The 144179-nt window shown below is 45.0% G+C and overlaps 3 protein-coding genes and 1 long non-coding RNA gene across 5 annotated transcripts; 1 reads left to right on the top strand and 3 right to left on the bottom strand.

Moving 5' to 3' along the window:
• Nucleotides 1–6377: 6377 nt before the first annotated feature.
• On the bottom strand, nucleotides 6378–34392 carry LOC137524302 (serine protease 33-like). The gene is made up of 5 exons (XM_068244018.1): nucleotides 34235–34392; nucleotides 12898–13102; nucleotides 12536–12804; nucleotides 8382–8530; nucleotides 6378–6791 (listed from the first exon to the last, which is right to left on the bottom strand). The coding sequence occupies exons 1-5, from the start codon at nucleotides 34284–34286 to the stop codon at nucleotides 6501–6503; spliced, it is 966 nt and encodes a 321-aa protein (XP_068100119.1). The 5' UTR covers nucleotides 34287–34392; the 3' UTR covers nucleotides 6378–6500.
• Nucleotides 34393–49713: 15321 nt separating this feature from the next.
• On the bottom strand, nucleotides 49714–116621 carry LOC137524298 (serine protease 33-like). Of its 2 annotated transcripts, none has more exons than XM_068244010.1 (5): nucleotides 116522–116621; nucleotides 87773–87986; nucleotides 82466–82737; nucleotides 81142–81287; nucleotides 49714–50122 (listed from the first exon to the last, which is right to left on the bottom strand). In XM_068244010.1, the coding sequence occupies exons 1-5, from the start codon at nucleotides 116604–116606 to the stop codon at nucleotides 49832–49834; spliced, it is 1008 nt and encodes a 335-aa protein (XP_068100111.1). In that variant the 5' UTR covers nucleotides 116607–116621; the 3' UTR covers nucleotides 49714–49831. The 2 variants fall into 2 exon arrangements, with proteins under 2 accessions (XP_068100111.1, XP_068100113.1); XM_068244012.1 differs by lacking the exon at nucleotides 116522–116621 and adding an exon at nucleotides 102799–103126.
• LOC137524304 (uncharacterized) lies at nucleotides 103282–116001 on the top strand. Its single transcript, XR_011022651.1, has 3 exons — nucleotides 103282–103405; nucleotides 114497–114771; nucleotides 115898–116001. It is a non-coding gene; the product is annotated as an uncharacterized lncRNA (long non-coding RNA).
• A 9735-nt stretch (nucleotides 116622–126356) lies between the features above and the next one.
• Nucleotides 126357–142293, bottom strand: LOC137525509 (serine protease 27-like). The gene is made up of 5 exons (XM_068246634.1): nucleotides 142135–142293; nucleotides 139033–139240; nucleotides 138673–138944; nucleotides 131885–132033; nucleotides 126357–126916 (listed from the first exon to the last, which is right to left on the bottom strand). The coding sequence occupies exons 1-5, from the start codon at nucleotides 142184–142186 to the stop codon at nucleotides 126554–126556; spliced, it is 1044 nt and encodes a 347-aa protein (XP_068102735.1). The 5' UTR covers nucleotides 142187–142293; the 3' UTR covers nucleotides 126357–126553.
• Between the last annotated feature and the right edge of the window lie 1886 nt (nucleotides 142294–144179).

Here is a 144179-nt window from a genome sequence, read left to right as displayed (position 1 = left end):
CCTCAGTTATAATAAACTAGGCGTCTGTAGTGAGCATCCCTGGAGAGTAATTCTCCACCCCTTAGGGCCCGTTTCCACTTGTGTGGTGCGGAATCGCAGCGAATTCCCCGCTGACAAAATCGCATGCGGGTGCGATTCCGCATGCGGTTTTTACCACGATTTCGCATAGGGTAGTATGTATGCGATTTTAACCATGTCACTGCCTGTTTGAATTAACATTGGTTCCTATGCGAAATCGCATGCGAAATCGCGGCAAAAAACCCATGCCAAAACCGCATGTGATTTCCCTATTAAGTACATTGTATGCGATTCACATAGTGGTGTGCGGGGAGCGAATTCTGACAGCTCTGCCATGCAGATTTTCCCCGCACACAAAAACGCTCAACACTTCGGACAAGTGGAAACAGGCCCATCCACTTGTATTGGCTGTGCGAATCCGCATGCGGATTCGCGATAGTGGAAACGGGCCCTAAGTTCATTACTGTATTAATAATAAATTACACAAATCCCCCACCAAAACAATAACCCAACATGTTTCACTTCCTGGCGGAAGCTTTCTCGAGGGAACAATGTGAAGTGCGACAGTGCATAGGTGCAATTTACGTCATATATTGCACCTTAGCACCTATGCACTGTCGCACTTCACATTGTTCCCTTGAGAAAGCTTCCGCCAGGAAGTGAAACATGTTGGGTGTGAGTCAGTGAGTATGACACAGAGAGAGGCGCCCGCCCTCTAGTGCTGCTTGGCCAGTGGGCACCACCACTGTTGTTCCGCCTCCCCCTGCTCCCTACCCAGGCTCCGGATCGTCAAATGTCACATGCCGTGTGAGGCATGCTCACGCTGAAGTCACAGCGCATATATAATGCGCGAGTGGTGACGGCATGGACTTGAGGGAGAACACGCCGGCCGCGCCCATCTGGAGACCGCCCGGAGACAGAGTGGAGACAAGTCCAGTCCAAGTTGGCCAAAGCAGGGGATCCACGAGCCAGACAGAGTGAGCGAGACTCGCAGCACCAGCGAGAGAGTGCACGAGGAGAGGAGAAGACGGAGTCACAGAGGGAGAGACCAGACCAGTCCACCATGTGAGTCCACGCCGATTCAGCAGTTGGGGGCCCTGGGGGAGTCGGGAAAAGAAAGGTCAGACTCAAGAATGTTTTAGGCCGCAGGCCATATTATGTATTTATATGGCACTGGCATCTTCTGCAGCAATTTACAGAGTAGTCATGTCACTGACTGTCCTCAGAGGAGCTCACACTCTAATCCTGTCAGTCTAATATCCCTACTATATTTATATAGCAGTAGTAACATCTTCTGAAGCACTTTACAGAGTACATAGTCAAGTCCTTGGAGGAACTCACAATCTAATCCTACCATAGTCTAATGTCCTACCATGTATTATGTAATTATATAGCACTGGCATCTAATGCAGCACTTTACAGAGTACATAGTCATGTCACTGTTTGTACTTAGAGGAGCTCACACTTAAATCCTGTCATAGTCTGATATCCCTTACCATATTGTTATGTATTTATATAGCAGTGTCATGTTTTGCAGCACTTTACTGTACATAGTCATTTCACTCTGGCTGTCCTCTAGAAGAGTTCATAATATGCTATATGTATAGTAAGCAGTGCATCTTTTTTTATTAGGAGAGGAGGCATTACTCAAAGTTTTGCTGTTAATGTCCACTGTCTGTGAATTACACCACTGCTAAGTTCATGCACACCAGGACCCCATATTAATACGCCCACTTTCCAGTGCATAGAAACTCCCCTTTTTGGCCACTCTCCTTGTTTTTAGCCCACGCCCCTTTATTATTGGCGACGCACGAAGTGCGCCGCAAGTTCGCAACTACCCCTTCAAAAGATCCAGCACCTGCATAGCACCCCCTAAAAAAAATTCCTGGAGACGCCTCTGAATAGTGGTGCATTTTGGGCAACCACAGATGTTCAATTAAAGCTGAATTATTGCAAGTACCTTCTGTGTTAAGAAGGCAAATCACCCTTTCCTTTAATCAAGTGATTCTTCATAAATAAACCTGATGTATTAAGGGGGAACTGAAGTGAGAAGAATATGGAGGCTGCCATATTTATTTCCTTTTAAGCAATATCAGTTGCCTGGCAGCCCTGCTGGTCTATTTGTCTACTGAAGTGACTGAACCACACCAGAAACAAGCATGCAGCTAGTCTTGTCAGATCTGACAATAATGTCAGAAACACCAGATCTGCTGCTTGTTCAGGGTCTATGGCTGAAAGTATAGAGGCAGAGGATCAGCAGGACAGCCAGGCAATGTGCATAGCTAAAAAGGAAATACATATGTCAACCTCCATATTCCTCTTGCTTCAGTTGCCCTTTAAGCAAAAAAGAAAAAGTCTTCTCACTTTAAGGGGTGAAGATAGTAATAAGAAAAAATGTATACCTAGAAGTTGTTAATCCGTTTTATAACTAAAAAGTCCCATAGCAATATTCTGAAGGTGAACTTACCAACACAAACCATTACAGACACAGCTGTAAGGATCAACGTGAAGTCTGTGAAGCCCATGTCTTCCTCTGTAGGTTTGAGGTTGCTTTCTTAACCATGAAACAAACTCGTTCTAAGAAAACGTTGCTCAGTCATGTCTTTTATCCTTTCATAAAGTTTCGTTTCTTGGAAAAAGGAAGCGTGGAAGTGTAATTTTATCATAATGGATTTATGGGGGTCCAAGTTCCATATTTAAACAGTTAACTCCCTTCAGGTAATATTCAAGCATTCCATGTTACCCTTGTGACCTCAGAGTAACCAGGAATGGTGCTTACCCATCCAGTATACGCCTGCCAACCAAGTCACAAACAATTGTACTCATAAATGGGATTTTTAATGAAGGCTATGTTCAGGTGTGGCTTCTTATAGTCAAGCTGAAAGGTTATTAGGAATATACCCATTTGATTTACTTTTTATTTCTGCAGTTTCCGTACATACAGTGGCATAGCTAGAAATTGTGGGGCCCCATAGCAAAACTTTCATGGGGCCCTCAGATGTAGGCACTCTTAAAGGATACCCGAAGTGACATGTGACATGATTAGATAGACATGTGTATGTACAGTGCCTAGCACACAAATAACTATGCTGTGCTCCTTTTTTTTCTTTCTCTGCCTTAAAGAGTTAAATATCAGGTATTTAAGTGGCTGACTCAGTCCTGACTCAGCCAGGAAGTGACTACAGTGTGACCCTCACTGATAAGAAATTCCCTTTTTATCCCTTTCTTGCTCTCAGAAGCCATGTTCTGCTAGGAAAGTGATTTTTTTTTACACACAATTGTCCATTTACAGAGATATTTCTCCCACTCAGCATGGGTATGTGTAAAAATACACCCCAAAACACATTATACTACTTCTCCTGAGTACGGCGATACCACATGTGTGGCACTTTTTTGCAGCCTAACTGCGCTAAGGGGCCCAAAGTCCAATGAGTACCTTTAGGATTTCACAGGTCATTTTTGTTTCAAGACTACTCCTCACGGTTTAGGGCCCCTAAAATGCCAGGGCAGTATAGGAACCCCACTAATGACCCCATTTTAGAAAGAAGACACCCCAAGGTATTCCGTTAGGAGTATGGTGAGTTCATAGAAGATTTTATTTTTTGTCACAAGTTAGCGGAAATTGATTTTAATTGTTTGTTTTCACAAAGTGTCATTTTCCGCTAACTTGTGACAAAAAATAAAATCTTCTATGAACTCACCATACTCCTAACGGAATACCTTTGGGTGTCTTCTTTCTAGAATGGGGTCATTTGTGGGGTTCCTATACTGCCCTGGCATTTTAGGGGCCCTAAACCGTGAGGAGTAGTCTTGAAACCAAATGTCGCAAAATGACCTGTGAAATCCTAAAGGTACTCATTGGACTTTGGGCCCCTTAGCGTACTTAGGGTGTAATAAAGTGCCACACATGTGGTACCGCCGTACTCAGGAGAAGTAGTATAATGTGTTTTGGGGTGTATTTTTACACATACCCATGCTGGGTGGGAGAAATATCTCTGTAAATGACAATTGTTTGATTTTTTTTACACACAATTGTCCATTTCCAGAGAGATTTCTCCCACCCAGTGCGCTAAGGGGCCCAACGTCCTATTCACAGATCATTTTGAGGCATTTGTTTTCTAGACTACTCCTCACGGTTTAGGGCCCCTAAAATGCCAGGGCAGTATAGGAACCCCACAAGTGACCCCATTTTAGAAAGAAGACACCCCAAGGTATTCCGTTAGGTGTATGGTGAGTTCATAGAAGATTTTATTTTTTGTCACAAGTTAGTGAAAATGACACTTTGTGAAAAAAAACAATGAAAATCATTTTCCACTAACTTTTGACAAAAAATAAAATCTTCTATGAACTCGTCATACACCTAACAGAATACCTTGGGGTGTCTTTTTTCTAAAATGGGGTCACTTGTGGGGTTCCTATACCGCCCTGGCATTTTACGGGCCCAAAACCGTGAGTAGTCTGGAAACCAAATGTCTCAAAATGGCTGTTCAGGGGGATAAGCATCTGCAAATTTTTATGACAGGTGGTCTATGAGGGGGCGAATTTTGTGGAACCGGTCATAAGCAGGATGGCCTTTTAGATGACAGGTTGTATTGGGCCTGATCTGATGGATAGGAGTGCTAGGGGGGTGACAGGAGGTGATTGATGGGTGTCTCAGGGGTGGTTAGAGGGGAAAATAGATGCAATCAATGCACTGGGGAGGTGATCGGAAGGGGGTCTGAGGGGGATCTGAGGGTTTGGCCGAGTGATCAGGAGCCCACACGGGGCAAATTAGGGCCTGATCTGATGGGTAGGTGTGCTAGTGGGTGACAGGAGGTGATTGATGGGTGTCTCAAGGTGTGATTAGAGGGGGGAATAGATGCAAGCAATGCACTGGCGAGGTGATCAGGGCTGGGGTCTGAGGGCGTTCTGAGGGTGTGGGCGGGTGATTGGGTGCCCTAGGGGCAGATAGGGGTCTAATCTGATGGGTAGCAGTGACAGGGGGTGATTGATGGGTAATTAGTGGGTGTTTAGGGTAGAGAACAGATGTAAACACTGCACTTGGGAGGTGATCTGACGTCGGATCTGCGGGCAATCTATTGGTGTGGGTGGGTGATAAGATTGCCCACAAGGGGCAGGTTAGGGGCTGATTGATGGGTGGCAGTGACAGGGGGTGATTGATGGGTGGCAGTGACAGGGGTGATTGATGGGTGATTGACAGGTGATCAGTGAGTTATTACAGGGAAGAACAGATGTAAATATTGCACTGGCGAATTGATAAGGGGGGGTCTGAGGGCAATCTGAGCGTGTAGGCGGGTGATTGGGTGCCCGCAAGGGGCAGATTAGGGTCTGATCTGATGGGTAACAGTGACAGGTGGTGACAGGGGGTGATTGAAGGGTGATTGACGGGTGATTGACAGGTGATTGACAGGTGATTGACAGGTGATCAGGGTGGATAGATGCATACAGTACATGGGGGGGGGGGGCAGTTTAGGGCTTTAAAAAAAAATAGCGTTTACAGATAGTGACAGGGAGTGATTGATGGGTGATTAGGGGGGTGATTGGGTGCAAACAGGGGTCTGGGGGGTGGGCGGGGGGGGGGGGTCTGAGGGGTGCTGTGGGCGATCAGGGGGCAGGGGGGGGGGAATCAGTGTGCTTGGGTGCAGACTAGGGTGGTTGCAGCCTGCCCTGGTGGTCCCTCGGACACTGGGACCACCAGGGCAGGAGGCAGCCTGTATAATACACTTTGCATGCGGCGATCCGGGTGCTAGTAACCCGCCGGCACTTCCGAACGGCCGGCAGGTTACAGCGCGAGGGGGGCGGAGACAGTCCCCGGTGGAGGATCGCGTCACGAATGACGCGATCGCTCCGCCCATGCCCGTACAAGGACCGCCGCCAATTGTATATGCAGCGGTCCTTGCGAGGTCCACTTCCCGGCCGCCAATTGTACATACGGCGGTCGGGAAGTGGTTAAACAATTATTGCGCACTTTCTGTAAACCCAATAAACTTCATTTCACTTCTCAAATATCACTGTGTGTGTCTCCTACATGATATATTTAACTGACATTTTTTATCGGAACAACCAACGATTTATACAGGAAAATCATGACGATTAACAAGGTTGCCCAAACTTTTGCATCCCACTATATGTACTAGCTCAACCTTTTCTATGTAATTTATGTATTTTTGGGAGCCTTATTCCTATTTATAGGACAAATGTGTGTTTTTTGTATTATTGAAAATTGAAAATAAAGACAATTAAAAAAAGTAGATAAATATGGCAGCTACCATATCACTTTCACTTCAGTTCCCCTTTAAGCAGCTTTCCATTTGTGAAGACAAAAAAGTTTTGAATGTATAATTTACAAAGTTGATTTTTATTGAATGCCTGCTCCAGTGATACCCATGAAGTTTTAATTACGCACACAAAGACTTTACACATTCCTGGCAACCAAAATAGAAAATAGAGATTTTCCTTGGGGGAATTTTTGTACAAGATCATCATGAGTTCTGCCCAAGATGGGCAACAACAGAGGTCCAGAGAAGTAAAACTGTCCACATGATGGTTGGGACATGGGTGTGTCCAGCACATGGTACTGACGGCTCTGGAATGTCTGTCAGGTCAGTGAAGGTCAGATCATTGATGGATTGCTGAATCCATGATGCATAGTATGGCACACTGCTGTAAACTCCGGGGTAGTTTGGAAGAGCACAACCATTTCCCCAACTCACAATGCCAGCTTGGTACCAAATGTCACCTACTTTACACACCAAGGGTCCCCCTGAGTCACCCTGTAAGACAAGAAAATACAGCTGTGAACAGATTAAAATGTACATTTATGTACCGAGAGTAAAAACAAAATAAATATCGATGAGCAAATCATCAATAGAGATGGACTGAACTGTTTTGCCAGCGAATAGTTTGTGGCGAAATACACGTGTTCGCGTTCGCCCCCTCAGGCGAATACATGGCGTTTTTGACCCGCTCCCTATATATTATAATGGAGCCAAACTTTGACCCCTCACCTCAGAGTCAGCAGACACATTGCAGCCAATCAGCTATCCTTGCCGCATGGAGGTACCCTGATCGGTTGCTGCAGACATGTGGTGCACTATATAAAGCTTCTGTGTTTCCTCATGTGTTATGTTGTGTTGCGTGAACAAAAGCCTGTGTGGCTCGAAATGGTGGGCTGTTGTCACTTGAACAGCATTTTTAATGTAACCTACAACGTATTAGGAATATACCTGATACTGCCGAGACCCAGGCTGAGGCTGCCACTTCTGGTTCTCGGCGCTTGTTCTTCGCTGATTACGCTGCCGGTGGCTCACAGGGGGCACTTCCTGATAGGCGGAGGGTGCATTCCCAGTATGCCCTCAGCAAAGGTAAACAGTGATCAGCTGACAGAGCGGTCAGCTGACAGAGCAGTGTCAGCTGATCATTCAGCTGATACCTAGGCAGGGGCTTGCAGTGTGATTGGTTGTGTGGAGTGTGGCCGGCCACTGATTGGATGATGGTCTGTATTTAAACCTGCAGAGTGCTCCCAGTCATCGCCCGTGATAAGCATAGCTTTGGCTAGTTGCTGGGTACGCACTCTGATCGTTATTGATATTCTGGACTTTGACCTCAGCTTGTATTTGACTACTCTGTTGTGGTTTGCTTGCCGCCTGGACCGACCTCTGCTAAATACTGGACATCCCTTGTTTGCTGCCTGGACCGACCTCTGCTAATTACTGGACATCCCTTGTTTGCCGCCTGGACCGACCTCTGCTAAATTACTGGACATCCCTTGCTTGCTGCTTGGACTGGCCTTGGACTGTTACCGGATATTCCTTGTATGCCACTTGTACTGAACGATAAGTATAAAGTCTACTTTCCATATCAGTCAGCCAACAGTGTGCATATACTCTCATATAACTTGTTATATATATAATCTGGGACTTCTGCTACCTGTTGCATAACTTTGCATGCAGACTAAAAGGAACTGTGTGATACTTGCATCAATTATCACCTGTTGCTAAACTGCATGCAAGTCTGCTTGAACTGTTTCATAACTCTGATCAAATTACTGTTGAATAGTTTTTGCATGAAGATTACTTCACCTTAACTGTGTATGTGGTACTGCTGAATTGTGTTACTAGCCTCAGTAGTGGCTCCTGGTGGTATATCTGCCTTCTACGTCAGCTTGCATGCCTTGCTCACCTAAGTCCTAATTAGGGCCAGCTAGTGGTGTGCCAGGTAGGGACAGTGTAGGTGTCAGTTAGTGGTTTGCCAGGCAGGGATAGCTAGGTGAAGAGTGAAACCCATAGCCTGGGACATACACACTGACTCCTAGAATTATACCACCAAACCTTACCCAATGATATGATTACATTAGCACTCACCTGACAGGCATCTTTCTGACCATCTTTATACCCAGCACAAATCATGTCTTCTGCAATACTGGAAACATTAATGTACATCTCCTGGCAATCATCATGATAAAGGAGTGGTACCATTACCTTCTGGAGAGTCATAGGCTCTGGCAGGTCAGCTAAAAATGGAAATACACATATGTCATGACCCAATGCAGACAATATATGAAGTATGTTTGTAAACTTTTTTTTTTACCATGTTCCAGTTTTATTGCCACTCCAGTTGTATTGCCGCTTGTGGTGATTTAACGACCCCGCCTAATGCCAATTGGCATCAAGTCCTGGAGCTGCAGGGGGGTTAGGGGGTATTAGTTGCCTCCTAGGGAGTTATTAGTTGTTTAGGGGGGAATTAGTTGCCTACCAGGGGGGTTATTCGTTGTTTGGGGGGAATCAGTTGCATACCGGGGGGTTATTAGTTGTTTGGGGGGAATTAGTTGCCTACCGGGGGGTTATTAATTGTCTGGGTGGTGGGTTTCTCTAGGGGGGTGGGTTATTAGTTGTTTGGGGGGGTTACCAGTTACCCACCGGGGAGGCTTCTGTGTTAGAGTGGGAAGAGGCTATGTTATAGTGGCATATCAGCAAATATTACCGATATTATTTTACCACTATTTTATGCGCTCTTAATCTTTTTTTTTTTAGGTTTAGGATACATTAAAATTAGTGTGTGTCATTTTCAAATGTACGCCACCCATGTCTTATATTGCTGCTTGTGTGTGCTCTCCCAACTGACAGAACTGTAGCATTATGCGCAGCTCATCATCACCACACTGCCTTCTTCAGTCCATATGTTATCAGCCCCTTAACCACTTAAAGCGGTTTAAAACCCTGACATAATGTTCAATAAAAACATGTTTTCCTACTTTTTATATGCCATACGGTTATCATATTTGCATTTGTGCATAAGTATTATTATTTATTTAGAAGTTATAGCTTTCCAAAAGTACAGTTTTTTGCTTTGTGAGCTGACTTTGCATTTTATTAAAGAGAGTCTGAAGCGAGAATAAATCTCGCTTCAGACCTCATAGATAGCAGGGGCATGCATGCCCCTGCTAAAACGCCGCTATCCCGCGGCTTAACGGGGGTCCCTTCACCCCCAAATCCCCTCGGTGCAGCGGGGGAGCGCTTCCTGGTTGGGGCAGGGCTAACTGCCGCAGCCCTGCCCCACGCGCGTCTGTCAGTGCATATCTCCGCCTCTCCCCCGCCCCTCTCAGTCTTCCTTCACTGAGAGGGGCGGGGGAGAGGCGGCAATGCGCCGCTGATAGACGCGACTGGAGGCAGGGCTGCAGCCGTTAGCCTTGCCTCCACGAATGACCAACTCTACGACCAACTATTGCGGGGGTGGGTTTGGGGGTGAAGGGACCCCCGTTTAGCTGCGCCATAGCGGCGGTTTAGCAGGGGCACACATGCCTCTACTAACTATGAGCTCTGAAGTGAGATTTATTCTCTTATTCTCGCTTCAGAGTCTCTTTAAAGTGAACCTCCAGACTAAAAATGTACTCAGCAGCACTGAAAAGGCTTGATGTTTCTTTAACAGTTTCACAGCATTAGAACTTTATTTTTCTTATCTAAAACTCATTTTTAGCTGCACAGAAGAAAACTGCCCGGGCATTTTTCCCCTGATGCTGTGCAAAGCATTATGGGATTCCTGATATTGTTGTTCTCGTTCTGTTGTTTTGGTGCAATTTTTTTTCTTTTGTTTTTTTGAATTTGAGATTTGAAGCCTAGCGCGTGCAGCTGGGAGGGGTGATCAGGACACAGGGCAGTTGGAACTGTGTCATATGCTCCATTTCAGCCAAAAAGATGGCTGCCCCCATGAACAAGATGGCTACCCCCATGAAATCACTAACATTTGCCTGTTCTTTTAAAACAGGGTGTGTAAGAGATTTTATTACCTATCTATTTTAATTAATATAGCTAATGTAACTGAATGACAGTGTGTTTGTTTAGGCTGGAGTTCCCCTTTAATAACTGGTTTTATTCATTGCTGTTTTGCAGGCAGATAAGCTTTCAGTGTCTCTCTGTCTCCAGCAGCTTCTCAGCAGTCAGAGAATATGTCACATTCCTCACGTGATACATTTAAGTAAACACAATGTAACATTATCTGAAGTTCGGATGCGGCAGCATTTCACTGCACTGAACTTTCAAGCTCTGTGTGTAACCCTTCGAATGCTGGTCTAGTAAAAAAAAAAAAATGCTGGTTGCATATAATATGCTGTAAATAATGTTTTAGTGCAAAGATGAAATGCAGGGTTATATTCCACTTTACGGACCGGACCAGTTTTGTGTGATCTGTGCTGGGTGGGCTCTTCATCCCCCAGCACAGATCAGGTGGCAGGCAGGGCGATCAGACTTCCCCTCTCTTTTTCCCACTTGGGGGATGTCCTGTTGGGGGGGGTCTGATCGCCACTGGCTTGTTGTGCCTAGCGGGGGGGGGGGTGCCTCAAAGCCCCCCTCCGCAGCGCTATTCCCCCCTCCCTCTCCTTCCCTCCCTCCACTTCGCAATGTAGGCGTTACAGGACAGCGAACCGTCCTGTACCGCCTCAGATAGGCTTCAGCCTATCAGATGACGGCGACCCCGGCCAATCAGAGGCCGGGGATTGCCGATCTCCAATGCCGTCACATGTAAACACCGGGGATTATGTCCCCGGGTTTTTACATTTAGCCTGCGAGCCACGATCGGAGGCTCGCAGGCTGTTCACGAAGCCCCCCCGCCATGAACTGACAGGAAACGGCTGCTCGAGCGGCCGTTTCCATAGAAACACAGGTGCGACCAGCCGCCACCTATCGGCGTTGGATGGTCGTTAAGTACCAGCCATGTCTTCTGCTCACCATGACGTGGCCTTTCTGCATGGTTTTTGGACATTATTTTGTCTCCTCATACAGCTCCTTCACATGTCTCCCAACATTGTGGGATGAGAAAGAGGATACTTTAAGACATGCCCCTGCCACACCCCTGATCACATCCCACCACACCCCTAGTCACATCCCGCCACACCCCTGATCACATCTCACCACACCCCTGATCACATCCCACCACACCCCTGATCACATCCCACCACACCCCTGATCACATCCCACCACACCCCTAGTCAATGATACCAGAAAGAATTCAGAAGCAAAAGACAACATTTTATAATTCAGACCACACTTGTGCTCACTGCTCTCTATCATTGTTAGTCCTCCTGCTTTTTAACATTTGTTTAACATTTGAAAGTAGAGGTAACAAATAAGTAATATATTAATTTAAATGATAGAAATAAAATTTACAGTCGGATAAACATAGTTTTCATTAGAAAAACACATTTGTTTTAGTCCTGTAGGAGGGACCAGGGAGGAAGAAGGAGGGACAGAGGGATTCCGTTCCCAAAGAGAGACCGTCCCTCTCAAAAAGGGACAGTTGGGAGCTCTATCTTCATTTAGTGACTTTACCCTTCCTAAAACTTTTCCATGACTCAGTTGCTCAGTTGGCTTTACTTTATTAGTTGGGATTATGCTTTTGGTCTTCCTTGTTGATCTCTTGACTTTATTTGCCTGATCCTGAATTTGCTTCCCGAGTCTACTGGTCTGCCTAGACAGACAGATCTGGGGCATTGCTAGGATCCTAAAAGATTCGGGGAGCTTTTGGACACTCCACTCCAGGCGGAAAACAGGTGTGGCCATGCACCAGAATGTGGGTGTGGTCATGGTGGAGCCAAATTTACATGAACTTAGAAGCTGTCTAAGTAGACCTGCCAAGCAAAATGTTGGATGAAGCCCCCCTCTTCATTAATACAAAAAAAATGCATGCTGGGTGCTGTGGTGCCTCTATGGGGCATGCTGGGTGCTGTGGTGCCTCTATGGGGCATGCTGGGTGCTGTGGTGACATGCTGGAAGCTGTGGAGCCTCCATAGGGAGTATGCACATTGTGTGTGTCCTCCTCACTGTTCCTTTCTCCGAATCCATCTTCCCAACAGAGTAGCACAGCGGGAGGAACTACTCATTTCCCCCACTGTCTCCCATTCAAATCTCCTTAGGGACACCTTGGCAGCCTTCAGTAGTACATGTGTCCCCGAATGCTTCCAAGGACATGTGCGAAATAATACCGTTATCATAATTTTATCATTACTGTAATAAAAGACCCTCACCATTGGTGGCTATATTACCCCAGCCGGTCACCCAACATTCCATGCCACAGGGAAAGGTGACGGTTGACGATGGCAGGCAGATGGGCATGATGTATGTGTTGGGGGTGATGGGTTCAGACAGCTGGACCAGAGCGATGTCACCAGGATCACCATCCTTCCCACCATACGGGTGAATTACAAGCTGCTTCACTTGTACGGTTATGCTATTTGGACTATCTTCAGATATTTTTAGATTCCCCATCACAACATCATAATTGCTTGCAGAGTCTCTGTAAACGCACAACATCACAAAAGTTAAATGCAAAGACCTTGATGTTCTGATAAAATATCGAAGTGTTGGCTTTAGAGAAAACGACACTTACAGGAAGCAGTGAGCCGCACTGAGGACCCACTCCGGACTTATCAAGGACCCTCCACAATAATTAGAATCGCCTACATGCCGAATAAAAACTTGCCATGGCCACTCCCCTTCTATGGCATCTGATCCACCAACAATGCGAGATGAGATCTGTGGAGAGCCACATACTGCTGTTGTATCAGAATCAGCTTCCACGCTTACTTCCACTCCTAGAAAGACAAATTTCATAGAGACGTATTACGGGCATGCTAGTTATGAAAACATTATTTTCAAAATCTTCAAAAACAAAACCAAATGTGTCCTGAGTTGCCCAAGCAAAATCTACTATCTACAGGGCAAAAGTCTGGGACAGGGAAGCCTCTAAGTATAAGTAGTAGAGATGTAGTGAACTTAGAATTTTCCACTTGCGAACTGCAAATGGTTGTGAACAGGCAAATTTGGTAAACCGCTACAGACTTCAATAGGCAGGTGAATTTTTAAACCTATAAAGATTGCTTATGGCCACAAAAGTGATGAAAAAGTGGTTTCAAGGGGTCTAACAGCTGGACTGTGGCATGCCGGAGGGGGATACATGCCAAAAGTCCCACCAAAAATTACAGAGTTGACGCAAAGTCGGGTTTTAATCCCTAAAGGGCTGGAATCACATTATGCACAGCTGTGGGTGTCAGTGGGCTGTGGAGTGTCTCACATAGAGAAATGCAATAGTACTATCACCGGCGAACAGTCAGGGCCATCTCTAATAAGTAGAAGGGTATGGTGGCAACCCAAATATATGGTTGTTAAAACATTCAAATATTATGTGTAAACGAGAGGTAATACAACATGTAATATAGATACATAGAGACACCTACAGGCTACTCCTTATGCCGCTAAGTCATTTTTTTGTATTGACCGGCGAAAAACATTGTCAATTTCTTGAATACATTTTTTTCCAGTTGATCTGGTGTCTGTATCTTTTGGAGAGGTAAGTTGTTATCTCATTTACACGTTATATTTGAAAGTTTTAACACACATATATTTTGGGTGCTTCCACCCCACCCTTTTATCAGTAAGACCTCCTTTAGCGATAATAGCTTTACAGTTTTCTGTAAAGTGTATTGAACTACAGGAGAGCGGCCGTCTAGTATCCGGCAGAACCTGGAGCACCGAGCGGGTACGGTGAATTTCCTGCAGGCTTATACACCTTTGTGAGTATATAATTATATACTGTATACTTTTCTCCCGCTATACCTAACAATACTGCACCGTTGGGCTCCTGGTCTCTCTCAGAGGCGCTCTTCTTAGACTAGGACCACATCTGCTATATACTCCCTTTCTCACTGCCTGATGAAGTGGGGTCACGCCTGTGAAACGCGTTGCGCAATACTTTGTGGATTGTATCAATAAAAAAATTGTTGTGTTATAATCTAACACGTACCTTTACTGAGTCCTTTGGAGTGGAAAAGGGCCCACCCCACCATGTCCATGTTTTAAAGATAACCCGAGGTGTGTTTAAAGAATGTTATCTGCATACAGAGGCTGGATCTGCCTATACAGCCCAGCCTCTGTTGCTATCCCAAACCCCACTAAGGTCCCCCTGCACTCTGCAATCCCTCATAAATCACAGCGGTGCTGTGAGGCTGTGTTTACATCTGTAGTGTCAGTCTCAGCTGCTCCCCCGCCTCCTGCATAGTTCCCGTCCCTGCCCCGTCCCTTCCCTCCAATCAGCAGGGAGGGAAGGGAGGCAGGCGGGGACTGGATTTCTGCAGGAGGTGGGGAGAGCAGCAGACTGACACTATAGAGATAAACACAGCCAGCTCTGACAAGCTGTTTGTCAGCAGCGTGGCTGTGATTTATGAGGGATTGCAGAGTGCAGGGGGACCTTAGGGGGGTTTGGGATAGCAACAGAGGCTGGGCTGTATAGGCAGATCCAGCCTCTGTATGCAGATAATATTCTTCAAACCCACCTCGGGTTCTCTTTAAAAATGTTATCTGATTTTATACTTTTGGCGCCTCTGATAACCTTGATGCTGCACTGCTCCACCCTGGGTGGAAGGGCGGAAATCCTCATATTTCTTCCAAACTACAGAGAGCGACTTCTTAATCCTGAGTGGGGACAGGCTTGTTCTCCCCACCTGCTGTTACAGTGGTTGCCTAAGGGGTAACCCTGGTTTGTGAGTATCCCTTTACTTACTCCTCATTTCTTCAACTTAAACCAATACATACTGCACCATATCGGGCTCTAGGTGTTCTTCTTCTTCTTTTTCTCTCTATGGCTACCATTCATAAAGCATTCCCGCATGCGGAAATGCTGAAAACAGCTCACTTTATCGACCACTTTGCAAAATGTGTATTCATAAAGGCTGTTTCCGCATGAAAAGCTGACATTTCCGAGCAGGGCGATAAATCACCGCCTTGTGTGGTGATTATCGTAACAAATGTAACAAAATGATAATTCATAAAGATTTACGCAAGCGGTATGAGGATGGGAAATACCGCTCCCTTGGATGTGTCGATAACAATGTTAAGTGAATGGAGACACAGACCTCCCAGGCAGCTGCAGTAGAGCGGAACACGGAGAAATGTATCAACTCGGCTGCTTCCTGTGTTTCCGCAAGCCTACCGCCTGCCTACCGCCAGCCAAGTTCGGGAAATCTCCGCACTGCTATCACAAATGGATACATTTTTATGAATGAGCAGCCAGAAGTCTAAAATACTGCCAGCGGTGTGTTCCCGCATGGATTTATTTTACCGACCACACTTTTATGAATGATAGCCTATGTCTTGTTTAGGCGCTTTTGGTCCCTAAAAGAACCACCAAACTCCTTCTTTGTATAAGTGTAGCTGCCTTGCAGCCATTCGCCTAGCAACTTCCGATGCCTGTCACAAGACATGCATTGTCATTAGCTGTTAGGTGAATGGCTGCACAGTGGCTACAGTGAAGAGGCAGGGAAGAGGACCTGTCCCCCACTAGAATGAGGTATAGTATAAAGAGCCACCACCATGCTATTTTGCAAAATTTGGGGGAGGAAATTACCTCTTGTTACTGCAGATGTGGGGAATGCCATTCGGGGGCAGCACAGTCAAAACTGAATTTTCAAAAGGGGTCTGGTATGGTTAGGTTACATTTACGATTACAGCAGCAGCAGGACAGGTACAGTAAGTATACAATGTATTACACTCCACTACAGCTACAGTGCCCTGTGGAGGAGTGAGAGTGAGTGTGTGTGTGCGTGTGTGTGTGTATGTGTGTGTGCATGCATGCGTGAGTGCATGCATGTGTGTTTATGGTGGGGGTACAGGAGGACAGGGCAGGATCATCCACAAGGCAACCTAGGCAAGTGTTCAAGTAGCATTCTAGTACGGGATGCGGATAGGTTAGTAAATTAATTGTCATGTGATTGCAGTCACACATAATCACTACTGCACTCTGCTGCACCTGCTGATGTTGTCAGGGCCGGAATTGTGGGAAGGCCGAACAGGCCCATGCCTTGGGCGAGACAACAGCTAGGGCGCATGAGCCATCCGTCATGCAGTACCTTTTTCCCACACTGTATCAGCGTCTCCATGCTCTGTTCTCTGCCCCGACAGTGTACCACGTACTGTATGTGCACTACAGTCTTTTACCACTCTCCAATAACAGTGCAGTAACCCTGGCCACGTGGTCCCTCCATTTGACAGCTCCTAGAGGCATGAGATTTCCCTTGTCTGCAACTGTGAGTCTGAGAGGTCTTGTGGTGTACTATAGTGCAGTACTAATGCCGGGCATTGAGAGCAGCAACTTGAGGACAGGTCAGAGGCAGATGCAGAGGGAAGCCCTCCCGACACAGAGACATACCTCCCAACTTTTTCAGATTAGAAAGAGGGACCCTTAAACCACACCCCTGCCACACCTCTAACCACACACCCCGACACACCCCTAGTCATGCAATCTATGAAGATTTCATAAGAAAAATAAGTTGTTTTATAATTCAAACCACACTGGTCGTTTCAATCCTACTTCATTTTCCTTCATAGTAACACTTGAAAATAAGAGATATATCAATTTATAAGATAGCAATAAAGTTTAGAGTCATTTAAACACATTGTTTCAGTAGAAAACTATATATATTTACATAAATCTGTCCAGACCATGAGTCCTGAAAGAGAGACAAATGAGGGGGAAAGAGGGACAGGGTCCCCAAAGAGGAACTGTCACTCCAAAAGAGGGACAGTTGGGAGCTATGCAGAGACTGTCAGCATCTGGAGACTGTACTTTGTCGCTGCAGCCATTCACTGCCACCCACTGTGAGTAAAAAAGCTGGCTGCTCATTTACTGTGCTGGAGCAGGTGTAGCTGACAGGCTAGCTTGTGAGGGTGGGGGATGCTTTGGAGGGAGGGATCGTAGTGATTAGGGATGGTCGAAAATGCCAATTTTCGATTCCACGGAAAATCCGCATTCTGCCATTGCCGATTACCGCTACTGCTACCAATTCCGCTTTCCGATACCAATTTCCGCATTTCGATGCGGATTTCCGCCGGAAATTAAGGACATTTTCACCGACTTTAACATCGATTTTCTCAAAAACTGTAAGGTCTTTTTGAAAAGTTTAATAAACCCTGAAAATGTGGTGTTTCTGGGACTTACGGGGGCTTTGCTATTAACCGCTAAAGTCGGCGGATTTTTACTGTAATGTAAAATGCAGAAAATCTGCATTATCCGATCTGCGGCCATTTTAAGCCAATCAGAAGACTCAGAATGAATAAACCAATCAGAGAATGGGGATTTAGGCGGAAATTTCCGCATTCTCTTGGGTTATTCATTCTGCGAAATTTCCGCCTAAATCCCCATTCTCTGATTGGTTTATTCATTCTGAGTCTTCTGATTGGCTTAAAATGGCCGCAGATCGGATAATGCAGATTTTCTGCATTTTACATTACAGTAAAAATCCGCCGACTTTAGTGGTTAATAGCAAAGCCTCCATAAGTCCTAGAAACACCATATCACACAATGTTGAGGGCCTATTTCCACTTTTGCAGTGCAAATTAGTCACGGAAAAAGCAAAAACTAATTCGCACGCAGATGCGAATTTTACCGCAAATTTTACCGCTGTAAATTTTATTTGCGGGCGTTTTCGCATATGTTAATGAGTATGCGAATTTAACCATGTCAGTGCCTGTGTGCTTTTACGTTGATTTTATGCAAAAACGCCTGCGAATTCGCGGTACAATTCGCATAAGAAAACGCATGCAAATTCCCTATTAAATACATTGTCTGCGAATCGCACACCGCAAGAAATCCTGACAAGTGGAAAAAGTCCCATCCACTTATATTGTCTATGCAAATCTGCGTGCAGGAAACACATGCAGATTTGCTCTAGTGGAAATGGGCCCTCAGGGTTTATTAAACTGAATCTAGTGAACAAGATGAAAAAAAGTTTTCAAAAAGACCTTATAGTTTTCGAGAAAATCCGCCTATCGCACCTTTATTACCGATTTCGCATTCCGAATGAGCATCCCTAGTGGTAATGCATTCCTGAATGAGTTGGGCAAAGAGGGATTTCCTGAAGCTGCAGCCAGAACAGGGACAAGGTCCTCCAGGACCCAAGGCTGAGACACCAAAGTGCGCCCCTCCATCCCTCCCACCCAAACCGTCACACACTGATTGCTTACACTAAGAGGCCCCTCCTCCATCCCTCCCACCCCAGCCATCACACACTGATTGCTATTAGACTAAGAGGCACCCCAGGGCCCCCAACACCTTAATCTCTAGTTATCTGGCTTGCAGTCACTGCCATGTATCCCCTTTTCTTATTTCTTTCTGCTTCAAACACAATTAGGAATGACAGCTGAATGAATTCTGCGCCCCCTCTTACACTGCGCCCTGAGGCTGGAGCCTCTCCAGCCTATGCCTCGGCCCAGCCCTGGCTGCAGGCAGCCAGTGTATATGGCTCTCTGCTACTTACTTGTTTCTTCCTCTCTTTTCCTACTTTCTGGCTATGTTACCTGTCCCTTTCAACCCTGCAGTCTAGTAAGCCTGGTACACATTATTTAATTTCTTGTTAAAGTGTAACTGTCGGGCATAAAATCAAAAATCGATTCTTTATTTTTATCTGGTAAACAAGTAACAAGAATGCTAACCAGGCAATCCAAAAGTTAAAATCTATAACTTTTCTTGTTTATACAGTGGCTTGCAAAAGTATTCGGCCCCCTTGAAGTTTTCCACATTTTGTCACATTACTGCCACAAACATGAAACAATTTTATTGGAATTCCACGTGAAAGACCAATACAAAGTGGTGCACACGTGAAAAATGGAACGGAAATCATACATGATTCCAAACATTTTTTACAAATAAATAACTGCAAAGTGGGGTGTGCATAATTATTCAGCCCCCTTTGGTCTGAGTGCAGTCAGTTGCCCATAGACATTGCCTGATGAGTGCTAATGACTAAATAGAGTGCACCTGTGTGTAATCTAATGTCAGTACAAATACAGCTGCTCTGTGACGTCCTCAGAGGTTGTCCAAGAGAATATTGGGAGCAACAACACCATGAAGTCCAAAGAACACACCAGACAGGTCAGGGATAAAGTTATTGAGAAATTTAAAACAGACTTAGGGCTTGATTCACAAAGCGGTGCTAACCTACTTAGCACGTCTAAAGTCTTTAGACGCGCTAACCAGGGTGCTAAGTAGGTTAGCACTGGATTTCTCAATCAGATCGCGCGCTAACTTTGCGCGTGCAAAGTTTTACGCGCGCAAAGTTTTATGCGCGCTAAGTCCCATAGGCTTTAATGGGCACTTCGCGCGGTGCGCCCTGCGCTCTGTGCAGTGTGCACGTAAAGTTTTACGCACGTAAAGTTTTATGCGCATAAAGATTTATGCGCGGAAAGCTGGTTTAGACGTGCTAAGGGGGTTTTCACAGGCGTGCTAACAGTTAGCACCGCTTTGTGAATCAAGCCCTTAGGCTGCAAAAAGATTTCCAAAGCCTTGAACATCCCACGGAGCACTGTTCAAGCGATCATTCAGAAATGGAAGGCGTACATCTGTACACCTACCAAGACAAGGCCGTCCACCTAAACTCACAGGCCGAACAAGGAGAGCGCTGATTTGAAATGCAGTCAAGAGGCCCATGGTGACTCTGGACGAGCTGCAGGGATCTACAGCTCAGGTGGGAGAATCTGTCGATAGGACAACTATTAGTCATGCACTGTACAAAGTTGGCCTTTATGGAAGAGTGGCAAGAAGAAAGCCATTGTTAACAAAAAAGCATAAGAAGTCCCGATTGCAGTTTGCCACAAGCCATGTGGGGAACACAGCAAACATGTGGAAGAAGGTGCTCTGGTCAGATGAGACCAAAATGGAGCTTTTTGGCCAAATGCAAAGTGCTATGTTTGGCGGAAAACTAACACTGCACATCACTCTGAACACACCATCCCTACTGTCAAATATGGTGGTGGCAGCATCATGCTCTGGGGGTGCCTCTCTTCAGCAGGGACAGGGAAGCTGGTCAGAGTTGATGGGAAGATGGATGGAGCCAAATACAGGGCAATCTTGGAAGAAAACTTCTTGGAGACTACAAAAGACTTGAGACTGGGGCGGAGGTTCACCTTCCAGCAGGACAACAACCCTAAGCATAAAGCCAGGGCAACAATGGAACGGTTTAAAACCAAAACATATCCATGTGTTAGAATGGCCCAGTCAAAGTCCAGATCTAAATTTAATCGAGAATTTGTGACAAGATCTGAAAACTCTGTTCACAAACACTGTCCATCTAATCTGACTGAGCTGGAGCTGTTTTGCAAAGAAGAATGGGCAAGGATTTCAGTCTCTAGATGTGCAAAGCTGGTAGAGACATACCCTAAGGGCTCGTTCCCACTGTTGCGACGCGATTTCGGCCGCATTCCGACGCTTGTAAAAACGCATGCGGATGCGTTTCCGCATGCGTTTTTACCCGCGATTTCGCGTGCGATTTCGCATGGCAGGGTGCCATGCGAAATTAACCATGACACTGCCAGGGCAAAATAAAATTGAAAAAGGTGCGAAATCGCACGCGAAATCGCGGGTAAAAACGCATGTAACAAACGCATGCGTTTTTACTATTAAATACATTAGCGGCGATTCGCACGGATTCCCGACGCAGGCGAAATCGTTGGCTCTTTTGTGCGTTTTTTCTCCGCAACAAAAAACGCACAACGCCACCGCAGGAGTGGAAACAGCCCCATCCACTCACATTACATGTGCGAATCCGCATGCGTTGGACGCATGCGGATTCGCGATAGTGGGAACGAGCCCTAAAAGACTGGCAGCTGTAATTGCAGCAAAAGGTGGTTCTACAAAGTATCGACTCAGGGGGCTGAATAATTATGCACACCCCACTTTGAAGTTATTGATTTGTAAAAAATGTTTGGAATCATGTATGATTTTCATTCCACTTCTCACGTGTACACTACTTTGTATTGGTCCTTCACTGGGAATTCCAATAAAATTGATTCATGTTTGTGGCAGTAATGTGACAAAATGTGGAAAACTTCAAGGGGGCGAATACTTTTGCAAGCCACTGTAAATGATCATTCCCCAGGTTACCTGACTCTTATTTGGTACGTTGCTGCACAAAGGAAGTTGCAGGGCATGCTGTGTTGTCTTTTTTTTTGCTTCTTTATTTCCCCTCAGACTTAACTAATGTACAGAAGCAAAAAAGGACACAACCCAGCATGCCCTGCAACTTCCTTTGAGCGGCAACGTACCAAATAAGAGTCAGGTAAACTGGGGAATGATCATTTATCAATAAGAAAAGTAATAGTGATTTGAACTTTTGGATTGCCTGGTTAGCATCCTTATTACTTGTTTACCAGATAAAAATAAAGAATTGATTTTTGATTTTAAGCCCGATAGTTACACTTTAAGTCAATAATTTCCAGCAGGTCAGATCAGCTCCTGATCGATCACAATCATTTTTTTTTGTGCAGTAGCGATTAGAAAATTGATTGCATTATCAATCTGGAGCTGTTTGGACCTGTTGGAAATTATCAATATGACCTGTAGATCTGCCAGGAAATTGCATAGTGTCTGGTGGTGTGTACCAGGCTTTAGTTTCATGCTGAAAATGGTGTAGCAAGTAGTGTTCCTAAGACAGGAGGAAAAAAAAGATGACTTTTACTTTATCTGTGGCTTCTTCAAGCCCCCATAGTCTGTCAGGTCCCCCAGTGACTTGTGAGTCCCCTCTGCTGTCGCTGTCACCACAAATAACCATTTCAGTGCATTTTGAGAGGAATAATACAAAAACAAAAAACAAAAAATGGGAAAAAAATCATTATTTTTTAGTTTTCGGCCATTATAGTTTTTCATGCTACCATAATTAAAATCCACACATTTTACTTGCCCATTTGTCACGGTTATTACAACATTAAAAATTATATCCATAGTATAATGTATGGTGACAATATGGTCACTAATTTTTAGTCCATTATTTAATAATAAGATGCCCTCTTGAGTTGACATGTTGACATAGATATTATTATTTCCCCCCCCCCCACCCCTAAAGTCAGTAAGTGTATTTTACTATTTAGCCAAAAGATGTCCCCGTTGAGCAAAATTCTATGTAGCATACAAGTACACTACATAGGATACAATGTATTGTTATATTGTAACTAGGGAAGTGACGCAAGGTTTCAATGGAAACTGCTGCGATCACAGTGCCGGCGCGGAGATTAATGAATGGGAACATTGTCCCCATTCATACATTTAACGGCAGAAATCACGGCTGGAGATAGCGTGCCTGCTCTATGTAAAAATAAACACTGTTTTTGAACAAGAACAGTGTTTATTCTCCGCGGTAATGTGATGGATGGGCACAGGGGATGTTTGTCCCCTGCAGCCAATCTCTCCTTGCTCCCGGTAACAGTGAGATTGTGGGCATTTGCCCGCACGATCGCCTACAAACCCCCCAAACTGCAGGGACGTGACTAGCGCGTCCCTGTGGCTCTAGCAGCAGCTGCTGTGGACGTGAAGCTCACGTCCGCGTGGCATAAATGGTTAAAGTCTGTGACTGGCTGAGCCATGGATTACAGGGGATGCATTGTCTCAACATGCTACTTCTCAGTCGCACACCCATAGACAAAAGCACATGCACAGTTCATAAAGACTTAGAACTGCGCTTGAGAAAAACGTTCCTGGCTACGGTAGTGCAAACAAGGAGGGACAGTGCATGTACCAAAGTGCATGACCCAGTTGCATTGCATACTTGATTTGGGGTGAATGGAGGGGAATCATATAACGCAGAGTGACCTTAAAGGGAACCTCCGGACTAAACATCTACTCAGCAGAACTGAAAAGGCTTGGTGTTTCTTTAACAGTTTCACAGCATCAGAACTTTGTTTTTTTTAACAAAGCATAATTTTTAGCTGCATTTTTTAGCTAAGCTCCACCCATCAAAGAAAACTGCCCAGGCCTTTTTCCCTGATGCTGTGCAAAGCATGATGGGATTTCCTATGTTGTTATTCACGTTCCCTAGCAACTGAGAGGGGTGATCAGCACACAGGACAGTTGGAACTGTGTCTCATGCTCCCTGTCACCTCCTTTCAACCAAAAAGATGGCTGCCCTCATGAAATCAAACATTTGCCTGTTATTTTAAAACAGGGTGGGTAAGAGATTATATTACCTATCTATTTTAATTAACATAACTAATGTAACTTAATGACAGTATGTTTGTTTAGGCTGAAGTTCCTCTTTAATGACTACATGGGGCTGGAAGAAGGCCCCGGTAAAAAGTAAAACTTGTTTTCCTTATCTCATGTTTACTTCAACTAGGTCCCACACTGTACTATATACCTTTTCAGGCAGATCAATTGCATATCATACAAAATACCCATTATTAACTTTATTGTATGTAAAATAGTAAAATGAAGTGATATCAATGATCTGCTTAGTTATTTTTAATGGCTGGAACACCCATCTCTGAAATTTTTAATTGTTTTTAGTTGTTTTTTATTATTTTGAGAAACCATTCCAAAAACAATATATGAATGAATCTTTAGCATTCACAGGTGTTGTGGATAGATCTTTCCTTTTTTAGTTTTTAGACTATGATGGAGACTAGAGAGGCACTTTATTGGGGGGGGGGGGGGGAGAATGCTAATAATTGGGAAGGGGGCAGTTAGTGACTGCAGAATTTGGGGCGGTACAAAGTTCAAATCAGGCCCTGGATGTTGTTATCACTATTCTCCAGCAGGTGGCTCTGCAATTCCTATAACTTATCTGCAGTTCTTCACCACAGTATTAAGTTTCTCAGTTTGGAGTCTGTCTCTGACCAGCAAGTGTTCCTTTGCAGTCAATTACCTGGATCTCCTATTTAAGACTGTCACACCCCCTGTAATGTTGTTAGAACTTCAGTTACCTTGGTTTCTGTAGCTGGGCCACTTGTACTCTGCCCTGTACTTGCTTATCCTGATCTGTTGGTGTATGGCCTTGGCATGTTGCTTGATCTTGCTTCTGTTATCTGATCCCATTTCACAATTATCTGAGTAAATTGATATTGTATATTTTGTATATAGTTGGCCAGTCTGTGGTCTGTTTGTTGTGTTTGAGGGAGAGGCTATTGTTTGTAATATATATCACATTTAAATAAAACACAATTTCATTGATATTTGTGTCCAGACTTTTGTGTATGCTTCCAAAAATGGTCACCTGATGCACTGTCTGTGGGAAACATCACACTTACTTCTTAAAGGGGAACTGAAGAGAGAGGGATATGGAGGCTGACATGTTTATTTCCTTTTAAGCAATACCAGTTGCCTGGCAGCCCTGCTGATCCTCTGCCTTTAATACTATTAGCTAGAGTTGGGCCGAACCTCCGATTTTAGGTTCGCGAACCTGGTTCGCTAACTTCCGCGGAAGGTTCGGTTCGCGTTAAAGTTCGCGAACCGCAATAGACTTCAATGGGGATGCGAACTTTGAAAAAAAAAAAAATTATGCTGGCCACAAAAGTGATGGAAAAGATGTTTCAAGGGGTCTAACACCTGGAGGGGGGCATGGCGGAGTGGGATACATGCCAAAAGTCCCCGGGAAAAATCTGGATTTGACGCAAAGCAGCGTTTTAAGGGCAGAAATCACATTGAATGCTAAATGACAGGCCTAAAGTGCTTTCAAACATCTTGCATGTGTATACATCAATCAGGTAGTGTAATTAAGGTACTGTTTCACACTGACACACCAAACTCACCGTGTAACGCAGCGCAAACAGCTGTTTGTGTAGTAACGGCCGTGCTGGACTGGTGCGCACCATGGCGAGAGTGCAGGTTTTGGTGGCTTTACAGCCCATATGGTCGCCTGGCTGATGTAGCTGAATGACAGAACAGTGACTGTCCAGCTGATCAAATTTGGTCTGACCACAATGAGGCAACGACCTTATTATCGTGGGTGTGCCCCCCGAGACACTCATCTAGGCGCCGGTCATTGCTTCATTGTGATACGCAAGCCCCTTCACCACGGCAAGGTAATGATCACGAAGGGGAATGGGCGCATGTACATGCCTTTTCTTTTGTTGTTGCAGCTGCCCGCAGTGCAGCCAGAAAAATTAGGCAGTCATGTACACGCACCAGAAAAATTATTACAGCGGCCGCTGCTAGCAGCGGCCTAAAAAATTCAGCAATCCGCCTGGAGTCCCGGACCCTGTTGGTGGTGGCGGAGAAGGTAGTCAAGCGGCCTGCAGGCAGACATGCTGTGTGGAGGGACTGGGAGCGACTTAGTCTTCTTGGGGCAGGCCAGGCAGCCAGTCACACGGCGTGCAGGCAGAGATGCTGTGTGTGCGGGGACTGACTTAGTCTTGGGGCGGGCAGCAGCCCTCCGGGATCCATGCCTCATTCATTTTGATAAAGGTGAGGTACTTAACACTTTTGTGACTTAGGCGACTTCTCTTCTCTGTGACAATGCCTCCAGCTGCGCTGAAGGTCCTTTCTGACAGGACGCTTGTGGCAGGGCAGGAGAGAAGTTGGATGGCAAATTGGGACAGCTCTGGCCACAGGTCAAGCCTGCGCACCCAGTAGTTCAAGGGTTCCTCATCGCTGTTCACAGCAGTGTCTACATCCACACTTAAGGCCAGGTAGTCGGCTACCTGCCGTTCCAGGCGTTGGTGGAGGGTGGATCCGGAAGGGCTACGGCGAGGCGTTGGACTAAAGAACGTCCGCATGTCCGACATCACCATGAGATCGCTGGAGCGTCCTGTCTTTGACAGCGTGGACACGGGAGGAGGATTAGTGGCAGTGGTACCTTGCTGGCGTTGTGCTGTCACATCACCCTTAAAGGCATTGTAAAGCATAGTTGACAGCTGGTTCTGCATGTGCTGCATCCTTTCCACCTTCCGGTGAGTTGGTAACAGGTCCGCCACTTTGTGCCTGTACCGAGGGTCTAGTAGTGTGGCCACCCAGTACAGCTCATTCCCCTTGAGGTTTTTTATACGGGGGTCCCTCAACAGGCAGGACAGCATAAAAGACGACATCTGCACAAAGTCGGATCCAGTACCCCCCATCTCCTCTTGCTCTTCCTCAGTGACGTCAGGTAAGTCAACCTCCTTCCCCCAGCCGCGAACAATACCACGGGAAGGTTGAGCAGCACAAGCCCCTTGCGATGCCTGCTGAGGTTGTTCTCCTGCCGCTGTCCCCTCCTCCTCCTCCTCCTCCTCCCCCAAAGAAACACCTTGCTCATCATCCTCTGAGTCTGACTCGTCTTCTGCACACGACTTCTCTTCTTCCTCCTCCTCCCCCCTCTGTGCTGCCGCAGGTGTTGAGGAAACAGCTGGGTCTGATGAAAATTGGTCCCATGCCTGTTCCTGCCGTAACGGTTCCTGGTCACGCTCATTCACAGCTTCATCCGCCACTCTACGCACAGCACGCTCCAAGAAGTAAGCGTAGGGAATTAAGTCGCTGATGGTGCCCTCACTGCGGCTCACCAGGTTGGTCACCTCCTCAAACGGCCGCATGAGCCTGCATGCATTTTCCATCAGTGTCCAGTTGTCGGGCCAGAACATCCCCATCTTCCCAGACTGTTTCATTCTACTGTAGTTGTAGAGGTAGTGGGTCACGGCTTTCTTTTGTTCTAGCAGGCGGGAGAACATGAGCAGGGTCGAGTTCCAGCGAGTCGGGCTATCGCAAATGAGGCGTCTCACCGGCATGTTGTTTTTGCGCTGAATTTCCGCAAAGCGTGCCATGGCTGTGTAAGACCGCCTCAAATGCCCACAGAACTTCCTGGCCTGCTTCAGGACATTCGCTAAGCCAGGGTACTTTGCCACAAATCTTTGAACCACTAGATTCATGACATGTGCCATGCAGGGTATGTGTGTCAGCTTCCCCATATGCAAAGCGGCAAGCAGATTGCTGCCGTTGTCGCACACCACGTTGCCTATCTCCAGGTGGTGCGGGGTCAGCCACTCATCCACCTGTTTCTTAAGAGCAGCCAGGAGAGCTGCTCCAGTGTGACTCTCCGCTTTGAGACAAGACATGTCTAAGATGGCGTGACAGCGTCGTACCTGGCATGCAGCATAGGCCCTGCGGAGCTGGGGCTGTGTAGCTGGAGAGGAGAACTGCCACTCAGCCAAGGAGGAGGAGGACAGTGAAGAGCATGTAGCAGGAGGAGAGGAGGTGGCAGGAGGCCTGCCTGCAAGCCGTGGAGGTGTCACAATTTGGTCCGCTGCGCCCTGCTTGCCATCGTTCACCACCAGGTTCACCCAATGGGCTGTGTAGGTAATGTAGCGGCCCTGCCCGTGCTTGGCAGACCAGGCATCCGTGGTCAGGTGTACCCTTGACCCAACGCTCTTCGCAAGAGATGACACCACTTGCCTCTCAACTTCACGGTGCAGTTGGGGTATGGCCTTTCTCGAAAAATAAGTGCGGCCTGGCATCTTCCACTGCGGTGTTCCGATGGCCACAAATTTACGGAAGGCCTCAGAGTCCACCAGCCGGTATGGTAACAGCTGCCGAGCTAACAGTTCCGCCACGCCAGCTGTCAGACGCCGGGCAAGGGGGTGACTGGCCGAAATTGGCTTCTTCCACTCAAACATTTCCTTCACGGACACCTGACTGCTGCTGTGGGCAGAGGAGCAGGAACCGCTCAAGGGCAGAGGCGGAGTGGAGGAGGGTGCCTGTGAAGGTGGAAGGGAGAAAGCGGCAGAAGCAGATAATGCACCTGATGGAGGAGGAAGAGGAGAAGGAGGGTGGCTTTGCTTTTGTGTGCTGCTGCTGCTTTTGCTCAGGTGGCCATCCCATTGCTGTTTGTGCCTTTTCTCCAGGTGCCTTCGTAAGGCACTTGTCCCTACATGAGTGTTGGCCTTTCCACGGCTCAATTTTTGTTGGCAGAGCGAACAGATGGCTTTGGTCCGATCTGAGGCACACACATTAAAAAATTTCCACACCGCTGAGCCACCCTGGGATGTGGGCACTATGGGGACCTCAGCAGCTGATGCTGAAGGGCAAGTTGGCTGGCTGTACATAGGTGGCGATACATGGTGCCGGACTCTGCCACCAGCTGTTTCTGACGAAGAGCTGCCCCAGCTTCTTTCAGCAACTTCTCTCCTCCTACTACTCTCTGACTCCCCCTCTGAACTGTCCCCCTCATCATCTCCTCTATTGGGAACATACAGAGGATCCCTATTACCGTCATCATCGTAGTCATCCTGCCCAGCTTCGCTTGCCTCAGACAAATCCAAACTTGCACCATCAGTAGGTCCTTCATCCTCCTGACACGTTACATAGTGTTGCCGCGTAACTCAGACATATGAGCTGGTGAAAATTCATCTGGCTGTAACAACAATGGCTGTGCATCAGTGATTTCAACACTAAATAATTCTTGCGAAGTGTCAAATGCAGCGGAAGTGGTGCTAGTAGTAGCGCTGGTGGCTGAGCAAGATGAGGTGTTCTGTGTCGCTAAATACTCAACCACGTCCTGACAATCTTGGGAGGTGATGGGACGTGCCTTCTTCCGAGCACTGTACTGTGGGCCAGGTCCACACGAAATTACATTTACATGACCTCGCGCAGACCTGCCGGGTGGCCTTCCTCTGGCTCTGGCACTACCTCTTCCTCTACCTATTTTGTCCATATCGGGTATGCACGGAGTGGTATATCACACTGCGTGCACTCACGTAGGTAGGTGGGTTCACTTAACTGCACAGGTATGCGCACTGATGCGGTGGGTTCACTGAACAGAACAGGTATACAGTGGCGGGTTCACAGAACAGGTATGCAGTGGCGGGTTCACTGAACAGAACAGGTATGCAGTGGCGGTTTCACTAAACAGAACAGGTATACAGTGGCGGGTTCACTAAACAGAACAGGTAAACAGTGGCGGGTTCACAGAACAGGTATGCAGTGGCAGGTTCACTGAACACAACAGGTATGCAGTGGCGGGTTCACTGAACAGATATACAGTGGCGGGTCCACTGAACAGAACAGGTATGCAGTGGCGGGTTCACTAAACAGAACAGGTATACAGTGGCGGGTTCACTAAACAGAACAGGTATACAGTGGCGGGTTCACAGAACAGGTATGCAGTGGCAGGTTCACTGAACACAACAGGTATTCAGTGGCGGGTTCACTGAACAGGTATACAGTGGCGGGTCCACTGAACAGAACAGGTATGCAGTGGCGGGTTCACTAAACAGAACAGGTATACAGTGGCGGGTTCACTGAACAGAACAGGTATACAGTGGCGGGTTCACTAAACAGAACAGGTATACAGTGGCGGGTTCACAGAACAGGTATGCAGTGGCAGGTTCACTGAACACAACAGGTATGCAGTGGCGGGTTCACTGAACAGGTATACAGTGGCGGGTCCACTGAACAGAACAGGTATGCAGTGGCGGGTTCACTAAACAGAACAGGTATACAGTGGCGGGTTCACTAAACAGAACAGGTATACAGTGGCGGGTTCACTAAACAGAACAGGTATACAGTGGCGGGTTCACTAAACAGAACAGGTATACAGTGGCGGGTTCACAGAACAGGTATGCAGTGGCAGGTTCACTGAACACAACAGGTATGCAGTGGCGGGTTCACTGAACAGGTATACAGTGGCGGGTCCACTGAACAGAACAGGTATGCAGTGGCGGGTTCACTAAACAGAACAGGTATACAGTGGCGGGTTCACTAAACAGAACAGGTATACAGTGGCGGGTTCACAGAACAGGTATGCAGTGGCAGGTTCACTGAACACAACAGGTATGCAGTGGCGGGTTCACTGAACAGGTATACAGTGGCGGGTCCACTGAACAGAACAGGTATACAGTGGCGGGTTCACTAAACAGAACAGGTATACAGTGGCGGGTTCACAGAACAGGTATGCAGTGGCAGGTTCACTGAACACAACAGGTATGCAGTGGCGGGTTCACTGAACAGGTATACAGTGGCGGGTCCACTGAACAGAACAGGTATGCAGTGGCGGGTTCACTGAACAGGTATACAGTGGCGGGTCCACTGAACAGAACAGGTATGCAGTGGCGGGTTCACTAAACAGAACAGGTATACAGTGGCGGGTTCACTAAACAGAACAGGTATACAGTGGCGGGTTCACAGAACAGGTATGCAGTGGCAGGTTCACTGAACACAACAGGTATGCAGTGGCGGGTTCACTGAACAGGTATACAGTGGCGGGTCCACTGAACAGAACAGGTATGCAGTGGCGGGTTCACTAAACAGAACAGGTATACAGTGGCGGGTTCACTAAAAGAACAGGTATACAGTGGCGGGTTCACAGAACAGGTATGCAGTGGCAGGTTCACTGAACACAACAGGTATGCAGTGGCGGGTTCACTGAACAGGTATACAGTGGCGGGTCCACTGAACAGAACAGGTATGCAGTGGCGGGTTCACTGAACAGGTATACAGTGGCGGGTCCACTGAACAGAACAGGTATGCAGTGGCAGGTTCACTGAACAGGTATGCAGTGGTGGGTTCACAGAACAGGTATGCAGTGGTGGGTTCAATGAACAGGTATACAGTGGCGGGTCCACTGAACAGAACAGGTATGCAGTGGCAGGTTCACTGAACAGGTATGCAGTGGTGGGTTCACAGCACAGGTATGCAGTGGTGGGTTCAATGAACAGGTATACAGTGGCGGGTCCACTGAACAGAACAGGTATGCAGTGGCAGGTTCACTGAACAGGTATGCAGTGGTGGGTTCACAGCACAGGTATGCAGTGGTGGGTTCACAGCACAGGTATGCAGTGGTGGGTTCACAGCACAGGTATGCAGTGGTGGGTTCACAGCACAGGTATGCAGTGGTGGGTTCACAGCACAGGTATGCAGCCAGACAGGAACAAGTTAAGCCTAACTAATCTTTCCCTGAGAGACAGTCTGCAGCAGCTCGCCCTACTCTCACTAACGCAGGCAGCACACGAGTGACCGTAATGGCCGCCGCTGCCTGCCTTATATAAGGGGGGGTGGGGCTCCAGGGGCTAGTGTAGCCTAATTGGCTACACTGGGCCTGCTGACTGTGATGTAGAGGGTCAAAGTTGACCCTCCATGTGCATTATGGGGCGAACCGAACTTCCACAAAGGTTCGCCTGCGGGACGCGAACGTGAACCACGGAAGTTCGCATGGAACCGTTCGCAGGCGAACCGTTCGGCCCAACTCTACTATTAGCCATAGTCCCTGAACAAGCATGCAGCAGATCAGGTGTTTCATACTTTAAAGTCAGATCTGACAAGACTAGCTGCATGCTTGTTTCTGGTGTTATTCAGATACTACTGCAGAGAAATAGACCAGCAGGGCTGCCAGGCAACTGGTATTGAGTAAAAGGAAATAAATATGGCAGCCTCCGTATACCTATTACTTCAGTTCCCCTTTAATGTAGGCTATCCTAGATATGTTTAAAATGCATTCTTCTGTGGGTGCTGGAATGCATACATGGGAAAAAGGTGCCTGGGAAAAAAGAGTGTCGGGTATTGTCGCTAGTAGAATAGCGGTAAAATTACACATACAATTCACTTGATGTGTGTTTGGAGAGATTAGCCTGTCTAATTAGGCCTTATCAGCAAGAGCACAGAAAGGGCTGTCAGCTGTGTCTGAACTGTGCCATAGTTCTGTGCTAATATGTAAACTCTGGAGTTTAACCCTTTCTGTGCTCGCAGGATACCAGAAAGTAAAGTAAAGACTACAGTGTTTTTACAAAATTTCTGTAAGTTGTAATGAAGAAATTTTTTTACTTTGAAGGTTATTATGCTGTTGGTTATCTTCTATAGCAAAGAGAAAGTTCCGAGTTTAGGTCTGCTTTAAACAGTATCTAGCCTCTAGGCAGCCACAGAATACATGCAAAAAAGTAAAAATCAATTGGCAATAGAATGCAACAGGATGGGTAGACCCATCAGCACAGAAAGCTGACACCCCCAAAAGATATTTACTCAAAAGACCACATGAAATCCAAAGCAATAATGGATGGCAAGTGTCGGGGACATGGGAACATGGAAAAAGGAAATTGAGTCAATTATGAGAAATTCATGATGGAGAGATTGTTTGGAGTTTGGAGAGTTGTGATGATGTTACAGAATTTTATGACATGACTGTAGTTGAATAAATATTGATTTTTGTTTTTGTTGTTCAAGAATAAAAGTAGATTGTTGTTCATGGAAAAATAGGTCATCCCCTGAAAAAAGCCCCTAACACATCTTTTGGATAAAAAATGAATAGAACACCCTGTCTAATTGTTAAAGGGGAACTTCAGCCTAAACAAACATACTGTCATTAAGTTACATTAGTTATGTTAATTAGAATAGATAGGTAAAATAATCTTATACCCACCCCGTTTTAAAAGAACAGGCAAATGTTTGTGATTCATGGGGGCTGCCATCTTTGTCATGGGGGCAGCCATCTTTTTGGTTGAAAGGAGGTGACAAGGAGCAGGAGACACAGTTCCAACTGTCCTGTGTCCTGATAACCCCTCCCAGCTGCATGTGCTAGGCCTTAAATGTCAATTCCAAAATGTAAAACAAAAAAAAATGCACCAAAACAGCAGATCGAGAACAACATCAGAAATCCCATCATGCTTTGCATAGCATTAGGGGAAAAATGCCCGGGCAGTTTTTTTCTGTGCAGCTAAAAATGAGGCTTGTATAAGAGAAAAAAAAGTTCTGATGCTGTGAAACAGTTAAAGAAACACCAAGCCTTTCCAGTGCTGCTGAGTCCATTTTTAGTCTGGAAGTTCATTTTAAGGAAACATGGTATATAGTTCATTTATTTCTCCTGTATTGTTCCCACAAGTACCTACCATGACAATATTCCATCAATAAAACCAAATTAAGGAAAAATAGGAATGTCCATAGCAAAATCAAAATATCATATAGTCAAACAAGATATATGAGCGATGAGTATCGCATATGAACAGAGGTGCCAAAGCAGAGTTAAAAACTTAAAGTGGACCCAAATTAAAAATACAAGATTTCAGAAATAAAATCTATTTTCTAAATTATAATAATAAGTAGAAGCCTTGTTTCAGCTGCATGATGACAAATATAAAATATTTTACATTTAACGGAGGAACCCCTCCCTTCCTTTCCAGAATCCGGCAGACTGGTGGAGTAGAAGGTGTCCGGCATAGGCGGAATTGCTAATGGCTGCCACCTGTATAACCCTAGTTATGATGAAAAGAGAAGGGTGAAAAGCATGCACTGAAATTCTTATAGGCTTGAAGGAGTGTTTATTTATCTTTGTATGTGTCAGAGTGGTGCAACTAAATATTTTGAATTAAAAAAGTGTTTGATTTGGGTCCGCTTTCATAACTGTTTAAAAGAGGGGCAGTGGTGGACCTACCTCCCATGAAACACGCTGCTCCAATAACAGGAGGAAGCGGTCTTAGATCCGTGAAACGCATTGCAAATTTTGGCGTTACATATAAAGTATTTTAGCTAATAATTGACTGTTTCAATTCTACATGGGGAGAAAAGTTCACCATTGCCTCCCTTTATAAACTGTTTTTATATTTTTTTTACTCTACTGTTGACCCCTCTGTTCTTATACTCATCACTTGGTTTGGCCCACCCTTGGTGGAGGGGTGTTACCCCATTTTTTCCTGTCTACAGAGAGCAACTTTTAACGCAAGTGGGGTTGGGTCTAATCTTCCCACCTGAAGTTGCAGGTGTTGCCTTAGTGGTAACCCACCTTTGCGAGTACCTACCTTTTGCTTTACAATATCTATCTGGTATCTAACATACCACACTATTACAGGTTCTCGATTATCTTTGTTTTTGTTTTACAAGATGTTTTTTATTTCTGATTTGTCACAAATCTTTTTATACATTTTGTGCATCTAGGAATTTTTCTACTTAGAACAGAACAAAATATCAAACAAGTCAAAAGGACACAGTGTAAAGTTATGAAAAAAATATCCAGTAAACTCACCAACACAGCAGAATAAGGCCACAGCTATGAAGGTCTTTACCGTGATGTCCATGTCTTCTTCTACAGCTATAAAGCTGACTACTTAAATAAGTGTTAGCATGTTAATATAGAAAAGGCATCCCTTCTCGTTTTCGAGCACAATGTCAGCTAGCCCCAAAGGTGTGGCATCAGAAACCTTGTTATTCTCGCTATATAAGTTTTATGTATTTCAGAAACACCACGTGTAAATGATTAACTTATTTTATAAGAAGCTCCAAGTATCTGTTATTCTGTGTAAACCATCCCATAGTCACTGTGACGAGGACCATGCAAAATACATCTGCTAATTAAAAAGAAAGTATGAAACCAAGTGACGGGACCTCTCTTCACTCACAAATCATTTTACTTACATTTTATCTCTACTGAATATGTAGCTGACCTGATTTAGTAACTACTGTACTAACTAGCACACCTTGGCCCATATGTAGCTGACCTGATTTAGTAACTACTGTACTAACTAGCACACCTTGGCCCATATGTAGCTGACCTGATTTAGTAACTACTGTACTAACTAGCACACCTTGGCCCATATGTAGCTGACCTGATTTAGTAACTACTGTAATAACTAGCACACCTTGGCTCATATGTAGCTGACCTGATTTAATAACTACTGTACTAACTAGCACACCTTGGCCCATATGTAGCTGACCTGATTTAGTAACTACTGTACTAACTAGCACACCTTGGCCCATATGTAGCTGACCTGATTTATTAACTACTGTACTAACTAGCACACCTTGGCCCATATGTAGCTGACCTGATTTAGTAACTACTGTACTAACTAGCACACCTTGGCCCATATGTAGCTGACCTGATTTAGTAACTACTGTACTAACTAGCACACCTTGGCCCATATGTAGCTGACCTGATTTAGTAACTACTGTACTAACTAGCACACCTTGGCCCATATGTAGCTGACCTGATTTAGTAACTAATGTACTAACTAGCACACCTTGGCCCATATGTAGCTGACCTGATTTAGTAACTACTGTACTAACTAGCACACCTTGGCCCATATGTAGCTGACCTGATTTAGTAACTACTGTAATAACTAGCACACCTTGGCTCATATGTAGCTGACCTGATTTAATAACTACTGTACTAACTAGCACACCTTGGCCCATATGTAGCTGACCTGATTTAGTAACTACTGTACTAACTAGCACACCTTGGCCCATATGTAGCTGACCTGATTTAGTAACTACTGTACTAACTAGCACACCTTGGCCCATATGTAGCTGACCTGATTTAGTAACTACTGTACTAACTAGCACACCTTGGCCCATATGTAGCTGACCTGATTTAGTAACTACTGTACTAACTAGCACACCTTGGCCCATATGTAGCTGACCTGATTTAGTAACTACTGTACTAACTAGCACACCTTGGCCCATATGTAGCTGACCTGATTTAGTAACTACTGTACTAACTAGCACACCTTGGCCCATATGTAGCTGACCTGATTTAGTAACTACTGTACTAACTAGCACACCTTGGCCCATATGTAGCTGACCTGATTTAGTAACTACTGTACTAACTAGCACACCTTGGACCATATGTAGCTGACCTGATTTAGTAACTACTGTACTAACTAGCACACCTTGGCCCATATGTAGCTGACCTGATTTAGTAACTACTGTACTAACTAGCACACCTTGGCCCATATGTAGCTGACCTGATTTAGTAACTACTGTACTAACTAGCACACCTTGGCCCATATGTAGCTGACCTGATTTAGTAACTACTGTACTAACTAGCACACCTTGGCCCATATGTAGCTGACCTGATTTAGTAACTACTGTACTAACTAGCACACCTTGGCCCATATGTAGCTGACCTGATTTAGTAACTACTGTACTAACTAGCACAACTTGGCTCATATGTAGCTGACCTGATTTAGTAACTACTGTACTAACTAGCACACCTTGGCCCATATGTAGCTGACCTGATTTAGTAACTACTGTACTAACTAGCACACCTTGGCCCATATGTAGCTGACCTGATTTAATAACTACTGTACTAACTAGCACACCTTGGCCCATATGTAGCTGACCTGATTTAGTAACTACTGTACTAACTAGCACACCTTGGCCCATATGTAGCTGACCTGATTTAGTAACTACTGTACTAACTAGCACACCTTGGCCCATATGTAGCTGACCTGATTTAGTAACTACTGTACTAACTAGCACACCTTGGCCCATATGTAGCTGACCTGATTTAGTAACTACTGTACTAACTAGCACACCTTGGCCCATATGTAGCTGACCTGATTTAGTAACTACTGTACTAACTAGCACACCTTGGCCCATATGTAGCTGACCTGATTTAGTAACTACTGTACTAACTAGCACACCTTGGCCCATATGTAGCTGACCTGATTTAGTAACTACTGTACTAACTAGCACACCTTGGCCCATATGCAATTTACTTTTTCTCCTGAGTTTTCTCCTAGGTGATATTTTCATAATGTGTCATAAAATGGCTTTTAAGCCACCAGCAAGCAAGATAATACTCAAAATCAATTTGATAGTACTTTTCCACCAACCTGTGGGTGCTACTTCAATTGTAAAATGCTGATAAGTTATTTTAAAGAGAAGATGAAAATGATCTCCTAGGAGATAACTCAGGTGAAAATGTAATTGCATAGGGGCTCTTGGCCTATATGCAATTCACTTTTTATTATCCTAAGTTTTCTTTTAGGTGATATTTTCAAACCTTGTCAATAAAATGCGTTTTTAACCACTTTCCCCTCCACTACAGTATATCTACGTCAGCTGTGGCACCCTCCAAGCCACAGCGACGTAGATATACTGACCTCCTTGCAGCCCTGTTGTGCAGGAACAGGTGTGCTTCAGAGCGCACCCCCCGGCACTGTCGGCTGCCTTACTAATTGGCAAAAGGGAGCATGTTCCCTTGTAGCCAATTAGTGACACCCCCCCCCCCCCCCCCCCCCCCCCCGCGGATGAACGATCACTGCTGTAGCAAACAGCGTGATCATTCATCTTTCCCCCTCCGTGGTCGGATCATAAAAAAATGCCCCTGCAAGATGAATATCTCACCTTACCTGGTTCCTGCGATCATTCTGCAGCCCCAGCCTCCGCTCACCGCTCTTCAGTCAGCCCTGTGACGCTGAACATCCGGGTCCCGGCTTGATGACGTCATCAGAGGGCTGAGTGCACAGCGGTGAATGGAGGCTGGAGCTGCAGAATGATCGCAGGAACCAGGTAAGGTGAGATATTTATCTTGCAGGGGCTTTTTTTTTAACAATCTGGCCGGGGGGGCATAGTGGTAAGGGGGGGGCACATCTGGCTGCCCATAACAGGGTGGGGGGATCCAAATCTGAAGGGGGGTGGGGTTGAAATTATTATTGGGGCCCATCATGGTAATGAGGTGGGATATTTTATAATGGGGGGCACATCTGTTGGTCCTGAGGGACATAACTTAATGCTGGGGGCACATCTATATATATAATAGAGTAAGTGCCCCAACCTTCAAACAAGAAGAAGAAGTAGCGCCCTGCCCCCAGGGCCGGTCCAAGCAAGAAGAAGGGGCTGGTCCAAGCAAGAAGAAGAAGTAGTGTCATATCAAACCAAGGGCAAAGAGGGATAATTTGCATATTCAGTAGCAGTGCATTGTGGGTAACCACAAATGTTCACTTATAGCGGAATTATTGCAGATTTGCTTCTGTTTTAAGAAGGAAAATTACACCAAGCTTTGCTTTTTTTTAGTAGGAGGGATTTTTGGTCTCTTTTATCCCACTATACATTCTTAGAAGTTTGGGTCACCCTGAGCTGCTTGGTTACTCTTTTGTACTGGTCCAAGACCTATCTCATACAGCCATATCAATCTCTGCTATGGCTATCATTCATGAAAGTGCTGGCGGTATGGAGAATGATGCTGATGGTGTTTTAGACTTCTGGTTGCTGATTCATAAAAAAGTATCCAGGTGTGGTAGCAGTGTGGAGATTCCCTGAACTAGGCTGGCGGTAGGCTTGCGGAGACACGGAAGCTGCTGAGTTGATACTTTTCTCCGTGTTTTGCTCTACTGCAGGTGACTGGGAGGTCTCTGTGTCTCCATTCACTTAACATTGTTATCGCCACATCAGAGGGAGCGGTACTTCCTGACCTCACACCGCTTGCGCTGATCTTTATGAATTAACATTTTGCTAAATTTTTTACAACAATCACCACACAAGGCGGTGATTTATCGCTCTGCTCAGTAATGTCAGCTTTTGATGCGGAAGGAGCCTTTATGAATGCAGATTTTGCTACGTGTGCGGGAAAGTCAGTTGTTTTAAGCACAGTATGAATGATAGCCTATGTAGTGATGAGAACCAAAGGTCTGAAATAGGCTGTCACATGTGGGTTTGATATGACTGTGTAAAACTTAAAGCTATAGGCTTGCTTGGCTTACTAAGGGTGAAAAGGAATAATTTGCATATTTAGTAGCGGTGCATTCTGGGTAATCACAAATGTTCACTTATAGCTGAGTAATTGCATATTTTTTTCTGTTTTAGGAAGGCAAATTACACCAAGCTTTGCTTTTTTGTAGGAGGTCTTTTTGGTCCCTTTTATCCCCCTAAACATTACGAGTGGTTTGGGTCACCCTGAGCTGCTTGGTTACTCTGTTGTACTGGTCCAAGCCCTATCTCATTCAGTTGTGTTAATTCCTGCCATGTACTGATGAGGCCCAAAGTCTGAAACAGGCTGTCTACATGTGGGTTTGATATGACTGTGTAAAATTTAAAGCTATATGCTTGCTATACACCAGCGGCTCTGGATGCTTGCTTGGTTTACCAAGGGGGAAAAGGGGTAATTTTCATACTTAGTAGCAGTGCATTGCGGGTAACCACAAATGTTAACTTATAGCTGAATTATTGCAGATTTCCTTCTGTTTTAAAAAGGCAAAATACACCAATACAGTGTGCGGCATTGCAGGAAGTGACGACAGTGGACCGCGGAAGAGGTGAGTCATCCCGCCCGCTGCCTCTTACTAATAGTGGCGGCGGCTGCTACTGTGCTTAAGCAGGAGGGGGAGTGCACATGGGGGACCAAGGTGAGGGGGGGGGTCCTGCTGAGCTTAAGCTTGATGGGGAGTGCACATGGGGGACCCAGGTAAGGGGGGGGGGTTCCTGCTGAGCTTAAAGAAAACCTGAACTGAAAATTAAAAGTCAAAATAAGCATACACAAGTCATGCTTACCTTCCATGTAGTCTACTCCTCAGTGTCTTTTTCCTGTCCTGCGTCCTGTTTGTTCACTTTGATCAAGGGAATTTTCCGTCCTCCATTTTGAAAATGGCCATTACCCATAACAGCTTTCTGGTCAGCACACAGTTAAACTGTAACATCGCCCACTTGAGCCATGGGAAACGTGGACATTACCAGGCACATCAGTTTTCCTCTCAGCTATAACTGACAGCAACTGATATTTTACTGACAGCAACTGACATATTTCAGATCTGACAAAATATTGTCAGAACTGGAAGGGATTATTGTCAGAAGAAAATGGTGAGCTTCTGAAAGGAACTGATGGCAAGGTAACTATGCAATTCATTTAAAGTTACCTCATGTGTTTATTTTAAATATTTTTACTCAGTACAGGTTCTCTTTAAGCTGGAGGTAGAGCACACATGAGGGACCCAGTTGAGGGGGGGGGGGTCCAACCCCCCTCCCCACCGCTGTTCCCAATACCCCCTTCCTGCCCTCTACCCTCTTATGCGGCGTATGCTACGCCGCGGGTCGGCTAGTATGCAATAATGGGGTGGGGGCGCTAATCCTGGGGGCACATCTGGCTATAATGGGGAACACTGATCCTGGGGACACATCTGGCTATAATGAGGGGTGCTTATTTGGGATATGCAGCTGTATATATATATATATATATATGTGGGGGGTCGCAAATGCGGGGACACATCTGGCTATAATGGAGGCTGATATTGGGGGGCACATCTGGCTATACTGGGGGGTCTGATACTGGGCACACATCTGGCTATCTATCCTTGGGGGACTTAATACTGATAGCATGTCTTTTACCTACTGTAGCACTTTGTGTTTTTTAGTAGAATTGAAGAATTTTAACGGTTTTCCCTCTTTTTTCCCGCTAAAATGCGCAGAAAAAAAAATATCGGGACAAAATATCCCCCAATGAAAGTCTAGTTTATCCTGAGAAAAATGATATCTAGATCATTTAGGTGCCGTGAGTAGGGATAAAGTTATTGCTGATTGAATAGGGACATGGCTAAAACGTCAAAACTGCTCTGGTCAATAAGGGGAAAACAAGGTCTGGATGCGAAGTGGTTAAACCACTCGCAAGCAAGAAAATACTCAGGTTTTGATGATACTTTGTCATCTATTTGTTGGTGCTTTTTCAGTTGCAAACTGATGACAAAGTTATTTTAAAGATAATTTTTAAAATTATCTCTTATGAGAAAAAGTAAAAAAAAAAATGTGTTAGGAAGAGAAACCGACACTAGATGCGGTTGGTGCCGTGGTCCCACGCCTCTGGTACTGCAGAAACGTGCACTCTGGAAAGAACATCCATATACAGTATAAGGCAGAAACAGTGGCACTGAATCAAACAGTACCTTTATTGTGGCCCTATGGGTACAGACAAAGTGGTTTGCAGTGATGTGTCAGCTTAATAGTACAGAGCCACAATAATCTAACATGCACACAGACTGTTTCGGATTGGTTGACCCACATCAGTGCATGACATGGATTAATGTGACTCTATGGGGTAGGACTTGAAACACCCACTGTATTGCTTTTTAAAGGATAAATTCTGTATGCGTTCATTGCACTAGCAGCACCATCTTGTGGTTTATTTTGTGCATTACCATTTTTCTGCTAGAGATGATGCTTCATTGCCTCGACTGAGTAACTTCACTGTTAGTGAATGAGATTCTGAAGCATTTTCTCAGGCATACAAGTAAAAGAGCTGTGGGGTAAATTTTAGTGCCTGTCCTAGTAGGTACCCAGAGAGTGACCTCAACCATTCTTCCAGTATAGGTAGCCAGAGGGTGCCCCCCCCCCACCTTCAGTACAGGTAGCCAGAGGGTGCCCCCCACATTCAGTATAGGTAGCCAGACAGTGCCCCTTCCAGAACAGGTAATCAGTTATATTATATGCAGGGGTCAGCAGCACTCGAGTAAAGCTGTCAGTGGGTGCAAGCAAACGGTGGAGGTCCCCTCCTCCACAGAAGTATCAAAAGAAACAAGAGGTTTGCAGCACTCCAAGCTCTTTTATTGAGCAGATAAGTAGATATACAGAGCAAGCTTTCGGACAATCCCTGTCCTTTGTCAAGCTAACTCTTATAACTATGGGCCTATCCCTACAGACCGGAACCAGCTTCTGAGGTTTGATAGCTACCACCATCCATCCGAGGGTCTTTGGTTCCGTTGTTCGCAGCCAGCTGGACAGAGTCGACCGTATTGTCGGCCCTGTGGAGCTGGCTGTGAGCAGGAAGGAGGAAATGTGTCAGAGATTTATTGAGCGTGGTTATCCACCCGATTTCATTGCCCAATGTAGGGATAGGCCCATAGTTAGAAGATCCGTTACAAAACGCCTTCCCTTTGTCTGCCAATACCATTCCTTTTCACACAGGGTCTTTTCTGTCCTAAAAAACATTGGCATTTACTTACTAATGCTTATCCTCATATTGAAGAGTTTCTTGCTCCTCCTTTGCAAGCATTTCGCAGGAATCCCACAATTGGTAGCAGGATAGTGAGGGCTGACGTTAAATTACCGACAATGGGTTCGGCGCCGATTCCTAGACATACGGGATGTTTCCCTTGTTTGTCATGCTCTGAATGCACACACATACTGAAAGGTACCATTTTTGAGAATGCCGCAGGGACAAAGAAGTATAGGATACGTCAATTTTTGACATGTCAAACAAAATTTGCCATTTATATTATCCGTTGTCCCTGTGATCTTCTCTATGTGGGGGAAACAACCCAAATAGTGAGAAACAGGATTTCTCAACATAGGACCATTGTGAGATCAGGTACTGTGGATTTGCCTATACCTCGACACTGTAAAGAAAAGGGTCATAGCAGTGAAGATCTCAGATTAATGTGATAGATAGACCATGTACCAAGGCCCCAGAGAGGGGGCGATCGCATACTGGCTTTAAAGAAAAAATAGGTTTTCTGGATAAATGAACTGAATACCCTTTTCCCCACAGGTCTTAATCGTGATTTTGACTTACACTTGTTTCTTTGATTACAGGTTGAACTGATATGATCGATTATTATGAAAGGGAAAGAAGGGATTGAATATGGACTCATCATTATGCAAGGGAAAGCTGCAGGATTGCGTGAATTTCTTTTGCTTACTTTTACTTTATGATACCCACAGGGTTAAATTTGTGTTTCTGATTATGCTTAATTATGCTTAATTGATGTGATGTCACTTCCTGCTGTGTGCTTAAATACCTTGATGTTTCACTGTTTGAATTAGCTTGACAAAGGACAGGGATTGTCCGAAAGCTTGCTCTGTATATCTACTTATCTGCTCAATAAAAGAGCTTGGAGTGCTGCAAACCTGTTGTTTCTTTAGGTAATCAGTTATAGTGGTGCTCACACTGGTGTAACAATAGGGGATGCTGCCCCCCATCCAAATTTTTGCAGGGGGGCCCGGTGATTTCTAATTACGCCCCTGGGTGCTCGGATACCCCCAATCATGAATTTGAGTGATCACGAATTCGACTCCGCCCACTTACAAATTGACTCGTGATCACGATCATGAATAGAAACAGATATCCGACTCGAGTGCGGTTTTGAGTCGAATAACTGCATGTAATCTCAAATCACGAGTCATGATTCGTGATTAAAAACCTGCCGACTTTAACGGTTACATGGTAGGAACACCAGATTTGCCAGATATGGTAAGAAGAACAGTGGGATCAAGAGTAAAAAATTTAAAAAAGACGTTATAGTTTTTGAGAAAATCGATTTTAACCACTACAGGACCGCTCCTCACCAATTGGCGTAGATGCGGCGGCAGCCCCAGAACTGCCTAACGGCGATCGGTGTACAGTCCTGGTGCATGTTTTGCAGGAGTTCGCGTGCACCGATCTCACACGCGCAAACTCGCATCTCCGCTTGGCTGACGGAGCTCCAATCCGCCATCAGTCTCGCGGCACGGAGACGGTTAAATGGCAAAACCGACATCTAATAACACTGTACAGCACAGCGATCTATGGCAGCGCTGTACTGGGGACAGCCGTGTGACACGGCTGTCCCCCTGGGAGGCACTAAATCGATCTGCTGTGATAGGCTGAAGCCTATCACAGCCGATTGCTGTAATTGGCTGACGAGGGGACGGAGGGAGGGAGGGGGAATAAAATAAAAAAATAGTAGTATGTATTTAAAAAAAGGAAATAAATATTTATTAATAAATAAACATCCCATCAGGGATGAGAGCCCACTAACAGAGAACTCTGTTGGTGGGCAGAAAAGGGGGGGGGGGCGGGGCTCACTTGTGTGCTGAGTTGTATGGCCCTGCAGCGAGGCCTTAAAGCTGCAGTGGCCTAATTACCAAAAAATGGCCTGGTCACTAGGAGGGTTTAAGCCCGTGGCCCTTAAGTGGTTAAAGTTTCAAATGAAAAAAGTATACATTTAAATGTAGTAAATACATTACCTGTCAATTGCCACAAAGGGCAACTGAAGTGAGAAGTGAGATGACTATGGAGGCTGACATATTTATTTCCTTTTAAGCAATACCAGTTGCCTGGCAGCCCTGCTGATCTATTTGGCTGCAGTAGTGAGTGAATTAGACCAGAAACAAGCATACAGCTAATCTTGTCAGAAACACCTGATGCGCTGCATGCTTGTTCAGGGTCTATGGCTGAAAATATTAGGCAACTAGTATTGCTTAAAAGGAAATAAATATGGCAGCCTCCATATCCCTCTCCCTTCAGTTGCACTTTAAACGTATACTTTTTCCTTTGAAACTTTAAAATGGATTTTCTCAAAAACTATAAGGTTTTTTTTTTTGTTTTGTTTTTTAAATGCCCCTCTTGTTCCCACTGTTTTTCTTAACATATCTGGCACATTTGGTGTTTCTAGCATGTAAGGGGGCTTTGCTATTAACCTCTAAAGCCGGCAGGTTTTTAATCACAAATAAAGACTAGTGAGCCGGGTAACGAGGGCAATCATGAGTGCATCCGTGATCGGCATTAGCGATTGAGAGCCGATCACGATTGCTGATTACGACCTCATGATCGACCAAAACCACTTGTGATCACAAGTTACTCGTGATCACTTGGTTGTGACGAGCACCGCTGGTCAGTTATCCCGCATGGGAGTTTTCACATTTTTAATGTGAAAAAAATGTGTGCATAAAGTGTACAACAGACAAGGGGACATGATCTACATATGGAGGAAAAAACGTTTTTGCGGGGCCCTTCATAGTGAAGTAGTTATGGCAAACTCTATATCTGCATTTAAAGTGGACTTGTACGTGTTCCTTCAATTGAGGGCTTATTCACAGTGGGACGTTGCATTGTAATGCGACGTTAAAGTCACAATGCAGCATTACACCGCAATGCAAAAAAGGTGGTAACGCACATTAACGCTGCATTACCATCGCATACAGTAGGTACAGTAAAGAATACAGGCAATGAAAAGTATGCTTTCTTGTACCTGGTAATGTGTGCTTTTTGCGGTAATGCACTGCAAGCAGTGCGTTACCATAGCGCTACATGTTACAATCAGTGCTTTAGCTAAGGAGCTATGGGCCCTGGTGCAAGGTTTGCATTGGGCCCCCCAAGCGCTCTATACATAACAATTGATACGACACACCAAAACCTGCCAATGGCAGCCACAGTGTCAGAGGTGCAAGAAGGGGATGGGGAACAGTTTGTTAATGATTACTACAAATAAAAGCACCTATAGAAGTGATTATTACCAGCATATGACCAGATAGAATGACCAGCATATGACCATGATAGAAAAATTGGAAGTGCCCTGCGCAGTCCACTCCGGCCCATGTGGCGGTGATTGACAGTGACCTGGAGGCCGCTCTGATGTCATTGCCGGGGACCGGGTCGGAGCTCCGGCGAACGGCTGCGAGCAGAGCTGCAGCGAGGGAGGTCCTGGGAGCTTGGGGCTGGAGGAAGCCCCCGGTAAGTAGCATTTATCTTCTTTATTCTTTCTATAGTGCTGTGACAGCGCTCCTCTTCTTTTCTACAATTCAAACATAGAAAAAACAATCGCACATAGTGCATTACTGTGAATCACAAAGTACAGTTCCCCACACGTGCATAAGTGCTCAATTGTGCATCACTCGTGGTCTCTACAGCCCCTCCACACTAGCAGCTCACCAGATTGACACCACCTCACAGTCCAGGTGGGTCTAGCGCTTAGCCTATAGAGCGGCCAACTCCAATGACACTTCCACGATAGTTTAGTTCACAATTGGATGATCCATATTTAATGACAAGTTCCACATGAAAAACATATAAGAACACACATAGCATAAAACCGTTGGGCTAAAAGTTATGGCCTGCGCAATATCAGCGCACTCACTTGTGTAGGAAGATAACAGGCATTTCAGGCATTGCAGCCTAGCAATAAAGCTTCTCTGCTGGCGGTGTCGGCGTCCCGAACTTCCCCGCTCCTCGTGGCAGCCTGTCTCCTGACCTTCCAGATCCCAGTGACGTCAACGCTCCTGGTCACGCCCGACGCGTTTCGTCCAATGGACTCATCAGGGGCTGACGTCACTAGGGCGCTGACGTCTTTTATACTGAGGGCTAGCTCTATTGTGTAGTCTATGGGTGCCTAGGCATCCACTACTTCCTTATTATGACGTCATCAGTGGCCGTCTGGAACACTGATGTCCCGGCCCTATCTGATGACTAAAACCTGTGATGAGGGTTAATGCCATCTTGTGTCCAGATTACTAACTTCCACCCTTTTGGCTGAAGAAAATCTTACAGTCTAAAACAGTGCCATCTTGTGGCCATTTAGCTAACTTATTAAAGCTAGGTTTGCCAGTATATCAACTCATGATTGAACATAAGGGTGGAACACCCTTGTTTAAGAATATATTTTATATTTTAAAAAGTCCCAATGTTCCAGTTTTTTCTTGTTTTTTCTGGTTCAATGATTTTCATTATCTTTTTAATTCGGAATAAAAAATCTTGTTAATAAAAACCAAAAACTAAAAACTAAAAAGGACACATTTAAGATTTAATAGAAATCAACTCCTCCATCCTGCCTTCTTTATTCTTTATTCTCTCCCTCTCTCTCTCTCTCTCTCTCTCTCTCTCTCTCCTGAATTTTCAGGTTAAACCATCAACGGATACCGGCAGAATTTCACAGGCAATTTCGGTATTCTGCCGGATTAAAAAAGCACTTCCGTTCTGAATGAACGGAATGACCGATTTCCGCATAGAATCGTGGAAAGTACAATTCTGCGGAAAGCAGTGACCATCCATACTAGAGAGAGAGATGAATCTACATGGCTATCTGGGGTTCTCTTCGGACAACTGTTGAACACAAAAGGCAAGGCCATCCCTGGGTGGACTTGAACCACAAACCTTTTGGCCAAAAGCCAAATGCATTAACCAATTGCACCACAGAGACTGTGCATGCAGTTGCTGCTAAATGGCTATCTGGGGTTCTCTTTGGACAACTTTTGAACACAAAAGGCAAGGCAATCCCTGGGTGGGTTTGAACCACCAACCTTTCTGTTAACAGCCAAATGCGCTAACCAATTGTACCACATAAAAAAGAGAAAAATCGAGAGCCCAATATGGTGTAGTATGTCAGAGATACGAAGGGAAATGAATAGGTAAGATGGTTATACTCACAAACATGGGTTACCGCTCAGGCAACCACTGTATAGGCAGGTGAGGAGATTAGACCTGTCCTCACTCAGGATTAAGAAGTCGCTCTCTGTAGATCAGAAAAAATGGGGTAGAGTCACCCCTCCACCTGGGGTGGACTCAAGTATACTGGTAGGTGATCAGAGGCGCCAGCAGAATAAAATTAGTATAAAATTGTTAAGAATTGCCGGGAGGGAAAGTGGTGGACTTCCCCTCAATAATTAGACACCAAGGTCTGTCATCGAATCAAACGAATACATTTATTCAATAGTACCCCAAAATCTGCTAAGATTTTGGGGTACTATTGAATAAATGTATTCGTTTGATTCGATGACAGACCTTGGTGTCTAATTATTGAGGGGAAGTCCACAACTTTCCCTCCCGGCAATTCTTAACAATTTTATACTAATTTTATTCTGCTGGCGCCTCTGATCACCTACCAGTATAATTGTACCACATAGACTGTCTTTTGGATGGAGGAAGTAAGTCTGCTCCAAGAAGTTTAATACCACTTTTTCCTACAGCAAAGCATTCACTGTGTGGCAGTATAGTGGTGAGCATAGCTGCCTTCCAAGCAGTTGACCTGGGTTTGATTCCTGGCCAATGTATGTAAGCTTGCTTTTGACATCCTACAAATCCCTGGAAGACAAGATCCATGGAGGAGGAGGAGGGTGGAGGGTTTTTATCTGTGTATTTGGTTTCAAATCCGGATATCTGCAATAACCACGGATATCAGTGTCAGGCGTCCAAATATCAGCAGATAGCTATCCAGATTTTTAAAAAAATCCGGAATCCGAATCGGATAGCGTAAAAAAAATCGGATATCCGGGTTAATCCGGATGAGCATCCCTGTGCGGTAAGCTGCATTATAAGAGTTTATAACACCGCTCCCCATGTCCCACTGTGAATGCAGCCTGAAGGGCATCTATGGCTTTAATTACTAGGGAGTGTGGATCCAGGGATTTATCTGACTGCCCTCTGGAGTTGCAAGGAATCTTCCCCTTTTAAGTCTGATTGGCTGAGGCCTTGTAAGGTTTCTCGCCTTCCCCTGGATCAACCGGGATATGTGCAGGTTTTTACTTGTGGTTGAACTTGATGTCTTTCTTCAACCAAACTAATTATGATGCCTGCTTCCTATAGCTATATATTTCTCTGTATTGGCATGTAACCCTGCCCAACCAATGATTTTTAGCCCAGGCAATTTAGTTATGCAGCTTTCTGCTCCAGAACATTATGGGAGACCGGGTGGCGTACGTACGAAAAGGGCGTCGGGAAAAAAGGGCGCGTGGTATAAACAATAAATGGAAAATATCGTTTATAGAAATATTGTGTAGAATTTCGTTTATAAATAGTGTTTTAAGAATTTATAAATCACTAAATAATGTGTATGAGATCGGCAATTCTTAAAACGTTAATCTTCCCTATTTGTAAAGTGAAACTTATATTTACGTTTATTAAAAACCCTCCCTGTACCTATCCCTAACCCCTAGACCCCCTGTTGGTGCCTAAACCTAAGACCCCCCTGTTGGTGCCTAAACCTAAGACCCCCCAGTTGGTGCCTAAACCTAAGACCCCCCTGTTGGTGCCTAAACCTAAGACCCCCCTGTTGGTGCCTAAACCTAAGACCCCCCAGTTGGTGCCTAAACCTAAGACCCCCCAGTTGGTGCCTAAACCTAAGACCCCCCTGTTGGTGCCTAAACCTAAGACGCCCCAGTTGGTGCCTAAACCTAAGACCCCCCTGTTGGTGCCTAAACCTAAAACCCCCTATGGATAATAATGTTTTACAGACATTAATAAATAAAAAATGTAAAGAAAAAAATGTAAATAATTTTTTGGGGTGGATAATAATGTTTTAGAAATGTTTTAGAAATAGTCATTTAGTATCTTCATAAACGTTATTCGTCACGGGCTCATTTTGTAAACTTAAATCATCACAAACATAGTCATAAATCCTTAAAAATCTCCGGGCGCCGTTATAAATCCTTAAAAATCTCCGGCGCCTTTTTTTCCCTGTTCAGCGCCCATTAAACGATATTTATAATGGAAGTGAATGGGGCGCCCTTTTTTTCCACTTGTCTCATGCGCCCAAATCTACTGCTTCCGACCGGGTGTTATATTTGCTCATTTCAGAACACACAACAAACAAACATTCTGCAGTGATACTCCAAGTCAGTATATCCTCGGCAAATTGCAAACATCAGACCATAAAGAAATTCTTATACTGGATCCCACATTTTCAGGATTCACTGTCCATCTAGCAAGCAAATGAACAATTCTCCAGACTTAAGAGGTAATAGGATTCCAGTGCCCATATGCAATTAACTTTTTCTCCTGAGTTTTCTCCTAGGAGATACATTTTCATCTTTGATTTAAAATAGCATTTTAGCACTTTGCAAAAGTGGAAAAGCATGGAAAAGCACCCAAAAATTGGTGAAAAAGCACTAGCAAAATTACTTTGAGTATTTGTTTGCTTGCTGGTTGGTTGATTAAAAAGCATTTTTATTTACAAGTTTTGAAATATCACCTAGGAGAAAACCTAGGTGAAAAAGTGAATTGCTTATAGGCCCAGGTATCAGTATTGCTGTGATAATCAGTGACACACGATATCATGGGGGAAAAGTCCCTTTATTAATTTATTCAATTAAAAATAATTTTGGGAGATTCCTCCACCTTCGTAGACTATAAGCACAACCTTTTATAGTGTTATTCTATAGTGTTGGAAGTTCATGAGCTATATACTGTGTGAGCAAGAAATAAAGTCCCCAGAAGAAGGCTTGTCCATGTGATGCTTGGAACATCAGTGTGCCCGGCACATGGGATTGATGGTTCTGGTATATTTTGCAGATTGGTGAAAGCCACATTTTGGACATAATTGCGGATCCATGACTCATAGTACATCACACTGGTATAGACTCCAGGATATTCTGGAACAGCACAGCCTTTCCCCCAGCTCACGACACCGGACTGGTACCAGACACCTCTCACTCTACACACCAGGGGTCCACCGGAGTCACCCTACAAGACAATAAATGCCAAACGACAGTTAATGGTGGAAAAGGGAAGGTTGAGGAGCTCATTCATTATATATTATGAATACCATATATACTTGCATCATATAAGCTGACCCATTCATAAGACAAGGTACACTCTTTCCTCACAGAAACAAGTAAAAAAGTATATAGAGAAGGAGATACAATCGGGAGCCCCCAATAGTGTATTATTGATAGCACAATTGGTATAAATACAGATAAGGTGATACTCACAAGTCTAGGTTGCCGAATATGGGCAACCACTTTCTTCGCCTATGGGGAAATTAAACCTGTCCCCACTCAGGTTAAAAGAGTCGCTCTCCGTAGAAAAAGAAAAAGGTGATCACACCCATCCACCAGGTGGATAATAATGTATAAAAGGAATACAGAGGCGCCAGCAGAATAAAAAAGAGCACAATTTTAAAACCAATTAAAAACGTGGTTGGCAAGGGTGGATTTGCCAACCCAACAATTTACACAACCAATTTTGTATGGTATAAACAAATTTAATAGGTACTACACTGTTTGTTTGGAGTACCTATTAAATTTGTTTATACCATACAAAATTGGTTGTGTCAATTGTTGGGTTGGCAAATCCACCCCTGCCAACCACGTTTTTAATTGGTTTTAGAATTGTGCTCTTTTTTATTCTGCTGGCGCCTCTGTACTCCTTTTATAAGTAAAAAAGTGGTAGACTCGTGTATAAGCCCCCATCCCTAGTATAGCCCACCTCCAACAGTTTAAATAGCCAGATGGACCCCCAGTATGAGGCATACCCCTAGTCAGTATATATAGCCATATGTGCCCCCAGTATTAAGCAGCAAGCCTCCCTCTCCATAGAGAGTTGTAGCCTCAGTATTGGTCAGCCCTCTCTCCATAGCCATATGTGGCTGTAGTATTGGCCTGCCCCCCCCCCCCCATAGTCCATTTTGCTCCCCGTTATAAGGCAGCCTCCCCTCACATGAAAAGGCATTAGTGCGAAGGTGCCCCCCAGAGTCCCCCAGCTACTTGCAGAGTGGAGCGTGCAGCAGTCTTACCTGTCAGCATGGGGAAGCCATCTTTAACCCGTCTGTACCAGTTGCTGTGTCTCAAGGCACCACTGGAGGGCTACATAGAAAGCAACACACAGGCTGAAGATGAATTCCTGGCGCTGACATCACTGGTGCATGCTCTGCTCTGCAAATGCCTCCCCTCCAATCTGCTCTGCAGGCCAGCCAGGCTAAGGATCTCCGGTGCCAACTCCGCAGGCATGCTCAGCTATGGTGTCTCTACTGGAGCCTGCAAATTACTGCTGCACTCCCTCCAAACTGACCCTCTCAGCAGGCCAACTCCCTCCAATCTGACCCTCTCAGCAGGCCAACTCCGTCACACTCAGCTCTACAGGCATCACTGCCACAATGTTTACCGCTCCAATCTGCTCGGCACTTTTCAACTGGTACAAAGCAGGGATGGTCGTAGTCAGCCAACTTCGCTACGCTGGAAGTGCGCGTAGTTTTACGCAATTACGCTTTGCCGAACTACGGCTTAGAAATCAAATATTCGCTTCGTATGCATTTCGTAGACTACACGTTAAAATACGCAATTACACGTAGTGCGAAGCGTAGCGTATGCTTATGCCCATATGCAGAAAATTTTACGCATTAATTACTCTGTAAATGCGTATACCGGGAACTCTTCTATGCGTACATTCCCCTTTCCAACGCGTAAATTTGTAAGCATACACTCGCACGCGGAAAAATAGACGCGAGTAACGCATTCGTAGTTCAGGTACTTCCCTATGCGTAAATTTGTAAGCGTAGTTGTGAAACTTCACCTACGAACTATGATGCGTAGATGCGAACTACGATGCGTAAATTCGGCCTGGCGTAGTTTCTACTCATCCCTGGTACAAAGGAGGTGATTTACATTTAAGCAGAAGGGGTAACTTTTCAGAACATTTTGAATGCTGAAAAATTCGGCTTACACATGAGTATATACGGTATTGTGCAGATATCTCCCACCATACCCATTTTATGTAAATCTGGAGTGTATGTGGGTCCTTTTTTCTTCCCAATGCTATTCTGCCCATTTCATAATTCATATTTTCTAATCTTTGTCGTTTCTGTGTTTTTTGTTTTTTTTTTATTGTTTTTTATTAAATAACTATATTGGTTAAACAAAAGGTGGTAAATGGTTGACTGTGGCTAAACAACCCAGATTCAACACCTAAACGAATTAAAGTGGACCCACATGAAAAATACAAGATTTCAGAAATAAAATTTATTTTCTAAATTATAATCATAAATAGCAGCCTTTTTTCAGCTGCATGATGACAAATATAAAATATTTTACATTTATTGGAGGAACCACTCCCTTCCTTTCATTTTGCCGGGACAGAATCTGGCAGACTGGTGGAGGAGATTAAAAACAAAACACAGGCTGCTACTGATGATGTCACAGGGGAGATGATCTCAGCTTGTGTGAGATTTCACATAGATGACGCCCCTGTGAGGGAGGGTAGCTGATGACAAACACACCCATGACCTAAAACCTCCTACTAAGCTCAGAAGTAATGGCTCCCACCTGTATAACCCTAGGTGTGAAAAGAGAAGGGTGAAAAGCATGCACTGAATTGCTCATAGGCTTGAAGGAGTGTTTATTTATCTTTGTATGTGTCAGAGTAGTGCAACTAAATGATTTAAATTAAAAAAATGTTTGGTTTGGGTCCGCTTTAAATGCACACCGAAGCTCTCTTCTAAAGCTAGAAAACTCTTACAGTACCTTAAGATGAGGAAAATATTTGAGAGAGGAGGATATAATTTACCAGTAGCTCCTGTACAAAAGCATTAAGGTGGCCACATAGAGAAGGCATTTGTCATAATTCAGCTTTATGTGAGAAATGGTGGCTTCCCACAATGCCTCTCTACTGAATATGCAAATTATCTCTTTAACCACTCTGAGTCTGCGACTGCTTTACCCAGAATTGCTGCCGCAGATTGGCTCTCCTGGGACCGCCTAACCCAGGATTGCGTCATATTGCAATGCGCGAGATTTACAGGGAAAAAGCGATCGCTCTGCGCCCGTTCCCTGCAGAGATGGCCGCAGCGATCAGCCTGCTAGTCCACGATCGCCGCTAGCAGGCTGTTAGAAAACAAAAAATAAATGTATTTACATATACAGTGCTGCTATCTACTGCATGCTGTACAGGGACAGTTCTGTCACTGAGCTGTCCCCAGGAGAGTCAGGGAAATGGATCCCTCTCATAGGCTGATGCTTATGAGAGGTGATCAAGATGATTGGATCTCAGGGAAGGGGGTAGGCATAAATTTAAATAAAATAGTGATCTCTGCCGGCTCTGCTCTACTGTGCAGGAGACTTGCACATGCGCAGTAGAACGGGCCGAAAGTGATTGGCTATTTCTGCCTATCTCCGAGCGGAGAGCCGATACTGAGGCGGAAAGGTAAATATTTACATCCCCGCTGTTCGGAGAGCTCTATCTCCGCCGCCGTGGGACAGAGGAGGACAGGGGAAGCCTTGATAGGATCCGGAGGCTTCCCCCAGCCCAGGTGAGTACCCCCCAGGGGAGGTTTTTCTCATTACAGGTTTTCTTTAAAATCACAGTAAAAATCACATAAAATACACAAAATCCATAAAGTAAAGATTTTATGTGATTTTTACCGTGGTTTTATTGACAGTGAATTGGAAAAAGTGTTCAGCAAGCACTCAGCAATCACAAGTGCTCACAAAAGCACTTATAGTATGGATCCAGCCTTAAAGCTGCAGTGGCCTAAATTGTAAAAAATCGCCTGGTCACTAGGAGGTTGTAAACCTGTGGTCCTCAAGAAGTTAAGCCAGGCTTATATCCAGAACCGCTGGTGTATAGCAAGCCTATAGCTTATGTTTTACAGAGCCACATCTACCCCACACACAGATAGCATAGGCTTGCTAATATACCAGTGGTTCTGGATGTAAGCCTGGATTCAAAGGCATAAAGAGATGATTAGCATATTTAGTAGTGATGCATTGTGGGAAGCCACTGTTTCTCAGTTAAAGATGAATTATTGCAAATACCTTCCATTTTAAGAAGGCAAATTATGATGATATGTTTCTTTTTAGTTGGAAGGCTTTTTGGTCTGTTTTAGTCCCACATACTTTGCCAGTGGTTCTGGGTCACCCTGAGCTGCTTTGGGAACTCAGATTTCCACTCAATGGGCCGCATCCAATTCACTTTTTTTTTTTACCTTAAGTTTTCTCCTAGGAGTTAATTTTTGTTTAAAATTACATTTGCACTCTGCAATTAAAAATGTACCAAAACCAGATGCTCACATGGAGGTTGCCATTTACCTCCACTTCAGTACTCATAAAACCCCAAAGCAGTGATTCTCTGAGTAGCAGGGTAAGGGAGGCCCCTAGTGATGTCACTTATGAAGGATACTGAGAGCTTTCTTGCCTCCTTGCGATCTAGTAATTAACTTTTCACCTGTCACCTCATTCCACCTACAGAAACTGCAGAAGGTCTTATCAGAGCTTACTCATGCCAGCTCTGAATCAGCAGAGTGCAATGTCCATCCAGGAGTCTTATTCTCAACATCAGCAGAATAGTATTACAACAGGATAATGTAGGTGTGATAAGTAGATAGGCAAAATGCAAAGCAGGCAATTTGGGTGCCTGCTAGCGCCAGAAGTTTGGGAGCTGCCATAAGCACCTATTGAAAATATCGGCATTGGCTATCATTCATAAAGCATTTCCGCATGCGGAAATGCTAAAAACAGCTGACTTTACCGACCACTCGGCAAAGTCAGCATTCATAAAGCCTCTTTCTACATAAAAAAATGACACTACCGAGCAGAGTGATAAATCACCGCCTTGTGCGGTGATTATCCGAACAAATGTAGCAAAATGTTCATTCATAAAGATTACCGCAAGCGGTGAGAGGTCGGAAAGTCCCGCTCCCTCTGATGTGGCGATACCAATGCAAGTGAATGGAGACACACAGACCTCCCAGGCAGCTGCAGCAGAGCGGAACACGGAGAAATGTATCAACTCAGCAACTTCCGTGTCTCCGCCTGCCTACCGCCAGCCTACCGCCTGCCTAGTTCGGGGAATCTCCGCACTGCCACCACACCTGGATGTTTTTTTATGAATTCCCACCCAGAAGTCTAAAACACCGCCAGCGGTGTTTTCCCGCACTGATTCCCCGTACCGACAGCTCCTTTATGAATGATAGCCATTGAGGGGTAATATGAACGCTATTTATCAGGCGCCACAGCTGACCAAGTTATGCCTCAATATCAATATTTCCATAGGTGTCTATCACGGTGCCCGATAAATTTTGTCTATTTTTCCTGGGGAGAGGGGGGGGGGGGGGTTTGGTGATTTGCGGCGGGGGAAGGGTGTTAAGCTTAGGTGTAAAGTGGGGCTTTATGGTTCGGCATCGGGTAGGTAGTTTGGGCGGGAAAATGGATTTACACTTAGGCATCAGGCAGGTAGTTTGTGCCGGGGTGGGGGTGTGTGTTGGGATAAGGTCAGGCATCAGGTGTGCAGTTTGTGTGTGCGTGGGGGGGGGGTTACGTTTAGGAGTCAGTTAGGTAGGTTGTGGGAGGGAGGGTTAGAGTTAGGCGTTAGGTGGGAGGGTTCTGTGTGAGAGTAGGGCTAGATTTAGAGTAAGTTTTTAGAAATGAAACAACAACTTTAGTTACATTTGAATGACTTAGAGAGATGTGAGGTTTGTTGTGATCCCTACACTTTCCTCTACTTCAAATGGCCATACTTTTGTCAATTTTGTGGCCCACTCAACCATCCATAATTTTACTGGAACAAATGAAAATCAGTTCCGCAACAAGCATGTGCGACCAACAATTTTACTATTTGCAGACCAAAATCAGTCAAATATGTTGATTGAATGTGCTGGGAAATCTCGGGCTGATGTGGTTGATTTGGGTGCGTGTAATGGTGTGTGATCTTGCAACAATCGATGAATGCAAAGGAACCCCTGGCCACTGTCCTCCCAAATGTAAATGTGCCCCCCGGGGCCCATGCATTCATATGTCACATGCTTCAGCTGCCTCGACCGTCCAGCTGCTCCAAGTCTTGCTCATTGCTTTTCCACTGCCAGGCACGTGTGTGTGTGACGTCACATGCGCCACATGCTATATGCAAAAACCACATGCGATGCTCTTGGGGAAGCAGTGGACTAGACCGGGAGCAGCTGGACTTCCGCAGCAGCTGGAACAGGTGAGAATTGAATGAGGGGCAAATTAACATTTGGGTGGACAGCAGCCAGGTGACAGAGGCAGTATCACAAGCAGTGATGCTCATCCGAGCTAGGATATCCGAGTTACTCGGATATCCTAGCTCTTTTTTCACTATTCGAGCTCGAATACCGAGCTCGAATAGTATTAGCTATCCGGGCTGTGCTATCCGAGCGCACTAGGATAGCAAGCAGATATCCGGAGATATCCTATAGCTATCCGAGCTCGGATAGCGTCACGAGCTCGGATAGCGTCACGGCAGACGTCATCTCGAGTCCTCACAAGCGAATCAGAGGGCTCCAAGCCCTCTGACTGTAGCCAATCACAGAGGGGGAGCCTGGCCAAGCCCCCCTCTATAAATAGCGGGCGCCATCTTGCCTCACTCGACCTGCTTGCGACTTACTGACTGATTGTACTGAGAGAACTGCTCCAGTGCTTTTTGTCTGTGTGCAAGTGCATTGCTATTGTTCTAAACCTAGCGTTTTTACACTCCAACACTTGATTTCAACTGTATTACTTTGTATTGTAGATAGATTGTATTTTAGGCAGTTTAGTTTGTGTGATTAGGGAGGGAGAGAGACTGTCACTGGTGCTGCTGCAGGCCTGTAGCCAGCAGCTAGGCCCTGTGCCTAGGCAAGGCAGCCTGCCCTGCTCTGTGCTCTAGTCTCTAGTTACCTTACCTGTGCTCTCACCTGTCCTACTCTACTCCTGTACTACTACTACTACTTCTGTGTTAGATAGATTTGTACTATTTTGTAGTTAGCAAGGCCCAGGTTTACTGCTATACCTGTCCTGCTGTATCTGCTCTCTGTAATCTTGTCACACCTTTTCTATTATTTAGCTAGATTCTTCTATTGTTTAGTTTGTAGTACTGTAGTGTACTCTAGACTGTGTATAGGGACCATCCGTCACCGCGTTACCTAGGGTCTTTGTGTGCGCAGTGCACGTCTGCGCTGTCCGCACCCTCTCGTTAGTGATACACCCGTCCTATTGTTTATATATTACTTCTGTTGTGTATTCGCTGACTTGTACTCTAGTCTGTGTATAGGGACACCGTCAGTCAGCGTCAGCTAGGGTCTTTGTGTGCGCAGTGCACATCTGCGCTGTCCGCACCCTCTCGTTAGTGCTACACTCGTCCTATTTTTTTCTATTACTTCTATTGTGTATTTGCTGACTTGTACTGTAGTCTGTGTACAGTATAGGGACACCATCAGTCAGCGTCAGCTAGGGTCTTTGTGTGCGCAGTGCGCACTCTCTTGTTAGCGCTACACCGATCTCTGCTGTAGAGTACACCTGTCCGTCACCTCACACACCCACCACCACCAGTCCCACCCCATTAAAGTACCCCACTTGTCCCACCCGCCTTTACATACATACTTTTTTTTTTCATTTGTATAATATTAAAAATATACAATGTCTGGCAGTTGGCACTGGCAGCCGCGGTTTGGGCAGGGGCAGCAAGGGCATCGCCAAGAGAGGAGGTCGTGGGCGTGACAGCCGCGCCACCACCACCATGCGCAGTTCTGCGTCTGCACCAGTGGCTATTCTGCCATTAGCCACTGGCCGTGGACGCCTTGGTCGCCCAACAGCTGGGAGTCACGCTGCAGAGACACAGCAGCAGCAGCATGTGGCCCAGATGTTCCTCCCACCGCCAGGTCGTAGCCGTCCTATTGAGGAGAAGGACGCAGACGCTGTGGTGGAACTGATGGTGGATGAGCAGGCCACCATTAGCTCTGGAACCGAGTCCTCCACCCCCGCCACCACTCCTGTTCGCAAGAGCAGCAGCAGCCGACCAGCACTGCCTGGGGAGCAGGAGGAGGAGGAGGAGTGCAGTTCTCCAGCCCCAGCAGGTGACACCAGCACCCTGTCACTCAGCACCTTGTTATCCCCAAGCACAGCGGGGTTATGGAGTGCTGTTGCGGCAGAATTGGCGGAGGAAGGAATGCTGATGGGCACTTTGGGGGATGATGCTTTGGACAGTCAGACAGTGGTGACTGTCCATCCGCCCATGCATGCAGAAGGGGAGTTTGGGGGATCCCAACAGGACATGTTTGTGGAGGGGGAGGATGATGATGACAGGGTGAAGGACAAAGACTGGGTGCCAGGTCCTGGGAGTGGGGATGTCATCAGCTCTGAGGTGGAGGAGGCGGATGCGTCTGTGGGCCTTGCTAGAAGGATCAGTATCGCAGGCATGGGCAGGATCACAAGTGGGCGTGGTATGCAGGCCACACAGCGTGCTGATCAGGAGACAAGTTCTGCCAGTGCCACCACCAGCCGCACCAAGAACCCCCCCCAACCACCACAGGGAGACCAGCGGCAGCAGCACCTTCCAGCCGAAGGGGCAACTTCACCTCCCCAATATGGAATTTTTTCACCCTGCCATATTTGGAGTGCAAGTATGCCACCTGCAACCAGTGCCGCCAGCAGCTCAGCAGAGGGAAGGAGCCCTCTGCGTTTGGCACCACCTCTCTGGTCAACCATCTTGCAGGGAAACACTTTCACGAGCATGAGGAGTTCGTGAAGTTGAAGGAAGCTGGCAGTGGCAGACCCGCCACCACTGCGAAACCGTCGGCAGCAGCCACCCGCCCTCCTCCACCTCCTCCAGCAGCACCAGCAGGAGTGCGTCAGCAACGCACTGCTCCTCCTCCCTCTGCAACTCCTGCCGCCGACACTGAGGCCTGTTCTGGCAGCCAGTCCTCAGTGGCCTCCTCTGCTCCTGCCACTGATTCCCATGCCAGCAAAAGGCCTCGCCAGACCCTGCTCAGCGACACCTTCCAGGGGGTGGTCAGGGTTCTGCCTCCCAGCAGCCGTCGCATGCGTCAGCTGAACGGCTTGCTGGCACGGGCCATGTGCTCCCAAGTCCTGCCTTATTCCCTTGTGCAGGAGGGGAGCGACATGCGTGCGCTCCTGACGTGTGCAGCCCCCGATTGGCCAATCCCCAGCCGACATTTTTTCTCACGCACGGCCATCCCTGCACTTCACCGCTCTGTGATGGCCAATGTCGGGAGAGGGCTGGAGCACACGGTGGGTCAACGGGTCCACGTCACCATGGACTCGTGGAGAAGCCAGTTTGGGACAGGCCGCTATCTGTCCTTCACCGCGCATTGGGTCAGCTTGGTGGAAGGGGGTGAGGAGGGGGGAGCAGCATCGGGCACTGTCAGAGCAGCAGCACCAACAACGCAGTGGGTGGTGCCACCATGCAGGGCCAGCGGAACAGCAGCAGGTTCCTCTGATCCGCTTCCATCCTCCGGCACACCAGCCCAAACCCCCCGCCTCAGCAGCAGCGTGAAGCCCTGCCACTGCCAAGCGCTGCTGGAATTGGTCAGCCTGGGGAAGACCAAACTGACGGCGAACTACGTCCTGGCCAAACTCCGAGAGCAGGAGAGGAATTGGCTGACCCCAAGAGGCCTCAGAGTCGGAGAGGTGGTGTCTGACAATGGGGCAAACCTGGTTGCTGCCATCAGCAGGGGAGACCTGACCCACATCCCCTGCCTGGCGCATGTCCTGAACCTGGTAGTCCAAAAGTTCCTGCGGACCTACCAGGGGATGGACCGACTCCTTGAGGCGGCAAGGAAGGTCGTGCGTCATTTCCGGCTCTCACCTGCCGCTGTTGCGAGCCTGGAAGAGGTGCAGAAGGAGCTGCACCTGCCACAGCACCAGCTCATGATTGATGTTCCAACTCGCTGGAACTCCACCCTGGCGATGTTGGAGCATCTGGTTGAACAGAGGCAGGCTGTCAGCCAGTACCTTGCACGTGCAACAGTTTCCTCCATCACTGCAACTTGGCGTGCCGCCACCAACCATCCATCATCTCCACAGAGGACTGGGGGCACATGCAGCAGGTGTGTTCAGTCCTGGCACCCTTCCTGCAGGCCACCAACATGGTCAGCAGGGACCATGCAATGGTGTGCGAGTGGGTCCCCTTGGTGTGTGTGCTGGACAGGGCCCTGTATGCACTGGTGGAAGAGGGAGCGGCAGCCTTGGACCAGCAGGAGCTGCAGGCAGCTTCACAGGCCACTTCTGAGGAGGAGGAGGGCTTGGAGTTGGTGGAGGTCCCTGAGCTTGCTGCTGATGAGGGGGAGCAGCAGAGCGCAGCTGGACTGGTGCGGGGGTGGAGAGAGGATGAGGTGGAGGAGGCAGAGGAGGACAGCAATGTCGGCTCTGGGGCTGCCGATGATGTGCCAACAGACGTGGCCAGACTCTTCCCAATGGCAGCGCACATGCTGAGGTGCCTGCGCAAGGACCCAAGGGTGATCCAGATGAAGCAGAGGGAGGACATCTGGATCTGCATGACGCTGGACCCACGTCTGAAGGGGAAGCTCAGCCAGTTCCTGCCTGCAGGAGGAGACCGTGCGCAACAAATGAGGGATTTGCAGCTGTCCCTTGTTGAGCGCTTGGAGGAAGCCTTCCCTCAGACATCCACCCCCACTGTCCAGCCAGCACAGAGACAGCAGCAGGTGCCTGCATCCACCAGCAGCAAGCGCACGCGCACCACAGACCTGCTGTCTCTGACCCAAGAGCTCTACATGAGTGTAGAGCTGCCAAGGACTAGAGAGGAGGTGCCTGCAACAGCATCCTTCTCCAGTCACAGGCAGCGCTTGACCCGCATGGTGGCTGACTACATGGGGTCCTTCAGCGGGCTTGACAGCGTGGCCCCTGGTGATCCCATTGAGATGGAGCAGTGCTGTCCAACTTCGCGGACATAGAGGGCCGGTTTTTTTCCAGGCCACATGGTGGAGGGCCGGCAGACAACCCCCCCCCCCCCCCCCCCCGAAAAAAAAATCTAGCAGCAGTTTCCCCACAAAATGCACTCAGATTGGCTGAAGATGGACCCACAATATGCTGTCAGATTGGCTGCAGATGGACCCACAATATGCTGTCAGATTGGCTGCAGATGGACCCACAAAATGCTGTCAGATTGGCTGCAGTTGGATCCACAAAATGCTGTCAGATTGGCTGCAGATGGACCCACAAAATGCTGTCAGATTGGCTGCAGATGGACCCACAAAATGCTGTCAGATTGGCTGCAGATGGACCCACAAAATGCTGTCAGATTGGCTGCAGATGGACCCACAAAATGCTGTCAGATTGGCTGCAGATGGACCCACAAAATGCTGTCAGATTGGCTGCAGATGGACCCACAAAATGCACTTACATTGGCTGCAGATGTACCCACAAAATGCTGTCAGATTGGCTGCAGATGTACCCACAATATGCTGTCAGATTGGCTGCAGATGGACCCACAGAATGCTGTCAGATTGGCTGCAGTTGTACCCACAATATGCTGTCAGATTGGCTGCAGATGTACCCACAAAATGCTATCAGATTGGCTGCAGATGGACCCACAGAATGCTGTCAGATTGGCTGCAGATGTACCCACAATATGCTGTCAGATTGGCTGCAGATGGACCCACAGAATGCTGTCAGATTGGCTGCAGTTGTACCCACAATATGCTGTCAGATTGGCTGCAGATGTACCCACAATATGCTGTCAGATTGGCTGCAGATGGACCCACAAAATGCACTCAGATTGGCTGCAGATGTACCCACAAAATGCTGTCAGATTGGCTGCAGATGTCCCCACAAAATGCACTTTCATTGGCTGCAGATGTCCCCACAAAATGCACTTACATTGGCTGCAGATGTCCCCACAAAATGCACTTACATTGGCTGCAGATGTCCCCACAAAATGCACTTACATTGGCTGCAGATGTCCCCACAAAATGCACTTACATTGGCTGCAGATGTCCCCACAAAATGCACTTACATTGGCTGCAGATGTCCCCACAAAATGCACTTACATTGGCTGCAGATGTCCCCACAAAATGCACTTACATTGGCTGCAGATGTCCCCACAAAATGCACTCAGATTGGCTGCAGATGTCCCCACAAAATGCTGTCAGATTGGCTGCAGATGTACCCACAAAATGCTGTCAGATTGGCTGCAGATGTCCCCACAAAATGCACTTACATTGGCTGCAGATGTACCCACAAAATGCTGTCAGATTGGCTGCAGATGTCCCCACAAAATGCACTTACATTGGCTGCAGATGTCCCCACAAAATGCACTTACATTGGCTGCAGATGTCCCCACAAAATGCACTTACATTGGCTGCAGATGTCCCCACAAAATGCACTTACATTGGCTGCAGATGTCCCCACAAAATGCACTTACATTGGCTGCAGATGTCCCCACAAAATGCACTTACATTGGCTGCAGATGTCCCCACAAAATGCACTTACATTGGCTGCAGATGTCCCCACAAATCGCTGTCAGATGGTCTGCTGTAATGTAATATTTCCAGCCCCCCTCCGCTCCTCTCCTCTCCTCTCGTTCCCCCGTGCTGCCGCCGCCACACCTCAGATCAGCCGCGGGTAGGAGATAGCAACCAGCCACACCAGCGCTCGGCAGCCGCGCGGTGAATTTAAATGCACGAAGTGACATCATCGGTCACGTCCCGCATTTAAAGTCCCCCGTGCGGCTGCCGTGCGCGGTGTAGCTGGTTCCTATCTCCTGCTCGCCGCCGGTCTGAGAGTTGAGGCAGCGGCTGCACGGGGGAACTAGGGGAGATTAGCGGAGGGGGGCTGTAATTTATTACATTATATCAGAGGAATGGGGGAAAAAGTTTAAAAAAAAAAAAAAAAAAAAAGCTCTGGGGACACGGAGGCTAACACTGCCACAGCAAGGGGGGCCGCAGCAGAAGGCCTGGCGGGCGGATGCGGCCCGCGGGCCGCCAATTGGACAGCACTGCATGGAGTATTGGGTCAAGCACCTGCCGATCTGGAGCGAGCTTGCGCAGTATGCCCTGGAAGTGCTCTCCTTCCCCCCTTCCAGCGTACTGTCAGAGCGTTGCTTCAGTGCAGCCGGTGGAGTCATCGCTGAGAAGCGATCTCATCTGTCTCACAAGTCTGTGGACAGACTAACGTTTCTCAAAATGAACCAGGCTTGGGTGGAAGGCGAATTCCTGGCCCCTGTTGTCGGCGAGAGGGGGACATGAAGTGGCGCACACACACATTACACCTGCTGCTGCTGCTGCTGTATTTCTTCCTGCTGTCTGTGTGTCTCCACTGCCAGGGAACACATTACAAGGTGCTGCTGCCCATGCGCCACCAGCTATTACGCTCAAAAATAGCTACATTAATTTGAAGAAAAAAAATTGTAATTATTTTAGAGGTGACCGGGTTGAAAACTGTGCTGTCCCAATTGTGTATTGGACACAATGTGGGCTTCACGACCGCTGTCTGGAACCTCATGCTGTGTATTTACGCTGTCTGGAACCTCATGCTGTGTATTTACGGCCCTGGAACCACCGCTAGGACCCAGGGCCTACTATGTCTCGCTGCCTGCCCTCCTGCCTGCTGCCAAATGCCAGTCTGCCACACACACTCATCCTCCTCACGCTGCCTGCTGTTGTATTTCCTCCTGCTGTCTGTGTCTCCACTGCCAGGGAACATATTACCAGTGGTGCTCAGCAGAGCTCGAATATTCGAGTAGCTCGAATATTCGAGCTCTTTTCCAGCTATTCGAGCTCGGTATTCGAGCTCCGAATAGCTGTAGCTATTCGAATGGGCTATTCGCGTACACTCGAATAGCCCATTCACTATTCGAGCTATTCGAGCAAACGGCGCTATTCGAGCTCGGTACCGAGCTCGAATAGCGTCATAGCCCAGATTGATGTCCTTAGAGCCAATCAGAGGGCTCCCAGGCCCTCTGACGGCAGCCAATCACAGAGGGGGACCCTGGCCAGCCCCTACCCTATAAATAGCGGCCGCCATGTTACGTTTCTCCGTGCTTGCCTGAGACTTGTACAGAGAGAGAGTTGCTCCTTTGTGCTTTGGCTTAGCAAGAGCTCTATTGTGGTCATTTACCTAGCGTTTTTGCTCACATACACCTCCTATACACACCTATATTGTTGTTAGTTAGTTAGACATTGTATTTTAGTTAGTAGCATTTGTGTTACATAGAGACAGGCCAGCTGCTGCAGGATTACAGCTTTAGGCCTCAGGGCCTTGCCTGTGTGGGCAGCTGTCCTCATGTCCTCTGTTTATTTCTCTCTATTCTATATATTTCTGCTGTCCTTTACTACTGATTGTATTAGTATTGTAGTTATATACTGTAACTGTACTAGGACACTCACTGTCACTGTTCATAGGCTACTAGCTGCTCCTGCGTGTGTGCACTCACTTTCTGTGTACACACTACACACACTCTATTTCCTTCTGATAACTGATTGATTATTGTAATTGATTATTGTAATTAGTTAGTTGTACTTACTGTTACTGTCTAGGACACTCAGTCACTGTTCATAGGCTACTAGCTCCTGCGTGTGTGCACTCACTGTCTGTGTACACACTACACACACTCTATTTCCTTCTGATAACTGATTGATTATTGTAATTAGTTAGTTGTACTTACTGTTACTACTTACTCTTACTGTACTAGGAGTCTAGGACACTCAGTCACTGTTCATAGGCTACTAGCTCCTGCGTGTGTGCACTCACTGTCTGTGTACACACACTACACACACTCTATTTCCTTCTGATAACTGATTGATTATTGTAATTAGTTAGTTGTTTGTACTTACTGTTACTACTTACTCTTACTGTACTAGGAGTCTAGGACACTCAGTCACTGTTCATAGGCTACTAGCTTCTGCGTGTGTGCACTCACTGTCTGTGTACACACTACACACACTCTATTTCCTTCTGATAACTGATTGCTTATTGTAATTAGTTAGTTGTACTTACTGTTACTACTTACTCTTACTGTACTAGGAGTCTAGGACACTCAGTCACTGTTCATAGGCTACTAGCTCCTGCGTGTGTGCACTCACTGTCTGTGTACACACACTACACACACTCTATTTCCTTCTGATAACTGATTGATTATTGTAATTAGTTAGTTGTTTGTACTTACTGTTACTACTTACTCTTACTGTACTAGGAGTCTAGGACACTCAGTCACTGTTCATAGGCTACTAGCTCCTGCGTGTGTGCACTCACTTTCTGTGTACACACTACACACACTCTATTTCCTTCTGATAACTGATTGATTATTGTAATTGATTATTGTAATTAGTTAGTTGTACTTACTGTTACTACTTACTGTACTAGGAGTCTAGGACACTCAGTCACTGTTCATAGGCTACTAGCTCCTGCGTGTGTGCACTCACTGTCTGTGTACACACTACACACACTCTATTTCCTTCTGATAACTGATTGATTATTGTAATTAGTTAGTTGTTTGTACTTACTGTTACTACTTACTCTTACTGTACTAGGAGTCTAGGACACTCAGTCACTGTTCATAGGCTACTAGCTCCTGCGTGTGTGCACTCACTGTCTGTGTACACACACTACACACACTCTATTTCCTTCTCATAACTGATTGCTTATTGTAATTAGTTAGTTGTACTTACTGTTACTACTTACTCTTACTGTACTAGGAGTCTAGGACACTCAGTCACTGTTCATAGGCTACTAGCTCCTGCGTGTGTGCACTCACTGTCTGTGTACACACACTACACACACTCTATTTCCTTCTGATAACTGATTGATTATTGTAATTAGTTAGTTGTACTTACTGTTACTACTTACTCTTACTGTACTAGGAGTCTAGGACACTCAGTCACTGTTCATAGTCTACTAGCTCCTGCGTGTGTGCACTCACTGTCTGTGTACACACACTACACACACTCTATTTCCTTCTGATAACTGATTGATTATTGTAATTAGTTAGTTGTTTGTACTTACTGTTACTACTTACTCTTACTGTACTAGGAGTCTAGGACACTCAGTCACTGTTCATAGGCTACTAGCTCCTGCGTGTGTGCACTCACTTTCTGTGTACACACTACACACACTCTATTTCCTTCCGATAACTGATTGATTATTGTAATTGATTATTGTAATTAGTTAGTTGTACTTACTGTTACTACTTACTGTACTAGGAGTCTAGGACACTCAGTCACTGTTCATAGGCTACTAGCTCCTGCGTGTGTGCACTCACTGTCTGTGTACACACACTACACACACTCTATTTCCTTCTGATAACTGATTCATTATTGTAATTAGTTAGTTGTACTTACTGACTGTTACTACTTACTTACTTACTGTACTAGGGACACTCACTCAGTCACTGTTCATAGGCTAGCTCCTGCGCGTGTTTGCGCGTGCGTGCGTGCACTCACTGTCTGTAGTGTACACACACTAAATTTACTTGTGATTACTACTGATTATTGTAACTGCTAGTTGTACTTCCTGACTGTTACTACTTACTTACTGTACTAGGGACACTCACTCAGTCACCTCACCCACCAACCCACTCCATTAACGTACCCCACTTTTCACCCGCCCTTTTAAAAAACTTTTGTCTATACGCCCAAAACATCGAAGATGTCTGGAAGTGGCAGCCAGCGCGGTTTGGGCAAGGGGATGGGCAGCAAGGGAATCAGGAGGAGAGGGAGCAGCATTGTGGCAGGCCGCGGCCGCGCCACCATGCACAGTTCCGCAGCAGCAGCAGCAGCGTCAGTGGCTAACATTCCTCCCATAGCCACTGGCCGTGGACGCCTTGGGCGCCGCCCAGCAGGAGCATCTGCAACTCACGCTGCAGAGACACAGCAGCAGCAGCGTGTAGCACCTGCTCCGATTTTCCTCCAGCCGGGTCGGAAACGTCCCATTGAGGAAAAGCATGCAGACATTGTGGTGCAACTCATGACGGAGGATGAGCAGCCCGCCATCAGCTCTGCATCCGAGGCCTCCACCCTCACCACCACCCCTGTTCGCAGCAGCCGCCCAGCAGGGCCTGGGGAGGAGGCCAGTTCACCGTCAGTTGGCGACCTGTCATTCAGCAGTCTTTTGACCCCAGGCATCATGAGTCAATTGTCTGCTGTTGTTGGCGATTTTGAGGAGGAGATGCTGATGGGCACTTTGGGGGATGAGGGATTGGACAGCAAGACTGTGGCGACAGTCAAGCAGCCCATCCATGCATCAGGAGAGGAGTTTGGGGGGTCCTCATCCCAGCAGGACATGTTTCAGGAGGGGGAGGATGATGATGACCCGGTGACAGACAGAGACTGGGTGCCACCACCTCCAGGGGATGTCGTCCTCAGCAGCTCTGAGGAGGAGGAGGAGGATGCTCTTGTGGGCCTTGCAAGGAGGCGCATCATTGCAAGCATTGGCAGCAGCAGTAGGCAGGTCCCACAGCCTGCTGGTGTCTCAGGCTCAGCAGCAGCAGCATCTGCCAGTACCACCACCAGCCGCACCCAAGCCCCCCAAGCCCCCCCCCCCAACCACCACAGGGAGACAGGCAGCAGCGCTTCCATGCCGTAGGGGGATGTTTCTGTCACCAATCTGGCGATATTTCACCATGCCCACTGTGTACAGCAAGTACGCCACTTGCAACCACTGTCAGCGGAAGTTGAGCAGAGGTGCAGACCCCTTAAAGTTCAGCACCAGCTCGCTCATCAACCACCTTGCTGCGAAACATTTCCACCAGCATGAGGAGTTCCAGAGACTGAAGGCATCTGGTGCTGGCAGTGGCACCACACCCATCACTGCACAGCCTTCAGCAGCAGCAGCAACAGCAGCCACCCGCCCTCCTGCTCCTCCAGCAGCACCAGCAGGAGTGCGGAAACGCACTGCTCCTCCCCCCTCTGCAACTCCTGCCGCCGACACTGAGGCCTGTTCTGGCAGCCAGTCCTCAGTGGCCTCCTCCGCTGTGTCTGCTGATTCCCGTGCCAGCAAAAGGCCACGCCAGAGCCTTTTGAGCGAGTCCTTCCAGGGGGTGGTTAGGGCTCTGCCTCCCAGCAGCCGTCGCGTGCGGCAGCTAAACGGCTTGCTGGCACGGGCCATGTGCTCCCAACTCCTGCCGTACACGCTCGTGCAGGAGGGGAGCGACATTCGTGCGCTGCTTGCTTGCGCAGCCCCAGACTGGCAGCTCCCCAGCAGACACTATTTCTCCCGCAAGGCCATTCCTGCACTGCACCGCTTTGTGATGGCCAATGTGGAGCGAGGGCTGGAGCACGCGGTTGGTGAAAGGGTCCACGTCACCATGGACTCCTGGAGCAGCCGCTTCGGGACAGGCCGCTACCTGTCCTTCACTGTCCACTGGGTCAGCTTGGTGGAAGGGGGTGAGGATGGGAGAGCAGCAGCGGGCACAGCAGCAGCAGCAACACAGTGGGTGGTGCCACCCCGCAGGGTCAGGGGAACTGCAGCAGGTTCCTCCGATCCTCTGCCATCCTCCGGCACACCTGGCCAAACCCCCCGCCTCAGCAGCAGCGTGAAGGCCCGCCACTGCCAAGCGCTGCTGCACTTGGTCAGCCTTGGGAAGACCAAGCTGACGGCAACCCATGTGTTGGCCAAACTCCAGGAGCAGGAGAGGATTTGGCTGACCCCCAGAGGCCTCAGAGTCGGAGAGGTGGTGGCCGACAATGGGGCCAATCTGGTTGCCGCAATAGACAGGGGAAACCTGACCCACATCCCCTGTCTTGCCCACGTGCTGAACCTGGTGGTGCAGAAGTTCTTGCGCACCTACCAGGGGATGGGCGAACTGCTGGAAACGGCAAGGAACGTTGTGCGTCACTTCCGGCGCTCGGCTGCAGCCTGTGCGAGCCTGGAAGACGTGCAAAAGGAGCTGGATCTGCCACGCCATCGGCTGATCCTTGACGTTCCGACTCGCTGGAACTCCACCCTGGCGATGTTGGAGCGTCTGGTTGAACAGAAGCACGCTGTCAACCAGTACCTTGCCCTGGCCACTGTTTCCGCCGGACAAGACCAGCAACATCCCGTCCATCGTCCCCGATGATGACTGGAGGCACATGCAGCAGATGTGCTTAGTGCTGGCTCCCTTTCTGCAGGCCACTAACATGGTGAGCAGGGACCATGCTATGGTCTGCGAGTGGGTGCCCCTGGTTTGTCTGCTGAACAGGGCCCTCGATGCTTTGCTGGAACAGGGAGCGGCAGCCTTGGACCAGCAGGAGCGGCAAGCAGCTGCACAGTCCACCTCTGAGGGGGAGGAGGAGGAGGACTTGGTGGAGGTCCCTGACCTTGCTGGTGATGAGGGGGAGCAGCACAGTGCAGCTGAGTTGGTGCGGGGGTGGAGAGAGGATGAGGCTGACGAGGCAGAGGAGGAGGATGAGGACAGCAGCACTGCCGTCGATGTGCCAGCAGACGTGGCCCGCCTCTTCCCAATGGCAGCGCACATGCTGACGTGCCTGCGCAGAGACCCCAGGGTGATCCAGATGAAGCAGAGGGAGGACATCTGGATCAGCATGATGTTGGACCCACGCCTCAAGGGGAAGTTGAGCCAGTTTCTGCCGCCTGCAGGAGGAGACCCAGCGCAACAAATAAGGAGCTTGCAGCAGGCCCTTGTTGAGCGCTTGGAGGAAGCCTTCCCCCAGCCTTCCACCCCCACTGTCCAGCAGCCAGCACAGAGGCAGCAGCAGGTGCCTGCATCCAGCAGCAAGCGCCCCACAGACCTGCTGTCTCTCAGCCATGAGCTCTACAGGACTGTAGAGGCTCCGGCAGCAGTGACTAGAGAGGAGGTGCATGCAGCAGCATCCTCCACCGGTCACAGCCAGCGCCTGACCCGCATGGTGGCTGACTACATGGGGTCCTACAGCGGGCTTGACAGCGATGCCCCTGTTGATCCCATGGAGTATTGGGTCAAGCGCCTGGAGATCTGGAGCGAGCTGGCGCAGTACGCCCTGGAAGTGCTGTCCTGCCCCCCTTCCAGCGTGCTGTCCGAGCGCTGCTTCAGTGCAGCTGGTGGTGTGGTCACCGAGAAACGCTCACGTCTGTCTCACAAGTCTGTGGACAGACTGACGTTTCTCAAGATGAACCAGGCGTGGGTGGAAGGCGAGTTCCTGGCCCCTGTTGTCGGCGAGAGGGGGACATGAACTGGCTAAGAACCATCGTTAATGTGCCTTACCACCCTTTACCACCTCCTGGCTCCTGCTCACTAAGCCAGCCTGGTTCACTTTGACTATTACGTCGCCTGCAGCCACACATTTTACACCTACAGTGGGCTGCTGTGTACTGCCCTTCTGCTGTCTGTCTGTGTTTCCCACTGCCAGGGTACACAGATTTACCTTCTGCTGCCACTCTGCCACCAGCTATTACGTCAAACAATAGCTATATAGCTGTGTAATTTGTTTTACAAACAAAACCAAAAAACCATAAAAAAAAAAAAAGGTTTAATTTTTCTGAGGTGCCCGGGTTGAAAACTGTGTTGTCCCAGTTGTGTATTGGACACGATGTGGGCTGCACGACCGCTGTCTGGGACCTCCTGTTGTGTTCATTTACGGCCTGGTATCACCGCTAGGTACCAGGGCTATTATGTCACGCTGCCTGCCTGCTGCCACACTCACACTACTCCTCCATTCCTCCTGCTGCTGCTGTCTGTCTGTGTTTCCCACTGCCAGGGTACACAGAATTACCTTCTGCTGCCAGTCTGCCACCAGCTATTACGTCAAACAATAGCTGCTCACATTACTCCTCCATTCCTCCTGCTGCTGCTGTCTGTCTGTCTGTGTTTCCCACTGCCAGGGTACACAGATTTACCTTCTGCTGCCACTCTGCCACCAGCTATTACGTCAAAAAATAGCTATATCTGTGTAATTTGTTGTAAAAACAAAACAAAAAAAACCAAAATAAAAAAGGTTTAATTTTTCTGAGGTGCCCGGGTTGAAAACTGTGTTGTCCCAGTTGTGTATTGGACACGATGTGGGCTGCACGACCGCTGTCTGGGACCTCCTGTTGTGTTCATTTACGGCCTGGTATCACCGCTAGGTACCAGGGCTATTATGTCACGCTGCCTGCCTGCTGCCACACTCACACTACTCCTCCATTCCTCCTGCTGCTGCTGTCTGTCTGTGTTTCCCACTGCCAGGGTACACAGAATTACCTTCTGCTGCCAGTCTGCCACCAGCTATTACGTCAAACAATAGCTGCTCACATTACTCCTCCATTCCTCCTGCTGCTGCTGTCTGTCTGTCTGTGTTTCCCACTGCCAGGGTACACAGATTTACCTTCTGCTGCCACTCTGCCACCAGCTATTACGTCAAAAAATAGCTATATCTGTGTAATTTGTTGTAAAAACAAAACAAAAAAAACCAAAAAAAAAAAAAGGTTTAATTTTTCTGAGGTGCCCGGGTTGAAAACTGTGTTGTCCCAGTTGTGTATTGGACACAATGTGGGCTGCACGACCGCTGTCTGGGACCTCCTGCCTGCTGTGTTTATTTACAGCCCTGGTATCACCGCTAGGTACCAGGGCTATTATGTCACGCTGCCTGCCTCATTGACTGCCTGCTGCCACACACTCATCCTCCTCCTCCTGCTGCTGAATTTACCTCCTGCTGTCTGTGTGTTTCCACTGCCAGGGAGCACATACAATGGCACTTCCAACATGCGTGCGCCACCAGCTATTTGTTACGCTCAAAAATAGCTGCATTTCTTTAAAAAAAAAAAATTAGAAAAGAGAAATAAGTGAAGAAGAAGACGATATTGAAGATGAAGAAGAAGAAGATGAAGAAGAAGAAGATGAAGAAGAAGAAGAAGAAGAAGAAGAAGAAGAAGAAGAAGAAGAAGAAGAAGAAGAAGAAGAAGAAGAAGAAGAAGAAGAAGAAGAAGAAGAAGAAGAAGAAGAAGATGAAGAAGAAGAAGAAGAAGAAGAAGAAGAAGAAGATGAAGAAGAAGAAGAAGAAGATGAAGAAGAAGATGAAGAAGAAGAAGAAGATGAAGATGATGAAGAAGAAGAAGATGAAGAAGATGATGAAGAAGAAGATGAAGAAGAAGAAGAAGATGAAGATGATGAAGAAGAAGAAGATGAAGAAGATGAAGAAGAAGAAGAAGATGAAGATGATGAAGAAGAAGAAGATGAAGAAGATGAAGATGAAGAAGATGAAGACGAAGAAGATGATGAAGAAGAAGAAGAAGAAGAAGATGAAGAAGAAGAAGAAGATGAAGAAGAAGAAGAAGAAGATGAAGATGAAGAAGAAGATGAAGAAGATGAAGAAGAAGATGAAGAAGATGAAGAAGATGAAGAAGAAGATGAAGAAGATGAAGAAGAAGAAGATGAAGAAGAAGAAGAAGATGAAGAAGATGAAGAAGATGAAGATGAAGAAGATGAAGAAGATGAAGAAGAAGAAGATGAAGAAGATGAAGAAGAAGATGAAGAAGATGAAGAAGAAGATGAAGAAGATGAAGAAGATGAAGAAAAAGAAGATGAAGAAGAAGAAGATGATGATGAAGAAGATGAAGAAGAAGAAGAAGACAATATAAAAGAAGAAGAAGATATAGAAGAAGAAGATATAGAAGAAGAAGAAGAAGAAGATATAGAAGATAAAGAAGAAGAAGAAGAAGAAGAATATACAGTACTGAACAAATTTCTGGACACAACTTCTCTTTTCAACTTTTTTTTTTAAAGGAACATCCCCACATAATCACTTTCTGTTGTTACTTGGAAAAAAAGAGGTTTCTTGCATCATTCACCCTCAAAACAAGTGTTGGAAGCTATTTAAGGCCATTTCGAATAGTCAGCTCGAATAATGAGCTCGAATACCGACTCGAATAGTGAGCTCGAATTCCGAGGTCGAATCGAATAGTAAAAATTATTCGACTCGAATATTCGACTGACCTCGAATAATTTACTATTCGAATTCGACCTAACTCGAATTTTGAAAAGGGGTATTTGAGCACCACTGCATATTACAAGGTGCTGCTGCCCATGCGCCACCAGCTATTATGCTCAACAATAGCTGCATTAATTTGAAAAAAAATTTTTTAATTATTTTAAAGGTGTCCAGGTTGAAAACTGTGCTGTCCTAATTGTGTATTGGACACAATGTGGGCTTCACGACCGCTGTCTGGAACCTCATGATGTGTATTTACGGCCCTGGAACCACCGATAGGACCCAGGGCCTACTATGTCTCGCTGCCTGCCCTCCTGCCTGCTGCCAGTCTGCCACACACACTCATCCTCCTCACACTGCCTGCTGTTGTATTTCCTCCTGCTGTCTGTGTCTCCACTGCCAGGGAACACATTACAAGGTGCTGCTGCCCATGCGCCACCAGCTATTACGCTCAAAAATAGCTGCATCCATTTGGAAAAAAAAAATTGTAATTAATTTAGAGGTGTCCGGGTTGAAAGCTGTGCTGTCCCATTTGTGTATTGGACACAATGTGGGCTTCACGACCGCTGTCTGGAACCTCATGCTGTGTATTTACGGCCCTGGAACCACCGCTAGGACCCAGGGCCCACTATGTCTCGCTGCCTGCCCTCCTGCCTGCTGCCAAATGCCAGTCTGCCACACACACTCATCCTCCTCACGCTGCCTGCTGTTATATTTCCTCCTGCTGTCTGTGTGTCTCCACTGCCAGGGAACACATTACAAGGTGCTGCTGCCCATGCGCCACCAGCTATTACGCTCAACAACAGCTGCATTAATTTGAAAACAAAAAAAAAAATTGTAATTATTTTAGAGGTGTCCGGGTTGAAAACTGTGCTGTCCCAATTGTGTATTGGACACAATGTGGGTTGACGACCGCTGTCTGGAACCTCATGATGTTTATTTACAGCCCTGGTAACACCGCTAGGAACCAGGGCCTATTATGTCAGTCACATCACACTGCCTGACACACACTACTCCTCCTCCTGTAGCTGCATTGAGCTTCTGCTGTCTGTGTGCTGCTACCACTGCCAGGGAGAACAGAAGAAGAACTATTTTCTGCTGCCACCTGCCCACCCACTCTCCTACCGAGTACCGACTATTACCACACACTACAAATAGCTGCAAGCCTGCAACTACTTCCTCCTCCTGCTGATGTCTGTGTTTTACCACCGCCAGGGTACACAGAAAAAGGCGCTGTGGCTTGCAATGTGCCACTACCTACCTATTATGCCATCAACACAAATATAACTATGGTGTTATTAAAATAAAATATTTCCACAAATTAAGTAAAAAAAATATTACAAAAGAAAGGAAAACCAAGACACATAATATAATGATAGAGAAGAAGAGGAAGAAGAAGAAAAAGAAGATGAAGAAGAAGAAGATATAGAAGAAGAAGATATAGAAGAAGAAGAAGAAGAAGATATAGAAGAAGAAGAAGATGATATAGAAGAAGAAGAAGAAGAAGATATCCTCTTCTACAATTACCTCCTCACATTCACGTGTACAAGACTTCTCACGTGCCTCACCCCTCCTCTGGAATGCCCTTCCACAACACATCCGCCACTCTCCCACCTTTGAAATCTTTAAACGCTCCCTCAAAACCCACCTTTTCCGACAAGCATATTCTCTAGCTTAGGCCATGCACCCACTAAATAACCTAATTACGCACTGCCTGTACATATACTGTATACTTCCCCCACCTCTTGTTTCCACCCCATTCCTTTAGATTGTAAGCTCGCAAGGGCAGGGCTCTCACCCTTTTGTGTCATGGAATGTTATTAATTCAATTGCTTGCACACTGTTAGAAATTTATACATTTTAGTCATCAAGTTAAATCAAATTGTAATCAGCAGTGCTGTATCTTGTATCAGTGTTCATATTTTCATGTATATCATTGTCTGTATCATTATGTATCCCTTGTTTGTTTTCTTACATTGTACAGCGCCACGGAATATGTTGGCGCTTTATAAATAAATAAATAATAATAATATAGAAGAAGAAGATATAGAAAAATAAAAAGAAGATATAGAAGAAGAAGATATAGAAGAAGAAGAAGATATAGAATAAAAGAAGAAGGAGAGGAAGAAGAAGAAGATATAGAAGAAGAAAAAGATAATTGAAGAAGATATAGAACAAGAAGAAGAAGAAGAAGATATAGAAGAAGAAGAAGATATAGAACAAGAAGAAGAAGAAGAAGATATAGAAGAAGAAGATGAAGACGACGTAAATGAAGACTTCCAACTTACAACCATTTTGGACACACCTTCTCATGCAAACACTTTTCATGAAGTTAATTTACTATTTTTGAAACCTTTTTTATAACTACTACATCACCACATAATCACTTGATGTTTTTCTTCATAAAAAAGGCTGTTTCGTGCATCATTGACCTCCAATTCAAGTTTTACAAGCTATTTAAGGCCAGCTCGAATATTTTACTCGAATACAGACTCAGATAGTGACGTCGGATATCCGAAGTCGAATCGGATATTCGATTAAATCGGATATTGAACTTCGAGTGAATTCGGATAGTTTGCTATCCGAATTCGACCAAACTCGAATAGGATAATGAGGTATCCGAGCAACACTGATCACAAGGCCGATTTCCGAGAGATTTCATGCTGAAATCGATTGGGAATTGGCCTGCAGTGTATAGGCTGATCTCTCAGCCAATCAAGATCTCTCTCTGATCAGATTCCATCACAGAGACATCTGTCTCTTGGTCAATGGTGCCTTGGTCTCTTAGTGCCTACATATTGATTTATGGGCACCTTTATGCATTGGCACCTGTAGTAAAGTTGATTTTTCAGTTTATGCATTACATAACATGCATTACTAGAGGCTCCTTAGTGAAGTCTTTTTACAAACTTGTGGGATAAAGTCATACTCAGCTTTAGTGTCATAAACATGACTAGAAGCATTTAAAATGTATAGGGTAGACCTGTTACTGGAGTAGACCTATACTTGAGGTAGACCTATTACTGGTAGAGATGTGAACATAGAATTTTCTGTTCATGAACAGAATTCATGAACTTCCAAAAATGTTTGCGAACAGGTGAATCTGGAGAACCGCCATACACTTCAATGGGCAGAGGAATTTTAAAAACTACATTTACTGTTTCTGGCCACAAAAGTGAAGAAAAAGTTGGTTCTAACCACTATGCCAGAGGGGAATCCATGCCAAAAGTCTCACCAAAAATTACTGAGTTGATGCAAAGTCGGGTTTTAATCCCTAAAGGGTATAAATCACACTATGTACAGCTCTGGGTGTCAGTGGGCTGTGGAGTGTCTCCCACAGAGAAATGCAACAGTACTATCAGAATACAGTGAAATAATAATGCACTGGAGTGGTACTGTAACCTGAAACAGCAGTAGTGTGCACACAGCTCTGGGTGTCAGTTGGCTGTGGAGTGTCACACACACAAAAAAAACACCGGAGACCGATGTGGTAGCCCTCAAAAGGGCTGTTTGGGGTGCTTTCACCGCTAGTGAGGAACAAAGTCAAAGGCCTATCTAATGCTTTCCCTACCTATCTGCAACAAGTCTGACCCTGCTTCACTAACAGTCAGCAGCCTGCAGATAATTAATCCAATATGGCCACCGCAACTGCTTTTTGATAGAGGGGTGGGGGGGTCCAGGAAGGGGTGCTAGCTGATTGGCTGCCATGTGTCTGCTAACTGTGAGGTAATGGGTCAAAGTTTAGCTCAATGATAATGTGTAGGGAGGTAATCAAACACGCCATATGTTTGCTGTTTGCCTCGAATGCGAACAGCCAATATTTGCAGAATACTGCTCGCCGGCGAACAGTTTGGGCCATCTCAGTCCTATTCCTGGGGTAGACTCATGCTTGGCGTAGGCACTCATATTGCGGTGTTGCCAATGCCATATGAATTGGCTGCTGGGTAGGGCTACTAGTAAAAATTATAATATTTTACATTGCACTTACCTGGCACCCATTCTAACTTTAACCCTCTCCTTCAAGAGCCTAAACCTAACCCCCCACCTACTGCCTAACACTAACTACCCCTCCTTACACTAACCTCCCCACATTACAGAATCAACCACTATTGTAGCTGATAGTCTACAAAATAGATGATCGGATCTCCTGTTCCTTCCCTACCTAGTATCTTTTACAAAGGTCGAAAGTTCAGTCAGACTCTCTACAACAGTGCAAAAGCTGAGTGAACTTTTGACCTTTATAAAAACTTGAATATCTCAAAAACTATTAAAGATAAAATGATATTTTTTTGCAGTACAAATGAGCACAAGCACATCACTACCCAACCATATCAGTTTCATGTGTGTAGCCTCTTGTACGGGGGCTCTGTGATGTTATAGTCTGGAGAAAAATACGTGATATTATCTTCAAAACAAAAGCAGTGCAAATCTTATTTTTTGCAGCACAAATGGGCACAAACACAGCAATAACTAAACATGATGGAATTTTATTTGTGCTGATCTAATTGTAGGGGGTCAGCTTCACGGAGCTCACCAAGGAGGTTTTGAAATGCATGTTACAGTTACTAAAATTGTTTTAGCAGTGCTATCGGCACTCTTCTGCTCAGTTCTTCCTAATTAATGAAATTCTCCTTCCTTCGCCTAGTCCTAACTTCCCCTGACTATAAACCTCTTCCTGATTCCTGTTTCTTTCTATGGAAAACAGAACTTTTATTTTTAAACAGTTTTGCTTGACTTTGAACCTAAAATTGAGCACAGATGGGGCTGTTTTCCAAGAATTAGTTACCAGGATGAGGTTCAGACCAAAAGTTTTAAAGTGGACCTTAAAGAGAATCTGTACTCTAAAATTCTTACAACAAAAAGCATACCATTCTATTCATTATGTTCTCCTGTGCCCCTCTGTACTGTTTCTGCCACTCTCTGCTGCAATCCTGGCTTGTAATTCCAAGTTTTAGGCAGTGTTTACAAAGAAACTAACCAGCTTGTGATAGGCTCACATAAGCAGAGTGTGTGAGTCATACAGAGCCTGCAGGGGGCCTGGAGAGGGTGTGTATAGCTTCTATCCAATCACAAGCAGCCCTGCACATTTCACACATTCCAGCCTGAGCCCGACAAAGCCGTCAGAGGAAAGAAGATTAGATGATATAACAGAGATAATACAGCCACTGTGCAAGTAGGAAAGGCTGCAGTAAGACAGACCACATTAGAACAGGCATAGGAACTTATAGGATACAAGAAATAAGGCTCAAAATTTTGTTACAGAGTCTCTTTAAGTCTTGCACAGGACAGAAGGAAAACAGAGAGACATGCACCTTGTATGTATTTAGAGAGTTTAGTCTGTCTTGTTCCCCCTCTTCTGTGTCTAATCACAAGCTGTGCCAGCTCAGGAATCTACTCTGCCACAGCAGAGCAGCTAATTTGTAAACACAGATTGTAAACCCTATGTCTGCTTCCATGAAAAGAGGAAGTAGACGCACTGTAGATTTATTGCAGCATTTGTATCATGCTATTATGCTGTTTCTCTTTTAGAGCAGATTGGGAGTTCTGACGAGTTCAGATCCGTTTTAAGGCTGTTTCTTCCACTTTATTTGGAGATTAGTACTTATTCTTCCCATTAACTTCAACTCAGTTCATCTTCTTGTTTTGTGGTCATGTAAAAAACATCTAGTGCTAAACCTTTTGCGTTCACTCATTTCTTGTTCGTAATTAGCTACATGTGTATATATATATACAGGGCCGGATTTCTGCAAAGGCCACAAAGGTCACGGCCTAGGGCGAAAAAAAATCAGAAGGATAAAAGGGCGGCAGGACCTGAGAGAGATAAGAGGCTGCATGTCAAAATAAATCATTTATCCTGTTACTAAGCGCCCCGGCTTTGCTGCACACACAGTCAGAATTCCAGAGCTCCGTGTATTTTCCTTACTTCGTGGTGTGCGATGAGACAGTGCTATCTACTGAACATACAAGCTTCAGTTTATTGCCAGGGGTGATAGAAATATGGATCACAATGTAGACACAATTTCTGATGCAGTAAGGTAACCATTTTAACAGAATTATTTCCACTTTACAACTCAAGCTGGGCTAAACAATGTATTGCTGGTCAGACTCTGTTAATGACTTGAGCCATTCCTTCTCCTCTCTCCCCCTGGATCATAAATCTTAAACAGAAAGAAAAGGTTTGTTTTCCTTAGAGAGATTTATGGCAGCCCCTTCTAAGCTAAATCTTAACCCCTTGCTGGCTCATTTTAAAGGCAGCAGTAGTCTAGTATGAGATAGACAACGTCTCTATAATTATTATTGCAAATGTACTGTTGTATACTTTTGTATTGTTACATTCTGTTTTGTATACCAAAAGTAATAACATACACTAAAAATTTAAAAAATATATATTTGTACCGTGTTGGCAAACAGTAAAAAAACACATGTGAAAGAATCAGTACAATAAATACTATAAAATAAATGCAACAGATCTGTGATTACAGAAGAGCAGAGAGGGAGATGAACGCCGCTCTGCTACTTCATGCATGGTACACACCATGCAATTTGCCATCAGATAGATGGGCTCGAATTGATGATTTCCGACAGGTCTAATCTGATTTCTGATCAGTTTTCTAATCGACTTTGTATAAGTGATCGGAAAATCGATTCAACCCATCTATCTGTTGCGTACTAGGCATTAGGGACTCACTGCTCTAACAGGAAAACAATCATTCATCATTTTTCAGAGAGAAAACATTCATAGGTATCCTGCAAACAAGTGATCGTAAAGGCTCATACACACATCAGACTATAGTCTTTGAAAAATGAAAGATCACAGACCAATCTTGCCACCCTTCATGTAGTACGAGAGCCATACCTTCACAGTCTATTCTATGGAACTGCACTCGCCATCAAATAAAAATCTTTGCAAGATGCAGCACACACAGATGCTGTACAGACACAAAAGATCAGTATCTGCAAAAGATCTGTTCCTGCCACAGATCCGTTCCTGGAAATTGCATTCATAGTCTATGAGATCTGCAGATCATCATACACACCTTGTTTAACTGACATTCATCTGCAGATCAGACAATCATCTGCAGATGTGAAAATCCATCCTGGTGGATCGGATCTGCAGATGAATGTCTGTTAAACAAGGTGTGTATGATGATCTGCAGATATCATAGACTATGAATGCATTTTGCAGGAACAGATCTTTTGCAGATACTGATCTTTTGACTGTGTACAGCATCCTAGTGTGCAGCATCTTGCAAAGATTTCTGTCTGATGGGGAGTTCAGCTCCATAGAATAGACTGTGTAGGTGTGGCTCTCATACTACATGGAAGGGGGTAAAATTGGTCTGTGATCTTTCATTTTCCTAAAGGCTCATACACACATCAGACCACAGTCTTTGGAAAATGAAAGATCACAGACCAATTTTACCCCCTTCCATGGAGTATGAGAGACATACCTACACAGTCTATTCTATGGAGCTGAACTCCCCATCAGATAAAAATCTTTGCAAGATGCTGAACACGTTCAAAAGATCAATATCTGCAAAAGGTCTGTTCCTGCAAAAGATCTGTTCCTGCAAAATGCATTCATAGTCTATTATATCTGCAGATCCTCATACACACCTTGTTTAACAGACAATTATCTGCAGATCAGACAATCATCTGCAGATCTGAAGATCCATCCTGGTGGATCTGATCTGCAGATGAATGTTTGTTAAACAAGGTGTGTATGAGGATCTGCAGATATCATAGACTATGAATGCATTTTGCAGAAACGGATCTTTTGCAGGAACAGATCTTTTGCAGATACTGATCTGTTGCATGTGTACAGCATCTTTGTGTGCAGCATCTTGCAAAGATTTCTATCTCATGGGGAGTTCAGCTCAATAGAATAGACTTTGTAGGTGTGGCTCTCATACTACATGGAAGGGGGTAAAATTGGTCTGTGATCCTTCATTTTCCAAAGACTATGGTCTGTGTGTATGCACCCTGAGTGTGTGTGTGTGTGGGGGGGGGGGGGGGGCGGTTGGTGGTACCGGGCCTAGGGCACTGGGAAGTCCAAATCCGGAAATCCGGCCCTGTATATATATATATATATATATATATATATATATATATATATATATATATATAGGTTTTGTTTTCTCACCTGGCAGGAATCTTTATGCCCCTCCTTGTATCCAGCACATATCATGTCGTCCTTGATGAAGTTTTTGCCATACGCTTTTTTACAGGTCGAGTCACTTACTAGTGGCACCATCACCTTTTGGAGGGTCCTAGGATATGGCAGATGCACTACAAAAGATGAAGAGATTCATTTAAAGAGTGCACTTGAAGGTTTCAAAGTCCAGACTCAGAGCATGGAGATCAAGATGTGGGAAAGAGTTCCAAAGGAGGGGCGAAATCCATGAGAAGTCCTATACGTAAGAGTGGGAGGAAGTAGACAAAATGAAGGATGGGAAAAGGGAGGTTCATGTGAGGATTGAAGGTTAAAGCTAGTATGGTTCTTGGAAATAAATGATGAATATGAATTGAGGCTGGGGGAAAGTTTTGGAGAGTTTTGTAAGAGAAGATTACTGGTCTGAACTAGATCCTCTTGGTAATTAACATCCAATGAGGGGAAGGGGCAGGATGGGAAGGTCATTTGGCTACCTGTACTGGAGGGAGAGAGGGGCCATCTGTCTACCTACGCTAAAGGTGGGTGTCATCTGGCTACATATACTGGAGGCGGTTCATCTGGCTACCTGTACTGGAGGAAAGGTCAGGTCATCTGGCTACCTATATGGGAGGAGGTGTCATCTGGCTACCTATACTGAAGATGGGGGATAATCTGGCTACCTATACTGAAGGGGGGGGGGGGTGTTAGTTGGTCAGGGGATTGCTGGTGACAGATTGCCTTTAGCAGTACAAAGTACAAATCTGGCTGTGGTAATTCAGTAAACAGTAAACCCATCTCCAGTGCCAAAATCAAATGGGCAATTATGCACAAATGAGCCAGTTGTGCCTTCTGGAGCAGGAATCTGGTGATGATTAAGACCTTTTACAAACACAAACAAACACAGAACATTTATATCACGCTTTTCTCCTGGTGGACTCAAAGCACCAGAGCTGCAGCCACTAGGATGCACTCTATAGGCAGTAGCAGTGTTAGGGAGACTTGCCTAAGGTCTCCTACTGAATAGGTGCTGGCTTACTGAACAGGCAGAGCTGAGGTTCGAACCCAGGTCTCCTGTGTCAGAGGCTGAGCCCTTAACCATTACACTTTCCAGCCACAATAGATCCTCATTCCTATGCTACTGCCACAAGTCGGTAGGGGAAAACTGGTAAGCAGAGTGATTAGTGGCAAAGGTTGTGGCCATTGTACCGACACTTTGTTGCCTAACTGTAATGTGGTAAAGGCACAGATAATATTTTCACATCAGCTAACCTTTTATGTAAGAATCTCTACTACCAAATGAGTTAAACAGGCTCACCATCTTGTGCTATGGTGCCCCAACCGGTTACCCAGCATTCCGTGCCACAAGGGAATTTGACAGTGGAAGATGGCAGGCAGACTGGCATGATGAGGTTGTTGTAGGGTACAGGATTGGCTAGCTGGACCAGAGCGATGTCTCCAGCGTCTCCGCTGTTCCCTCCATATGGATGCACTACCAGCCGCTTGATGCCAATAACTATTCGACTTGGACTGATCAAAGACAACTGTAACTCCCCCAGTATAACACGATACTTGTATAGATTGCTGTCTCTGTGAAAAAAAAAAAAGGAGGTAAAAAAAGTGAGACATACATTCTCTAGTAGAAAGCGTTCTCTGTATCAAGGTTGGAAACCACAACCACCACACAATGGTAGAGAAAGGACAAATAGGCACTATGCATATGACCTTGTCAGCGCACTCTGCCACGTGGTCATTAGAGATGTTAGCGAACCGTTCGCTAGTGAATCTCTATGGGCAAATACTGCTTCCGGGTCGCTACGACCCATAGTAGTACGGCTGCGTTGGGCCGGCGGTGTGCGTCTTGGATCGGCCTGTTGCCGGTCACTCTCTGCGCATGAGCGTGACGTCACTCATGACATCACGCACATGCTCAGAAAGTGCCCGGCAATAGGCGCGTGATCAAGGACGCGCACTGCCGGCCCAGAGCAGCCGTACTACTACGGGTCATAGCGACCTGGAAGTAGTACAGGGTGAGGGGTTCGCCAGCGATCGGTTCCCGAACAGTTTGCTGACATTCGCTGGTCATATGAATGACATTTTGTGCATTGTGGTGCGATTACGCAAGGGGGAGGGCATTACACCACAAACGCACAGGCCAGGTGTAAAGCCAGCCTTAAAGTGTACCAGAGATGACATGTGACATGATAAAATAGACATGTGCATATACTGTACAGTACAGTGGCAAGCATAAGGACACCTATGCTGTGCTGTTTTTCTTTTTTCCCTGCCTGAAAGAGTGTATAATTAGCTATGGAACTGAGTTTTTCTCCAGTCAGGACCCAGTCAGCTCACTGATAACAAATTAAAGCCATAAAACACTTTCCTAAGCAGATACCTGGGCTTATTACTGTGAGAGGAAAAGATAAAAATGTCACTAGTTCATGTATTTTCACTCTGGGACTCTTGAGACACTGCAATTGAGCAGAGACTATATAGTGGGATGCAAAAGTTTGGGCAATGTTGTTAATCGTCATGATTTTGCTGTATAAATCGTTGGTTGTTATGATAAAAAATGTCAGTTAAATATATCATATAGGAGACACACACGGTGATATTTGAGAAGTGAAATGAAGATTATTGGATTTACAAAAAGTGTGCAATAATTGTTTAAGCAAAATTAGGCAGGTGCATACATTTGGGCACCACAAAAAATAAATAAAATCTAAATTTAGTATATCCTCCCTATGCAGAAATTACAGCCTCTAAACGCTTCCTGTAGGTTCCAATGAGAGTCTGGATTCTGGTTGAAGGTATTTTGGACCATTCCCCTTTACAAAACATCTCTAGTTCATTCAGGTGTGATGGCTTCCGAGCATGGACAGCTCTCTTTAACTCACACCACATATTTTCAATTATATTCAGGTCTGGGGATTGAGATGGCCATTCCAGAACATTGTACTTGTTCCTCTGCATGAATGCCTAAGTGGATTTTGGGCAATTTTTAGGGTCCTTGTCTTCTGGGATGGTCGTAGTTAGCCAACTTCGCTACGCTGGAACTACGCGTAGTTTTACGCAATTACGCTTCGCCAAAACTACGGCTTTGAAAACAAATATTCACTTCGTATGCATTTCGTAGACTGCGCGTTAAAATCCGCAATTACGCGTAGTGCGAAGCGTAGTATATCCGGACGTTTTTGCCCGTATGCAGAAAATTTTATGCATTCATTTCTCTTTAATTGCTTATACCAGGTCCTCTTCTATGCGTACATTCCCCTTTCCAATGCGTAAATTTGTAAGCATACAATCACACGTGGAAAATTAGACACGAAAAACGCATTCGTAGTTCACTCCGCAATAAACATGTTAACTACGCATTGTGGGCATAAGCTACGCGTAGCGGTACTTTGCTACGAGTAAATTTGTAAGAGTAGTTTTGAAACTTCACCTACGAACTATGATGCGTGGATGCGAACCACGTTGCGTATATTCGCACTGGCGCAGTTTCTGCTCATCCCTGCTTGTCTTGTTGAAGATCCAGCCCTGGCGCAGCTTCAGCTTTGTCACTGATTCCTGGACATTGGTCTTCAGAATCTGCTGATACTGAGTGGAATCCATGCGTCTCTCAACTTTGACAAGATTCCCAGTCCCTGCACTGGCCACACAGCCCCACAACATGATGGAACCACCACCATATTTTACTGTAGGTAGCAGGTGTTTTTCTTGAAATGCCGTGTTGTTTTCCTCCATACATAACGCCTCTTGTTATGCCCAAATAACTCAATTTTAGTTTCATCAGTTTCACCTGCCTAAAGGGGCCCATACATTTGCCAACCAATCGACCATCCAATTTGATTATTATAATCGAATTGGATGAAAATTGGTGCTGCCAAGTGCATGCCCGACCGACAAAGCGACCAATTTCGGGACAGAAATTGACCGCACTGTCGTTCACGCATGCTGGAAGATGTCGGGCTGAAGTTAGTTGGTTGGGTGTGCGGCGGTATGGCAGCCGAATTGCGAACGAGCGACAAGACGACGAAACCCCCGCCACTGCCCCTGCAATGTATAAATGTATGCAGTGTGTGTGCATTTATACATTACCTGTCTGGTGTCAGCCTTCACATGTTTCTGTCCATCTCGCCGGGTTCCGTATACATGCCGGCGGCGCATAGCATCTGACGTCAGACGCTATGCGCCACTAGCGTGCATGAGGCTGTTACCCGGCGAGAAGGAACGGTCACTGCGCGGAGGCTGACACCGGACAGGTAATGTATAAATGCACACACTACATACATTTATACATTTTGGGGGTGGGGCTGACACTGAGGCTCAGCCGATTCCCTGATGATTTCATGCTGAAATCGGATGGGAATCGGTCTGTAGTGTATGAGCAGATTCGATTAGAGACAAATTTATCTCTAATCAGATTTGATTAGAGATAAATTTGTCTCTTGGTCGAATCTGCCCATAATCTTCTAATGTATGGGCACCTGTGCTAAATAAAACATCTTTTTTATATATTACAGAGATTTCCTCATGTCCTTTGTCGTTTTTACGCTGTTTTTAGACGCTTTTATCCAATCAGGGCGCCTCTTTCCCCCAATTGTGAAAAAGGTCAGCAGTTCATGTACAATATTATCCCTCTGGGACTCTAAAACGGAAGCAGGACATTTGCACACATGAGGCAAGTGGACAAAAAAGGTGCCGCCATTGACTCTCATGTTAAATATTGTTCGATGGGCGCACGACGGGAAATTTGGGCGCCTGGTGAAAAATAACATTTATAAACATACTTACCATATAATAACGTTTACAGACATACTTACCATAGTTATTGTTTCTTTCTACATAAAGTTTCATAATTAAAACAATATTTAGTGGAAAATAAAAAAAATCCTCGAATAATAACTAATTATATCGATTTAAAAAATAATTTGATAAACTGTATAGGAGTTTTAGGGTTAGGCACTACTAGGGGAGTTTATAACTAAATATATTGATTTAAAAATTAATTTGATAAACGATATGGGAATTTTAGGGTTAGGCACCACCAGGGGGGTCTTAGGGTTAGGCACCACCAGGGAGGATTTAGGGTTAGTCACCACCAGGGGGGTCTTAGGGTTTGGCACCACCAGGGGGGGGGGGTCTTAGGGTTAGTCACCACAGGGGGGTCTTAGGGTTTGGCACCACCAGGGGGATCTTAGGGTTTGGCACCACCAGGGGGGTCTTAGGGTTAGGCACCACCAGGGGGGTCTTAGGGTTAGGCACCACCAGGGGGTTCTTAGGGTTAGGCACCACCAGGGGAGATTTAGGGTTTGTCACCACCAGGGGGGTCTTAGGGTTTGTCACCAACATTGGGGTCTTAGGGTTTGGCACCACCAGGGGGGTCTTAGGTTTAGGCACCACCATTAGGGGTCTAAGGGTTAGGGAGAGGTAGAGGGAGGATTCTTTGTGAGAGTAGGGTTAGGTTTAGTTGCAGTAAAATGTTAATAATATTTACTAATGTTTTACTAAAGTTATTGTGAACGTACTTATATTTTATTATTGTTATAAATAATATTTTCATATTTTATTACATGAAGAAATTATAAATGAAGGTTATACACAATATTATATAATTATAATGATTATACATATATTATCAATTTCAGTGTTATAAGCGATACGTTCAGATTTTTATTACACAAGGAAAAGGTAAAAGAAGTTTGTACACAAAATTATACTTACAGTTTTTTATAATTTTCTGTGTTATAAACAATATTTTCAGATTTTTATTACAATAAGAAAAGATAAAACATGATTATTGACAAAATCATTAAATTTTGGCTAGACCATGCGCCCTTTTTTTCCAGGCGCCCTTTTTTATGATGTATGCTCTTAAAACATGGCAAATGAGCAGAGATAAAACACTAAATCTGCTTTGTAAATGTGTATACATCAAATAAAACCTTGAGATATGTAAAAAAAAAGTCATTTTTAGGAGTAGGTGGACGGATCCAATTGTTTATCGCATTAGTTTATTTTCATTTTGGGTCCACTTTAACCACTTGAGACTTACACCCCCCTAGTGACCAGGCAATGTTTTACAATTTAGTGCTCTACAGCTTTAAATGCTTGCTGCACGGCCATACAACTTAGCTCACAAATGACCCCCCCTCCTTTTCTGCCCACAGAGCTTCCTGTTGGTGGGCTCTGATCGCTGCAGCAGGTAGTAGTTTTTTTAATTGATTTATTTTTTATAAAAATGTCTTTTTTATGTATTTTTTCTCCCCCACCCCCTGACAACCAATTCCAGCAATCGCCTGTGAGAGCTGATTGCTCTGTGAGCCTCCCCAGGGGACACCCGAGTGTCACGGCTGGCCCCAGTACAGCGCTGCCGTACATCGCATCGCTGTACAATGCAAATAGACGTTTCAACATCTAGCAGTCGCGCACGACCCGCTGCAAACCACTCCCCCAGGACTTGACACCAATCAGCAGTACACGGTCCTGGGGGAGCCACCTCGTGACCGCCTATTGGCGTTAGGCGGTTGTAAGGAGGTTGCATTACTGCAGTAAGATATGTGCAGAGTGTGAAAAGAGCCTTAGCTTACATCTGGTCTTTATAGATAGGATAAGCACTTACGGGAAGCAGTGAGCAGCACTCAGGACCCACTCCGAATTGATCAGGGAGCCGCCACAGTAAGAAATGTAGATAAGATCAATAGAACGCTCAATATAAACTTGCCACGGCCACTCCCCTGCGTAGGCATTTTCACCATTAACAATACGACCGGAAACTGTTGGAGAGCCGCAGGTATCATAGGCTGCACTGAAATTACCTGCTGTGGTGGCAGCACCTAGGATTAACAGAGAGTTGGTGAAAACATGATTTAAAATTGCATCAGGTTAAATATTTTTATTTTTACAAATTTGTATTGGTGTATTTACAGTTTACCATACATTTTCCACCACTGTGGTAAGAAAACACACATTTAACCACTCGGTGCCCGAACATGGTGCAATTTTTTTTTCAATTAGATAATTTAGTTTGATTATTCCGTTAGATCAAATATAAAGATTTTTCCAGCATGTCCAATCTGATTTTTATTGAACAAACAATATAATCGTTTGTATTTCTTGATCGAAAAAAAAAAGTTCTTTTCAACTTTTATTCAATTCGATTGTTTTGGTCGAATAAACAGGAAAATCGAATGCATTTATTGTACCGTGTATGGGTACCATTATGGTGCCCATACACTGTACAATAAAAACGTTTAATTTTCCAGTTTATTTGACCAAAACGATCGAATCAAAAAGAATCTTTTTTTTCAATCAAGAAAAACAAATAATTATCCCGTTTTTTCAATAAAAATCCGATCAGACATGTTAGAAAAATCTTTATATTTGATTTAACGAAATACTCAAACTAAATGATCAAATTTAAAAAAAAAATGAAAAAAAAAATTGTATCATGTATTGGCACCAGGGATGCTCAAATCTTATTCGGGAGAAACCCGGATAGTTGTATCCGGATATCTCCCAGTAGACCTTTGCAGGGGGGGGTCAATCTTACCTGTCTGACGTCTTCTTGCTCCGTCCTTCGGCGCCTCCCACGATGCAGTCCACGATGCATCACGTGATTTCAAACACTTCCTTCTTCAACCTGGAAAGAGGAAGTGTTTGGAGTCACGTGACCGCCGCGTGGACTACATCGTGAGAAGCGGCGAGGGACGGAGCAAGAAGACGTCAGACAGGTAAGATTGACCCCCCCGCAAAGGTGTACTGGGAGATATCCGGATACAACTATCCGGGTATCTCCAGAATACGGATTTAAGCATCCCTGATTGGCACCATAACTGTGAATGACTCTGTTCTAAACTTGGAAAATTTAGTTTCCTCCATATGTAGATCATGTACTTCTGTCCCCTACAGACTGTGGAATAAAAAGCTATTTTTCATGCTGTAATATTGCCTCTATGTTGTCTCTTTTCCAAGAAAATTATTAACAGTTTTCCGTTATTTGTAAGTTAAACTTTCCATACCTTTGGATGATTTTAGTTGCCATTTTTTCTACATGTTCTAAAACTTCAGTGTCCTTCTTTCCTACTGTGTGGCTCTCAAAAACTGTATAAATAAACTGTATACTCCACATGTGGCCTCACAGGTGATTAATACTACAGAGGGAGTAGTATCCTGGCATCTCATGTATTTATCATTTTATGCATTCCAGAATTTTAACTGCTTAAGTTGCTGCTGTTTGGCATTGAATATAGTTTTTTATCTTTTATCAACCAGTATTTACAGTAAGAACTTTAGCCCCAATAAGCAACATACTGGATGTGAGGTAATACACAGCAAGGACCTGGTTGTATAAGAGTTTTGAAGAACAGAAACAGGAAAAAGGGCGTGTATGAATAAAGGGTGCAGTAAAAAAATGGGCCCGGCTGGATAACAAAATGGCGCCGGTGGATAACGAAATCTGATAACAATAAACATTGTTGTCAAACTTGGTTAACGATAAATACCTTTGTAAAAACAGATGGGTTACGTAATTCAACAATATAGCTTAAAGGAGTTATCAGGGAAAAAAGTAAACATTAGCTTTACTCACCTGGGGTTTTCTCCAGCCCCTTGCAGCCAACTGTCCCACGCTGTCACCTCCGCTCCCCGCCGCTGTCCCGCTCTCGCTGCTCTGTATTCAGGCAAACCGCGGGGTCAGCCTTACTGCGGCTGCATGAAGCGCTGCTGTGATTCATGGCCTTACCGTACTCTCACAGAGAACCCTCCCCTGGTGGTGCCTAAAACTAACCACTCCCCTGGTGGCGCCTAAACCCCCCATTGGTGCCTAATCCTAACCACTCCCCTGGTGGCGCCTAGTCCTAACCACTCCCCCCCCTCATGGTGCCTAACCCCAACCATTCCCTGGTGATGCATAAACCTACCCCCCCCCCCCGGTGGTGCCTAACCTAACCATCCCCCTGGTGGTGCCTAACCCTGGTGGTGCCTGGGTGGTGCCTAACCCTAACCACTCCCTCTGCAGAAACACCATTTTACACATACAAACTTTAATATCTTTGATAACATACAATCTGTACATACAAACAAAATACTATGGCAATAAGTATAAAGTTGCAAGCTTCTAAAATGATAACATACTTCAAAAACTATAATGCTCTAATGTTGTTAACAACATTTTTTTCAGCTTTTTTTTCACCGTATTAACAATAATTGCATTAGCGTCTACGGCAGCGCCCTTTTCGTCCACTTTCAGCTGGCACCCTTTTTTTCCTGCTACCGAAAAAAGGGCGCATATGGCTAGTGGACAAAAAGGGCGCACCATAGGCTGTAATGCAAAATATTGGCTATTGGGTGCCAAAGAAGTAATTAGGGCGCTCTACAAATAGCGGTTGCAGGGATCGTGATAGCAAACCTTTTTGTTTACAAAATAATGTTTGCGGCACACATCGTTTACAAATTAGTTTTACATTTTGGTTTAACTTATTGTATCATTTTTAAATTTCGCTTTCAGGAGTATAATGAGCTAATTTTTGTTTTTACTTATTTTATCGTTTTCAGAGGTATTATGCGTACATTTTCAATTTCAAGCTTATTGTATTATTAACATTTCACTTTTGGTATACTAATTTTGTTTTAAGGTATTTTAAAGAGACTCTGTAACCTCAAAAATATCCCCTGGGGTGTACTCACCTCGGGTGGGGGAAGCCTCCAGATCCTAATGAGGCTTCCCACGCCGTCCTCTGTCCCACGGGGGTCTCGCTGCAGCCCTCCGAACAGCCGGCGACAGACCCAACTGTAAAATCAATATTTACCTTTGCTGGCTCCAGCGGGGGCGCTGTGGCTGCTTTCCGCTCCAAACTACACGGAAATACCCGATCTCAGTCGGGTCCGCTCTACTGCGCAGGCGCCGGAAACTTGCAGGGACGGATCTAGACCAAGTTGCCCCAAGTTGGGCCTGGGGCAAGGTCAGGTTTTGGCGCCTAAACTGCCATTCCCCATCCACATTTTGCTGCCTTTTTAAGAATTCAACAAACTGCGCCTGGGGCAAGAGACCCGCTTGCCCTCCCCTAGATCCGTCCCTGGAAACTTGCACCTGCGCAGTAGAGCAGACCCGACGGCGATCGGGTATTTCCGTGTAGTTCGGAGCCGACAGCCGTCAGAGCGCCTGCGCAGGAGCCGGGAAGGTAAATAATGACGTCATCTTGTACGGAGGGCTGCAGCGAGACCCCCGTGGGACAGAGGACGGCGTGGGAAGCCTCATTAGGATCCGGAGGCTTCCCCCACCCGAGGTTAGTACCCCCCAGGGGATCTTTTGACGTTACAGATCCTCTTTAAGATTTTTAATGCATATGTGATTGTAAGGCTATTTTTTCTATTCTAAATATAAAATTTTTTCTATTCATAATATTTTTAATGCGTACATGAATGTAAGGCTATTTATTCTATAAAAAATATAAACATTTTCTATTCATGTTATTTGTAGTAAAGTATTTTACGTTATCAAATATATTATTATTTCTATGTGTGTAAGGGTGTTTGTGCAGTGGGAGTGGTTAGGGTTAGTCACCACCAGGGGGATGGGTAGGCATAGGCACCACCAGGGGGGGTGGATAGGGTTAGGTACCACCAGGGGGGGGTTTAGGTTAGGCACCACCGGGGGGGTAGGGTTAGGCACCACTTGGGAGGTGTAGGGGTTAGGGATATGTACAGAGGGTTCTGTGTGAGTGTATGGTTAGGCATAGTTGCAGTAAAATATCTGTAATAATTGTATTACTACTAGGCTTAATACCACCGGGAGGATTTAGGGTTAGGCAATACCTTGGGGTTTTTAGGGTTAGGCACCACCGGGGGGGGGGGTCTAGGGGTTAGGGATAGGTACAGGGAGGGTTCTGTGTGAGAGTACAGATAGGTATAGTTGCAGTAAAATATCTGTAACATCTACAATTTTATTACAACTCTTAGTACAAGTTTAAATATAGTTTCACTAGCTGATTGCCCGGCGTTGCCCAGGTATGTATTTGGCTGGTGTTGGCTACCATTAACAGTGTAAGAATGGCTGCAGTTTACATTTTCCCAGTGAAATTTGTATTTGTCTCCGCCCACTGATGACCCAGCATTGCCTGGGTATGTATTTGGCTGGTGTTGGCTATGCCCACTTTTTCTAACAGTAACAGACAATTAATTAAATGACCGAAGCTTTGCAGTCTTTGGAATCAATAATTTGCATTGAAATGAAACAAATCTGATGGGCTGTTTGTGTCTCCACCCCTTTTCTGAATCAATAATTTGCATTGAAATGAAACAAATCTGATGGGCTGTTTGTGTCTCCACCCCTTTTCTGAATTTGAACCCCAGTCACCCAATAAATAACTGTACGCAGTTTGGGGCTTGTGCCATTCACAGTGCAAGAATGGCAGTAATGACAAGACAAGACAAGACAAATAACATTTATATTGCGCTTTTCTCCTTGCGGACTCAAAGCGCCAGAGCAGAGCAGCAGCCACTAGGGCGCGCTCTATTGGCAGTAGCAGTGTAAGGGAGACTTGCCAAAGATCTCCTACTAAAAAAGATGAATTTTGATTGGCTTTTGTAGGCTCCATCCACTTTTATGAATAATAGCTGATGAATCGGCGTTGCCTGGGTATGTAATTGGCTGGTGTTAGCTCCGCCCACTTTTTCTAACCCTAATACACATATACTCAATGACCAAGTTTGTGTGCTTTGGGGTTTTTGTCATCAATAATTTGTATATTCCCATAGAAATTGCTGTTTGTGGCTCCGCCCCTCTCCAGCATTTGAACCCCAGTCACCCAATGACCAACTGTAGCAGGTTTGAGGCTTCTGTTATTAACAGAGCAAAAATGGAAGCAATTTAAATATTCCCCTTGAAAATCAACAGGTGAATTTTGATTGGCTATTATAGGCTCCACCCACTTCCCATAATATTAATCTCAGTCACCCAGTGACCATCTGGGCAAAGTTTGAGAACCCCTTCAATTAACAGTGTAATAATGGCTGCAGTTTATATTTTCCTAGTGAAATTTGTTTTTAGCTCCGCCCACTTGTTGTAACCTTGCCACACAGTCACTCAATGACCAAGTTTGTGAGCTCTGGGGTCCTTGGCATCAATAATTTGTAATTTACCAGTGAGATGAAACAAATCTGAATGGCTGTTTGTAGCTCCACCCCTTTTCTTAATGTGAACCCCAGTGGCCCAACGACCAACTGTTCCAGGTTTGAGGTTTGTGCCATTAACAGTGCAAGAATGGCAGCAATTTAAATATTCCCCTTGAAAAGCGACAGGTGAATTTTGATTTTCTTTTTAGGCTCCACCCACTTTTCTGAATATTAATCCCAGTCACCCAGTGACCAAGTTTTAAGCTTCTGGGTTTCTGCCATCAAAATTGTGTGAATGGAAGCAGTTTATCCAGTAAAGTAATCTGATTGGCTGTTTGTGTCTCTACCCCTTTAGTGGATTTGAACCCCAGGCACTTCATGACTGACTGTAGCCGGTTTGAGGCCTCTGCCATTGTTAGTGTAAGAGTGGCAGCAGTTTCAATATTTCCCTTGAAAATCAATAGGTGAATTTTGATTGGCTGTTGTAGGTTCCACCCACTTTCATTGACCAACTGTGTCACGTTTAAGAACCCTGTCAATAACAGAATGGCTGAAATCAATCTAACAAATCTGATTGGCTGTTTGTGGCTCCACCCCCTTTAGTGAATTTGGACCCCAGTCACCTATTAGGTAAGAGGCCTCTGCCATTAACAGTGTAAGAATGGTAGCAATGTAAATATTCACCTTGAAAATCATTAGGTGAAATTTGGCTGTTGGCTCCACCCACATTTCTGAATATTAATTCCAGTCACCCAGTGGCCCACTGGGTCAAGTTTGTGCACCCTGCCATTAACAGTGTAAGAATGGCTGCAGTTTATATTTTCCCCTGAAAAAAATGTAGGTGTTGGCTCCGCCCACTTTTTCTAACCTTGACATACAGTCACTCAATGACCAAGTTTATGAGCTTTGGGGTTCTTGGTATCAATAATTTGTATATTCCCATTAACATTAAACAAATCTGATTGGCTGTTTGTGGCTCTGCCCCCTTTCCACATTTGAACCCCAGTCACCCAGTGACTAACAGTACCAGGTTTGAGGCATCTGCTATTAACAGTGTAAGAATGGCAGCAATGTAAATATTCCCTTTGAAAATCAACAGGTGAATTTTAATTGGCTGTTGTAGGCTCCACCCACTCTCTTAAATATTAATCCCAGTCACCCAGTGACCAACTGTGCAAAGTTTAAGAACCCTGAAAGTAATAGTGTTAGAATGGCTTCAGTTTATATTTACCTAGAGAGCTTTATTTTTGGCTCGGCCCACTTTTTGTAACCTTGACACACAGTCACTCAATGACCAAGTTTGTGAGCTTCCAGGTTCCTGGCATCAAAAATGTGTGAATAAAAGCAGTTTATCCACCAAAAAAGTCTGATTGGCTGTTTGTGGTCCCGCCCCTTTAGTAAATTTGGACCCCAATCACCCTATGACCGACTGTAGCAAGTTTGAAGCCTCTGCCATTAACAGTGTAAGAATGTAAGAATAGCAGCAGTTTTAATATTCCCCTTGAAAATCAATAGGTGACTTTTGATTAGCTGTTGTAGGCTCCACCCACTTTCCTGAATATTAATCTCATTCACCCAGTGACCAAGTTTGAAAACCCTGCAATTAACAGTGGAAGAATGGCTGCAGTTTACATTTTTCCAATTAAAATGGATGTCTGAAATTTCATTGGTTGTTTTATGCCCCACCCACTTTTCCTGGCTTTGTAACCTCGGTCACCAAGTGACCAACTATGCCAAGTATGGGGACTCTGGCTCAATTACTGTGAGAATGGCAGCCTTTTCCATTTTTTCCATTGACTTGAATGGGTGGAAGTTGATTGGCTGTTTGTAGCTCCGCCCAGGTGTGTAAGGGGGACGCGAGACCCCCAGAACATATCATCCCAGGTAGTAAGGGATCTGTATACCAAGTTTAATTCGAATTGGTCAAGGTGTTTTCGCGTGATCACGGAACATACATTCATACACACACATACGTACATACGATTTTATATATATATCGTATGTATATATATCCAGCGCCCTTTTTTTCAAGGCACCCTTTTTGCATGTACGCTTGAAGAACATATGTGATCCTGAAGAGACTAGGCTGAATTTCTGAAAATAAATAAAAAGTTCTCAATTTTAGTAGCTACACTGTAATTACATGACCCTATTACATGTATTTATATTAACCCATTCAGGTTCCGTCGTTTTCACGTGAGAAATGTTCACCTCCCATTCATTAGCCTATAACTTTATCACTACTTATCACAATGCACTGATCTATATCTTGTTTTTTCCGCCACCAATTAGGCTTTCTTTGGGGGGTACATTTTGCTAAGAGCCACTTTACTGTACATGCATTTTAACAGGAAGAATAAGAAAAAACGAAAAAAATTCATTATTTCTCAGTTTTCAGCCATTATAGTTTTAAAATAATACATGCCTCCATAATTAAAACTCACGTATTGTATTTGCCTATATGTCCCGGTTAAAATTATGTCCCTATCACAATGTATGGCGACAATATTTTATTTGGAAATAAAGGTGCATTTTTTCCGTTTTGCATCTATCACTATTTACAAGTTTAAAATAAAAAAAATATAGAAATAGTTCATCTTTACATTGATATTTAAAAAGTTTAGACCCTTAGGTAAATATTTAAATGTTGTTTTTTTTTTTTTATTGTAATGGTTTTTTTTTTTATTGTAAACATTTTATTTGGGTAGTTTTGGGAGGGTGGGAGGTAAACAATAGATTGATAATGTAAATGTGTGTTAATTTTAATTTTTTTTTTTTACAGGTGTAGTATTACTTTTTGGCCACAAGATGGCGGCCATGAGTTTGTTTACATGACGTCACTCTAAGCGTAACACACGCTTAGAGTGACTCATCGCAGAGGGAACGGCCAGAAAAGGCGCAGCTTCCGAGAGAAGCTGTCGCTTTTTCAGCGGGAGAGAGGAATCAATGATCGGGCACCGTAGACCGATACATTTATTCCCTGGCTACCGAATCCGCGGCCGGGAGTGCGCGTGCACGCGCGCGATCGGCCACGGGGGCGCGCGGTAGCACGCATGGTTCCTGGACGTAGAAACTACGTCCAGGAACCAAAATAGGTTAATGATGATTTTATATAAATACATAAAATCAGTGGGCCCACAAGCTACATGGAGGTGGTAAAACTGGTTAGTCCTTTTAACCACTTGCCGACTGCCCACAGTCGATGGGCGGCGGCAAGGGCTGGGCCCAAACGACCGCAATACGTCCATCGGCGGTGGCAGCGGCGGGCTGTGGTTATGCGGCGATTGCGTCATTCGTGACGCGATCAGCCGCCGGCGACAGGCTCCGCCCCCTCGCGCTATAACCCGCCGGCCGTTCGGAAGTGCCGGCGGGTTACTAGCTGCCCAATCGCCGCTGACAAAGCGTAAAATAGGCTTTGTAATGTATACAAAGCCTATTATACAGGCTGCCTCCTGCCCTGGTGGTCCCAGTGTCCGAGGGACCACCAGGGCAGGCTGCAGCCACCCTAGTCTGCACCCAAGCACACTGATCTCCCCCCCTCTTCCCTCTGATTGCCCACAGAACCCCTCAGACCCCCCCCCCCCCCTGCCCACCCCCCAGACCACTGTTTGCACCCAAACACCCCCCTAATCACCCATCAATCACTCCCTGTCACTATCTGTCAACGCTATTTTTTTCTATGTCCTAAACTGCCCCCTGATCCCTCCTGATCACCCCCCACCCCTCAGATTCTCCCCAGACCCCCCCTCAGCCCCCCCCCCTGTGTACTATATGCCTCTATCCCCCCTGTAATAACCCACTGATCACCTGTCAATCACCTGTCAATCACCCATCAATCACCCCCTGTCACTGCCACCCATCAATCAGCCCCTAACCTGCCCCTTGCGGGCAATCTGAACACCCACCCACACCATCAGATCGACTGCAGACCCGCCGTCAGATCACCTCCCAAGTGCATTGTTTACATCTGTTCTCTCCTCTAAAAACCCACTAATTACCCATCAATCACCCCCTGTCACTGCTACCCATCATATTAGACCCCTATCTGCCCCTAGGGCACCCAATCACCCACCCACACCCTCAGAACGACCTCAGATCCCCCCCAGACCTCCCCCCCGTGTACTGTATACATCTATTCTCCCCTGAAATCACCTGTCAATCACCTGTCATTCACCCGTCATTCACCTGTCAATCACCCGTCAATCATTTACCCGTCAATCACCACCTGTCACTGCCACTTATCAGATCAGACCCTAACCTGCCTCATACGGGCATCTGATCACCCTCCCACACCATCAGATTGCCCCAGACCTACCCTCAGATCACCTCCAAAGTGAATTTTTTACATCTGTTCTGCCATCTAATCACCCACTGATCACCCATCAATCACCCATCAATCACCCCCTGTCACTGCTACCCATCAGATTAGACCCCTATCTGCCCCTAGGGCACCCAATCCCACGCCCACACCCTCAGAACGCCCTCAGACCCCAGCCCTGATCACCTCGCCAGTGCATTGCTTGCATCTATTCCCTCCTCTAATCACACCTTGAGACACCCATCAATCACCTCCTGTCACCACCTGTCACCCCCTAGCCCACATACCCATCAGATCAGGCCCTAATTTGCCCCGTGTGGGCTCCTGATCACTCAGCCAAACCCTCAGATCCCCCTCAGACCCCCTTTCCGATCACCTCTGCAGTGCATTGATTGCATCTATTTTCCCCTCTAACCACCCCCTGAGACCACCATCAATCACCTCCTGTCACCCCCCTAGCACTCCTATCCATCAGATCAGACCCAGTACAACCTGTCATCTAAGAGGCCACCCTGCTTATGACTGGTTCCACAAAATTCGCCCCCTCATAGACCACCTGTCATCAAAATTTGCAGATGCTTATACCAATGAACAGTCATTTTGAGACATTTGGTTTCCAGACTACTCACAGTTTTGGGCCTGTAAAAATGCCAGGGCAGTATAGGAACCCCACAAGTGACCCCATTTTAGAAAAAAGGCACCCCAAGATATTCTGTTAGGTGTATGACGAGTTCATAGAAGATTTTATTTTTTTGTCAAAAGTTAGCGGAAATTGATTTTTATTGTTTTTTTCACAAAGTGTCATTTTTTATTAATTTTCATAGAAAATTTTCAGTTCATAGAAGATTTTATTTTTTGTCACAAGTTAGCGGAAGATGATTTGTATTGGGTTTTTTTTTCACAAAGTGTCAATTTCCGCTAACTTGTGACAAACAAAAATCTTCTATGAACTCACCATACACCTAACACAATACCTTGGGGTGCCTTCTTACTAAAATGGGGTCACTTGTGGGGTTCCTATACTGCCCTGGCATTTTAGGGACCCTAAGCCGTGAGGAGTAGTCTAGAATCCAAATGCCTCAAAATGACCTGTGAATAGGACGTTAGGCCCCTTAGCGCACCTAGGTTGCAAAAAAGTGTCACACATGTGGTATCGCCGTACTCAGAAGAAATAGTATAAAGTGTTTTGGGGTGTATTTTTATACATACCCATGCTGGGTGGGAGAAATTTCTCTGTAAATGGACAATTGTGTGTAAAAAAAAAAATCAAAAAATTGTCATTTACAGAGGTATTTCTCCCACGCATGGGTATGTGTAAAAATACACCACAAAACACAGTATACTACTTCTCCTGAGTACGGTGGTACCACATGTGTGGCACTTTTTTGCACCCTAAGTGCGCTAAAGGGCCCAAAGTCCAATGAGTATCTTTAGGATTTCACAGGTCATTTTGCGACATTTGGTTTCAAGACTACTCTTCACGGTTTAGGGCCCCTAAAATGCCAGGGCAGTATAGGAACCCCACAAATGACCCCATTTTAGAAATAAGACACCCAAAGGTATTCCGTTAAGCATATGGTGAGTTCATAGAAAATTTTATTTTTTGTCACAAGTTAGCGGAAGATTACACTTTGCGAAAAAAAAAAAACAATTAAAATCAATTCCCGCTAACTTGTGACAAAAAAAAAAAATCTTCTATGAACTCACCATACTCCTAACGGAATACCTTGGGGTGTCTTCTTTCTAAAATTGGGTCATTTGTGGGGTTCCTATACTGCCCTGGCATTTTAGGGGCCCTATACCGTGAGGAAAAGTCTTGAAACCAAATGTCGCAAAATGACCTGTGAAATCCTAAAGGTACTCATTGGACTTTGGGCCCCTTAGCGCAGATAGGGTGCAAAAAAGTGCCACACATGTGGTATCGCCGTTCTCAGGAGAAGTAGTATAATGTGTTTCGGGGTGTATTTTTCCACATACCCATGCTGAGTGGGAGAAATATCTCTGTAAATGGACAATTGTGTGTAAAAAAAAAATCAAAAAATTGTCATTTACAGAGATATTTCTCCGACCCAGCATGGATATGTGTAAAAATACACCACAAAACACATTATACTACTTCTCCTGAGTATGGCAATACCACATGTGTGGCATTTTTTTGCAGCCTAACTGCGCTAAGGGGCCCAAAGTCCTATGAGCACCTTTAGGCTTTACAGGGGTGCTTACAATTAGGCACCCCCCAGAATGCCAGGACAGTGAACACATCCCACAAATGACCCCATTTTGGAAAGTAGACACTTCAAGGTATTCAGAGAGGAGCATAGTGAGTCCGTGGCAGATTTCATTTTTTTTTTGTCGCAAGTTAGAAGAAATGAAAACCTTTTTTTTTGTCACAAAGTGTCCTTTTCCGCTAACTTGTGACAAAAAATAAAATCTTCTATGAACTCACCATGCCTCTCAGTGAATACTTTGGGATGTCTTCTTTCCAAAATGGGGTCATTTGGGGGGTATTTATACTATCCTGGAATTTTGTCACCTCATGACAGGTGCTCAGAAAAGTCAGAGATGCTTGAAAATGGGAAAATTCACTTTTGGCACCATAGTTTGTAAACGCTATAACTTTTACCCAAACCAATAAATATACACTAAATGGATTTTTTTTTATCAAAGACATGTAGCACAATAAATTTGGACAAAAATGTATGCAGACATTTTTCTTTATTTGAAAAATGTCAGCACAGAAAGTGAAAAAAATCATTTTTTGACAAAATTCATGTCTTTTTTGATGAGTATAATAAAAACTAAAACTCGCAGCAGCAATCAAATAGCACCAAAAGAAAGCTGTATTAGTGACAAGAAAAGGAGGTAAAATTCATTTAGGTGGCAGGTTGTATGAGCGAGCAATAAACCATGAAAGCTGCAGTGGTCTGAATGGAGAAAAAGGCTCTGGTCCTTAAGGGGCGAAAAGACTGTGGTCCTCAAGTGGTTAAAGTGAACTTGAGATGGTTCATTAGTGCTTGTTTATACTTTCCTGGGGCTTCCTCCAGCCCCATGAGCACCGTGGCCTCCCTTGCTGAGCCTCCTCGGTTCTTTGGCTAAGCCGGTATGACGCCCGGTAAGGCCTTCTGCGCATGTGCAGCTCAGCTACACGCACACCTATCATTATGCTTCCATCCCCTGAAGACTTCTGCACCTGCACAGAACTACTCCGACGCAGAACGTTCTGGGGAACAAGACGGGGGTGCGCACGCGGAGTATCATTTGCACAGAAGACCTTAACTGACGGCAACTGACCGGATTACCGGAAGTCGTATCGCCAGAACGGAGGCACTCAGGAGGACAGCAAGGGAAGGCACGGTGTTCGTGGGGCTGAAGGAGGCCCCAGGTAAGTATAAATAAGTGCCAGTGTACCATCTCTAGTACGCTTTAAGAAGTAGTGGTTTGGTTAATTGCCCCTTTATAAATGTAACCTAAAGTGCAAATAAATAACAGTCATTTTTAAAGATGTTCTCTTTTCAGTTGTGGTTATCTGATAAATACTGGGTTTTTTCCCCCAATAAAAATAACTCTTTTTCTTTTCCTGGCAAACCGCATGTTCACACCTTTGTAACCAGGGGCAAATGTGTAAACGGGGAAAAGAAGGTCCACTGTATGTGCACCTAATTGATTAAAAGCTAGAGACAAATGCTGAAAATGGAAATTTCCTCCTCCAGCATAAAAAATAAAAATATTTCCCCACCAAATCCTTCTGTGTTTTTTTGTTTTGTTTTTTATTGCAATGACACAATAACATCCAGAAAAGATGATATTTTGAACTTCGCAACACATTTAGAAATATAACCAAAATGATGCTTATCAGGAAAAAAAAAAATCACCTTTTTGTCAGGTATTCCCTGCAACATTTTGGTGGTGCTTTTAAAACCAGTCACCCCAAAAGCCTCAGAAAGCAATAGTATCTGCCCTAGCTTAATTTATCTAATGACTTTTTCTTTTCAACTTAAAGGGAACCTTAAATAACATGTGAAATGAGGTAGACATATGTACTGTATGTGCAGTGCATAGCACACAAAGGAAGCCCCAGGTATGTATGATTTTTTTTATTTTTTTTTCATCTCTGATACACTTTAAAGTGAACCTTCAGACTAAAAATTTACTCAGCAGAACTGAAAAGGCTTGGTGTTTCTTTAAGGGCCCATTCACACTGCACGCGTTTCCAGACGCGTTTTGGAAACGCGTGCAGGTGGCCAAAACACACGACATCAGACATTGCATAGAGTGCAATGTCTGATGTTCACACTGCATGCGTTCCGGACCTGTGCGGTCCGGGAACGCATGCTGCACGCAGATTTTGCAAAAACGCGTGGCTGTCCCATTCACTTTTCAGTGATGGGATCAGCCACGCAACGCACACAAACGCGGATGGCCATGCGTTCGTACGCGTTGCGTTCCGCACGCGTTCCGCACGCATGGCCATCCGCATTTCTGATCTGAACGGGCCCTAACAGTTTCACAGCATCAGAACTTTGTTTTAATTATAGAAGTCTAATTTTTAGCTGCATTTTTAGCTAACCTCTGCCTCATCAAAGAAAACTGCCCGGGCTTTTTTCCCCTGATGCTGTGCAAAGCATGATGGGATTTCCTATGTTGTTGTTCACGTTGCCTAGCAATTAGGAGGGGGTGATCAGGACACAGGACAGTTGGAACTGTGTCTCATGCTCCCTGTCAACTTCTTTCAACCAAAAAGATGGCTGCCCCCATGACAAAGATGGCAGCCCCCATGAATCACAAACATTTGCCTGTTCTTTTAAAACAGGGTGGGTGAGAGATTATATTACCTATCTATTTTAATTAACATAACTAATGTAACTTAATGACAGTATGTTTGTTTAGGCTGGAGTTCCTCTTTAATGTCCATACTCCACAAGTTCAAATTAATTTAAAACTGTGCCATCTCATAAATGCTCTGGATGAATGGAAACATAGTGTATGCAGGGATCGCAGGGGTAGAAAGTTCCCAGATGGATCTCTAGCTACATACAGTAGTCCATTTTCAGCTGTGCTCACCATGGTGTGTGCAGCTGGAAATTCACTGCTAAACATACTCTACAAGTGATGAGTTTCTATTATTGATTTTGACACCATCATCCATTGGAAAAAGAAGTCATAGTAACATTTAAAAAAAATAAATATGCAAATAGGAAAAAGCTCTCCTCTCTTACCGACACACAAGAATACAGAGGCGGCTGTAAGGATCCTGAAGGTGAAATCCATGTCTTCTTGTGTGGTTAAACTAAATATGAGCCACTGTTCTATCAGTTGGGATTCCCGGACTCTCCAGAATGAATGACTTCACAGAGCTGACGTGCTTTTCTATTCATCGTTATCTCTATTAATGTGATTTTACTGGTATGAATGATTAACTTATCCAACAAGGAAATCTATGGATTTACCACACTGTCTCGCCTGTCTCAGAATCACCTCTGTTACAGAACACTGACTGTACATTTTCCGACCTGGGAGAAAATGACCAGGAAAAAGTTCCTCCCAAAATCCATACATAGAATGTATAAAAGTAAAGCCCGCGCTCAACAGGGAGATGTGAGGGAGCAGGCTGGAGTTGTACTTTGTACTGGTTGAACTCGATGGACGTATGTCTTTTTTTCAACCAAAATAACTATGTAACTATGTAACTATGAAGGAGAAGAAGAATACGCGTGGCGGGCTCTCAGTCGGCCAAAAACAAAACTAAGCCGCGGTGGGGACTGGAGGACACCCGTGGATCGGCAGAGGCACAGGACGGCTGCAGGGGGCTTCAGGAAGCCCCAGGTAAGTGAAACTTTGTTTCTGTGCCAGGGTTAAGGTTCCCTTTAACATGCGCATTTAATTTAAGAGAGTGTAAAGCCATTTAAAAACAAAACAGATACCTAAGGAGAGGGTAGGCTCTGGGTCCTATTGACTCACGGTCCTCGGGTTCCAGTGCAGGATCCCCCATGCAGGTGGCTCGCTGGGTATCGGAAGTGCCCCTGCTTCTCTCCCTCCTTTTCTGGCTCTCTAGATGGGGGGAAGGTGTGTGTGTGTGTAAGGGGGGGGGGGTGCATCTGGCTATCTAAAGGAGCGCACATTTGGCTATTTAAAGTGGGGTAAGGGGGCACATGGCTAAATAGCATTTGACTCCACCCATGACCATGACCACATTCTGATATGTGGCCACACCCCTTTTGTCCAGAGGGGGCGCAATCAGTGCCAGATTTACCATAAGGCACTGTAGGTATGTGCCTACAGGTGCCTGGTGATGGAAGGGCGGCTCACGCACCTCTCCGAGCGCCTTCTTCCTTATGCAGAGTTCCGAGCAGAGTGTAAATGTGAGGTTACTCACGTGGCTCTTGGCATTCCATTGACAAGAGCTCCCTTCAGTCAGGTTAAACTTAATACTGAGGGCACCTCTGGCTACTTAATACTAAAGGACACCTGTAGCTACCTATGACTGGCATGGGAACTAAGGGAGAAGTGACCAGCGCACTTGTGGGTGTTTGTAGGTTTGTAGGGCGAACTCTAAGGTGCCAGGACATCTATGCCTATAGATGCCTATGCCGATAAATGTGCACAAGCAGATTGTGTGCATGAAGATTTGCATATTTAATTGAGTGTGCTGATCTTTGTGGATTCTGCATATGATTGTCCTGCCTGGTGCTCTGGTGATCAATATTTGCACCTCGTTTATGGAAAGAGGAGTGTAGCCAGGTACCCCCACTCTGTTGGCTAAGCCACCGTATCACAGAGAGGAGAGGTGAAGAGAGAAGCAGTGCAGTGCCAGCCGCAGTATACTGCCTTCCAGAGCTGCCACAGTGCTTCTCTGCTGCTCAAATAAGTAGTCAGCCATTGCTGGGCTAGGTAAAAAAAAGAGGGAGAACCAGGGTTGGACTGGGACACTAAAGGCACACCAAGGAAGTTTCAGCCTGGGGCCCGCCCCCCTCTCTCTCCTCCCCTGGCGGCAGATATCCCCACAAAATGCAATTAGATTGGCAGCAGATATCCCCACAAAATGCAAATAGATTGGCGGCAGATATCCCCACAAAATACAATCAGATTGGCGGCAGATTTCCCAACAAAATACAATCAGATTGGTGGCAGATATCCCCACAAAATGCAATCAGATTGGCGGCAGATTTGCCCACAAAATACAATTAGATTGGCGGCAGATATCCCCCTGAATTGCACTTAGATTGGCAGCAGATATCCCCACAAATTGCAATTAGATTGGCAGCAGATATCCCCACAAAATATAATCAGATTGGCAGGAGATATCCCCACAAAGGCAGGTCCCCAGTTAGTGGGGGCCCCATGTTGGAAGGGGGGGCAGTGGGCACAGAGTGGCGGGGAGGGGGAGAAGCCTCCCCCCTCCCTCACCTAGGGCCCCCCCTTCCGCGCTCTCCCCCCAGTTAGGTAGGCAGGTCTATAGATGCCCCCATGCTGGAAGCGGGGGCAGTGGGCACAGAGTGGCAGGAAGGGGGGGACCTAGGGGTCCCCCTTCTGCGCTTCCTCCCTCCAAAATGGCAGCCAGCCAGCGGCAGCAGCGGGAAATAGCTTACCGGGATCAGATCGATAGCTCTGATTAGATTACTGACTAATCCCACTCTCGCAGGAAGTACTGCGAGAGCGTGATTGGACAGTCAGTGCAGAAGACCAGACCAGCAGCGGCACGCAGAGCTATCGATCTGATCCCGGTAAGCTATTCCCCGCTGCTACTGCCACTGGCTGGCTGCAATTTTGAAGGGGGGGAGCGCAGAAGGGGGGCCCCTAGGTGAGGGAGGGGGGAGGCTTCCACCCCTCCCCGCCGCTCTGTGCCTAATTTCCCCCCTTCCTACGCTGTGCCCCCTCCTTCTCTGCTCTGGGGCCTACCGATGGAAAAATCAGTGGTTCGGTGGCTCAGTCCGAGCCTGGGGAGAACAGTCATAGTAAGTGCCATTCTGGCTCTTTTTCACTTTCATTTACATTTATTGTCAAGCCTTCTCTTTTTGGTGGCATTTGTAAGCTTATTGATTGGCAGATAGCACTGTCAACAAACAAGTTGGCTTGACCTTCCTCACTATCTAACGACGAAAGAGCAGTAAGTATCTGCAGTGAGGTTTGGTGTTTTCCTTCAGTAAACAGAGGTGACATTGCAGGACATCATGTCCACTTTACACATATGCAAATTTTTAAGGTAGGGAAGAAACCTATGAACTTTCATGCATATTCTTATCTAGTACTGATAATATACTGTATCTAGTTGTGCAGTTCCTATTATGGTGACAGGAAATGTGGGCAGCTTATAGGCGGCCATGTTAACATCAGCAATTAAAATGGATCTAAACTCTTGCAAAGGACAGAGAAAACAGAGAGAAATGTGCCCTGTATGCATTTAGAGAGTTTAGCTTGTTTACTTCTCCCTCATTTGTGTCTAATTACAAGTTGTAATTTGATTTCTCCCCTGTGTCACGTGACTACCATGGCAGATAAGCTCATTTGAAAGCACAGGCTGTTAACAATATGTCTGCTTCCATGAATCAGGGAGTAGAAATAATGCAGATTTATTTTAGGATTTGTATTAGCTGTAACAAAGAAATGTTTTTTGTTTAAAGGTTATTATGTTTTTGCGTATCTTTGGAGCAGAGAGGACATTCTGAGTTCAGGTCCACTTTAAGGGAAATTTGCGCTCCCAAGGCCCGTAAAATAGCAATGATGGGGCCGTCCGCTATACAAAGCTACAAATAGGGGGTGCAAAGCTACACTTTACATAGGGGGCCACCCTCGCACACTTCATTTTATTGGCCAAATATTAACATGGGCACCTAGGGGGCACCCAAACTTCCACATCATCCGATATTCATCATGTGGCATGGAGAAGGTGACATGGTTATCAGCGAGTTTGTGGCGCGGCACGGGGGGGGGGGGGGTGTTAGGAGTAGGCATTGGTGAGGGGGGTCAGTTTGGGTTAGAGTTTGGGTTACACATGGGGGTGCAGTTAGGGTTAAAACATCGGTAGAGGAAGGGCTCTGTCCGAGAAAAGTAAAATATCAGTAAAATTTACCAATATTTTACTATCGGAATTACCACTGCCTAATAATAGAATATCAGTAATTGGACCAAAGTTCTTCTATCGGCTATTTCCAGCATCCAAATTTCCACGGCACCCATTTTGCATGTATGCCTTATTATATTGATTGGTTTTGTTTTTTACGTAAAACAAATTTGTAAGGGTTTTGTAAAATTAAAAAAAAAAAAAACCCTTACAGTGTTACCTTCCTGGAGGAAAATACAGGAAGCTTTCTTGTTCCAGTGATTTCTGAGCCCACAGGGCTGAACTCCCCTGGAAAACTTTTTATCAGGTATTTACATGTCACACATGACCCCTGCTCTTAGATCCAACGAAACGAAACAACAACAAGAATGTATTTAACCACTTGAGGACTAGAGGTTTATAAATTTGGCACTTCACAACTTGGTTTATTGCTCAGTCAAACAACTTAGCACCCAAATTAATTTTACCCCCTTTTCTTCTTACAAATAGGGCTTTCTTTTGATGGTATTTGATTGCTGCTGCATTTTTTTTTTATTAATCAAAAAATACCTCATTTTTATAAAGTGGCCCTAGACTACATTACATACACTACATGATATATATACAGAAATATGTCTAGGGCAGAGACAGGGCCACCATTAGAAATTTTGGGGTCCCTCACACATCATCTGGCCTGCTTCCCCCCCCCTCCCTGGGCCCACTCACTGGTTGCTGTGCCCGCCCACTAGCCACCCCACCCCGTGTCCGTGCGCAAAGTGCGCTGCAGGAAAAAATGTGCATGGTTCCGACACTGAAGAAAGCGGCATGCACAGCGTGACGTGGCAAAAAGTGGGCGTGGCCATGGCATGTTGTGGGTGGAGCCAAATACTAGCAAAATACAGGTAGTCCCCGGTTAACAAATGAGATAGGGACTTTTAGGTCCGTTCTTATCCTTTATCCATTCTCTTTTGACCCCCTCTTTTCTTCCTGTGCCTCTGTCTCTCCTCAGTTTGTGCCTCTTTTGTGTCCCTCTGTGTGACCTCATGTTCCCACCTCATCTCTTTTCTCCCTGTGCCTCTTTTGTCCACCTCTGTTCTCCCCTGTGCCTCTTTTTTTTTTCCTCCTGTGTTACCTCTTGTCCCCTTCTGTCTCGGCTCATCCCCCTGCCGTAGCCAGGTATAGGTGCCCCCAGTATAAGTATCCAGGCATAGATGCCCCCAGTATAGGTAGCCAGGTATAGGTGCCCCTAGTATAAGTAGCCAGATATAGTTTTCCCCAGTATAAGTAGCCAGCTATAGGTGGTGCCCCAGTATACGTAGCCTGGTGTAGATGCCCCTAGTATAGGTAGCCTGGTATAGCTGGTACCCCAGTGTAGGCCAGCAAGATAGAGGTGCTCCAGTATAGGTATTCAACTATAGGTGGTGCCCCGGTATAGGAGCCTGGTATAGTTGCCTCCACTATAGGTAACTTGGTATGGGTGGTGCACCAGTATAGGTTAGCCAGGTACTGGTGCCCTTAGTATAGGTAGCAAGCTATAGGTGCCCCAAGTATAGGTGATGCCCCAGTATAGGTAGCTACAGTAGGTACAGGTGATTCCAGCTCCAGTATAGGTAGCCAGGTATAGGTGGTGGCCCAGTATAGAAAGTCCGCTGTAGCGAGCTCACTCATCTGCTCCTCATGGCCCTTCCAGCGCTTTGGGGGGCCCAGGGCCCCCAGAAGCCCTGGGCCCCTCACTGCAGTGTCAGTTGTCCCCCCCCCCCTCCCCGATGGCTGCCCTGGGCAGAGATTAGATTGTGAGCCCATACCAGGGACAATTAAATGCCAAGTATATCCTCTGTACTGTGCTGTGGGAGATCACGGCGCTATATAAATATATTTTTATATGTAAATCAAAAAATCAGCCTACCAGATCCGATCAAGGACTGGCAGGCTGATCACTGGGGTTGGCTTTGTATACTGACGGGAGCTCACACTTTTAAGCTTGCTTCTCATGAGATGGTGCCATATGACTTTGCTGAGACCTGAGAGCGCCACTCTCCTACCGCCATCCTGCATTAGGCAGTCAGGAAGTGGTTAAATAAGTGAAAAAAAAGTCACGTCAGGAGTCTATACACTAGCTCACAAAAGTGAGTACCCCTCTCACATTTCAACCAGAAACTGAGGGTAAAGGTGCCGGACTTTACATGCATGTCTTCAGACCTAAACCCCATTGAGCATCTGTGGGGAGAGCACAAGGTCTCTAACATCCACCAGCTTCATCATGGAGGAGTGGAAGAGGATTCCAGTGGCAACTTGTGAAGATCTAAGAACTCCATGCCCAATAGAGTTAAGTCAGTGCTGGAAAACAATGTGTGTACACAAAATATTGACACTTAGGGCACAATTTTAACAGTCTTGACTTAGGCGGCCCAATATTAACATTCTCCACTTAGGCGCGTACTCACTTGTGCTGTTAGCGGCTTAGACATTAATGGTGAGTTGAATTATTTTAATGGGACAGCAAATTTACACTGTTATACAAGCTGTACGCTGACTACTTTACATTGCCTCAAAGTGTCATATATCTTCAGTGTTGACCTATTAAATGTCAAATATAATAGCCATTTTTACAAAAATGTGAGAGGTGTAGTCACTCTTGTGAGATACTCTATATATCACTGTTACAACATGACTGCCAATTAGGGACTTCAAAACGTTTGTTATGTCAGGTATTTCTCGAAAACTGCAAGGTCTTTTCGAAAAATAATTTTTGTACCCAGTATTCTGCTTAACCACTTAAGGACCGCCCCCAGCCGATGGGCGGCGGCAAAGTCCGGGCCCAAACGACCGCAATACGCCCATCGGCGGGGGTGGCTGCGGGAGTGGCTATGCGGCGATCGCGTCATTTGTGACGCGATCAGCCGCCGGGGACTGGCTCCGCCCACCGCTCGCTGTAACCCGCCGGCCGTTCGGAAGCGCCGGCGGGTTACTAGCTGCCCGATAGCCGCACGGAAAGTGTATAATAGGCTTTGTAATGTATACAAAGCCTATTATACTGGCTGCCTCCTGCCCTGGTGGTCCCAGTGTCCGAGGGACCACCAGGGCAGGCTGCAGCCACCCTAGTCTGCACCCAAGCACACTGATTCCCCCCCCTGCCCCCTGATCGCCCACAGCACCCCTCAGACCCCCCCCCCCGCCCACCCCCCAGACCACTGTTTGCACCCAATCACCCCCCTAATCACCCATCAATCACTCCCTGTCACTATCTGTCAACGCTATTTTTTTTTAGTCCCTAATCTGCCCCCTACTCCCTCCTGATCACCCCCCACCCCTCAGATTCTCCCCAGACCCCCCCCCAGACACCCCCCCCCCCGTGTACTGTATGCATCTATCCCCCCTGATCACCTGTCAATCACCTGTCAATCACCTGTCAATCACCCGTCAATCACCCGTCAATCACCCCCTGTCACTGCCACCCATCAATCAGCCCCTAACCTGCCCCTTGCGGGCAATCTGATCACCCACCCACACCAATAGATCGCCCGCAGATCCCGACATCAGATCACCTCCCAAATGCAGTGTTTACATCTCTTCTCTCCTCTAAACACCCACTAATTACCCATCAATCACCCATCAATCACTCCCTATCACCACCTGTCACTGTTACCCCATCAGATTAGACCCTAATCTGCCCCTTGCGGGCACCCAATCACCCGCCCACACGCTCAGATTGCCCTCAGACCCCCCTTATCAATTTGCCAGTGCAATATTTTACATCTGTTATTCCCTGTAATAACCCACTGATCACCTGTCAATCACCCATCAATCACCCCTGTCACTGCCACCCATCAATCACCCCCTGGCACTGCCACCCATCAATCAGCCCCTAACCTGCCCCTTGCGGCAATCTGATCACCCACCCACACCAATAGATCGCCCGCAGGTCCGACATCAGATCACCTCCCAAGTGCAGTGTTTACATCTCTTCTCTCCTCTAAACACCCACTAATCACCCATCAATCACCCCCTATCACCACCTGTCACTGTTACCCATCAGATTAGACCCTAATCTGCCCCTAGGCACCCAATCATCCGCCCACACCTCAGAACGCCCTCAGACCCCAGCCCTGATCACCTCGCCAGTGCATTGCTTGCATCTATTTCCCCCCTCTAATCACACCTTGAGACACCCATCAATCACCTCCTGTCCACCCCCTAGCACACCTACCCATCAGATCAGGCCCTAATTTGCCCCGTGTGGGCTCCTGATCACTCGGCCAAACCCTCAGATCCCCCTCAGACCCCTTCCGATCACCTCCCCAGTGCATTGATTGCATCTATTTTCCCCTCTAAACCGCTTCCTGAGACACCCATCAATCACCTCCTGTCACCCCTCTAGCACTCCTATCCATCAGAACAGGCCCAATACATCCTGTCATCTAAGAGGCCACCCTGCTTATGACCTGTTCCACAAAATTTGCCCCCTCATAGACCACCTGTCATCAAAATTTGCAGATGCTTATACCCCTGAACAGTCATTTTGAGGCATTTGTTTTCTAGACTACTCCTCGCGGTTTAGGGCCCCTAAAATGCCAGGGCAGTATAGGAACCCCACAAGTGACCCCATTTTAGAAAGAAGACACCCCAAGGTATTCTGTTAGGTGTATGATGAGTTCATAGAAGATTTTATTTTTTGTCAAAAGTTAGCGGAAATTGGATTTTTATTGTTTTTTTCACAAAGTGTCATTTTCACTAACTTGTGACAAAAATAAAATCTTCTACGAACTCACCATACCCCTAACGGAATACCTTGGGGTGTCTCTTTCTAAAATGGGGTCACTTGTGGGGTTCCTATACTGCCCTGGCATTTTAGGGGCCCTAAACCGTGAGAAGTAGTCTAGAAAACAAATGCCTCAAAATGACCTGTGAATAGGACGTTGGGCCCCTTAGCGCACCTAGGCTGCAAAAAAGTGTCACACATGTGGTATCGCCGTACTCAGAAGAAGTAGTATAATGTGTTTTGGGGTGTATTTTTATACATACCCATGCTGGGTGGGAGAAATCTCTCTGTAAATGGACAATTGTGTGTAAAAAAAATCAAATAATTGTCATTTACAGAGATATTTCTCCCACCCAGCATGGGTATGTGTAAAAATACACCCCAAAACACATTATAATACTTCTCCCGAGTACGGGCGATACCACATGTGTGGCACTTTTTTGCACCCTAACTGCGCTAAGGGGCCCAAAGTCCAATGAGTACCTTTAGGATTTCACAGGTCATTTTGCGACATTTGGTTTCAAGACTACTCCTCACGGTTTAGGGGCCCCTAAAATGCCAGGGCAGTATAGGAATCCGACAAATGACCCCATTTTAGAAAGAAGACACCCAAAGGTATTCCGTTAGGAGTACGGTGAGTTCATAGAAGATTTTATTTTTTGTCACAAGTTAGCGGAAAAATGACACTTTGTGAAAAAAAAAATTAAAATCAATTTCTGCTAACTTGTGACAAAAAAAAAAAAATCTTCTATGAACTCACCATACTCTAACGGAATACCTTGGGGTGTCTTCCTTCTAAAATGGGGTAATTTTTGGGGTTCCTATACTGTCCTGGCATTTTAGGGGCCCTAAACCGTGAGGAGTAGTCTTGAAACCAAATTTCTCAAAATGACCTGTGAAATCCTAAAGGTACTCATTGGACTTTGGGGCCCCTCAGCGCAGTTAGGTGCAAAAAAGTGCCACACATGTGGTATCGCCGTACTCAGGAGAAGTAGTATAATGTGTTTTGGGGTGTATTTTTCCACATACCCATGCTGAGTGGGAGAAATATCTCTATAAATAGACAATTGTGTGTAAAAAAAAATAAAAAATTGTCATTTACGGAGATATTTCTCCCACCCAGCATGGGTATGTGTAAAAATACACCCCAAACACATTATACTACTTCTCCTGAGTACGGCAATACCACATGTGTGGCACTTTTTTGAAGCCTAACTGCGCTAAGGGGCCCAAAGTCCAATGAGCATCTTTAGGCTTTACAGGGGTGCTTACAATTAGGCACCCCCCAAAATGCCAGGACAGTGAACACACCCCACAAATGACCCCATTTTGGAAAGTAGACACTTCAAGGTATTCAGAGAGGAGCTAGTGAGTCAGTGGCAGATTTCATTTTTTTTGTCGCAAGTTAGAAGAAATGGAAACTTTTTTTTTTTCTTTTTTGTCAGAAAGTGTCATTTTCCGCTAACTTGTGACAAAAAAATAAAATCTTCTATGAACGCACCATGCCTCTCACTGAATACTTGGGATGTCTTCTTTCCAAAATGGGGTCATTTGGGGGGTATTTGTACTTTCCTGGAATTTTAGCCCCTCATGAACCTGACAGGTGCGCAGAAAAGTCAGAGATGCTTGAAAATGGGAAAATTCACTTTTGGCACCATAGTTTGTAAACGCTATAACTTTTACCCAATCCAATAAATATACACTGAATGTTTTTTTTTTTATCAAAGACATGTAGCAGAATAACTTTCGCGCTCAAATGTATAGGAAATTTTACTTTATTTGAAAAATGTCAGCACAGAAAGTAAAAAAAATCATTTTTTTGCCAAAATTCATGTCTTTTTTGCTGAATATAATAAAAAGTAAAAATCGCAGAAGCAATCAAATAGCACCAAAAGAAAGCTGTATTAGTGACAAGAAAAGGAGGTAAAATTCATTTAGGTGGTAGGTTGTATGAGCGAGCAATAAACCGTGAAAGCTGCAGTGGTCTGAATGGAGAAAAAGGCTCTGGTCCTTAAGGGGCGAAAAGACTGTGGTCCTCAAGTGGTTAACATATGTACTAATTTTGGTAGCAATAGCATGTATGGGAGCTTTGCTTTTAACCAATAGTCAGCACAAAATTATGAAAAAATTATGAAAAAAGTTACGCTAAATTACAAATGATTACAATTGCATACAAAATTAATTACAATTTTCCCCGAAAATTTCGCATTAGGATTTTGATGCATAATTATGAATTAAGAATGTGCAATTATGCAGAGGATTTCATTTCTGCTTATCACTATTTACTTTCTCTTTTAACTATGCAGAGCTTCCCCTGCCAGGCTGAAATGGGCCTTATTTACCCTCCACCACTAGTTTATTCTTTTCAGCATCGCCATGGTCACAGATGAACTTTTCGCTACTCGGGCATACTGGCTCCTGCTTAATTATGTGGGCTTATTTATGTGGGCACTAGTGTTCTAGACTTTTGTTTATGGGCGTATTTCCAGCTGGCATTCGTTGCCATGAGTACAGTGCACGTGCACGTCATAGCCCCTGCCTTGTTGGGAGGCATCTTTGAGGTGGTTGATATATACCGGTAGGTATATTACTGGCTGGGGGCACGTCTATCCACAGTTCACCCGCATTATAGGGGAGATGCGAGGAGCATGATATGGCACCTTGTAGCTGATTGCCTCGCTAGCCTTAGCATCTTTGTGTGTGGCCATGGTAACGCTTTACTTCTTGGCGCCGATGTGCATTTTTGCATACAGGGTTGGACTGGGAGGTTTACACATAGCTGGAGTAGTTTCCCATTAAATACACTACCTCAGCCTAATAAGTGAATTGGCTGATTGTAGTTTAAATCTATTGCCTGTCAGATTATTGATGCTCTATATAAGGCATCAATTCATCAAGCATAATAATTGTTAATGATGAAAACAGCTGAGTTTACTGAGCATTTAATAAAATGTCTAGTCATCAAGGATGTTACCGCATGGCAAGATGAAATTACCGAGCAGTGAGGTAAATTACCGGCTTGTGCGGTAAACACCTCCAACACATGTCAGCAAATGTCAATTCGTGAAGATAAGAGCATGTGATAAAGCCCAGTAACATGTTTTCTAATTCCCGGCAGCTCTTCTCTATCGAAAACCAGCTTCAAATGCCTTCCATGTGGATATCCCTATGACTGACAGAAGCAGGGAGCCAATAATAACAGCCTTTGTCTCCTGCAAGTCCTTGTGATAGGATGCAATTCCTTCTCCGAAGGATCCAGCTTTTCTACCCCACAGGCAGCGAGCAGAGAGATTCAGAACAAAAGAGGTTTCCCCTTCAGCCGTTCGGCCATTTAACCCCTTAGGTTCCTGTTTGAAGATGTGGAGGAGCTAGTGGGGAAATCACCTAAGCATGGTATGTGTAAGGTCTCCTGGAAGTTCATCTAAGCTGTGGCAATTAAATAAAATGTTAAGAAAGATTAATGGACAGATTCAGAGGGAGTAGAGGCAGTATAACAAACATGTACATCTAAATGGATGTTGGCTATGCCTCTTACTACTGTAATGCTGACACTGCACGAAACAGCTTGTAACAAATCAGAGACAGTTCCACACTCTTCTGCTGTTACTGAACAGGTTTTTGTGAATTGAAGATTAGTATTTCGGTAAATTACCAAACTTCTACCACATCTATTGATATTGATCAATAACCCCCCCCCCCCCCCCCCCCCCCCAAAGTCTAAAATACTGAATGAGGTATTTTCCTGACTTTTTTTTTTTTATCGTACAGTCTTTGATGAATTGATGCCATTGTGCTTATGTGTTACTTTGTTGGCTGCAAGGCTTAAAGAGAATCTGTATTGTTAAAATCGCACAAAAGTAAACATACCAGTGCGTTAGGGGACATCTCCTATTACCCTCTGTCACAATTTCGCCGCTCCCCGCCACATTAAAAGTAGTCAAAAACAGTTTTAAAAAGTTTGTTTATAAACAAACAAAATGGCCACCAAAACAGGAAGTAGGCTGATGTACAGTATGTTCACACATAGAAAATACATCCATACACAAGCAGGCTGTATACAGCCTTCCTTTTGAATCTCAAGAGATCATTTGTGTGTTTACCTTCTGTCCCCCTGCAGCTCTCATCCACTGAATACTAGTGACAGGATGTGAGGCTGATCGTTTCTTCCTGTCTGTAATTCCTCAGTATGTGTCAGCCAGCTCTTTCACAGCCTAACAGAGGAGGATTTTTATCCAGCTCTCTTCTATCACTGATAAGATAGCAGAGATGCTGCTGGCTTATGTAAATAGCACACACACACGGGAGTGTGCATAGAGGGGCCTGGAGACTGTGCATAACAGACCAGCACGGAAGAGTTGGCAGCCTTCCAGACACAAGGCGACAAGTCTGACAGGGGAAAGATACATTGATTTATTACAGAGACAGTGATAGTAGAAAGTGCTGCAGTAAGCCAGAGCACATTAGAACAGGTTTAGGAACTTGTAGGATGGTAGAAAAAACGTTGTCATTTTTGTTACAGAATCTCTTTAAGAACAGGCAGGAGGCCAGAAACAGCGTGCCGTCGCTATCAAGCCATCTGAGCATTGTTCCATCCATGCCATAGCAATAAAAGAGCTTTCTTCAGTTGGTGGTGCCTGACTGTCTCTACTCTGCTACTGTTTATTTTAGTAAGTCATAAAGTAAATCACAATTCTTTTCAAACCATACAGGGCTGTCCCCTTTAAATCAGACTGGACATTATAGTAGTAGCTGCTACTACCAAATGCACTCTGGTCAACACATGTATCCAATATAATCCTCAGCGCTGAATATCCAGTCATTTAATGGTGATAGCTGCAGTCACCCCGTGCTTCAACAGACAGGTGACTGTCACCAGATGAATAAATCAAATCACCATTAGTTGGTAACAAAATACATTGAAATTTATTAAAATCCAAGTTTAAAAACCAACAAGGTACTCATGTTGAGGGCCCCATCAGTAGAATACACCATATAATGCACATCCAGTGCATAAACGATCAATCCAGTTATAGAGTATTGCCCAATCTCCACAGCTCGACCGGTTTCGGCATTGCGCCATCCTCAGGAGCAGATGGAGAGAGACTGAGCTTAGGGCAAACAATTTATACATATGCTCACTTACATTGTAATTTCCAGTGCTGCCTCCTACATAGCTTCCACATCGCCCTCTCTGCTTTGCATTGCATGTGCTGATAGGGATTGGGCATGGAGTGTCACATGATCGCACTGCACTCATACGTGATTGGTCAATCTTCTCAAATGACCTCAATTTGGTCATGGGTAATGTAGTTCTGAAAGGACTACCGCACATAGTAAGATATGTAACCCGTTTATATAAATAAAAGTAGAGTTGTGCACTAAATGATGAAATAACTTATGATACTCATCTGTCCCGTTCTCCCCTCCATGCTACGCTCTCTCCTCCGCAGTCTGCACCAATAGCACTCATAGCCGGCAGTTGTACTGTTTGGAGCTGATGTCAGCCTGGCGGCGATTGGTGGCCAGTGTTGCCATAGTGATATGCTCACTGCAACATTAGATATATGCATGCGTCGGGGCAGGGGGTTGTGTGGTGACAGCTAATCTAATACAAAATGTTGCTATAGCAACAATGAGCCATTAAATCAGTGCTGCTGTTCTTGCGCTGATTAAAAACTATGCCAATGCAACATTTTGTAGCTACTATTTACATAAATGTTTTTTCATGCACCAATATAAATACATTTATGGACACAATATAGAATATAAAAAGTGCAATATGCAATGAATGAATATGCAATATGCAATAAAATGTGCAAAATAGCAGAAAAATGTTAAGAATCATCAATAAAACAATTAATATTAAAATCAATATTTAGACCCCCTGGTCTCAAAGTCTTCAATGTAAATATCCACTTGGACTCCAGCTTATACCGTTCCCTATCTTTATTGCTCCTCGCCAAACATTCTTCCCCTGATCTATAATACAGTATTTTAATTGTGAAAGATTCTGATTATGCATTTCCTTGAAGTGATTGGGGATTGAATTTCTGCCTTGCCAATATTATAGATAGGGATGCTCATTTGGATTCCGCGGAAATGCAATGTCCGCATTTCCGATGGGAAATTGCATTTCCGCATCGGAATACGGAAATCGGTAATACAAGTGCGGTAGGTGGATTTTGCGGATTTCCGCCCAGAAATCGCAGAAATTTCAGCCGAATTTAACATTGATTTTCTCAAAAACTTCAAAAAGGTCTTTTTGAAAACTTTTTTTTCATCATTTTCCCAAGATTCTATTTAATAAACCCTGAAAATTTGGTGTTTCTAGGACTTTTGAAACACCACCGCTCGGTGGATTTTTACTGTAATGTAAAATGCAGAAAATCCTCATTATCCGATATGTGGTAATTTTAAGCCAATCAGAAGATTCAGAATGAATACACCAATCAAAGAATGGGGATTTAGGCGGAAATTTCCGCATTCTCTGATTGGCTTATTCATTCTGCGTCTTCTGACTTCTTGGCTTAAAATCACCGCATATCGGATAATGCAGATTTTCTGTATTTTACATTACAGTAAAAATCCGCAGACTTTAGCGGTTAATAGCAAAGCCCCCATAAGTCCTAGAAACACCACATTTTCAGGGTTTATTAAGCAGAATCTGGTGAATACGATGAAAAGAAAGTTTTCAAAAAGAACTTATAGTTTTTGAGAAAATCGATGTTAAATTCGGCTGAAATTTCCACGATTTCCGGTGGAAATCTGCAACAGAATGCGGAAATTGGAAGCAGAAAGCGGAATCGGTAGCAGTAGTGGTAATTGGCAATGGCGGAATGCGGATTTTCCACGGAATCAGAAATTGGCATTTCCGACCATCTCTATAGACATGCTCGTACAGCCTTCTCCTGAATGCTCTTTCAGTTTTGCCAACATTCTGTAACCCACACGGGCACTCCAGGAGATAGACTATACACCTGCTATTGCAATTGAATTTTTGTTTTTTTTACAGTAAATGTTTATCCCTTGTAGTTGCTCTTAAAATGTTCACATTTCCTTGGTTGTTGTACACACGTCCTGCAACCAAAACACCTCTTACATTAAAAAAAAAAAAAACTTTCATACCCGAAAAAGTGTCTCTTTTTGGCTGTGCAAATTACTTTTTGCCACAAAACTTTGTAGATTTGGTACTTCTCTAAAAATCAGCAGTGGTTCCTCCGGGTTAAATTCTCTCAGGTCCTTGTCCAATGTTAAAATAGGCCAATGTTTGCTCACCATCTTTTTCACATCCCTATATTGTGTACTGTAATCAGTTATAAACAAACAGCCAAAAAAAAGTCTCGTCACTGCGTTTTTTCTTTTTGTTATCAGATAACATTATCTTTCTATCCATATCACCAATCTTATTTTTGATAGTAATCATATGCTCCAAGTTATATCCTTTTTTATTAAATTGCATGATTAACACTTCTGATTGATTCATATAATCTTCTTTGCTGTAGCAGCTCCTGAATACTCCATGGAACTGACTGGATGGAATTGAATTTAGCCAGTTCCGGTGATGACAACTATCTAATGGGATGAAACTATTCCTATCTGTCTTTTTAAAATGGGTTTGTGTCTGACATCTAGTGGCCTGATATAAAATAACAAGATCTAAACATCCCATCCCTTCTTTGCTGCATTCACAACTGAACTGTAAATTCTTGCTTTTCAAATTAATATGCATAATAAATTAACTTGCCTTTTCATATGAAAAAGATACTGTCTATAAACCTTTTCCAGATTATTAAATTTTCAGGCTGGTTAGTATAGATAGCTTCCTCCTCCCACTTTGCAACAAACAAATTTGCAAGAATGGGTGCGTATCTTGCGCCCATCGCAATGCCTTTTGTCTGTTGATAAAAAGTACCACTAAAAAAGAAATCGCAACTCATAATGCATCTATAAGAAATCTTATCATATCTGTGGTGAGGTCCGGGTTCTGCAATAGATAAAATTCTGCAGCATCCAAACCTTCCTCCTGGTTAATTACAGTGTAAAGCGATGATACGTCCGCTGTGTATCCTCAAAGCTAAAATTATCTAAAATCTGGATGAGGTGTTTGGAATCCCAGAGGATTCAAAACCATTGGTTGTAGAAAACTGTCGATAAAATTACCCAATCTTGAAGTTATAGAATTAATCCCACTTACTATTGGCCTGCCTGGTGGATTTTTGCTGTCTTTATGGATTTTTGGGAGGCAATATAATATAGGTGTACAAATGAAAGATGGTACTAGAAAATTTGCCTCTTTATCTATAAGGAGTTTCTCTCTGATCTTCTCTCTACTATGTATTTTAATTCACTGTAGAACTTCTGTCCAAAATCCCCTTTTAAAACTTCGTACGTATTCTTATCCTGTAATATAATATTTACCATGTTTATATATTTCGAAGTGTCCATGACAACAACTCCTCCCCCTTTATCTGCCAGCTTTATAGTCAGGTTTTTTTATTCTCAGCTAATGATTATATGGCGGAGTTTAACATTGGGTCAATTCTGGTGGGCCTGATCTTCAAATGTTCAATGTCCTTTATCACAAGTGATTTGAATGTCTCAATATGGTGATTATTAGATCATTTAGGGTTGTTGTTATTATTATTATTATTATTATTTAGTATTTATATAGTGCCAACATCTTCCGCAGTGCTGTGCAGAGTATATTGTCTTGTCACTTAACTGTCCCTCTGAGGGGCTCACAATCTAAACCCTACTATAGTTCTATGTCTATGTATGTATTGTGCAGTGTATGTATTGTAGTCTATGGCCAATTTAGGGGGAAGCCAATTAACTTATCTGTATGTTTTTGGGATGTGGGAGGAAACCGGAGTCCCCGGGGGACACCCATGCAGGCACGGGGAGAACATACAAACTTCTTGCAGATGTTGACTTGGCTGGAATTCGAACCGGCAACCCAGCGTTGCAAGGCGAGAGCGCTAACCACTATGTCAGGGTTAAAACTGATTTGTTTCTCAGGCCACTCTTTAAATACTGACCTTCAATGCTAATGTCCATTGTTGACTTGGTTGGTGCAGAATTATTCACAAAAAACTTTTTATAGTCAATTTTCTTGCAAATTCTTGTGCATCCACAAAATGTTGGAACTTGCTTGGAGCCTTCGGTGGTTCAAATTTTAGTCCTTCATCCAGTAATTTTAATTCAGCTATATTCAATTCATGACTACTTACATTTTAAACTCCTTCCCCTACTCTCCTTTGAGCCTCTTGCTTTCTCCTTTTGGATCTATAAATTCTAAAGTCCTGTACTGGTTTGGGGGGGTTGATATGGTCTAATATTTTGATAAGGTGTTCCAATAGGATTAGAAAAATGTGTTAGTGGGTTTCTGGGGGTCCTAGGGGGGTTTGGGTTCGGTACATGTAGTATAGGTGCATTCTGTGGTATATTTAGAGGTGGTACATTCAGTTTTGGGTTCCTTGCTTTTATTCTTACCGGTGGTTTGCCACCTATATGCATTGTTGCTATTGTAATCTTTATAGTCTTTTAGATACTTTTTTTGTGTTTTATGCGAAGATCATTATCTACTTTTTTTGAGATGTGTCTGTAGTTTGTCAGAAGTGTTCTTACATTCCTCTATCTCCCTGAATGGGTAAATTTTTCTTTGATGCCATCAATGGTTTTATTAAAGTACTAGCAGACCTGAGCCCGGGCTCTAGGGTTTGTGTTTCTTGCCGCCTCCCGCCGCACATGTGCGTGCGCACACCTGCCGCACACCCAGATGCCTGCCCATCTCCCTGGCCCCGTCCCTGTCCTCGTGTCACTGTTTAGCTGGGTCCGTGCTTTTTGCTACTGTGCATGTGCGCAGCACGGACCCAGCTAAACAGGGACAGCATGGCGCAGGGAAACAGGGGGTTTATTATGGAGGATTTTTGTAAGTTCTCTAGCACAGGTATCGAAGAAAGTTTTCCACTCATCTCTTGTGATATACTTCATTTCCTGCTCCTTTAGGCAGAAGTCCCATCTCATATGTCACGGGATAAACTCGTGCTTATGCTGTTTCTCCAGAGAGACAATTTACACCCACAGTGCAAACATCTTTTCAGATACAAACCCAAGGTGCTTAAATTGTGCTTCTAGACTGTTTTCCTTGGGTTCAACACTGTGATTATTGTAGCAAAAAAGTTTCTGCCCCGTGTTAGCCAAAGAAATTATATAGGTAGAAAAAATGTTTTGTAAAAAATAAAAAAAAGGCAAAAGGCAAATTTTTCAAGGAATGATTATGGAGAACAGGGAGAATAAAGGAAAGAAAGGGAGCGGGACAACACATAGAAATATGTGGATCTAACCAGGGACACACCCTGATCCTGGCAGGCCCCTCCAGCAAAACTCTACCGGCTCCTTAACCTCCCCTGCTACCTCCCTCTACAAGACTGCAGTGCATAAGTGTCTTCCTCTACCTCCAACCCTATGCGGAATGGGAGGGCAAGGGCTGAGAGCAGGGACGGATCTTGGGGGGGGCAAGCGGGTATCTTGCCCCAGGCGCAGTTTGTTGTATTCTTAAAAAGGCGGCAAAATTTGGATGGGGAATGGCAGTTTAGGCGCCAAAACCTGACCTTGCCCCAGGCGCAACTTGGTCTAGATCCGTTCCTGGCGAGTACATTTGAAATCGGCGCCGGGAGACTTGGGCGCAGGATACAGCCGGTATATGGCTGATGCTGCTTCTGCACAAGTCCATGCCGTGTTAATTACTATTCCCCCTCCAGGCTGCCATGGATAGTGGGGGAATGAAATAATTCGGCTTCCAGCGATTGCTGAAGGCCAAATTATTATGTTTTTAAGCAACTTTGGTGCCGTCTTCTGACGGAGCCGACGTTACTCACTGAGCACTGCAATAGGAGTGATTCCTATTGTAGTCTATGGAGGCGCCGGCTGCGCCCAAATCTAGCAGCACTGAAAAGCACTGCTCCGTTCCTGGCTGAGAGGGACCCATCCTGTGGCAAGGAAAGCAGAGTAGCGGTGGCATACATTCTCTTCATCCAGCGGTGGCATACATTACCTTCATCCTCACCCCTCTCTCCGCTGTAGCTGCTGCATACTCTATCTCCCTATTGCTCTTGTCTCTGCATATTATTATTATTGATTTATGTAGTGCCAGTGTCTTCCATGGTGCTGTACAACAGCATGCAGAGTATAACAATACAAAAGAAACTATACAACCGCTAACCACTTCACCACTAAGGGACTAGAGCAATTTTTACCTTTCAGCGCTCCTCCTTTTCATTCACCAATAACTTTATCACTACTTATCACAACTAAATTATCTACCGTATATCTTGTTTTTTTCAATCACCAATTAGGCTTTCTTTGGGTGGTACACTTTGCAAAGAATTATTTTATTCCAAATGTATGTTAACAGGAATACTAAGAACAAAAATGCAAAAACATCATTAGTTCTCAGTTTTTGGCCATTATAGTTTTAAAATAAAATGTTGTACTGTGGACAAAAGCCACATTTGTTCGGTTATTGCACTGTTCAAAATATTTCCATAGTACAATGTATGGCGGCAATATTTTATTTGGAAATAAAGGTGTTTTTTTCTGTTTTGAGTCCTCTACTAATTACAAGCCCATATATTCAAAAATAACAGTAATATACCCTGAAGACATACATATTAAAAAAAGTTCTGTCCCTAAGGTTCATGTATTGTTATGTATATATTTTTAATTTGGAAATGTTTTTATTGTATTTTTGTAACTATGAGTGTGTGCGTGCGTGTGTGTGTGTGTGTGTTTGGGGGGGGGGGGGGTTAGGGATTAATTTTAATGGTATATGTATTTGTTTTTATATAAAAAAAATTTATGTAGGTGTAATTTTACTATTTTGCCACAAAATGTCATCACGTTTTCCTTCTGTGTGCATGTAATGGATTGCGGAGACACCGCCGCGCGGTCTGACAGCGAGGCGGCTGGTTCCGCGTTCAGACCAGCGGTTTCTCCGCAGCAGCATGCGGACTGCTTTGTCTGAGCCTAGTAGTGCACACAGATGGAGAGCTACGCGCGCGCGCGCGCTAACAGACAGGCCCTTTATGCCAATAGGAGAGGGGTCAGCTGATCAGGACGATCAGCTGATCCCAGCGCAGTAGGTGATTGGCTGAATGGGACTGGGCGGCGCTGAGGAGCGCTCTGCTATATATACTTCTTGCTTGTCAGTTGCTGGTTGTCTGCCGTTGCGAATGCTTATGTGTTAGCACTCAGACCATAGTCAGATCCCTCAGTGTGTTAGAACCAGGTGGACCTGGGAATTCACACTTAGCCAGATTACTGTGTTATTACTGTGTTATACTTTAGACCAGTCCCAGGGTGTAGAGACCACGGACATCACAACCAAGATTAGGGATACTGTGTCATTGCTGTGTTATTCTTTAGACCAGTTCCAGGGTGTAGAGACCACGGACCTCACACCCAAGATAAGGGATACTGTGTCATTGCTGTGTTACTCTTTAGATCAGTTCCTGAGTGTTGAGACCACAGACCTCACACTCTAGACTAGGCCTCTGCTTGATATCTGTTATGACCTATTGCTCTCTTGACCCTTCTCCTGCTCTCTGATTCGGTACCTTCGCATATCTGATTACCTGTTGCCAACCCTGCCTGTCCCTGGTTACTGAATCAGCCTTCTGTCTCTGTACCTTATCTGCTCGTGTGTTGCTGACCCGGCCTGGCCGACCCTTCTACCTGTGACCCCCCCCCCGGTGGGGTGCCCAGTAGTTGCAGGGACTCCCTGTCACTCAGAGGGACCTCTCTGCAATCCAGTTAGGGACTCAATCCCATAGGAGTCCTTTGACTGCAGTAGAGTCTGACTCCCAGCAGTTCAGAGAATCACTGGCTCTCTGGTTATCTCCAACCCTACTAGGAGATACTCGTTATACGGTCTAGGGTCACCTGCTCCTCAGGTGATCCAGACTCATATACTGTTGCACCAAACACTTACACTTCATCAGGTGTCCAGAGGTTAGTTATACTTGTATTATTGGTGACTCTGCAGATCATCAATAATCAGGTATATATCTGTATTCTTGGTGATACTGCAGATAACCAATAATCAGATTCTCTCTGTGTTCTGGCACCGATCGTTACAGTGTACTATTAGTACGTGAACAGGAAGTAATGCGTGTAAGTGTCATTGACACAGGGACTTAGATCAATGAATGGGAACAAAGTTTCCATTCACTGATCTCCCTACTAAAGGGTGGCTACGAGAACATGTATGGGAGCATGCGCACAAGCGAGTGGGATCGCGAACAGTGGCAATCACAACGCAATACATAAGCCACTGGGGCTAAGATTAAGTTTTTAGGTGTGTAGATATACTGTAGTAAAACCAACAAGTGATTAATACAAGACAATGGTAGATTACTGCTAATGCAGTGAACAAATCAGCTACAGATTTTTACACAGGGGTAGGAGGTATGTACACACATACACAGCACTGTGAGACTAATGGGAAAGAGAGCCCTGGCCAAAAGGCCTTACCATCTAAAGGTTGAAGAAATAAGACAGTAGGTAAGGAAATCTGTGTATGATGTGGTAGAAATGGTGGTCAGTGGCCTAAGTGTCCTAGGCCAGAAAGTATGCTTGCCTGAAGAGAGTTTTCAGGTTGCTCCTAAAAATAGTAAGTGGGGGTGAGTGGCGGATGTGTTGAGGGAGAGTGTTCCAGAGGAGGAAGAGAGGATTGAGAGAAGTCTTGTAGGTGGGGTGAGAAAAGGTGACCAGACAAAAAGACAGGAGAATTTCGTTAGTAAAGCGGAGATTGCATGTAGGATGGTATCTGGAGATAAGGTTGTTTAGAAAGGAGGGAGCTATAACATGGCATGTAGAGATGAGAGCCACAGGTAGATAGAGTGTACAGCAGCTACAGTGAAGAGAGGGGTGAGGACCTCATGCTTCACTGGATAAAGGTCTTGAATGCTGATGCTCTGCTCTACTTGCCACAGGACGGTGCCTCTTAGACCCCCAGGACAACGGGGGTTGCATGGCCTATTATTCTGGCCCTGGATCCAACATGAACATATCTCTGTGCATACTGAAGCCCTGGTACACACCATGCAATTGATCATTTCCAGGAGGTCCAATCAGATCCTGATCAAAAAAGGGATAGATTGTCCAATCACTACTGCACAAAAAACAATCCCGATATTGATCAGGACCTGATCAGACCTGTCAGAAATTAGGGATTTGACCCAATAATCTGATCAGAAATTGCATGGTATGCATCTTCGGATCCCCAGGATTTAGGCAATTTACGCAGTGAATAATTAAAATTGCGTAAGGCGCTTTAAACATCCATCACTTGCATTGCCTGGTACTCAAACAAGTAAACATGCATCACTAGCATTGCCTGGTACTCAAACAAGTAAACATGCAACACTTGCATTGCCTGGTACTCAAACAAGTAAACATGCAACACTTGCATTGCCTGGTACTCAAACAAGTAAACATGCAACACTTGCATTGCCTGGTACTCAAACAAATAAACATGCAACACTTGTTTAGTGAGTTGCAGAATTTTCAGTGAACATTAAGATGAGATGGCAAATGAGAAAAGTAATAGGAATCAATACTATAATATGCACTTAGTTAAAGGGACCCTGATCAGATGATAAAAATAAAATGTATACTTACCTGGGACTTCCTTCAGCCCACCATAGGCAGCGAGGTCCCCCGGCGTCCTCCTGGCTTCTTCCCTGGTATGGTCCCAGCTCCAGTTACAGGACAACTTCGGCCTGAAGTCGTCAGGTCAGCTTCCCGCTTCCGTGTACAGCAGCATTACGCCAGCCAGCTACGTGTCATCACACCGGCCGGCGTGAAAGTCCTTCTCTTGCGCGGTTCAATATTAGAGAACCGCGCATGCGCAGGACTCTCACTCCAGCCAGTGTGATGATATGTAGCCGGTAGGCTTAATGGCGCTATACAGGAAAGCGGGAAGCAGACATGCCAACTTCAGGCCGAAGTCGCCCTGTAACCGGAGCCAGGACCGGGACCAGGGAAGGAGTCAGGAGGACGCCGGGGGACCTCGTGGCCTACGGTATACTTACCCAAGGTAAGTATAAATTTTGTTTTTATCACAAGCTCACGGTCCCTTTAATCCAGATTGTAAGATTGCTTCCAGCCATCCTCATGATCTGTGTACAATATAACGAAGAACTAACGCTTCGAGAAGAAGAACTATCCACATGACACTTGGGTGTGCAGTGCTTGTGACACTTGGGCGTGCAGAGTTTGTGTAACTTGTGGACGCAGTGCTTGTGACACTTGGGTGCGCAGTGCTTCCTGCACACGGCACTGATGGTTCGGGTATGTCCTGCAGGTCAGCGAATGTCAGTTCAGGGATGTTTTCCTGCAGCCATGACTCATAGTACATCACGCTGGTGTAAACTCCAGGAAAGTTGGGAAGAGCACATTCCTCCCCCCAGCTCACGACGCCAGCCTGGTACCAGGCACCCCTCACATTACACACCAGGGGTCCACCGGAGTCACCCTGCAAGACAACATATACTCTGGTAAACATACATGGCAAGGCTGAGTGTACTTCACATGAGTAGCAGATTCTATGTTTGACTGATTTAAACGTATTCTTTTCTTTACTTGCCCAGCTTTCACATCTTCTTCCGCAGTCAAGTTGCAGCCAGGGGGCAAAATTTTGGTAGCATGTTTTTTTAAGCTCATCAAGAGATATTTTCGCAGCTGACCAAGAAGTCTTGCTTAGCAAGTTACAGGTAGGGGTGTGACAACACCCCTTAAGACACCCCAGTATCAGATAATCATTCATGAGACCCCTGGGGTGGGGGCCCCCAGTTCATCCACTGCCCAACTAACATCCCAACCCCTCCCAAGGTCCTATGTGGACCCGCTACACCTCCCTTTTTCCTTGTAGAGTGAGCTCAGTGTAAACATATTTACTTGCTCCCATTCTGTCGGGTCTCCTCTCGATTCCTGTTAGTGTTGCTCCGCTGCATACCCGACGCCCGATACATGTCAAAAATCAGGAGCCACAGGGGGCTGCAGAGACCAAGAAGCTGCTGAAAGGAGGAGAAGATGAAACGCATTGAGAGCAGGTAAATATATTTACACAGCACTCTGCTGCACTACTCTGGGTAAGGAGAGGGAGTAGGAGCCAGCCCCCCCCCACCCCTTCCCCCACCGTGAATGTAGAGGTCACAGTGGCTATAGTTATGCCCCTGATAACAGGAGTGTGGTATCAATGGACTAGTTTTCCAGTAGCGCAGATCCTTCTTGGCTGGCTAAACATGCATCGTATTTCCGGGATCCTTCCTGTCCTCTCCTATGCCACTCTGTGCCTCCAAGCTAAGGCCCGTTACACTTGTTAATCAAGAATATATAAACATACATGCTACCACTTGCATCCAAAAGTAACCTGGCACACCACTGCTATGCTGATGACACCCAATATATGTATTCCCCAAACCTGGTGTAACATATCCAATTCCAGCCATAAAGCTATAAACGACTGCAAAGCCAAGCTTCAAGTGTGAATGAATAACACCAGGCTAAATGTTGGCAAAGCTGAAGATCTTGCAAGCAGAAGTCAGCACTTAGCAACATTAATGCATTCCCAATCAGTATGACTGAGGCAGAGCCGGGACAAGGTCCCCCAGCACCCAAGGCTGAGACACCAAAGTGCGCCCCTCCATCTCTGCCACCCCAGGCATTACACACTGATTGCTATTAGACTAAGAGGCGCCACAGGGCCCACAACCTCCCCAACACCTTAATATGTAGTTATCTGGCTTATAGTCACTTCCATGTATCCCCTTCTCTTATTTCTTTCTGCTTCAAACACAATTAGGAATGACAGCTGAATAAATTCTGCGCCCCCTCTTACACTGCGCCCTGAGGCTGGAGCCTCTCCAGCCTATTCCTCGGCCCGGCCCTGGACTGAGGGGCCATGGCACAGATCTAAGTAGCTCTGAGTATGTGCTCCACGTGGGCTATGTAGGCTATGTAACCCCGCCTACACTGAAAAAGGAGGTCCAGTAATTTGGCTGTTTGGTGAAGTTGCTAGTGGAATATCGGTAAGATTACAGGTATTCTACTATTGGAAGCTAGCTAATAGCGATAGCAGAATATCTGTAATTCTATCGGCTTACCAAACCCTCCTCTCACACTGACCCTCCCCCTCTGCCTACTCCAAACACTCCAAACACTAACTTACTGCTACCTATTCCTTTTTTACTTTCAAAATGGTTTTATTAAACCTTATGCACAGATAGATACATCATACATACCGATGAGGAAGAGTAAACCAGAACAGTATTAATAATCATGGTAGAGAGATTATATTAGTTTCCTTGCATAGAGGGTCATATTGGAACAGTATATACAAGTCATAAAGGTAGTATTGTAAGTAAATTACCAACCGCTACCTATTCTAAATGCTAACTCACAGTGGTCACATCTGCCTGGGAAATGAAATAGCAGGGGCTAAATTTACAAGTTGGGTGGGAAAATGGTGAATGATAAAAGCACAACATTTCAAGAAGGAATCATTACATGCTGTAGCTAGTTTACTGCTATTATTAGCAAAAACTGATTGTTATGGATATGGATATTGTACACACTGGATAGGACAGATATTTATACATACCTTATATACTCGCGTATAAGCCTAATTTTTCAACACAAAAATGTGTTCAAAAGTTACCCCCTCGGCTAATATGTGAGTCAGTGGAGCAGAATGGATTGTGTTCTTCCTGTGTGGCAATCACTGTGTTTTATATCTATGTTGCCATCTAGTGGTGTCTTGAGACATAGCTGTTTCATCCTTGGGGCACATCCGGCTATGGGGAGAGGAGAGGACTTGTACTGGTGGCACATCTGGCTACTGTGGAGGGCTCTATACTGGGGTGGGGGCTTATACATGAGTCAATCACTTTATCCTGGTTTCTGAGGGGAAAATGGGTACCTCGGCTTATAGGCGGGTCGGCTCATATGCGTGTATATACAGTATTTATTTCCTTTTAACCAATACCAGTTGCCTGGCAGTCCTGCTGATCCCCTGCCTCTAATGCTTTTAGCCATAGAACCTGAACAAGCATGCAGAACATCAGGGATTTCTGACATTATTGTCAGATCTACAATTAATTACAAGGATATGTATCAACAAAGGGAAAATTATCATGAAACTAGCAGTGGGCAGATCTCAGGCTTTTTCTTCTGCTGAGAACAGTTCAGGACAGGTCAAAAGTTCACAGCCTGCTCTGTAAAAATAATGCTGAGTAGTAGGGAAACTGCAAATATTAGAGAATGATGCAATGTTATAAAAACACTATATAGTTGAAAATAAAAATATGAGGATATTTTCTTTGCTTCTAATATCATAGTAATTATCTGTACTACACAACCAATTCATGATATCATAAATATTTTTTTTTCGCTTCAGTGTCTCTTTAAAGCCCCACTCCAGACAAAAAATAGTTAGTTAGAAACCCAGACAGCAGCAACTTCCTGAACCATGGACTGTCACTGACGCTGCTGTACTCTGTAATCTTCTCAGAGATACTCAGTCCAAGCTGCACCCTTTTTCATTCTGTACAGTGGGGATCAGGGCTGGTTGTACAGTAGACTTTTTTCTGTCTGAGGCAAACTTGTGAGGATGCGCCCCCATCCCTCGATTTGGAATGATCGCACAGCACCCTACAATTTACTCTGCCTCATTTAATGTTCTCACATGACATGCTGCAGCTCAACACAATAGCACACTGGCTGGCTGTGAGTCTGTGACAAACAAACTGCTCACCCTCAGCCACTCCATTCCTCCTCAGGAAGGTACACACAGTACAAAAGTGCTGCCCCTGAAATCTCTGCACCTGATGCAAATGCTTCACCTTGCTACATGAGAGAAACTGCCCATGGTGTGGATGACTCAATTCCGGAAACATCTGCCCCGCCCAACTAAATTCCTGTGCTAAATGCTTCTGGCTATGTCATCAACTTTTAAATATCATATTTTTTTACTGCAGGAGGCTTTTTTTCACATAAAAAAGGTAAACATGAAGCAATCTAACTACTAATGTATTATTTTTTTGTTTGTTTTACATCTTTAAAGGACAATGGTAACATAAAAAAAACAGATACGCACTCACATATGATACAGTGGCTGGATGGTGTACTGGTTAAGGGCTCTGCCTCTGACATGGGAGACCTGGGTTCGAATCTCGGCTCTGCCTGTTCAGTAAGCCAGTAATTCAGTAAGGAGTTCATTGGGCAAGACTCCCTAACACTGCTACTGCCTACTGAGTGCTCTCTAGTGGCTGCCTCGCAATCGCTTTGAGTCCGACAGGAGAAAGGCGCTATACAAATACTGCCATTATTATTATTATTATTATTATTATTATAAGAGGAGGGAAATCTGTACCTTAGAACCTTCCCAATCCTCTCTATGTCCCCTTGTTCCACTACCGGATCTCCTGTTCCAGCCTTCTACTTAACCTCCTTGCGACCGCCTAACACCAACTGGCGGTCGCAAGGTGGCAGCCACAGGGCCACGTAACGGCAACTGGCGTCATGTCCTAGGGCGGGGTTTTGCAGAAGATTGCGCGCAACGATGCGTGCGCATCTCAGCTTGAATGGCGGAGCTCCACTCTGTCATCAGTCTCCCAGTGGCGAGCGCTGCTAGGAGACTGTTAGATGGCGAAACCGCCGTCTCATAACCGCCATCTGTTTACATTGTACAGCGATGCGATCTAAGGCAGCGCTGTACTAGGGACAGCCGTGTCACTCGGCTGTCCCCTGGAGAGCTTTAGAGAGCGATCGGCTCTTATAGGCTGATGCCTATGAGAGCTGATCGCCTGGATTGGCTGTCGGGGGTGACTAATAAATAAATTAAAAAACAGTACATTTTATTGAAAAAAAACCCCAACAAATTAATTAAAAAAAAACACTGCCTGCCGGTGATCAGAGCTTTCTGTTGGTGGGCAGAAAAGGAGCAAAAATTCATTTGTGTGCTCAGTAGTATGGCTCTGCAGCAAGCCATAAAAGCTGCAGAGCACCAACTTGTAAAAAATAGCTTGGTCACTAGGGGGGTGTAAGCCTACGGTCCTCAAATGGCTAAATGTTGAAGAGGCCTATGAGTTTCCTCGGAAGGCCACAGAAGTACATGGTTCTCCGAATACCCCCGAAAAAGAGCGGCCCCACACTGTACACACGTGAGTGCGGATTCGCGCATGCAGAGTACGGAGCCTCTCATCTTAGGAAACACTCAGACACCAGACTACTTCCAAAGATGCAGCCGGCAGGAGATTTGAATAAGGTCCTGGTGGTGGAACGAGTGAGAGATTCACTCTAAGCTGCTGTGGTTGCTGACATTTTCAAGCATTTATCAAGGCTGAAGGACTCTGTAGAACATGCATGAGTGCCAGAGAAGCTCTCTGGGCACATTGTAGTCCATCTTTGCTTCCGCTAATGGGAACCTTGTGGTAGCACTCACCTGACAGGCGTCCTTTTGCCCCTCTCTATACCCAGCGCATATCATGTCTTCCACAATACTGGCAATCTCACTGTACATCACTTTGCAGTCATCATGATCAATTAGCGGCACCATCAGCTTCTGAAGAGGCATAGGATACGGCAGACTCTCTAAACATCAACATACATTGTTTAGCACAAGCTTGTTATACATGTGATAAAATCACTTTCTGCAATACACAGGTGAAACTCAAACAATTAGAATATTGTGCAAAAGTCCATTTATTTCAGTAGTTCAACTTAAAAGGTGAAATTAATATATGAACTAGACTTATTACTTGCAATTGAGATATTTCAAGCCTTTTTTGTTATAAGTTTAATGATTATGGCTTATGCGTTATGAGAACCCCAAAATCTCAGACCATTAGATTATTGTGAAAATGTTCAACATTCTACTGTAGGCTCAAAGTGTCAGACTCTAATCAGAAAGAAGAAAAAGCGCACAATGTGATACTAGTAGGCCCTACAAAGGTCTCACCTGGTTATCAAGGCTGGAGAAACCTATATAGGTTTGCCAGCTGTCAAGCTTGTGTCCCCCTTATGCCGGGGACCTGGCTTGCACGGATATCCTCACGGTCTTGGATGGTGATCCAGTCAGGATTCCATGGTGGTTATTTGGAACACATTGTGCGGTGGGCGTGTAAATGTTTTTCTGCCCTCGTCCAGTACGAGCCTGATTCCCCGGCTATAAGTGTAGTAGGAGATAAAAACAGCTAGCAAAGCAAGGCGGCATTAGCCGCAATTATATGCAAAGGCTGTGTCTGAAATCTTTATTGTGATGGGAGCATCCCACAAGCATACATTTTATGTTTTTATCAAAGACCGCGTGCAAGCCAGGTCCCCGGCATAAGACCTATATAGGTTTCTCCAGCCTCTACAACCAGGTGAGACCTTTCCTATACTAGTACTAGTACTAGTTTTACAGTGTGCACCTTTTCTCCTTTCTGTCTCCATATCCAGCACTGTTCTATACAGGTAGCAGGCGCAGCACCTGTGATACAAGGGGACCCGCAGATCGCTCTCTGAAGGTAAACTTTACTACCAGAGCCCACAGATCTACAGACTTTAATTAGCAAATTTATTCAAAACACCTTCAAAGGGTTCCTATTTCATATATTTCACTTTTTAAAGGGATACTGTAGGGGGGTCGGGAGAAAATGAGTTGAACTTACCCAGGGCTTCTAATGGCCCCCCGCAGACATCCTGTGCCCGCGCAGCCACTCACCGATGCTCCGGCCCCGCCTCTGGTTCACTTCTGGAATTTCAGACTTTAAAGTCTGAAAACCACTGCGCCTGCGAGGCTGCATCCTCGCTCCCGCTGAGGTCACCAGGAGTGTATTGCACAAGCCCAGTATGGTCTTTGGTCTGCGCAGTATGCTCCTGGTGCCATCAGCGGGATCGAGGACACGGCAATGCAGGCGCAGTGGTTTTCTGACTTTAAAGTCAGAAATTCCAGAAGTGAACTGGAGGCGGGGCCGGAGCATCGGTGAGTGGCTGCGCGGGCACAGGACGTCTGCGGGGGACCATTAGAATCCCCGGGTAACTTCAACTCATTTTCCCCCGACCCCCCTACAGTATCTCTTTAAGTTGAATAACTGAAATAAATGAACTTTTGCACAATATTTACATTTTAGAGCTTCACCTGTACTTCCACTCAGTATTCGAATGCTTTATTTTTTTTGTTATTGTATTATTATTTATTTATTTATATCATTTATTTTGTTTCTTTTATTGTGTTTTTTGCTCCAATTGGACAGAATACTCTTGACTTCCAGTTTTAGGACTGAAGCATGTATCCCTACAGGACTGAAACAGTAAACAGAACTCTTCTTCTCATTAAGCAACTATCTCTAGTATTAGTGAGTTTTCTCCTAGGTGATATTTCTACACCATGTCATAAAATGGTTTTTAAGCCATCAGCAAGCAAGAAAATACTAAATATATTTTTAATAGTACTTTTTTAACATTTTTGGGGGGTTACTTTTCAATTGTAAAATGCTGAAAAGTTATTTTAACCACTTCCACACCATGAAATTTTATGCTGATCTGTGCAGCGTGGGCTCTTCAGCCCACAGCACAGATCAGCTAGCAGCCAGGGCGATCAGACTTCCCCCCTTTTTTCCCCACTAGGGGGATGTCCTGCTGGGGGGGTCTGATCGCCGCCGGCTGCTTGCGCTTGCGGGGGGGGGCTCTTCAAAGCCCCCCTCCGCAGCGCTTCCTGGCCTCCTTCCCCTTCCCTCCCTCTCCCTCCCCCTGTGAGCGGCGCAGGACGGATTTCCGTCCTGCGCCTGATGGGATAGGCTTTAGCAGCAGCGCCGTATACATGTAAACACCGGGGAAGATCTTCCCCGTGTGTTTACATTTACCCTGCGAGCCGCCGATCGGCTCGCAGGGTGTTCACGGAGACACCCTCCGTGAACTGACATGGAACCCATGGTATACACTTCAGGATTCAGGGGCGTGTATATACGCTCCGAGAATCCGGAAGTGGTTAAAGAGTAACTGTCGGGCATAAAATAAAAAATCAATTATTTATTTTTATCTGGTAAACAAGTAATGAGGATGCTAACCAGGCAATCCAAAAGTAAAAAATCACTCTTATTTTTTCTTCTCCATAAAACATCATTCTCCAGTTTCCCTGGCTCTCATTTGGTACATCTGCCGCACAAAGGAAGTTGCAGGGCATGCTGGGTTTTCTTTTTTTCTCTTCACTTTCCCCTCAGACATAGCTAATGCAGCCTGATTAGCTGAAGTCTCTTTCCCTCCTGTTTTTCCCTCCCACACCTCTGTTCCTCACTGATTGGTCAATATTTTTCAATGCACTTTCTACTGCAGAGTTGGGTGGGAGCAGGCAACGATACACAGACAGAGTAAGAGAGGAAATGATGCCAGGATTGGCTTCAAGATAGACACAGACAACATGGAAAATCCTAAGAAGGATCTTCTCATTTTTACTATATAAAAATCACTAAAATCAAAGTGTGGACAGTGCAATACATGTTACATAAGTAGAGCAAGTATTTATCTACTTATACAGTATATGTGTTGTTTTTTCTGAAATAGTTTGGCTGACAGCTCCTCTTTAAAAAGAAGAAGAAAATGATCTCCTAGGAGATAACTCGGAAGAAAAGTTAATTGCATATGGCCCCAGGTGTCAAATCAGTTTAGGATACATGTAGGATTAGGTTGGATTTATTACCGTAGTTTGGATTTTAGGACAGTACCATTTCTGGTTAATATGGGTAGGATTATGCTAAAATGACTGGGAACTGTTAATGAAGGTAAGGTTAGGGTTAGGCAAAATGCTGGAGGTAAGGTTAGTGCTATCCATAGCAGGGGAGGCAGAGGAGTAACAATCTACCTTGCAAGGTATGCAGCTGCAGGAGGCCCAGAAGCTGCAGGGGGCCCCATGGGGGAATATGTTTCTTTTCTCTGTACTAAGAGACTGACAACTAAGGACATGGAGAGAAAAAGAGATTTCAGCTCTCTGCACAGTTGTTCTAATAACTGCATCTGCTCAGTCAATGATAAGGAATCATACAAAGTTTTCCAAACAAAGATTTGTAGACAGTCCCTATTCAGTGTGCAGCAGGCTCCTGTGGGAGGAGGGGGCCCATCTAAAGTTTCACAGGGCGACCCAGTGGTTTCTAGTTACGCCCCTTAGGGGAGGGGTTACAATTAAGCATCATAAGATATAGAAGATTAGGACTGAACATGGGAAAGGAAGTAGGGTTAGAATTAGATGAAAAAAGAACAGAAGTTAGGGTTAGACAGAAAATGTTCAGGGATTGAAAAATTAGGAATTGGACAGGAAACAGTGGCGAGATTAGGATTGGGTAAAGGATGGGTTTATGGCACCATATATGGTATTGGTAAGTTAGACACAGGAGAAGAAGGTAGGTTAGAGTTTACCACATAGTGTATAGGTAGGGTTAGGCAGAGGAGAAGGTGGTAGGTTAGGGTTTACCATATATGGTATGGGTAGGGTTAGGGTTAGGCAGAGGAGACTAAGGTAGGTTAGGGTTAAGTGAAAGTGGGGCAGAAAGAATAGAAAACAGAGCAGCGGTGAGGTTAGAATAAATAGATGAGGGATTTGTGGTTCCAAGTAAGGCTGGGATTAGGTTACAGTTAGGAGAGGAGAGAGTGAGTAGATAAGGTCAGGTAGAGAAGAGAATGAGGCATTAGGCATAAGGCAGGAGCAGGGAAAGAGATGGGTTATGTAGTTGAATGAGTCAGGAAGGATTAGGAAAAGATACCAGAAAGTTGCACAATTGGGCATGCATGATCTTTCCCCAAACCGGATATCACACCCTTAAAGGATACCTTAGCACTAACTTACATTCAAAAAGGACGCCTAATGTGTGTTTGGGGAGCTGTGCAGATTCTTACCGCACCTCCCATGGCCCAGTATCTCCTTCCATGCTCAAATAATAACCGTCATATGGCATTGCTCTCCGGCGATGCCATAAGACATCACCAGCACATTTGTGCGGTCGCAAGGTGCCTTAGCGGAAATACTGTGCATGCACAGCGCAGTATGCCAGTGTCGAAGGTCACCGACTGTGCCAATCAGGAAGGAATTAGATTATCACTGGAGAATGGAGGGAGACACCCGGGCATGGGAGGTGCACTAAGGATCAGCACAGCTCCCCATGCACACATTAGGTGTCCTTTATGAATTTAAGTTAGCGCTAACTAAGGTATCCTTTAAGATGTCAATGTCTGCATGGCCCCTGTGGGTCTTTCCCACTGAGGCTGTCCAAGATGGACAAACGAACCAATGGGAAGTTGAGGTGGAAAAGTTAAATATAGCACCCAAAGGGCTCCTGGTCAACATGTCAGACAGCAGATGGCAGGTTGCATCTTAGATAAAGGAGTAATAAAAGAAGAAGATAAGGATGACAAAGAGAAAGACAGGGGGCAGAAGAATCACAGATAATTTACCAAAGAAAAACAAAAAATTAGAGAAAAGAAAAACAGAATCAGAATACACACAAAGGTTGTACTAACTCTTTATAATAAAACAAGCAGAAAATCTTAAATGACCCCCTTACTTATTTACCTAAAACGGAACAGACATCTGCGAAGTAGGAAATTTGGGCGCTCGCTAGCGGCGGAAGTTTGGGCACCTCCATAGAAGCCCATTGAAGTTATCGGTAAGGAGGCGGCCCCAACTCCTGATATCTATCGGGAGCTGGGCGCCCAAATTTCACATTTCACCTTCTTACCAATAAATTCAATGGGCCCCTATAGTGGTTTCTGAAAACAGCATTTTTACTGCAGGGACGTTAACCTATTTTGGTTCCTGGACGCAGAAACTACGTCCACGAACCATGTGCGCTACCGCGCGCCCCCGTGGCCGATTGCGCGCGTGCACGCGCATTCCTGGCCGCAGATTCGGTAGCCAGGGGATCAATGTATCGGACTATGGTGCCCGATCACTGATTCCTCTCCCCCGCTGAAAAAGCGACAGCTTCTCTCGGAAGCTGCGCCTTTTCTGGCCGTTCCCTTCCCGATGCGCCACTCTAAGCGTGTGTTACGCTTAGAGTGACGTCATGTAAACAAACTCATGTGGCCAAAAAGTAATACTACAACTGAAAATAAAAATAAATTAAAATCAACACACATTTACATTATAAATCTATTGTTTACCCTCCACCCTCCCAAAACTACCCAAATAAAATGTTTACTATAAAAAAAAAAAAAACATTACAATAAAAAAAAAACATGTTAATATTTACCTAAGTGTCTAAACTTTTTAAATATCAATGTAAAGATGAAATATTTCTATATTTTTTTTATTTTAAACTTGTTAATAGTGATGGATGCAAAATGGAAAAAATGCACCTTTATTTCCAAATAAAATATTGTCGCCATACATTGTGATAGGGGCATAATTTTAACGGTGTAATAACCAGGACATATGGGCATATACAATACGTGAGTTTTAATTATGGAGGCATGTATTATTTTAAAACTATAATGGCTGAAAACTGAGAAATAATGAATTTTTCCATTTTTTTCTTATTCTTCCTGTTAAAATGCGTTTACAGTAAAGTGGCTCTTAGCAAAATGTACCCCCCAAAGAAAGCCTAATTGGTGGCTGAAAAAGCAAGATATAGATCAGTTCATTGTGATAAGTAGTGATAAAGTTATAGGCTAATGAATGGGAGGTGAACATTTCTCTCGTGAAAACCACGGAACCTGAATGGGTTAAGGTTAGCTGTAGGGGAGGAGGGGTTAAAGACAGTCATGAGTGCTGGTTATGTGGCAGCATGGATGGTTAAGGTTAGGGGGACTAGGGGAGCACTTCCCGTTTTACCATGAGTCCCCCATATTGTTATCACCACTTCCTTTGGTGCAGTGGAGGTGGGAAATAAACATTTGCTCAGAACATAGGACAGGAGTGCTTTTCATTTTTTTTTTTTTACTTTTTTAGCAAAAAAACAAAAAACAAAAAAACAAACAATAAAACAAAAAATAAAAGTCTCGCTTTCATATAATGGCCATGTGAGCATGCATGTGCACAATGCTGATAGAAATGTCCCTGCGGGCAATCAGAATGCGCAGCCGCTACTCTTTATCTTTGCATTGTGATTTTTTAAATTAGCACCAGCTGGGCATGACTCCTGGTATTTAATAAAGTGTGAAAACACCTTGCTAAAATGTGTAGCAAGTGTTCTGCAGAGCTTTCTTTATTTTGGTAAACAAAGATGGTCGGTTTACTTTGAAATAATGAAAGTGACTCACCCTCTGTTGATGTGTCTCCCCAGCCGGTGACCCAGCATTCCATGCCACAAGGGAAGGTGACTGTGGAAGATGGCAGACTGATGGGCCTAATATATTCAGTGTAGGTGACAGGACTTGATAGCCTGACCAATGCGATGTCACCAGGGTCACCACTCTTTCCTCCATACGGGTGAATGATGAGCTGTGTCACGTCACGGGTAACTCGATTCGCATTATCCTCGTATATCTTTATAATTCCCATCACAATAAGATAATTCTCAACTCTGGTATTCCTGTGAAAGTGCCACACCGCAAAGGTAAATGATCAATAAGGTCATAACATGGCATACAGACAAGGGAAATGTAGAGTTGAACACTTACCGAAAACAGTGAGCAGCACTCAAGACCCACTGAGGAGTTAGAAGAGATCCCCCACAGCTGTGATAAAACTGATCATCCATTATACTTTTTTGCTGGATAGAAACTTGCCAAGGCCACTCCTTTTCTGCAGCATTTGAGCCATTAACAATGCGGTCTGAAGCCCGTGGAGATCTGCGTGCTAATTCTGGTTCAAATAATGAGGTTGCTCCTGGAATAACAGAGTATTCAAAGTGTGAGAGAGATCAGGAGTCTTCTCAGGAACAGCAACCATATCATGAAAGAGCCAGGAACTTTTTTACGGACAGCAAATAGAGACATGAAAGAACCAGAACCTTCTCAGGAACTGCAACCATAGATATGAAAGAACCAGGAACCTTCTCATGACTAGCAACCAGATAGATGAAAGAACCAGTAACCTTCTCAGAAACAGTCAGCAACCAGAATCATGAAAAAACAGGAACCTTTTTAGGATCAGCAACCAACACTGTAGATGACATTTTGGGACATTTTTGGAACAGCAACCAGTGAGTGATATGAAAGAACCAGGAACCTTCTAAAGGACATTAACCAGAAGTGTGAAAGAACCAGGGAACCTTCTCAGGAACAAGCAGCCAGAGACATTAAAGAGCCAAAAAGCTTCTCAGGGACAGCAACCATAAACATGAAAGAACCAAGATCCTTCTCAGGGACAGCAACCACAAATATGAAAGAATGAGGAACCTTCTAAGGGACATATGCTCATCAATACTGTTCACAGCATGTTTTGTTTTGACATGTATAACTGTCAATACCGCTAGGGAGGTTAACCACCCTGGCGTTCTATTAACATCACCAGGGTGGCAGCGCAGAACTATTTCTTGCTTTTTTTAAAATCGTGTAGCTAGCCTAGCGCTAGCTACATGATTCCCCCCTCCCTGAGGCGTCCCTCCCTACCCTTCGATCGCCGCCGGCGCATTAGCCCGTCCAGGAATTCCCGTTCTGAATGGGATTTCCAGGAGGGCTTCCCCCATCGCCATGGCGATGATCGTGATGACGTCATACATATATACACACACCCCCCCCCCCCTTCCTGACCAATCAGAGAGCCTAGCCTGGGAATCATATAGGACCTCCTCTTACACATTAACTACAACTGTCCCAAGCTTGTACAGCAAGCCTTATCATGAGGAGCCTTTCCTAGTCCACTGCACTACGTCTCCATCCAGGCCCTACTGTCAAACACAGTCAAACACAGAACATTTATATTTATTTTCTCCTGGCGGACTCAAAGCGCCAGCTGCAGCCACTAGGACGCGCTCTGTAGGCAGTAGCAGTGTTAGGGAGACTTGCACAAGGTCTCCTACTGAATAGGTGCTGGCTTACTGAACAGGTAGAGCTGAGATTCGAACCCAGGTCTCCTGTGTCAGAGGCAGAGCCCTTAGCCATTACACTATCCAGCCTGTATCAACAATATTCCATCCAGTCAGCAGCTACGGCCTGTTACTGCGTGGGGTGTACATTTTTATTGCCACAGCCAGATTTTATCCAGTCACAGATTATTGCTTAATGAGGTTTACTGTGTTAGGAAAAAATTGACCTTTACTCGCCAAAGTAGTAATTCTCGCATCTGATTTTTATGAGCCAGAGTTTCTTATCATGCAACAGTAATATACACCAGTCAGCAACAATAGTAAATACACTGACAGGCATGGCTGTTGCTATGATCCCACAAGATCTGGGTCACCTCTGGACATGAATGAATGGGCAATCGATCAGCAAAGAGTGGGCGTGGCCAAAATGTATGTCACTCTAGACATTGCACCACCCCCAGCAAAACATTGGACAAAGAGCGATAGGAGATGTAATAAAATATGCTTTTTATATTTTCCATAAGCACCACTTCTACAATCCTAAATCATAATTAGCCTGCATTCACCCTTCAGGCAACAAAATTAGACAGCATGTACCCCCCAACAGCATATGTAAGCAGAATGTACTCCCACATAACATAATTATGCAGCACATTTCACCCAAACAACATCATAATTAAGGCAGCATGTACCCCCAAACATCTTAATTAGGCAATAATCTCCCCAATTAGATAGCATGTACTAATTGATATGCAAAAGCAGGATGTGGGAACTGGGAAAGTATACTTTGTTGAAATTAACTTCAAATTGAATAAAAATTTAAGCGAACCGTTATTAGAAAGTGAGAAAACCTAAAGTGAACCCGACGTGAAAATAAACTGATGAGATAAACAATTGTAATTATCCTCCTACTCCTAAAAATGACTTTTCTAGATATCCCATGGTTTTATTTTATCTTTAAACATTTACAAAGCAGAATGAATGTTTTGTTGTCTCTGCTCGGTGGCAGCCTATTAAGTGTCTCTAAAGGAAACTTCATGAACTATTGACTTTGTTTTATCTCCTTCTGCTCTCAGAAGTTGTATTCTGCCAGTAAAACTTTTATGAATGTAATTTGCTAATCAGTGATGTTCACTATATTCCTGACAAGCTACTGACAAGACAGAAGCTGTCACTTCCATGCCTAGATATTAACTCTTTCAGGCAGCAAAATAAAACAAGTGAAACAGCCTGGTTATTAATATGTTTTGCACTGTACATACACATGCTTATCTCATCATGTCACATGTCACCTCGGGTACCGTTTAAAAAGAAGGCTCGGAACTTGAGTGGTTCCATATAAGGGGTCATACATAAACAGCACATATCACTCCATATCACCCGAGAACACAAGTATTGTGTGCTATGATGCCTCTTTCTTAGCTGCACACAGGAGATCTCAAAGAGGGCCTACTTAGTCTTGGAGAAGGATCAGGGCACCACATTCCTAACAATGCCACTGATGACTGGTGACTTGAATAATACTGTATATCACATTACAAGAGTTTCTGACAAGAGATGAGATATATCAGGCAGCAAGTGAACAGTCAGTTATTGAATATGATAGGCCTGATCGCTTCGGACAATAATAACAGTGTGCCATGATAGCGGACTTACCTGCAGAGAGGACAATAATAACAGTGTGCAAGTGCCACGACTTACCTGCAAAGAGGACAACAATAACATTGTGCAAGTACCACAATAGTGGACTTACCTGCAGAGAGGACCACAGACATAACTAGCACTGTCCTAACGGTGAAGCCCATGTCTCTCTGTGGAGGTATTATTCTGACTTCTAAACTATCATTTAATATCTTAGTGTGGAAAAAGGGTCTCCAGTAGATCCTTGCTGTGGTATGGACAGGTTCTCCACGCTGTGAGACAACAGAAGGATAATCATTCTTACTGTAAAACCTACATAGATATATAAAAACAAAACAATTTAAACTCCAGACATGAATGATTAACTTACTTTACAGGCTGACTGAAGAATTTTTTTCTCTGACTCATTCTTCAGGTTGACGAGATACCTGCAAAATATACTGATCATCGAATGACGATAGAATTACTTAGGGAACAAAGTTCCAGGAGGAAGACCAACCTCTCAGATTTGGCTGAGTTAATGATTTTATAATATGCAATTTTACACTGAATCGTGTGGGGTGGCACTAGCCAGCTGTGTCTCTTTTAAAAAAATACTTCCTTATTGAAGGGGGAAGGGGGGAGGGGTTAGTCACCATGTTTGTTCTGAGGATCAAGTGTAAGCTCTTACCTTGGCACAGTGATTCTCATTGATGTGCAATTCTGATATGTCCATTCATTGAGGAACTTGGGTCCCCATTGTGAGTTTTACATGAGGCCCCAAGCACTCTATTAATATGAAGCCCCAAAACCAGGGGCGTTGCAAGCCCCAAAGAACAGTGGCACGTGCCACGGATTTATTCTGGGGTGCCCCAGATGTCACCCAGGCAGAGTCAGCTCTGGTGCCTCAATGACGGGCATGCTATGGTGCATCAATCGGGGGTATGCTGGGTGCTATAGTGTCTCTATGTGGGCATACTGTGTGCTGTGGAGCCATGCTAGATACTGTAATGCCCTTATGGGGGGGGATGCAGGGAGCTGTGGTTCTTCTATGGGGGCATGTTAGGAGTTGTGGTGCCTCAATGGGAGGCCCATGGGAGCCAGAGAGGGGGTCCACTAGAAGGTCAGGGAATGCTGTGGGGGGACTGATAGATAACCTGGCGGAAGGCCAGCCCACCCAACAGAAAGCCAAACTCTGCCTAGTTATGTTTAAGTGGCACTGCCTATTTATGTCGTATGCTGCATTTTTTTGTTGTATTAAAGGGACTCCGAGCAGTGCAAAAACTATGGAAAGATGCATATCATTTTAAAGCTCTCTTTCTCCTCTTTCCAATGATATATAAACTGCCGTCCTACGCCTTTTAGTTTTAGCTATTTTCGCGATTGAAATTGCCGTGGCCGCGATTTCAATCGTGAAAATAGAGAAAACTAAAAGGAGTAGGGCGACGATTTAGGGGTCGTCAGAAAGAGGAGAAAGAGAGCTTTAAAATGATATCCATCTTTCCATAATTACATTGTATTACACAGGGCGACTTTTTCTCAAAGTCAGCAGCTCCATTCAGCAGAATGGAGCTGCTGACTCATCCTGATGTGTAATAAAATAAATGACACATCAGGATGAGGTTTAACCTCCAGATTACTATTCCTGTGGCGAGGCGGTCTAGTCCTAAATTCCTCTAAAGTAGCTTGTATGTGAAGAATTTTGCTCTTAGGACCTCCCCCTGTTCACAATAGTCCTTATCTGAGGTGCAGTTACATCTTAACCTACAGTATTGAGTAATAGGGATTTTTTGGATCCATTTGGAATTGTGGCAGCTAGTAGCATGTAAATAAGAGTTACCCGCTGTAGGTTTGAAATGGGTTTTAGAACATATGTTCCCCCTCTCATCCGAATACAATTCCAAATCTAAGAATACCATACTTTTATCTGAAGACACATAAGTAAAAGTTAGCCCAAATTCGTTATTATTATACCAAACAGTGAATTCCTCAAAAGTTTCAATGTCCCCATCCCAAATTATTAGGATGTCGTCTATGAATCTTGTATAAAAGACAATATTTTTTGCAAAGGGGTTATTAGCCCATATCTGTTGCTTCTCCCAATAGGACATATACAGGTTAGCGAAAGAGGGAGCAAACCCTGCCCCCATCGATGTCCCACAGATCTGTAGGTAAATC

The sequence above is a fragment of the Hyperolius riggenbachi genome, chromosome 7, assembly GCF_040937935.1.
Source record: "Hyperolius riggenbachi isolate aHypRig1 chromosome 7, aHypRig1.pri, whole genome shotgun sequence".
NCBI lineage: Eukaryota > Metazoa > Chordata > Amphibia > Anura > Hyperoliidae > Hyperolius > Hyperolius riggenbachi.
Note: the sequence above shows the minus strand (reverse complement) of the source record. Positions and strands in the feature narration are given on the sequence as shown.

Excerpts from the sequence above, each read along its gene's own strand:
- LOC137524302 (XM_068244018.1), bottom strand. The coding sequence starts at position 34,286 with ATGGACATCACGGTAAAGACCTTCATAGCTGTGGCCTTATTCTGCTGT. Across the intron at positions 12,805-12,897 it reads AGTGCGGCTCACTGCTTCCT|AGACTCTGCAAGCAATTATG; the intron begins GTAAGTGTCGTT and ends GTGCGTTTACAG. Across the intron at positions 8,531-12,535 it reads GGGTAATATAGCCACCAATG|CTGACCTGCCAGAGCCTATG; the intron begins GTGAGGGTCTTT and ends TTCCATTTTTAG.
- LOC137524298 (XM_068244010.1), bottom strand. The coding sequence starts at position 116,606 with ATGCCCAATCCCTATCAGCACATGCAATGCAAAGCAGAGAGGGCGATG. Across the intron at positions 87,987-116,521 it reads GCAGCACTGGAAATTACAAT|GTGCTGCCACCACAGCAGGT; the intron begins GTAAGTGAGCAT and ends TGTTAATCCTAG. Across the intron at positions 81,288-82,465 it reads GGGCACCATAGCACAAGATG|TGCATCTGCCATATCCTAGG; the intron begins GTGAGCCTGTTT and ends CATCTTTTGTAG.
- LOC137525509 (XM_068246634.1), bottom strand. The coding sequence starts at position 142,186 with ATGGGCTTCACCGTTAGGACAGTGCTAGTTATGTCTGTGGTCCTCTCT. Across the intron at positions 139,241-142,134 it reads GTCTGTGGTCCTCTCTGCAG|GAGCAACCTCATTATTTGAA; the intron begins GTAAGTCCACTA and ends CTGTTATTCCAG. Across the intron at positions 132,034-138,672 it reads GGGAGACACATCAACAGAGG|AGAGTCTGCCGTATCCTATG; the intron begins GTGAGTCACTTT and ends GTTGATGTTTAG.